The following is a 144,179-nucleotide window of genomic DNA, read 5'->3' on the forward strand; positions in this document are numbered from 1 at the left end:
ATGACAGACAGAATTCCACTGTGGTTTTCTTTCACTTTGGAATGATGGGACATGTTTTCACAGTGATGGGTGAGTGACTTTGAAAACTGTATGAATGTTGATAAACAAGTGGACCAGGTGATTACTGGCCTTCCCAAAGGTTTTAACAGAGTCACTCAACAAAGACTCCTCAGCAAGCATTAGCAGTCGTGGGATTGGAGATGGTATCTTATGGACTGGAAACTGGTTAAAGAAAAAGAAGCAGGTAGTGGTGTCCTACAAGGGTCTGTACAAGGATCAATGTGTTTTTCAGCAACTTCATAAATAACCCAGAGTTAGGGGTGAGCACTGAAATAGCCAAGTTTGCTGATGCCATAAATGTCATTTAGGGCTGTTAGTACAAAAACAAGTTGAGAAGATCTCTGAAGGAATGTCTAAATAAATGTGATTCAATATAGGCAAGTGTACAGTGCTTGGGGCAAAACAAAGCCTAGCTTCATATATGTATGCTGAAAGGATCTGAACAGCAGTGACTGTCAAAAAAGAGAACTTCAGGGTGTGGTAGGTAGTTCAGAGCTGGGACATTTGGATGAGATAAAAGGAAGTAGTACTTCACACAGAACATAATCTGTAACATTCCTTGCCACAAGATGTTGTGATGAAGACCAACTTTAATAGCTTTCAAAGTGGTTTGGGCAAATGAAAGGAGGACAAGACTTTCAATAGTGATTAATCATGTTAGGGTTACCAGATCTTCAGGCCCAGCCCTGAGACTCTGGTTTTCATGGATCATCTCCAGGTAGGAGATTAGGGTGCCAATTCTCCAGATTAGTGGGCTCAGCCAGCTATGTGTAAGAGAAAGGGCTATGTCAGCGGTTCTCAACCTTTGTTGGGCCGCAGCCCCCATTGTAGGCAAAAGTCCTGCCTGTGACCTCCCTCATTGGTTGGGAGGCCAGGTAGGAGCAGGACTTTTGACCACCTCCCACCCCCAGCGGCCTTTGCGGACGGAAGTCCCGCCCCTACCTGGCCTCCCAACCAATCAGGGAGGCCACCGGCAAAGAAGAGGCGGGACTTCCGGCTGCAAAGGCCGCTGGGGCTTGCAGCCCCATCCTTGTCCCCTTCTACCCGCAGGTGCCTGGCACCCGTGGGGAGAAGCAGAGAAGGAGGCAGCAGTCCCGGCCTTTTCCCCTTCTCCTCGCGGGTGCCTTCGCTGGCGCCTGCTAGGAGAAGGGAAGAGGAAGAGGCGGCCCCAGCCCCTTCTCCTCATGGTTGCCGGCACTAGCGCTGGCACCCGCGGGGGGAAAGGGAGGAGGGGGAGGCAGGGGGGAATCCCAACCTAGCGACCCCCAAGAAAGGGTCGATCGACCCCCAAAGGTGTCACGACCCCCAGGTTGGGAACCCCTGGGCTACGTGAAAACATCCAGCACAGCTAATAGACCAGCAGCTTGCTACAGCTTTCATTTATTCTGCAACTTTCAAAGGCTTTCTATGGGGGGGCAGTCTATGTAGTTATGCAGAGCTCATCTACATACTGTGGGCTGTTCCCAGAGTATTTGGCCCTGGAGTTGCCTGGAGTTCTTCTCATTATTACCACATTCCTTAGTGACATCAGACAGCTGTCTACACACATGTGCCACTCTGCCGCCTGGTGGCACTGTCACAAGTCACTCCCCCTGAAGTCAGAAATTAGGTGCCCAACATCAATCACATGGCTGAGCCCCTTGTGCTCAGAGGGAGCAACCCACGTCAGCTGTACCTGGAGGCACAGTGTGGATGCATGTGTAGATAGCTGCCCAGTGTCACTATGGAGTTCACTGGGTGACCTTGGGCAAGTCACACTCTCTTCAGCCTCAGGGGAAGGCAGTTGCAAACCTCCTCTGAACAAATCTTGCCAAGAAAATCCCATTTATAGGTTCGCACCAGGGCTCACCCTCAACTCTCTTCTGACTCCATCTTCTGGTTGCAGGCAAGGTAGAGTAAATAAATATTCCTTACACTTAGAAGATTATTGCACCGGGGTTAAAATGTGGCGCACACGGAGCATGATGGGAATGCGATGGGGCCCAGAACTCCAGTTTATTGCACACCGGAATGCTGCCTTTGCCACCGGGCATTACCATCGCATTCCCACTGAGTTCCAGAGGGCGCCATTTCTGGGAACTGTTTCAAAACGTCCCCAGAAATGGCGTTCCCTGGAACTCAATGGGAACGCGATGGGAACACCCGGCGGCAAAGGCGGCATTCTGGTGTTCAGTAAACTGGCATTCTGGGCCCCATCGCATTCCCATCATGCTCCGTGCGCGCCCCCGTTAGAACGCACCGGGGAACGTTTTAACCCCAGTGCGATAATCTTCTTAGTAAGTGAGAAAGAATAATCCCCTTATTTCACCTTGAGAAATAACAGCCCCTTTAGTTAAGATTCCTCTCTTAATTTTCCAAATAGGAAAAAATATTATGTGTGCATGTGTATGTGTATTTGAATGACAACTGTGAGCAACTATAGTTGGCCCTTCATTTATTACACTTAATGACATCACCTGGAGCAATCCATAAGTTTCAGGATTTGGCTCAGAAACCTTAGGGACTGGCACAATCCTGGGACTAAGTTACTGAAGAGCATGAATGAGATGTTGTTAATGTGCTCATGTCCTACTTTTGGACTTCCCGTAAGTATCTGGTTGGCCATTGTGGAGTAGGGTTGCCAGTTCAGGATTTCACCAGGCCCTGAGATTTCAATGACAAAACCTGAGATCTAAGGATAACCCTTTGAAAACCCTCTATTCATGCCTACAGGAAGAGTGGGTTGGGGGAGTCCTCAGAGACTCTACAGCAGCTAATCCAAAGCAGTCTGCAGCAGGGTCAGCTACTCACAGTAATAAGCATGTATAGACATGCACAAACTCACTCACATGCACTCATCTCAAGCTCAGCTTCTACCCATTGCCCTAAGGACCACAGAAGTTGGCCCTTGGCCTGAGGCCTTACTGACCACAATGGTTCTGAGATGCTTGAACCACAAAAAGATTTGCTACTTGATCCTTTGATGTGTGATATAGTGTGTGAATGAGGGAGTTTCCCTTGTGCTTCAGCACCTTTTTTTCCTGCCCTGGCTTAAGGGAAGAAGGCCTCCTAGGGCAAGGGTGCTATGAACAGAAGCCTTCCCTGGACTCCAGAAAGACTGTGATGCCTTTGCAAAAGAATGGTATCCCCACATTTGGCAGCTGTTCTTTTCTCCTCGTTTCTCCTTTACACAAAATAATCACTTCCGACTTTACTAATGAATTTCCTTCACACAGGCCAAGCTCAAACATTTCCCAACTTCTCCAGTCCCCTCTCTTCTCTCGCTTTTCCTTTTATCAAGGAATTTTGGATCATCTACTCCTTTATTTTTTACTTTTCATTTCATTTTGTGCAAATATACATACACCTGCCTACGCGTTTTGCAATGGAACACATGCCTGGCTATGTAATCTGATATGCGTTGTTATTGCTGTTGTTGTTGTTGTGTTTTTTTAAAAAAAAATCCACTGCCCCATTTCCTAAAATCCAAGCTTCATTGAACTCAGCAGCTCCTAAATATGTCACCCTTACAAGAGGGGGAAGGAGGACCCCTGCCATTCATTGGGCTCTTTCTCCCTCCTCTCTCCCTCTTCATTTGATGCTTTGTTTATAGGCTGCCTCCAGAGCCCAGGCCAAATCCCATTCCCACCCCCTCCTGCAGTAGATCAGTTAGATGCAGGGTAGGGGGCAGTTGAGGGGGAGGAAGAGAGACTCCCTTGCCCCACTTTAAACTTTCAGATGTCCCCTGAGCAGTGCTTTTCTTTCTCTATTCATCCTTGTGGCTACATCTGGGGTTCCAAACAAAGCTGTCCCTTGGACCTCAGAACTTTCCAAGAGCAGAACTTGGGTGGGATCAAGAGGACCCGACAATTGTCTGCTCCCAAAGGATGCCAGGGAGCTGAAGCTGCCCAGAAGCAAATTAGAAAGTTTTGGCTCCCAAAGAATGAACTGGTTTGTTTGTCCTTGCTCTCTGCAGCTGCCTTTCTCCTCCTCTTCTTCTCTTCTCTTCCTCCCTCCCCCTCTCCCCCCATTTTGGGTGGTTTATTGCACACAGCCCCTTAATGAATGGGAGCCGCTGTTTTACAGTACACCCCACTTACAGGACTTTTCTCCAGGCCTACCACAGTTCTGACTCATCAGCAGCAGGGCCACTCCATCATCATTCTTCCTAGAAACCAGAGGATAAAAAGGGGTTTGTTGGAGGGTTGGCTGGGCCTGCCAGGAGTTCTCTGCCTGCGGGACCTGCTAATGCCATAGCTGGGCAGCTTTTGGGTCTTTGGCCTAATAAGGTAACAGAAACAAAGATTGTTCCCTTGCTGGAGAAGGCAAATGTGGCCCAGTGCACTGCTCTTGCTCCTGCTGGGGAGAGAATGAGAAAGAGAGAACAAGAGATGGGGGGGATGGAGACAGTAGGGCACCCGTCCAAGTGGGATTAGGGCAGCCAGGTGCAACTTTACCAGGACTGGCTGCTGGGTGGTGGAAGAGTGTCTCTCCTCCATGGTGGAAGGAGCCCGTTCAAACATAATTCATGAGATGTCACTCATAGTTAGAGGCGGCTGTCGTTAAGAGTTAATTGTTGCATTGTGTGCAGCATCTACTGATAAGAATTCTATAAGCTGCTTACATGTTATCATAACTCACGGGCAAAAAGAGAGAGGGAGGGAAGCAGGGAGAGAGAAAGAGAAAAAGGAGGGAGAGAAGGAGGGGGAATAAAAAAGGAAAGTGATTACTCACTGGCAAAGTGAGTCAGAAGGTGATGGTGGCCTTCTGGCCCCAGGTGTGACTTGAAGGGCACTTGAGGTCAAGTTCCCAGGCCTCATTGTGGAAGTCTGTGGCTTCCGCATACTAATCCAGCAGCATCTGTTTCCCAACCCACATATGGAACATAATAGTGAACCCACATATAGAAGATATAGTGACTTAACCCCACATCAGCATGTCATGTGCAACTGCAGTGTGGCTGTACCTTCACAGTAATGGGTTGAATGTACAGAATTCAGCATCCTCTAATCCTCAGCTTTCATTGATATAGAGGTTATTCAGACTTTTTTTAGCACAACTATGCGAATAATCTCACTCATGCATTCAGGTTTTGCTGCTCACACAATTATTATTTTTTTTATCAGAACTGCATCTCTGCGCATCTCTACATGTTCTGTTGCTCTAGGCTGACCATATTTCCTTGAGACAAAAACAGGACATTGGGATGGCAAATGAAATAAGATTTATTACAGTCAATGATCCGCACAGGGATGGCAAAATGCAATTTTCCCTATTCATGAAAAAGTAAGATGACAACAAGTTTTATTACATGAACATGTTGAACAAACAATTATTCCTCAGCAACAGAACTTATACAAAAATTTAAGTAGACATAGTGGAGGACTGTATTTCACCACAACCATATCATAAATATTTCTCCAATTAACTAATCTTACGTAGCAAATTTAGGTCTTTCAACCCTTTATCATAAAACTTCTCACACTCCATGACCCTTTTTTTTTTACAACCACAATTTCAAAGAGGGATCTTCAAACCATTTTCGCAACATAACAGAGCATTTTTCTTGAAATCAGGACAAAACTGACATTTATATTAAAATGATGGCACGCTCTGGAAATATGGAAAAAAATGATACAGTCCTGTTTAAAATGGTACATATGGTTAGCCTATGTTGCCCACACGTCAGCACTGTGAATAAAGATGGATTTGATGGTGCAGATGTGTTCGAAACATGTTCAAGGCATGTAGAGTTTTATCCCAGCTTATCCTGGGTCTATTCTCATCAGTTATTCACACAGCTGACAATGCGAATCTTTTAGGAAAAGTCTGAGGGGGGATGAGATTGTTTATCCTAAGTAAGTTTTTTCGCAGCCTCCCAAAAAACTTACTTGGGTGCATTTGAAATGCATGTGAACAACAAAGATTCAACCCACATTCTACCGGTATTATTTTCACCATCTGAATAACCCATAGAGGTCAAAATCCAATGGTTAGTACCCAGTTTAGAAAAGAATTACTGAATGAATGGGGTTTACATAATGGTTGACTTGCCATCCAGCAATTGATTCCATGGGAGAACTCTAGTTGGAAGCAGCAATTGGATTTAAAACATTAAAAACAAGGGTTTCAGACTTTTGATAGACTTCAAAATTCATGGTGATGGTTACTAACAGTATAAAAATAATAACAAGAACATCATCATCAGAAACAACACTAATTAAAGCATCTATATTTGTGTATTTTATTTCCTCCTACAGAGTTTGCAAGATTTATTGGTTATTGTGTTTGCTTGTTTAAGATGCTACCTTTCTCCCTGTATGGGATGCAAGGCAGCTTTCCAGAAAAATAGGTGCTATTTCTCTCTCCCATCCATCTATTTTAGAGTTACAACAACCCTGTGAGGTAGTCTATGTGAAAAGATGAACGAGGATTGAAGTTCCACATTTCTGCCACCCAGTACATTTAGCACCTTCCCACTCTGGCACTGGCTCAAAAGACTGGGGGTCCTTTCATACCCCATAATTATAGCACTGTGATTCCATTTTAACCATCGTGGTTGTATCCTGTTGAATCCTGGGTCTTGTAGTTTGATGAGGCACTAAAACTCTCTAGCTGAAAATTCAATATACTCCTCCCTAAACAATAATTCTCAGGATTCCAGAGGATGTTGACATGGCAGTTAAATGGGAACATAGCTATAACTGTGTGGGACCCATGGTCTGGATTTTCTATGAAGAGCAAGTGGGGTTCCATTTTGAAACTGCACTTTACTACTCCCTATGATTAACAGTGATGGGGGCTGGAGGCAGACATATAAATATGCTGCTTAGTCAATTGTTTTTACTTTGCACATAGTTGACATAATTTTGGGATATTCTGAGAGAATTTTCACACACACACCACTGTTTCAGTGTGGAATATCCATGGCCTTGTCTGTCCCATGGGATTGATGTGAAGATTTTCACAGTAAAATATGCTGGGCATTTTGGAAATCAGTGGGGTTTATAATCAAAGCTGTTCATATTATAGTCATCTTTCCATATCCACAGATTCTTAATCCATGGATTCAAGCATACACAACTTGAAATATTTTAAAAGTATATAATTTCCCAAAATAAACCTTGACTTTTCCATTTTATAAAAGGGATACCATTTTATTATGTCATTGTGTTTAATAGGACTTGAGCATTCATAGATTTAGAGCATCCATGGGGATCCTGGAACCAAACCCCAGTGGATACCAAGGGCCCACTGTATAACATTTCAGAGGAACTTTCCTTTTCAGTTTGAAACTTGGTATTGAAGGAGGAGTTTAAGTGTTCCAGCAATATCTTCTTTCATTAAAAAGGAAAGCATGTTATTTGCCCATATGGCTATTTAAATAAGTTTCAGAGGAGGTGGACATTACCTTGTGAAATCTCAAAATTGAGATGATGATGATGATGATGATGATGATGATGATGATGATGATGATTTGTATTCCGCTTTTTACAAAGGAATCAAAGATTCCAACAGTATAAATAAAACATAAAACAATCAAAAATTACAATTTAAAAACCCCAACCCTCCCCCAATCATAAAAACAGTAATCAACCCATAAAAAGAGATTACACATCAAAAATTTAAAACTGTCCAATAGAAATACATTAAAATTTTGAACAGATTAACGCAAGAAATAATAATAATAATAATAATAATAATAAACTGTTTATTTATAGCCCGCTTTTCCTTTGCAGATCAAAGCGGGTTACACAAAAGTACAACAATGTACAATTTTACAAACAGTATCCATAAAAACCCGAAAAATACAATGAAACAAATTAAAAACAGGATAAAAGCTTACAGAATTAAAAACACAACAATGGCTAGCATAAAGTGCAGGTGCAACGATACAATGGGGAGAGAGCAGGTATTACATTGTCTGGGGGAAAGCCTGTTGGAAGAAGAAGGTTTTTAACCTCTTCCTAAATAAGTCAAGGGAGGTAACCGAGCGGAGCTCACCGGGAAGAGAGTTTGAGAGCTGTGGGGCCGAGCTGGAAAATGCCCTTTGTGCAGTCACAGAATATCTCATATCTGGAACCCTCAACAGTTGCTTCCTGGCCAACCTGAGAGTGCGGGGCGGATTATATGGGGAGAGGCGGTCCTCCAAGTACCCTGGGCCCAAGCCATTTAGGGCTTTATAGGTGATAACCAATGAGTCAGGGGCAATGGTAGAGATGAGGTTCAGGGTGAAGAAGACAGTTTTGAGTGCTTCGCTCTGTTTTCCTCCCTCCCACAACTAGTTGAAAAAATCATACTTACAGATTACATATTTTCTTGTTATAGATTTTTGATTTCCTAGATACAAAATGTACACACACTTACATAAACACACAGCCCCTGATTATAGTGACTATAGTCTTGTCATAACAGAAAGCCCAAGATCATGTAGTGGTTAGTTTTTCAGATACTAATACTGGGACCTGAGTTCAGATTCCCTCCTGAGTTAAAAGATAACTGTATAACCTTGGGATACTCAACATTTCTGGCCTAAAATACATCACAAGGTTGTTGCTAGGATAACAGGGATGAGAACAATACATATCCTTGGACTTCTTGAACAAAGAGTATAGTAAACCCATAGGCTCTCATCCTGTTGGTGTTTTACACACACATGAGTAGTCTTACACGTGTGGTTATACTTTTTTAGATATTATATACAGTCTGTATTCAGTTCACAGTTTCACAGTTGAAGAAGCAGAGTTGTACAAGTATAATTGTGGCTTATGCAATTGTGACATATTGGATAGTGCATAGTGCCTTCAGTATATCGCTTGATGTGCTGGGCTTGTGGAAACAACAAGCACATTCACAGATATGTGATTGAATTGACAGTGCTGGCATTCACCAGAAGAGTGGTGTAGCAAAACCAGCCTTTAAAATATATAAATATAAATTTACATTATGCAAATACAATGAAGGATCTCAGTTATAATAAATAATAAGTGTTCAGGAGACACAACAGCCGTTTCCCTCTTTGTAATTTAGTTGGAAGCAAAATGTACTGGTTTCAGAACTTTAGTAATTCTTAGGAGTGGAAGGTACATGCTCTAATGTAAATATATTAAATAAACAAAAGAAAAATAAATGATTAAATTGGGCACCTTACTTCAGGAGCAGAGAACCAGGCTCACCTTATCAGGTTACATGGACTCAAGGGTAGGAATGGAAAAAAAATCATTGGGTTCATATTTCCCTCAAGGAGCAAAATATGTGTACAAAACAATTCAATCAATAGGGAAGATGTATAAACTGCTTGCTTTGGACCAATGCATGCATTGATCAGAATCCTGAATGGCTATTACATCTTCATAAGTGAAATTACAGATGTGACAATTATAATTGAGCAGTTTTGTAACATCCGTATCAAGTACAGCCAGGGCTACTGTTATGGTACTATGTAGTGAGAACCAGTTAAGTGACTGGTAACCAGTAAAGCCAATGCAATTTTAGTCTGTATTAATAGGACTGTAGCATCTAGACTGATGGAAGTAATAGTACTACTTTATTCTGCTTTAATAAGACCTCACCTGGAATTCTCTGTCCAGTTCTGGGCACCACAAATCAAGAGGGATATTGACAAGCTGTAGCATGTCCAGTGAAGGGCAACCAAAATGGTAAATGGTCTGGAAACCATACCCTATGAGAAGTGACCTAGGGTGCTGGGTATATTTAGCCTGGAGAAGAGAAGATTTAGAGGTAATATGACAACCATGCTTAAATATTTGAAGTGATGTCATATTGAGGATGAAGCAAGTTTGTTTTCTGCTGCTCCAGAGACTATGACACAGGGCCCATTCACACTACCTTTTACCCTGGTTTTGAAATCGATCCTTGCACGTGAAGTTCATATTGGGCCCGATTCTGTCACAATCCAGTGTGAGGCATGCACAAGGACATGCCCTTTAGTGCGGGGTATCGAGATTCGGGTTAAAATCCATCTTTTCTGAAAAAGCCCGGGTTCCGTGAAATCTGAACTTGCCCCCGATCATGATCGGGCAAATTCAGGGAGGGATTAAGGTCAGAGGGCGGGTGGAGGACAGAGCATTCCCTTCCCTCATCAGAAAAGGAGGAGGAGGAGGAGGGGGAGGAGGAAAGAGCTGAAGGAAAAAGGGGAATCTGACAGGAGGCAAACAGGAGGCTAAAAGGGGAATGGGGGCTGCAAAGGGCTGTCAGAGGGAGGGCGGGGGGATGAGTGGAGAAAGTGATGGAGGAGGAGGAAGAGGAGGAGGATGAAGGAGCTGTGGGAAGAAGGCTGCCATGGAGGGCATTCTCTAACGGACCAGGAGGAGGAGGAGGAAGGAGTCAGCGCAAGTCAGAGGGAGGGGAGGGTTGGAAGGAAAGAAGAGGAGGAGGATTGCCAAGGGAAATTGAGCTGTGGGGCCAAGTCGGAGGAGGGATGTAGGGAAATCAGGCTGCAGAAGCAGCCTCTTTTATTTTTGACAGTCTATGCGCATGATTTTTTGGGTGACATGTCTGTGTGCTTGCTTGTGCTACTTTCATTTCCTCTTGCTCCTGGATTATTATTATTATTATTATTATTATTATTATTAGTGTTATATGCGGATGCTACAGTCAGAATGCCTGCTCTGCATTGCCCTTTTCTTCCCAATTGATTCCATAGGTCAGTTGGAACTGACACGTCACTCTCTCTCAGCTTCAGTGGAAGGCAATGGCAAAGCTCCTCTGAAGAGAATGTAGCAGGAGGAAAGGGGTCAGTTCAGTTCAGGTCAAAGGCAGGGCATGAACAGAGCTCGCATCAGGCACCTTCCACCCCTGTTTATATTTTTTAAAATTATTTTTGACAAAATATGCGCATGTTTTTTTCTTGAGGCAGATATATAGATGGATAGAACGTGGCTAGCAGCAGCTTGTTCCCTTTCCCTTTCATTTGCTCACTACCAGCAAAGGGGAAATGTTGCAAAGGGCAAGACTTGTGAATGAATGCTACAATTCGAATGTTACATTTGTTGCTCTTGTCAGTTTGGCAAATTGGCAAAATGATACATGCTTTTGCTACTGTCTCTAAGGAATTCAGGGGTAGCCCTGAATTGCTTTTAAGAGCAAAAAACAATTGATGGCAATCGCATCCTTTTCTGGCATTTCCGAGGTGAGGAATTTATTATTATTATTATTATTATTATTATTATTATTATTATTATTACATGTGTAAGAGGCATTCTGGGGTGGCAAGGAGTGGGGGGATACAGGATGCATTGGCTTGCATTTTGGGGTTGAAAATGGGGCCAAGGGCAGATCATAACCTGCACTGACCCAAATGCCCACAACACACACACACACACACACACACAAAAGAGGTTTTTAAATTTGACAAAATGTGCGCATTTTTGTGCATTTTGGTGCCTGGATCTTTAAAAAAAAGGAGGGGGGAAGCACACTTCCGATGCCCCAATGAGTGCTGCAAACGTCACCTATGACGATTGCTTGATTGACAGCAGGTGCCTTCACGTTAAACCCGATTTCTGTAAGAAGGCATTCGGGTTAAAATGCCTCTCATTTTTGTAGTGGACACTTGCTTACGGAGAGATTTGGGAGGGGGCCCCCGAATCTGCCCAGTTCCTTCCAGGGAAAGCCACCAGTGTGAATGGGGCCACAGACTAATGGATTCAAGCTGCAGGAAAAGTGATTCCATCTCAATATTAGAAAGAATGTCTTGACAGTATGTCAGAATGTCCTGTTTGATAGCAGAATACACTGCCTCAGAATGTAGTGGAGTTTCCTTCTTTGGAGGTTTTTAAAGTGAGGCTAGATGGCAATCTGTCAGGAATGCTTTGATGGTGTCTTTTTGCATGGCAAGGGGCTGGACTGGATGACCCTTGTGGTCTCTTCCAGTTCTATAAATCTATGATTATATGACTGATGCACAAGGGAACTCAACGCATATTGGTACACCAGCTAGGGAATGCCAGTTTTCATCAAGCTCTACCAATGCACATCAGCACAATCTTGCCAGTATCCCATTATGAAGGTTTGGTACCTTTGCTACATAGTTAAGTATAAGTAATGTTATGTAATGTAGACTGTGATATAGGATTCCAGCCAACATTTATTTAATACCAGCATACAAAAATGCTCATATTAGTAAAAATGCATATGCAGCTCCAGGGTTACATGCATGTTTAGGAAACAAATACAGACTGAAATGCATACAGGGATTTCCTTACAGGAAGGAGTAAAATGTCTTCCTGGACCCACAGAAGGTCTAAGAAGGCAAAGATTGCTTTTTCTGGCTTCATGACGGCAGTCAGACAGTGTCGGGGTGTCATTCCATCCCCACTGCTTAGTTTCAGGGGTTTATCCTTGTGTTTCTTGGTTGCTGTAGTGCAGCCAGGGAAACAGGACAGGAATGAACTGGATACCACCTTGCAAAATGACTGAAAAAAGTATTGACATTGGCATAACTTCTACTTACACCAGCATAAGTTACCAAGAGGATTCAGGCACACTTGTTTAACCATGCATCATCTCTGCATTTGTAATGAGATGTGTAAAGACGATGATACACAAAGCAGTGGTGTGCAAGAATTGCAAAATACTTTGCAAAAGTTATTGGCTGGTATCCTACACTGCAGTAATGGTTTCCTAACCTAGAGTTACAGATCCCTAACTGCCCTGTATTCAGCCATGTTCTTGCCATTAGTGCTATGGTTGAAAATACCCTACAAAATTTAACTTAACAGAAAGCAGTTGCATTGAGTGATATCGGTCTGTTCTAGTAGTAATTGGGATGCAACAGGATGATGTTCCTGTCAACCTGTTGTGTTCCAATCTCTAGAAAAAGAAACCACCATCACTTAATAAGGCTGCTGCTTGTTAAGGTTGGTTTGGGGAATCAGGTCAGAAATGAGACATAGGCGCGTTACACACCGCCATAAGGGACGTCCTTAGGACGTCCCATTTTGGAAAAGGGGCATCTCTTCCAGACGCTCCTTACCAAATGGCGGTGGCCGTTCCACACGGCCGCCGCCATACTGACGTAGCGGACGCTGTGCGTCTGCACATCGCACCCCAGAAGTCATGCCACAAGTGCGCAACTAGCACCTCGCGACATCTTTTCTGGGGCCCAGGAAGGAGCGCGATTTCCATGCTCCTTCCTCAGAGCGTCCGGGACCCGCGTGGTTTGGTCGCTGCGGCTCCTGGACACTGCAAGCGGCGGCGGCAGGAGACCACCGCAATCCAGCGGTATGTAACCCGCCATAGTTACACATTCATAACTAGTCTGCGATGTAGGATGTTGATGTCTATTGGCACTATGCCTCCTAATGTCCCTCATCCAGCATGGTCAGTGTGGATTCTGGGCATTGCAATCCAAAAAAGCTTTGCCAAGCTTTGACTTTTGCCTTCAAAAGGATCGAACAAGGCATCTGCTGGAACAGGTGAGCTTCCAAACACTGTACTGTCCCTGTACATGCACCTTGGCTCTCCCAAAATGGATGCCTTGACCATGGCTCTCCCTTTGAGAGCAGCACACACCCTAGTCACTCTGACAGGTGATTGCTGACAAGGCATCTGTACTGTGCCTAGTTTTCAAACACAGTAATATGTTTGCTCACGGCCTTGCACCACTGGGATCATATTACTCCCACCATGGTGGTCTCTAAAGAGGGAGGATTGGCTTTAAGCCTACACTGTTCCTTCTTAAAGCTCTTAATGGAGTCGACCCTGGATATTTTAAGGGCCTCACCCATCAGGCCTAGGCTTAAGGGGATCTGGGCCATAGCATTTTCTACTGTTTCAAAAGCCCACCATTCCTCCATCTGCAAGGCGGTATCTCCTTTTCCATGAGCTCAGCCCTTGTTTTTTCAGACAATATATTTTTGTAGCATGACACAAAGTGAGTGAAGGTTGCCACGGGTAAGAGATGGTGGTCTAGGGTGCATTAGAATGAAGTGATACCTGGAGTGACATGTTGACAAGGCACTGGGGAAGATTGAAAGGTAGTGTGGTGTAGTGCTTAGAATGTTGTATAGGCCTGTGTTTAAATTCACACTTTGCCATGAAACTCACTAACTCATTCTATCATCCTAACCTGCCTCACAAGGTTGTTGTGAGGACAAAGAAGCAGAAAGAATACCAGCAAAGCTCCATTTGATGACAAGTTGACGAATTAGCGATAGATAGATAGATAGATAGATAGATAGATAGATAGATAGAATCAAGATGCCGAACTGAATGCTTTTTAGCATCAGTAGCCTGCAAAGTAATTAGGCTGTGGCCAGAGGGAAAGCAGAAATAGAAATAACCAAATCTTTGATAATTAGTTAAGTTAATCACTCATATTAAGTGCCACACTTAATTTCACAGGCAGGTTTGCCAGGTTTCATAACAGGACAGAGCTGCTGTCTCTTATTAATCTGGCCAACCCCGTTCACAGGTGATACAATGAAATCTGTTGGCTTTTGCTTTATTTTCTAAACTGACTTGGAAACATAATTTCTTCCAAAAGAATTTGAAGCAAAAAAACCCCAAACCCATCCTCTTATAATAAATAAATAGAATACTCAATATTCAGGCCATCGAATAAAGAATTAGTTGGTTTGTATTTTGTTTTCACTTGTTTGGGGAGATTTTGAAATATCTTCTACAATGTATGGCTTAATTCAGTGTATGTAACCCTTCTCACTGCAAAGGGCCCTTCAGTGCATGCCTAACTGTATTGCAAAGGATTCTGGGGCAGATTTTAGCCTGCTGCAACCCTACCTCCCTTCACTCCCAAGTTGGCATGTTGTGTGGTCCAGGGATGTTGAGTCAAGTGTTACTTGGAGCCTACTGAAATTTGGGCTAAATTTTTCTAGCACTCCCCTGCAGCTGGTCATTGCAGGAGAGAATCACTAATGGTGAACAATCTGGCTTTTGGCAGCTTGCCTCCCTTTGCAGAGCTTCAGCTGGATGGATTCCTGAGGTTCCTGGGAATACAGCTTATTCTGTACTTAACGGACTGTTTTTGCTATTTATTTTCAAACTTGGCTGGCAACTTTGCTGCTCCGCCCTGCAGGTTAGATTTATTTATTGGTTATGACTGTTTTCTGTTCTGCCCAAACACTTTGTGGAGTGTTCTCTCCTGTTTTCTGCTGGCGGCATTGTCTGTACTTATTTCTCTGAATAAACCTACAATAAGACTCAGATTAGTTACAAATCCTGTTGCGGGGAAAAGGTGGGACTGTGTGATTTTCAGTGTACAATGGCTTGTCACATGGATTGAGCCATTTTCTCCATGCATCCACGGCTTCCACTGTGTACGTTTGCAAGGGTGTGAAAAAACACAATTGCTTGGCTGGCATCGAAAAGCAATATTGTTGGTTACTTTGCCAAGGCTAACATTGCAGGTGGGGGACAAGAATTCTGCATCTCCTCTAGCCCTGTCTGTCTGTCTGTCTCAATCTTGCTCTCCAAACATGGCAGCAAAAAAAGAGAGAGAAATAAAACGGAGCAGCATCCTCCATGTGCCTTGCAACTCCTTCTGGCAATTGTGTGGATTAGGCCCAACAAGAAAGGGCAAGTGGATGGGTAGAGGTGACAGCAATGAAGGGAAAGTGGGTCTATGCAGAAAGGAGAGCCCAGGACAGCATTTTGTCCAAGGACAGTCTCCTTCATAACAAAAAATGACTGAAGAGAGCACTAATCATTCAAAATTTGAGATGACATGCTGTGTGCAAACATTGTCATATGAAAACTGATACCCCATAAAATGATCTACAGCAACATTTCCCAAACATTTCTCAATTTTATTTCACAATGCATCAGGGACTGATACCAGATTTGTGCCATTTTATTATTGCAACATTATCATTATTGTATCATAATTGTTGTATATTTTTGTTCTTTTACTGTATGCAGACAGCCAGTGTGGCACAACAGTTTGAGTGCTAGACTAGGGGGGTCGTTCCCACTGCGAAAAGCCTCAAATCCTGATTCGATGTATGTGCCTTTAGTTCCCACTGGAAATCGATCCCAATCCTCATTGGATTGAGTCCAGTGGAAAAAATGTGGGGCAAACGCCAAAAGCCTGGGGTATTTTGGTAGCCGGTTTTTGGTAGGTCTTTTGGCAAAAATCAATTCTGACATGATTCCAACAATGGGAATTCCAGATCAGAATCAATTTTTTTAAAAGGGGAGGGACAAATGTCAGGGGTGGGTGTGTCATCCATCCCCAGAGATGTCACACACACCGCCAGTGCCGCCTTATTTTTTTTTAAAAAATAATAAAACTAAGCACAGAAGTGATAGATTGGCAAAGCAACTACTTGTAGAAACAAGCAGCTGCTAAGCCATTCTATCGATTTTGTGATTAGTTTTTTTTACAAAAACAAAAAATAGTCTCCCCAAGGGGTACAATAGTAACCAACAGTTGCAGATTGAGGGTTTCATGGATGGTATGATCCAAAAGACAGTCAATGCACAACCTGGCTTTCCTAAAACCACCAGAATTGGGCGGGGGGGGGGGGGGGGGCTGCAGGTGTCCTTACCAAAGAAGATGGGATCGAAAGGGCCAGAGAAACACAGTCTAGCTCCTTCCCTCCCTCCCTCCCCCAATGCCTGGGTCTGATGCTGTCACTTTAACAACCTCTCCACTGGGGTTGGGCTTTGTTTCCAAAGCGACCTTGTTCAGCCTTTTCTGGGCCCCCTGAAATACTGCAAGCACCAGAGAAATGCTTGCTTGTCTTTTTTGGCAGGGCAGCATTTGCTCCCTTTGCAGGATTTCCCAGAAATATCCACCTTTAAAAAAAAGAAACCTCTCTCACAGAATACTTATGTAAACATACAGTACACACATTTTTATGAGACAGATGAGCAACAGCAAATCGACATCCTCCATAATGGGTAGTGGCTTTAGAAAAATCTATGCATTTACAAAATACAGCCATTTACTTTCATAATGGGAAGCAACAGGAACACGCAACAGTTGTTGAACAGCAAAATTGCCAACAGACAACTCTGGCTTCTCCTATGAGAAAACTTTTTCAAAAGAATGGGTGTGTTTTCAAAAGAAAGGGAGGAAAAAGTGAGAGTTTTGGAAAGTGACTCCCTAAACCAGAAGTAAAGAAATGCATTTTCTGTGTCAATAACATCTTGTTGCTCTTCTGGTAATATTATGTATTGCCCTGGCTTTGTTCATCAGAATTCACATGCCTTGCTGTAGTTTAGCATATAAGAACAAAAGAGTCAAACCCTATAGACCCTACCTACCTGCCTATCCAAATTCACCTGTCCAAACGTAGTTGTACCATATGGCCAGGATCAGCTACAGAATCTGAAAGTTACATGTTGCATGCAGCATCGTTAACAATAACTCATTACTTTTTGTATTAATGCATAACAAAGTTATACTTTAAAAGCCAATATATGGAGTTACAAACAAAGTTACTTTTCTAATGGAATGAGTAGCACTTTTTAAGACTTATTTTTCAAATGACATTTTCATGCATAGTTAGTAGCATTTACAGCTATCGCTTTTCAAATGCTATAGTATTTGAAATCCTTTCATCAGATTCAAGGGATTCCCTGCCCCCCTCCCAAAAAAGTAACAGGAAAAATAACAAGTAATATAACAGCATTTTGCTGTTCTTCCAACTCGAGGTGGCCCCATGGATGAGGCGTCTCTAAGAATCCCTACTTTCCACTGCTCTGCTTAGTTCCTGCAAATCCATGCCCGTGACCTCCTAAATGGAGTCCATTCATCTAGCATGTAGTCTTCCTCTCTTTCTACATCCCTCCACCTTTCCTGACATTATTGTCTTTTCCAATGAGTCATTCCTTCTCATGACGTGAGCAAAGTGTGACAGCCTCAATTTTATCATCTTGACTTCCAAAGAGATTCCAGGCTTGATCTGTTCTAGGAACCATTTGTTTGTTTTTCTGGCTGCCCATGGTATCCACAGCACTCTTGTCCAGCACCACATCTCAAATGAACTGATTTTCCACTTATCTGCTTTCCTCACTATTCAGCTCTTGCAAACCGTACATGGTAATTGGTAGTATAGTGAACTACAATCTTTCTTCAAAATGTTAGCTTGTGCTGGGGAAGAGTGGTCCAGTTGGTCCTTGATATTTGCTGGGTTTGGTTACTGCTATAGATACTAAAATAATTGTAAGCTGCTCTGATAGCCTTTAGGGCTGAAGGCAGGGTATAAATACCATAAATAGATAAATAAATAAATAATAAAATCTATTAAATACAATGGCATAATAAAATGGTGTCCATTATATAAAATTGCAGAATCAATTCTGATATATATATATATATATATATATATATATATATATATTTTCAAGCCATGAATAGTTGAATCTGTGGATAAACAATCTATGGATTCAGAGGGTGACTGTATTCTACTCTAAAAGACTCTACTGTACTTGTGTGCCTACCTGCAACAAGCAAGATAAACACTGCTGCCTCCAGAATCCTCTTTGAGTATGCATAAAGAGCAAAACGGAGGGAAAAGGGGGAACCAGATAAACCTGCCTCACCAGCTACCACCAACATGTTGTTTTTATAAAAGCATAAATCTATATGTTGTGTATGTTGTGCAGGAAGGTGCATTACACACTATGTATTGATGCATGTGCATATTTGGTTGTAAATTGCACAAAGTTGCAATTCAACACAAAGGTTACATAGTTGGCAATTGGGGCACAACAGGATGACATTTCCATTTCCCTTTTGTCAGAGGACTAGTCTGTGACAATTAATGAGTTGTTCTGCACATAGAGATTTACACTATGCAGCAAGTATCTGACTACCAATGAGATGCTACATTGCCGTTTTAAAGTATGAATGCATAACTAAGGCCCTGGACAGATGAGCCCTTTGCGGCGTCATGGCAACGTGCTAGGGTTGCCTCGGGGCAGAACATGCACACACCCCGCAACCGTAGCATGTCGCCATGATGCTATAGCTGTGCGGCACCATCCAGATGGCACGCACAGCTATGATGTCACTGCTGCACTCCGTCCAGATGGACCCACGCAGCAGCAACGTGCTCACACCACCACCAGCAGTTTGCGGCAACACTAAAAGGAGCTGCTGTTCAGTGCTCCTTTGTTTTCCACATAGCTGCGCCATGCAATTTGGTTGCTGCAGCGCGGCTACACAGAAAAGGGAGGCGGATCCCGGCCGCCTCTTTCTGGTGGTCTTTACCCCACCTAAGTATCATTTCCTGGCCTAACTCCTCAACCCTACCTTAAGAGGCAGTAGCCACTCTGAGCAATGAAGATCTGTTTTGCTGGCACCTGGGGGACAGCAGGATATTTCCAGTTCCCTCCCACCAGTGATTTGCAGTGCAACGAGGAGTTGTGACAGTGTCCTGCTTCCGATTGTCACAGCCTTGCTCTCTAGCATGAGCGGGGTGAAAATATCACCCTGCTGTGCCCCAAATGCCAGCAAAATAGGTCTCATGGCTCAGTGTGGCTCCCTGGAGTTTAAGATGGGATTTGGGGGCATTTACAATCCTGGTAATAGTGCCATTATCATTTATACATAGTATAATAGAATGCTGAGCAGTTACAGATCCATAATTCTAGGGTACAAATCTGTAAATGCAATACAGGGTGACAGCCATCATCTGTTTTTGTTGTGTGCCTTCAAGTCATTTCTGACTTAAGACCACCCCAAGGTGAACCTTTCATGGGGTTTTCTGGGACTGAGAATATGTTACTCACCCAAGGTCGTCCACTGCATTTCCATGGCTAAGCAGAGAATTGAATCATGATCTCCAGAATCGTAGTCTGATACTCAAATGACTACATCACACTGGCTGTACCTGAAATTTAATCTTGTTTGAAACTGGTTCACCATCAACATATGTCTTTCCTTGATGCCACATCAAATCCTAGGAATTGTAGCAAGGTTGAACCTTCACTGCAAAAGTTCCCACATATTTTCACAGAACTACACTTCCCTTCCTAGGCTTCTTTGGCGGAGAGCCATATCAGTAAAAGAGACTTGAGAAACCAGTTCAGATCTATGTCGTCATGACCCAAGAGTGGCTCTGGATGTTATGAGAACAAACTGGCGTCTCATACTTCTGCTTTTTGAAGTTCCTCTATGTTGTCCAATGGGAAAATTGTACAGGGAAGATGTATAAGCTTCAGAGGTAAGTTCCCCTTTAGACTTAAGAGTGGAAGTAGGAGAGGAGGAATTCATGCCTTAACATCTGACACCGCTCTGACTCACAACTAAATATTCACATCCAGAGTTCTGTGCCCTCTGCCCTGAAAGAATGGTTTGAAAATTGTCTGTCAAGGTAATCCAAGGGTAACTAAGTTGATGCCGCCTGATAATAGAGTTATACTTATCTCAGTATAGTCTACTACTCTACATGGGGGATGGTGCTTTACAATCTCAGGCAGGGGAATTTTTATTCAGACATGCTGTCGAATATACATTAATTCAGCCTTCCATTACTTAATACCTTCTACCCTTATAAGGTCCAGACTATTTGAAAGACTGTGGCCTGTTACAGACTGCCAAAATAAAGCTGCTTCGGGTCCTAAGAGTCCGGAGGTCGCGCCAAAGCCACACTTCATTCCTAAGCACTGGAGTGCAGCTTTGGTGCAGCTTCTGGATTCTTAGGATGCATGCAGCATTTAAATAGCATATCTCCAAAGAGACCCGAAGCAGCTTTATTTTGGCAGTATCTCCTTATATGAACCTGCTAGAACCCTAAGATCCTCAGGGAAGTCTTTCTCTGGTCCCACCACCATCACAGGCTAGTTTGGTGAGGACATGAGAGAGAGCCTTCTCAGGGGCTGCTCCTACCCTCTGGAACTCACTTCCACAGGAGGCTAGTTTGGCCACATCCCTGTTCTCCTTTCACCAGCAGGCAATAATTTTTCATTTCAAGCAGGCTTTTAATACATAACTGTGCCCAGAGAGACTTCTTGGTGGCATCCTTGCTTTGGTATTTTTTTAATGGTTTTGTATTTTTAAGATATTTTTAAGGATTTTACATTTTTGTTTGTTACATTAATGTGGAATTTTGGAATAGTGTGGAACAATGCGCCCTAAAAGCTGTATAGTTGGGGATTCTGGGACATGAAGCCTACTGACCAATACCCCTTCCTTTTGGTCCACGTGGGAACTAATGATACTGCAAGACACAGCATTCAGAACATCAAAAGGGATTACGAGGCGCTTGGTAGGAAGCTGAAAGGAATGGATATACAGGTTGTCATCTCGTCTCTTCTGCCAGTTGAAGGGCATGGTCCAGGAAGGGAGAGGAAAATAGCAGATGTGAACAACTGGCTTCGCAGATGGTGCCGCCGAGAAGGATTTGGATTCTTCGATCATGGGCTGCGGTTCCATGAGGAGGGACTTCTTGCAACAGACGGGTTGCATCTCACGCCAGTTGGAAGAAATGTTTTTGCCAACAGTCTCAAGAACTTGATCAGGAGAGCTTTAAACTGAGTTCCGAGGGGAAGGGAGACAATATTAAGGAAGGCGAAAGGGATGGCGAAAATAGTCAAACTGACATAGAGGAAACAAGAAAAAAAGTGCAAGGACCCAACAGTGGGAGGCAAAAAAACTTGCACAGGCAGCAAGTAAAAGGGAACCATGGTCTGCGATGTCTCTACACTAATGCACAGAGCATGGGAAATAAGCAAGATGAACTCGAACTCCTAGTACAACAAAGCAAATATGATATAATAGGCATCACTGAAACCTGGTGGGATGAGTCTCATGATTGGAATGTGGAAATAGAGGGGTATAACCTTATTAAGAGAAATAGGCCAAACAGGAAAGGAGGAGGAATAGCACTATATGTCAGAGATATTTACACCAGTGAAGAGATCCTGGACATCAATCATGGAAGCCAGGTGGAGAGCATCTGGATAAGAATCAAAGGGGAGGGAAACAACAAGGGTGTTACGGTGGGAGTCTACTACAGACCCCCAAGTCAGACTGAGGAATTGGATGATATCTTTCTAGAACAGATGACCACACAGTCAGAAAAGAGAGATGTAGTAGTGATGGGCGATTTCAACTATCCTGATATTTGCTGGAAGTCAAACTCAGCAAAATCCTCAAGATCTAGCAAATTCCTCACTTGCCTGGAAGACAATTTCATGGTCCAAAAGGTGGAAGAGGCAACAAGGGGGTCAGCTATTTTAGATCTGATCCTAACCAACAAGGATGACTTGGTTAATGGGGCGCAAGTGGTGGGATCATTAGGTGGAAGTGACCATGTTCTCCTGGAGTTTGTAATACAGTGGAAAGGAGAAGCCAGGCAGAGTCAGACACGCATCCTAGACTTTAGGAGAGCGGATTTCAGTAAACTTAGAGAAGTATTGAGGGTGATTCCATGGTCAGAAATACTAAAAGATAAAGGAGTTCAGGACGGATGGGACTTTCTCAAAAGGGAGATACTGAAGGCACAATTTCAAACAGTTCCAGTGAGAAAGAAAAATGAGAGGTGTCTCAAGAAACCAGGATGGATGACTAAGGAACTTTCAACCGAGCTAAGTTTGAAACGGAACATGTATAAGAAATGGAAAAAAGGGGAAATCACGAAAAAGGAATTCAAAGAAATAGCAGGCATGTGTAGGGGTAAAGTCAGAAAAGCTAAAGCGCAGAATGAACTCAGGCTTGCTAGAGAGGTTAAGAACAATAAAAAGGGCTTTTTTGGATATGTCCGCAGCAAGAGGAAGAAGGAAACGGTAGGGCCACTGCGTGGAGAAGATGACAAAATGCTAACAGGAGATAGAGAAAAGGCAGACTTACTCAACACCTTCTTTGCCTCAGTCTTCTCAGAAAAGGCAAAGGGTGCTCAACCTGAGGATAATGGAGCAGAGGACAGAATAGGGGAATTTCAGCACAGAATAAGTAAAGAGATAGTAGAGGAACACCTTGTTAATCTAAATGAATTTAAGTCTCCAGGACCAGATGAACTCCATCCAAGGGTATTAAAAGAACTGGCAAAAGTAATATCGGAGCCATTGGCAATCATATTTGAAAACTCCTGGAGGAGAGATCCCAGCAGACTGGCGAAGGGCAAACGTTGTCCCCATCTTCAAAAAGGGGAAAAAAGAGGATCCCAACAATTATCGTCCAGTTAGTCTGACATCAGTTCTAGGAAAGATTCTGGAGCAGATCATTAAACAGAGAGTCTGTGAACATCTAGAAGGCAATGCCATAATCACAAAAAGTCAACATGGGTTTCAGAGAAACAAGTCATGCCAGACAAATCTAATCTCTTTCTTTGATAAAATTACCAGCTTGGTAGATGAAGGGAATGCTGTGGATATAGTATATCTTGATTTCAGTAAGGCCTTTGACAAGGTTTCCCATGACATTCTTGCAAACAAGCTTGTAAAATGTGGGCTAGACAAAGGAACTGTTAAATGGATCTGTAATTGGTTGACCGGCCGAACCCAAAGGGTGCTCAACAATGGCTCCTTTTCATCCTGGAGAGAAGTGACCAGTGGGGTCCCACAGGGCTCTGTCCTGGGCCCAGTGCTATTCAACATCTTTATTAATGACCTGGATGACAGAATTGGGAGCATACTTATCAAATTTGCAGATGACACCAAATTAGGGGGAATAGCTAATACCCCAGAGGACAGGATCAAGATTCAAAATGACCTGAATAGACTAGCAAGCTGGGCCAAAGCTAACAAAATGAAATTCAACACAGAGAAATGTAAGGTATTGCACTTAGGGCGGAAAAACAAAATGCACAGATATAGGATGGGTGACACCTGGCTGAATGAAACTACGTGTGAAAGGGATCTACAAGTCCAAGTAGACCACAAGTTGAACATGAGTGAACAGTGTGATGCAGCAGCTAAAAAGGCCAATGCTATTTTAGACTGCATCAATAGAAGTATAGTGTCTAGATCAAGAGAAGTAATAGTGCCACTGTATTCTGCTTTGGTCAGGCCCCACCTAGAATATTGTGTCCAGTTCTGGGCGCCACAATTCAGAAAGGACATTGAGAAACTGGAGCGTGTCCAAAGGAGGGCGACAAAAATGGTGAAGGGTCTGGAAACCATGCCCTATGAGGAACGACTTAGGGAGCTGGGGCTGTTTAGCCTGGAGAAAAGAAGGTTAAGAGGTGATATGATAGCCCTGTTTAAATATTTGAAAGGATGTCATATTGAGGAGGGAGCAAGCTTGTTTTCTGCTGCTCCAGAGAACAGGACCCGGAACAATGGATGCAAGCTACAGGAAAAGAGATTCCACCTGAACATTAGGAGGAACTTCCTGACAGTAAGGGCTGTTCGACAGTGGAATGCACTTCCTCGGAAGGTGATAGAGTCTCCTTCCTTAGAGGTCTTTAAACAGAGGCTGGATGGCCATCTGTCAGGGATGCTTTGATTTGGATTTCCTGCATGGCAGGGGGTTGGACTGGATGGCCCTAGTGGTCTCTTCCAACTCTACGATTCTATGATTCTATGATTCTATGATTCTATGAAAATATCTAAAGGGCCAGCATTTGAAACCCCTGAGATAAAATATCTTTCTCCATTCAGATGCCTTCTAGGTCTGTTGGATTACAACTTCCACCACCACTATCCGTCAGCAGCACCATGCTGTAGGTGCTGGGAAGTGTAGGCCAGCTCGTTTGTTTGTTTGTTTGTTTGTTTGTTTGTTATGCTGCTTTTCTCCCAAATTTGACCCAAGGAGGCTTACATAAGATGATTAAAAAATAATAACAGCAACAAAACAACAACAAAACAGTAAAATTTTAAAATACAAATAGTTTTTAAAATTGTATTGTTCTGTTATTGTGCTGCAGGATGGTGGTGGTGCAAGTTGTAATCCAATGCACCTAGAGGGCATCTAGTGGGAGAAAGATACTTTATCCCTGGGGTTTAGATATTTTAGACTTCATCTCCCAGAATCCCCAACTATTGTTCATGCTGCTAAGGGTTCTAAGAGTTGAAGCCAAAAACCAATCAAACAAACACCAATAGAAAGGAAGCATTGCTTTTGCTGATGATGAAGAGTAGAACATGGAGATTTTTGCATTCGGGGCATGTGATCTACTACTGAAGTATGCCTTTCTTTATCTAAATATTGTGAACAGTTAAACTGAGTAAATCAGATGATCAACTGAGTAAATCAGACAATCATTGTGATTAAATCTGCTGTGATACACAATAATGTTCTTGCCCATGCTCTTTCAAGATAAGTTCTGAATAATGATGCTCTTATTGGTCTCTCAAACCTGCTGTCTGGGATGTCATCTTCTGTTGTTCATGGTAAAAAAAAACCTCTGTGCATGAAGATTCTATTAACATTGGTTGAAGAACTTGAACCTATTGCTAGTAATGAAATTGCAAAATGAATCCACTTGCTAGAAAATAGAGAGTTATAACATATATTAGTACTTCTATGTTACCTCACTTAGTTAAAGTGCATGCAAGAAACCAGCCTATGAATAACTAGTTATCTCATGTAGATTAAAATTTTCCCCATACTAAAATCTTGCTCAGTCCCATGGAATCAAATGTGTACTTAACTATTCATTTTGCAATGCAGCCCTGTGAAACCAGTACACCTTCATTCCAGTCTATTTTTGCATACCTTGTCTTAATGTTTAAAAGCACCTGTTTGATTTGGGCACAGTCCAAACAAAGTTATGAATTTGTCTGTCCCAGGAAAAACAGTGGGATTTAAACGTGCTTAACATTGGCTGGACTGTACTTTCTGTATTTTTTTTAAAAAAAAATCTTTAAAAGCACATACTCAGAAGTCACATCTTTCAATAAAGAACCTTCTTTTACAAACACAAGACAAGTTAAGGCAGGAAGGCAGTATATTCATTTTAATGCAGACAAACAAACATTATATAAAGACATACATTTTTAATCATTTTGGCAATATGTCAATACTGTGAAGAAAAAGGACACCTATATTTTGAAAACTGGAATTCATCTATGAGATTTACCTACCTTATATTTGCATTTGGAAGCAAAGAGAGCAGATTATTTTTCATTTGGCTTAGGACACATGAAAACTTCACTTTCAATACTGAACATCAGAATATATTTGTATATGAAAATCATGTATATCCAAAGGCGTAAATCCTCAGCCCTCCTCAGAGGGAAACAGCCCTCTACAAAAGTTTACAAAATTCAAATAAGAAATGCTAACTATCAAAGAACTATCAAGGAACACAGACTCTCCCTTGGCTTTCTCCCACCCCAAACCCTGCAATTGTTTTTTAATATGCTTTTAATGACCTGCTCTCCTCATACCTACCTCCTTGCTTCCCGAATTGTTTGTACTGTCCCCAATAACACTCAGTGGAAAGCTGTCATTCCTGCCTAAATCCTTCCTTAGGTTGGATGCAATGCCGACCTTAGACAGGGTCAAGGGGTCACCATCGATTTTGGAGGCCACCTGGAGATTCCAGGCCGTGAACTGACTCAAAAAATTTATATCAGAGCAAGAATGCCCCCCCTCCCAGGGTTCGGCCTTGGCGAGCACACGGGCAGCAGGATGGGGCCCGCCTGCCCCGCTCGGAAAGAGGCCAGAGTTGTTGACCCTGTTAGCTGACCTCTTCAAACTTCTGGAGAATTTTTCTGGCAGTTACCACGGTGACTGGGCACTCCAAGCTTATCCTTCTTGCTGAAAAAAAAGAGGGGGGAGAGAATTAAGAAGGGAGGGAAAAAATGTTTAAACCCCTACCTTGCAAAGCTGCCTATCAAATGTGCAAAAAATGAACATGGGTTGTTCGCACTTTGTGCCGCCTGCTTTACCCCGACATTCAAAACTTGAATATCAAGATGGCAATTGCTACAAGAAGTTTGGTTTTTCTACTTAATGTCGGGATGACTCCAAAGTAGAAGTGTTCTCTTCCACCACAACAGTTATTTCAAGATCTTTTGGACAGAGAATCAAAACCCGCTTTGCATATCCCCTTCTGTTAAGCATCCACAAAGCTGTACATAAGTGCTGATTGATAAATGCACCCCATTGCCACCGTAAAAGAAGCCCAAGTCATTAAAAATTTATTGTTTTTTTTAACAATTAATTGCCCAGTATAAATGGAACCAACTTTTCAGTGGTTGGTAAAGCGAATAGGGGAGAATGTATGGGAGTGAGAGAAAGAGAGGCCCGTTGGCTTTCAGGAAATGGGTTTGCCAATTCTTTGGTATTTGCAAGGCCCAAAACTAAATGTGTGTATTCATTGTGTGTGTGTTGCATGTGTTCCCTCAGAGAGCCCCAACAACCATTGCAGAGAGAGCAAACTTAAGCACGCAAGGAATATGCAGAATAAGCCTCAGTGTGATTTCTTAGAAATAAATCTCACTAAATTCAGAGGGATTTCTTCCCCAGATAAGTGTGTTTAGAGTTGCACCCATTATTCTCTTTACAGAAATACAATTCATAGAAGTCTTTGGAACCATTAAAATTAAACAGGTGAGAAACAGATTTCAGTTTGAGCTGAACAAATTGTATAAATGTATAGCCTCCTCTGCAGGTTTGTCCCTCCATGTTTTAGTTATAAATTGATGTGGCACTACAAAAAACAACCTTCTGTAACAATAAATGACACATGCAATGATGTTTTGTTGAGAGGGTGAACAACTGGGAAAATGGAGTGTACTCTATTTCATATGTTTGAAATATTATACATAAAAATCAACCAATTTGTTAATTATACTTAATCAAGAAAATAAGTTTCAAGAGGCTAACGACAATAGGAAGAGTAGGGTGGAAGAGACAAGAAGACTATGCAGCAGAGTAATCCCTTTTGATGTATTGCATTATAGAAAGACAGCAAATCTCTGTACAAAATTATGAAAAATGGGCTGAATGTTGTGGTGTTATTTACCAATGATGCACTATGTAGGCCTGCATAAGTGATTTTAAAAAGGAGTCTACTTGTTCCTTGCTCCAGAGCAGTCAATGCTGCATTCACTGGGCTTTAAATCTTCTGGAGAGGTCTATTTTCCATATGCTGTATATTTTAGGCCAATTCAAATGGCCCCATGGAGAAGGTGAGCTGAGTGCATGGTTGCAAGGTTCAGAATGTTCATAACTCAGTTCATAATTCAAAACAAACTTTCTGTGCCAAAAAAATCAGCCTCTGGTGCCAGCCCACAGCAGCCCTTCCATCAGGCTGCAGAAGAGATGGACAGAAGAGAAGCAGGGCTATTCCATCACTTCTTCTGAGAGACCCACTGCCTTTCACTCTCCCTCAACTAGCCCCAGCAACAGCCACTGCACCAGGCCACCGATGCTGTTTTCATTTCATCTGGTCATTACTGGAAGTGTAACTTTAGAAATGGAACTCTAAATAAGGTCTAAATAACCTAAAGATACCAGACCTCACCAGATCTTGGAAGCTGAGCAGGATCAGGTCTAGTTAGTACTTGGATGGGGGACTGCCAATGAATCCCAGGTGCTGGGGACTATATTTCAGAGGAAGGAAATGGCAAAAGCACCTTTCTTTGCCTAAGAAAACCCTATGAAATTCATGAGGCCACCATGAGTCAACAAGTGACTTGAAGGCACACATGGACACACACGCACACACACCTTTCCTTCTCTCTCTCTTCCACCCTTTTTGTGTGTGTCGTGTGCCTTCAAGTAGTTTCCGACTTATGGCAGCCCTAAAGAAAACTTATCATGGCATTTTCTTGGTAAGATTTGTCCGAGAAAGTTTGCCATTGCCTTCCTCTGAGGCTGAGAGAGTATAACTTGCCCAAGGTCACGCAGTGGGTTTCCATGGCTGAGTGGGCAGACAAGGAACTGTCCTACTGCTAGTAATTACTGCAAGTCACTCTGTGAGCTTATTAAAGCTAGAGAGCAGTCTAAAGTGTGTGTTGGAATAGCAGTAATGTTAGTGGTAGTAAATTATTGTAATAATGATGATGGTGCCAGAGTTGAGCAGTTGATTGGTATGTCTATAACAACTGCCATGAAAGTAGCCACGTTAGGGGCCCTTTCACACTATGCAATTATAGCACTATCATTGAGCATTAATCACCATGGCCACATCCTATGCAATCCTTGGATTTGTAGTTTGGCGAGTCTCTAGAGCTCTTTTTAGCTGAGAATTCTAAATAACCCTGCCTAAACTACAAATTCCGGGATTCCATACTAAGGAATCATGGTTGCTAAAACAGAATAATAATAAATTATCATTATATTTATTTGCATTCCACTTTTTTTCTGGTACTGAAGGAAGTTTGTCATTTAAACACACAATACAGCTAAAAACATACAAAACAAGTGAGCATTAAATTAGGATTAAACTTTTGCCAATATAAAAAGGATTTAAAACTACACATAAAAAGATAAAAGGCAGTGTTATAATTGCTATACTTGTGTAGTATGAAAGGGCCCATAATCTGTTGCTGCAAACTGAACAAAGTCTTGCTAAAGACTTCAGACTAAATCTAAATATATCTATTATGACCTAAGCTTTTGTGGGTTAGAGCTCACTTCATGAGATACATGGTATAGATGGGTGTGGTGTTTTTTTTTTAAGGATGTACAAGCAGAGCCTTGTAACTGCCCCATCATATGCTTATCACTGAATAGATCCTCTCAATTTGCCTGCTCAGCATTCCAATTTGATTGTCTGAATTAGCTCTTTGAAAGCACAAATACTTTTGAGTTTTCTCCAAACTGTTCCAAACTCACGTCACAATCTCTGTAGTCAAACACACACATTTTTCAATGAATTTTACCAGTCAGTAGGGCCAATATCAATCCAAAAAGGATCAATTAATTGTGTAAAGTCTTGCATTGCCCTCTACCAGAGCTTGGTGGGGAAAATACATTTGGGGACTACACCTCCCAGACTCTCTAGTCACCATGACTAGTGGCCATTGTTGTCCCAGCAGTTTAGCCATGGACATTTAGGGAAGATCATCACTCGGAGCCTGAATTATTTTCTCATTTCAGGCAGAGATCTCAGGCTTGGCAGAACTGCTGTCCAGTTGTGTGAGGAAAGTCCTCCAAGAGACATCAGGAAACTATCTTCATCCTCTGATGCAGGCTATTAACATGCATCCTCTACCCCTGCAGCATTTAGAAGCAGCACAGAGGCCAGACATGAACTTCCAGTTTCCATAACAGACCTTTGCCGCTCCTCATAGCTCACATGCTGCAGTGAGTGTTGACTGTGTGAGCTCAGCTCACTGGGTACACTGAGTGATCAGATGGGACAGTAGCACTTTTCTTTCGACATTCCCTGTCACATTCTTACTGAGCAGCTCCGTCCATCCAAAAGCGTGCCCTTCCGGAGGAAATTACACTGTGGATTGGTGATTCACATGAGAACTGCAGTGCCAGCTCATTCCCGGTTAAGACTGTCAAATGCTGACTGTCCTGCCCACCCACAGACAGGCAGTCCAGTGGCACTGTGACAGAAAAGGCCTTGAGGCTGGCAGAGCTGCTGAGTCCTATGACCGGATATGAAGACACTCGCTAGCTCAAAAACAAGAAAACACTTCAATGGCTGCATTTCACCGAGGATGCTGGCAGCTCTTGAGTCACAGATTTCATGTGGGGCAGACTCTCTGAATGATGAGAGGCAGAGGTCTAACTGAGGATGAGATGAAGTCAAGAAAGAGACTCATAGGCTACGTCTGTGTCATTAACATTTGTGCAATGGTGCAGATTTTGGGAAAAGCTGATACTCATTCTTTATAATACATTAAGAAGACAGATAGCACCTGCACAAATATTCTGTTGTTGTTGTTGTTGTTGTTGCTGTGTGCCTTCAAGATATTTCTGACTTATGGCAATCCTAAGGGAAACGTATCATGGGGTTTTCTGGAGCTGGAAGTGTGTGACATGGCCAGGTCACCCAGTGGGTTTCAATGCCTGAGTGGGGAACTGAACCCTGGTCTCCAGAGTTGTAGTCCAATGCTCAAACTACTACACTATAGTGTAGTACACAACAATTAAATGTAATAAACACAACAATTAAATGTAATAAACCATTGACTTCCATGGCATCTCATCATCCCTACAGACAAACACTGCTTGGAAAGTTGGGGTTTTAGACTACAGCTGGTAGAGTCTCTCAAACAGTATGGCCATTGGTCATCCTAGATGGTGGATTCTTGGAGACATAGGCCCAAAAGTAATTCTTCCCAACTCTTCAGACACAGTCCTGTCCTTTTTCTACTTTTTTATGCTGCATCACTGAATCTCACCAAATGGCTTACTGATAGAATAAAGTAAAAAAGCAACTTCTCTTCAAGTACATGCCCATTGTTATCATAAATAAACTTTCACAGGCTTCTGTGATTGATGTTCTAGGAGAACACAGGCAGGACAAAGCAACATAAAATGAATTGCCAAGACTAAGCAGTCAACAATTTTTTAAAAATTTTCTTCTGTAGGGACCCAGTGTTTGTTTTTGAAAGACAGAAAATTTAAGAGGTACCTAACACAAATACCCATTGCGTTTACCATGACATTATACAAATGTGTGGGAAATGTTTTTTGTTAATGGATAGCTATTGGTTTCTGAATGCTGGTCAGTTGTGAACTGACAATGTGGATTTTCAAATCTGAGTTCAGATTCAGAGTTCTGGTGGAATGGATTGGCTGCAAATGCAAATCAGACCTAGATCCAAATTGCAGAATCTGTCTCCATACCAAACCAGAGGCCCCATGCACAGGCATAACAAAAATTGTAAAAAATAAAAAATCTATACTGCCTCCATACTGCCTCCTTTCACGGAGAAACATTTTGCAGAAAGAATTCAGTAGGGCAGCAAGGAGAAGACTTCCTTTCAATTTTGCCATTTTCTTCTCTTACAGTTTTATTCCCATGCTGGCAAAAATCCCTCCTCCATATCACATCGTGGCTGCAGCGAGAGAGGCTGGAGCCAATTTAAAATGCCAAGTGATAAGCTCCATGCACCTTGCTCCCTTGTAAGAAACTGAACAAATGTAGTTTTCACTGTTAAGTCATGCTTTCCTTACAACCCTCTTGTTCATTGTATTCACACATGCACTTTAGAAGCCCCTTGCAGCTTTTAGACTAAAACTGATGGCCAAGATTCTAGATCAGGTACTATATAACAACCTTAGTTACCTAGCTTAAATAGCATCTCCTGCCCCTACCCCAATCCTGATGTATTGGGCAGCAACTGCTGCAAGCTACTTCTGCAGTTGTTTGGGATACAGCAGATGATGTTTCCACCCTCTTCACACCAGCGATGCAACAGTCTCTGGTGCAACAGTTCCTGTTGCAATTCCTTCTCACACTAGAGATCACTCATGGAACAATGAGTGGAAACATCAACTTGTTGCATCCTGATCAGCAAGACAGCAGACCTCAGTCTCTTACAGCAGGACTGGGTTTTTTTTGCAACCCTACATATTCCCTACATTATTGAATAAACAGCAGTTGTGAATAGGAACCAGTCATGAATGTATAAGTCTAGGTTATGCATTTGCAACTGCAATTGTGAAGTCCAGCCAATATCTATCAAACTGATCAAAAAACAACCAGTTACACTAGCTAGCTTAGGCAATTCATGATGTCTCACCCACCACATCTTCAACATTAAAACAGTACATACCATGTGTTGCAATACATGTTGTGCTTCAGCAGTAGAAATCGAACATAGGACCATCTCTTAAACATGCTGCACTGATGATTTGTTTAATCCACATGGATTGATTAATGGACATCAATGGGAACCACATCCAGGGCTGTCCTATAAATAGAGGACATCATTCCAGAATTGAATTTCAAACTTTCTGATTCTTCCAATGTTGGAGCATATGTTAGGAAAGATGCAGTGACAGCTGATGACTTTTAAATAAGTGTTTTTAAAATATTTATACCAGACCTATATTTGAGGATCTCAGGATAGCATATAATAATAAAATAATAAAATTAGTTTAAAACAGTTTAAAGCAATAACAATAATTTTATTATATTAAAGCATTTAATACTTAAAACAAGGCAATTTAAAAACAATTAGACAATTTAAAATATTGGCAAATTGTAACACATGCAAATTGGATAAAATCAATTAGACCCCACAAACTTTAATAAAAAACCATGTTAAGACTTGGTATCAGAAAGACACCAGCATTGGTACCAACTGGGCCTTGAAGAGAAGTATGGAATAAACAGGCTGCCACAGTCAAGGAGACCCTTTCCTATGCCCTGCCACAGTATATTTCCCCCACAAATGGACCCTTCCAATAGATCTCAGTTCTCAGACAGACACATAGAGGAAGAGATGCTCTTCCCAGAATCTGGGGCTGCATCTGCACTTCAGAAATGATCCAGTTTGACACCACTTTAATAATAATAATAATAATAATAATAATAATAATTTGTTTTATTTATATACCGCTATTCCAAAGATCATAGCGGTGAATAGCAAGTAAGCTAATTAGCAAGTAAGCTAATTTGCCCCCAACAGTCTGGGTACTCATTTTAGCGACCTCGGAAGGATGCAAGCCTGAGTCGAGCTTGGGCCCTTTTGCTGGTCTTGAACTCGCAACCTTGTGGTTTTGAGTGAATGGCTGCAGTACAGGCATTTAACCACTGTGCCACCAGGGCTCCATTTAACTTTAACTACCTTATGTCACAACTAACTACACTTCTCAGAATTTCATAGCACTGAGCTATGGCAGTTAAAGTGGTGACAAACCAGATTATTTCTGCAGTGTGGATACACACCAGGTCCAAAATCATTTGGGGCTTTAAATGTTATCACCAGTACCTTGGCTTCAATGTCAACAAGGATGTTATTCCATCCAGGGTTTTCACCTGATAGCTCCTTTGAAGGGTCTACCCCAGGGGCAGAGTTGGATCCCTATCCCTGTTGTGTTTTAGGGATAGGGATCTGCATGTTAGAAAGAGCTCATACCCTGACATGGGAGCCATCAGCTGTCCCTAGAAAGAGAGCAACAACCACTAAATAAATAGAATCAGAGCTGAGAAAAGTTTTAAAGTTCTAGCCCCCCAAAATAGCATTTGCATGCTCTCGCGAAGCTCATGCCAAAGGAAGCACAAGTGCCTCAGCAATGTATGTCAAAGGATGTGTGTTAGTGAACAGAATTAGCAAGAGAGTGTGAACAGGATTGGGAATGGCTTCCTGAGTCACAGTAGCAAATGAAGCCTCTCCGCACTGCCCAAGTCAAGTGCATAGTAAGTACCATGGCCAGCCATATTATTTAGACTGCCAAGGAAGAAAATCCCACACGTGTCTCTCTCCCTCTCTGAGAGTAAACATTTAGGCCAAGATCCTACACTGTGCTTGGCATAATGTCAATCTACACTTACATATTTAAGTGGAAGATATTGTTAAGCTACACCACCCTTCTGATGAAAGTAACGGATAGCTCTGAAAATAAGGGACAAACAATGTAACCAATATAAAATCTTCATAAACTATTCTGAACTTTTAGCCCACACAATCATTCTAGTAGCTGTGCCCTGTACCCAGTGAAATCTACAGCAAAATACACAAATAAAACAAATCAAAACAAATAAGAAAAAGTTATTTTAGAACTCTGAAATGTTGATATGTACTCATGTCTGACATGAATTGATGACAGCAGCACTGAGGTCTCAGCACTACTGTAATTGTACGTCTGGCAATGGGGTGCTTCTCCAATCCTGACTGCTTGCCATGAAACACCGCATGGCCACCCAAGCTGCTTCAAGGGCTTATCAGAAATGGTCAGGGGAGAGTATATGGCCCAGTGTAGCATATGTCTCCATGTGGACATTTATGCAGCACTGAGGGGATGCTGAATTGAGGCCACTGAGTACATATCAACATTTCAAAAATCTAAAAACTCTTACTTGTTTTTTATTTATTGGGATATTTCTACCATAGACTTCTCAACCTTAACAAGGGGCATGCCTTCTTATTTGTTATTCACTGAGAGAGAGCATTACATTGAATACTATAAAGGTGAGTTTTTCTGGCTCAGTACACCACTGGAACCAATAAACATCTATATCATATTTATATAAAATACAGTTTTACCTTGGTTGTTCATGGCTCCACCCCCCCGCACCCCCCCCCCCCCCCAATACCTTTGGCTGAAGGAAAAAGCTATGCATTTTGACATTATGAGTTACCCTACTATGCTGGAAACTGGCACAGATCTGTGAGTAAAGGATAGTGGCAAAGAACTCAAAATGTTTGGATCCTTGTCTTATTATGTGCCTTCAAGTCATTTCTGACTAATAGTGGCCTTAAAGAGGGTTTTCTTGGCAAGATTTGTTCAAAAGGAATTTGCCATTGCCTTCCTCTGAGGCTGAATGTGACTTGTCCAAGGTTGCCCAGTGCATTTCCACAGCTGAGTAAGGTCTCCCAATGACCTAGTCCAACATTGAAACCATTCCACCATGCTAGCTCTCTATAGAATTTTTGGTACCTTCTGTGATATTAAGGCATAGGACTTTCTGTTGGAAAAAGATAGCGTTATCAGTATGGTTCTTTTTTTTAACTCAGTATCTTCTATTTTACTGGCACACTGGGACAGGGGGTCCAGCTTTCAATTCCCTGCTGCCACCTGCCTCCCCATGCTTTTTAATCATCCTGGAGAACACTCTGAGATGAAATGAAAGCCCATCTTCCAGGCCTCTTGGTGTTCTCCTGCTCTTTTCGTTTACAATGCCACAAACTACCATACATCAAACGGTGTGCTGTGCAAGATAGGCCCCCTGCCAGCTCTCCAAACCATTATGGTAGCTTGTCTTTAGTGTGCGCAGAACAAACTAGTGTCATCTATGTCAGTGGCAGAACATCAAGAAAAAATGGAAAACATCCATGGATAAGGAGAAACAAAAAGAGGGACTTTGGCTGTGTGAAGGGGGTGGCAGCAGGTGGTCTCCATTCATTTGGACATTGTGAGGTTGAGACAAGCTCTTCTGGGGTGTTCTCATTAAATTCAGTTGAGCACCTCCAGGTTTGTTTTTACTATTGCAAGACAGAAGATGGAAACATGCCCACATTAAGACGTCCTGAGATTCTACATAATGTAAAATTTACCCCCTCCAAAAAAAAAAAAAAGAATGTTATTTTTAACACATGAAAAGATTCAGTTTAAAGACTCTTAATATTATCAAGCACTAAACTTTAGTATACTTAGCTTCTGCATAAATCTGGTACTGGCCAGAAACACATCCCTTGGCAATCCCGGGGATTTACTTCCAAGTGATGTATTTGTGAGTACAATGCTACATGTACATATCACCTGAGTCATTCTCACAGTACGTTTTTGTTGTTGTTGCAAATATGTATGTCTACTTACCCACAAAATGCATCTGATAAAGGAAGTTGTGGTTGCTTATAACAATGGATATTTTAGTAAGGCATTTAAGGAGAAGCACTATGGGTTCCAAGTTCATAAGTGGCTCTCAATAGAAAATAATCCCTGAAAAAAGGTAGTGTACCTAGCAGTCCTCAAATAAATCGTATCAAAAGGAGGAACATCATTTTCATTTTTATTCTGAGCCTGAAACCAGCAAAATTCAAGATAAAATCTTCTGACTTGTTCTATTATTGGCTTCTTTTATTTATGTAATCTTATTGTCAGTTTCTTACTTCAGTTAAAGGCCTTGCATGTTTCAACACAGGACTTTTTGTTCATGGGGTAATACATCATGGGGTTTGTGGTCAGGTTCTGCATAAACACATACCAAGGCTGCAATTTTATGCCCACTTATTTATGAATTTATGATTTTCACAGGCTCAGTAAACACACATTTCACAGGCGAAAACTGGAGTGAGGTCAAGATGTCAAAAGTTGTTAATAGAGAAGGAGATGCTGCAGCAGTTTGCTTTTTGCCTGGGCCTTCTGGAAATGCTACATTCTGCTCTCTCCTCTAATCTCCACACCTCCTCACCTCTGTTGTTGTTGTTGTTGTTTTCTTCTATCCAGCCTTTCTCCCAACATAGAGACTCAAAGTGGCTGATTGATTGCAAATCACTTTTACATTTTGCACTCACTTTGCACCAACTGAATTAAGCCTTGGGGAAGTGGAAGGAGGATAGAAAAACTGAGACATTTTAAAAATAGATGAGATGAAAAAGTGTGATGACACAGGAATAATAGGAACTTGACCAGCCAAATTAGGACAATTAGAGGATATGTCATTAGTTGAAATATATTTTTAATTTTGTATGATACACATTTTAAACCTGTGTCCCTAGACTGAGGAAAATTTGTGATATAAATATTTTTATATACACATGCACACAAACCTATGGGAATGATTCACAAACAGAACTCAATTTTTCAATTAATAAGCACAGCATTTCAGCTTCTGTTATTCTCTGTTGTTTAAAATAGAAGTGACATAGCCAAGTTGAGGTTGATACACTTCTTCTGTTAATGTAACTATTAAACTCTGTTTATCTTACTAATAAATACACATATTTTAGTGATTAAGGGCATCCTACCAGGGATCCACAGCAAACCTATATGATGTGCAGTGTGGTTGCTTTTAACATCCCTGAATGGTAAATCATCATGGACATAACTCTGATCGATTTGACAGCCTTGCTTTTTCAGGGGAGCCGCAAGTGGTTTTAGACCCAATAATTACAAACTAGGAAGAAGCCCCACAAACAAAGCCATAATAATAATAATAATAATAATAATAATAATAATAATAATAATTCCAAAAAATAAAACAAAACAGCCTGCAGTAGAATAAGTCCATGAAAAGAGAAACAAATTACATTTTTAATGGTTTTATACCTTTAACTTAGCATTTTTAAGGATTTTCCATTTTTAACTTTAACTTTAAATTTCAGGATTTTTACATTTTTAACATGATGTGATGTTTGAATGGTTTTTTTAATTATACTGCGTCATCGTTTTTGTTGTTGTTAATAATAAATAAATAATAATAAAACTTCTATTTGTATCACACTTTTCTACTATAATAGCAATCAAAGCGGCTTTTGTCAGCTGCCTTGGGTCAATTTCGGGAAAAGGCGATACCGTATATAAATAAAGTAAATAAATAAATAAATAGAAAACAAAATAAATAAACAAAACAGGTCAAAAGAAGTGAAGTCGCTTTCCTGTTCTTCATCCTCAGCCTCATCTTCCTCCCCCCAAACCTTTTCCCTCCTGCCCCCCAACAGCCTTCAGAGCTGCCTTAATCCAAAAACTCAAGTGTCCATAAGTAAAACTTCCAGGGGGAGAGATGGAGAAGGGGGAGAACAAGTTATTGAAGCTGACAAATACTGGGTGACAAATAATCAATAAAAGCCCCTTCGACATCTTTCATTGTTTTCTGGCCCTAATAGCAAGTAATGAAACCTTGGCTGGAAGGGAAGCAGTAGGAAATGGGGGGTCAGTCCCTACATGGAGGCACTTCTGGGGGGGGGGGGGCAGGAGGTTCCCGGCTCCATCAACCGAATTAATGGCCTCACCTCAGAGGCAGATGGGGGTCTTCTCATCAACTTTAATTAAAATCATTTTTACAAAATAGCCTCCGATGTTAGGGCTCTCGCTTTATTGGGGAGACAAGAAGATGGGCCTGTAGGCTTCCTTTTTGGAAACAACTCACTTTTTAATTGGGGTAAGTCAATCAAACCTTCCGCTCTCTCTTCCTCCAAGGATCTTGTGGACTAACGTCAATGTGCAACATGAACAAGAAATATAAGGCGCCTTTGTTAGCAGAGGGCTAACAAGGTGATGTGGAGATGGAGAGGGAAAATCAACCAGAATATGGTTGTCTTTCCCTTGGTGCATCCTGCTTTTCAGCAAAGACTTCCACTTTAACATGTATGGATGTTTGCATGTGTATATATGTTAAAGTGTAAGTTTGCCTTATATATATATATATATATATATATATATATATGAAATGATTTGAAAGCACCCAACTACAGTTGCCCCTCTGTATCCATAGATTCTTTATCCACAGATTCAAACATCCACAGCTTTAATATATGTGTGTGTGTGTGTGTGTGTGTGTGTATATATTCCAAAAAACAAAGCTTGATTTTGCCATTTTATATATGGGACACCATTTTACTTTCCATTGTATCTAATGGGACTTGAGCATCCACGAATTTCAGTACCCACAGGGGATCCTGGAACCAAATTCCAGCAGATACTAAAGGCCTGTTGTATATCTCTCTCTCTTTCTTTTTCTCTCTTTTTACCTATCTATCTATCTATCTATCTATCTATCTATCTATCTATCTATGTTGAGTCTCTTTTATCTAGAATTCCAAAATCCAAACTATTCCAAAAACCAACACTTTTTTAATGGGAGATTGAGCTAATGACATATTTTCTTTCTATTGATTCAATGTACGCAAACGTTGTTCTATTCACAAAATTATTTTAAAATATTGTATAAAATTGTTTTCAGGCTCTGTGTATAAGGTAGATATGAAACATTAATAAATTTGGCATTTTAGCCACCTCCAAGATATCTCATTATGTACATATACGCAAATACAGGTATTAAAAAAACTCAAAATTCAAAATCCAAAACACGTCTGGTTCTAAGCATTTCAGATAAGGGCTACTGAACTTGGATCTGCCTTGTTGTTGTGTGCCTTTGGGTCATTTCCAACTTATGGAGACCCTAAGGTGAAACTATCACAGGGTTTTCTTAGTGAAATTTGTTTGGGGGGGTGCTGTTGCCTTCGTCTGAGGCTGAGAGTGTGTGACTTGCCCAAGGTCACCCAATGGGTTTCCATGGCTGAGCAGGGATTTGAACCCTGGCCTCCAGAGCCATAGTCTAACATTCAAACCACTACACCCCATGGGTTCTCCCATATATATCATATTATTCTGTACTTACATAAGGTGAACCTATCTGAGTTTACTTGAAAGATTTGTTCAGAGGAAATTTACTATTGCCTTCCAATGAGGCTGAGAGAGTTTGTTTAGGCACCTAGTTACTAGTACCTAATCACCCCAGTCTACTGGAGTCTTAGTCCAAGACTCAAACCACTACACCTCACTGGCTCTTTCTCTCTGTGTGTCTATCTGCCTATGTAATGCACTCACATATCATATACGTAGACCCATGATCTAGCTACTGGAGGGGGCAAAGTGAAGACATTGCCTCCCATTAAGAATTCTCCCCATCCCCCACATTTTCCTTCAGTCCCCAAATACTTTATTTTATTATATACTCCATATTTTTCTAATGAATTTCTCTTTGCTAAAAGGCCTTGTTGGCTTTTAAGACAACTTAGAAAACTCTGAGGAAGACAAATGCTTCAAATTGTACTTTATTAGCAGGAAACCCTTGACTGTATCTACATTTAAAGTATTCCTTTCATTTATCCATTGTGCTGAAATTAAGAGGGGAAACCCTTTCAACATTTGCACTGTGTCCTCAAGCAGCCCATTGCCTAACATGTTTCTAGCCTCTTCCCATCCAAGACACTAACACTCCTTTAGCACTGGGTGCAAGTCTTGCCTGCTGTTGCTCCTAGGAAAAAGTAACTTTAGAAGGATCCGTCCCATCCCCCCTATTTGCAATGAGGACAGACTGCCAAGTAGACCAATTTCTTGAATGGAAACAGCAAACATGATGTTACTCAATGGATTTCTTAAACCATGCTCACAATTGAGAACAATTTGGAATTCCTCCTGGACAGAAGGTTGAAATGTAGAACATGTCCTGGAAAAGGAGGCTGTCTGGTTGCCCTGGGCTACAAAGCTACAGGCCATTAGCTTATTTGCAAACCCAGAATGAGTTGATTTCCCCCCCAAAAAATCAAGTTTGCTTTGAAGAGCCAGGCTGTGTGAGTGGATGAGGCTCAGCTAGGGAATATTTCAGCCCCCCCCCCCCGCCTCCGTGTAGGGTTGCCGCTGCCTTTGAAACTGTGATCCGGTTAGCATGTGGAAAGAGATCTCAGGCTAATTCATAGTTAATGCGCAGTGTTCATCAGGCACCTGGGTGTTGTTATCTGAATATTTAAAAGCACTCGTGTTCGATGATAAATTTATGAAAAGTGAAGTGAACTTGAGGTTAAGAGACTGAACATGGCAGGAACAGATTCTGATTGGTGGAGAAAGAAAAGGACCTCCAGGATTGGCCTGGAATTACAACACTTGGGAAATCTCATTGGCTGGATTGTCTTCTGGCCTGTAATTCCAGAACTCATATCCAGGGATAGCTGTGTTGGCCATGTAGCAAAGTACAATAACATCCAAGACCCACAAAACAGTGGTATCTTTCCTGGCCAACCAAAATGCACAAAATACATGTTGCAAGTTTTCCAAGCTCCACTGGCTTCTTCAACAGGCAAAGACGTTATGAATCATACAGGAAGAAAAAGATTATGACAATGTTAGTCATAAGCCTTCATTTTGTCAAGATGTTGCTTTTTTCAGTTCAGGTGTTGGAGGGAGATTCCTGCAGGCCAGACTTTCCTCCTTCTGGCACTCCAGGAAAAATTTGAAATATCGGTACTCTAGGAAAAAACTTTTAAGTGACATTAGCAAGACAAAAACAGATGCTCCTTCTGAGACCCAAGTTCTTTTAATCCTTTGTGAAGCTACAAGCTCCTTTGTTAGGTAGAAAATACTGAATTTCTAAGGATGCCCTCCATGTTTTGGCATTAAGGAACATTTTTAGATTCTGTTTTGGTAAAACATGCCAAAAGGAGTAAATGTTTTTGTAAGACATACCATTTTTTTAAAGAAAAATGTTTCACCTTTGTTGGAGCTAGAAACCTCAAATGGTAAAACTGGACACTGACAAACATGACTGCTATAGCATCAGCTTTATTGGTGGTAAATGATGCAGCAGATGTTAGGCAGCAGAAGAGCATTCCAGCCCAAGATCCAACATACCCTCACAGCCAATGGTAACATTAAGCCCCCAAACCAATACTACTGAGGCTGCATCTGCACAACAGAAATAACCCAGTTTGACACCACTTTAATTATCACAGCTCAATGCTAAGGAACTCTGGAAACTGTATTCTTGTGAGACATTTAGCTTTCTCAATCAGAGAGCTCTAGTGCCACAACAAACTTGTTGTTGTTGTCTGCCTTCAAATCGTTTCTGACTTATGGCAACCCTAAGGTGAACCAGGGGGTTTTCTTGGCAAGATTTGTTCAGAGAAGGTTTGACATTGCCTTCCCCTGAGGCTAAGAGCATGTGACATGCCCAAAGTCAGCCAGGGGGTTGCAGACCAAACTGGGATTGAACCTTGATCTCCAGAGTTGTAGTTCAACACTCAAACCACTACACCACACTGGCTCTCCAAAACAAACTGCAATTCCCAGAATCCCAATAGCATTGAGCCATGACAGATAAGGTGGTGTCAAACTGGATTGTTTCTGAAGTGCAGAATGCAGATGCAGTCTCAGACTTATCTCTTGGCTGGCAATCAAATCAAATTCCCATCACTCCCATCCCATGAGATCAGTGGAAGATGGATTCCGAAGGGTTTCATATGCAGAGAGAAACAAAGCAAATCCAAGTGTGCATTCATGACCCATCTCCCCCCAAATAGCCATAACAATTGTGCAAGCAAGTTAGCAACTGAAGAAAATTCACTCTCCCAGTCTGTTCTCGGCCTCTCAACATGCAAAGTGAATACAAGTATGCAACAAGTCGCTAATACAAAACTCTTTCATGCCACTGGGCAGCTGTTAATGTTTCACCATGATGCTAACAAGAACTCTAACCCAATTCTCTACACCCTTCTTCCCATCGGCACAGAGAATCCAGTATTTATTGATCTATTAATTATGTTTTGGATTTATATTCCACCTTTCTCCCAAAATGAGATTCACATCAATGGGTCCCCATCTGTCTAGAACTGTAGGTATCTACAAGGCAAAATGACCTAACCCATTTTTATTTATTTTATTTTTATATTTTGCCTTTCTCCTCTAATGTAGCTTACAACAAATTGAAACAAAGCACAGCAATTTACAAAAGCAAACCTCTGTGACCCAAATGTTTACAAACCATTAAATAAAAATGTCTTGCTCCTACATCTCTAAACAATTTTATTTATTTATTTGTTTGTTTATTTATTTATTTATTTATTTATTTATTATTTATAAAGCACTGTAAATTTACACAGCGCTGTACATACAGTATTTTTAATTGGACGGTTCCCTGCCCTCAGGCTTACAATCTAAAAAGACACGACACAAAAGGAGAAGGGAAAGGTGGTGGGGAAGGGGCCTCTCTAGTAGGAAAAAAAATATAAAATACATAGCAATACAGGAAATGATTCAATAAAACAGACAACAAAGGAACAACAAAAAGCAAGTGACAATTATGCAATGCCTGGGAACGCTTCTCTGAACAGGATGGTCTTCAGCTCCGTTTTGAAGCTGGTTAAAGAAGTGATGGCTCTTGTTCACGGGGGAAGAAGGTTCCAGGAGTGAGGGGCAGCGAGTGAAAAGGGGCGAATCCGAGAGGGGACAGAGGAAATCCTGGGCTGGGACAGCAGACCTTGACTACCAGAACGGAGGGCCCTAGTGGGAAGGTGAGGAGGAAGAAGGCCTGATAAGTAAGGAGGGGCCAGTCCATGGAGGGCTTCAAATGTCGACAGCAGGAGCTTGTACTGAATGCAGAAAGGGAGGGAGAGCCAGTGAAGGGATGCCAACACAGGAGAGATGTGGTCAGAGCAGTGGGCAGATGTGATAATGCGTGCAGCTGAATGCTGGACAGAAATTAAAGGACGGAGGTGAGAAAGAGGAAGCCCAGCCAGGAGGACGTTACAGTAATCGAGTCGTGAGACCACTAGGGCATGGACCAGGATCTTGGCAGTAGAGGCAGAGAGATATGGTCGGATTTTGGCAATGTTGTATAAAAAGAAACTACAAGCCTTGGCTGTGGTCTGGATCTGAGGGATACACGACAGAGAAGAGTCAAAGATAAAACCAAGACTGCGGGCTTCCTGGACTGGTGGAATAGAAATGTTGTCCATAGAGACAGAAAAGGAGAGTTGAAGGGTCGGCTTAGGAGGAAAGACAAGAAGCTCTGTCTTGGACATGTTGAGCTTCAAACGCCGATGGCGCATCCACTGCGAGACAGCCATGAGACAAGACGAAACTTGCTGTTCAAGCCTTGGAGAAAGGTCAGGGGTGGAAAGATACAACTGGGTGTCATCGACATACAGATGGTAGGAAAAACCAAAAGAGCTAATGAGTTTTTCTATGGACAGTGTGTAGAGAGAAAACAGAAGGGGACCCAGAACAGAGCCCTGGGGAACTCCAACAGATAAGGGAACAGGAGATGAAGTCTGACCACCTGCAACCACTGCAAAATATCTGCCAGACAAATAAGATCTAAACCAGTCGAGAACAGAGTCTGAGAACCCAAGGTCAGAGAGTATGTCAACTAGGAGACAGTGATCAACGGTGTCAAAGGCTGCAGACAAATCAAGAAGGATGAGAACAGAGTAAAGGCCATTAGCCTTGGCCCATAAAAGGTCATTGGAGATCTTAGTGAGAGCTGTCTCTGTGGAATGCCTTGGGCGGAAACTAGACTGAAAGGGATCAAGAGTGGAGTTGGCTTCGAGAAACTCAAGACAGCGAGAATCAACAACCTGTTCCAAAGCCTTAGAAAGAAAGGGAAGAAGAGAAATTGGACAATAGCTAGACAAAGAGGAGGGGTCAAGAGAAGGTTTTTTCAGAATTGGGGAAATGAGAGCATGTTTGAAGTCCGAAGGGAAGGAGCCTGTAGAGAGAGAGAGATTGAAGATATGGAGAAGCGAGGGCAGAAAAGAGGGAGCTACAGAAATTAAAAGACGAGTAGGAAGTGGATCAAGAGGACAGGTTGCAGGTTTGCAAGAGTTCAGAAGTGTAGATAGTTCGTCCAAAGAAGCAGGAGGAAACACAGAAAAATTTTTAGGCGAGGGCAATAGAAGATTAAGAGCAGAAGAAGAATTGGGAGGGACTATCTCAGAGCGAATAGTGGTAATCTTAGAGATTAAATAATTAGCAAAGTCATTAGGAGAGAATGATGAAGAGACCGGAGAAGAGGGAGGTTTAAGCAAAGAGTTGAAGGTGGAGAACAAACGCTGCGGGTGCCTCTCATTGGCGGAGACCAGTGATTTGTAATAATTCTGTTTTGCCATAGAGAGGGTGCGTGAGAAGGATGAAAGAACAAATTTGAAATGGATAAAATCAGCCCACTCTTTGGACTTTCTCCAACGACGTTCGGCCGCTCTAGAGCAAGACCAGAGAAACTTAACGATGGGAGTAAGCCAGGGCTGAGGCCTTGTCTTAGAGGAAGAAGTGCGTACAGAGACAGAGGCAAAATGGTCGAGAGTCGAGGAAAGAGTGGAGTTAAATAAAGACATTGCTGAGTCAGCAGAATCCCCAAGATTTAGGGAAGAGAGAGATGAATCCGGGGTTTGACCAAGATGGTTAGAATTAACAGACCGGAGATCACGAAAAAGGTGTTGAACAGTGTGATGAGGAGGAGGAGTATAGGTAAGAGCGAAGGAGATTATATGTTGCTTTAATTGGGCTCACAACAAATTTAAACAAAGCAAACATATTGCAGACTTTTTGTGACACAAGTTTTAAAACCATTAAATAAACATTTCTTGCTGCTGGATCTCTAAACCATTTTGATTTTCCTTCCTAAACATTTCTATGAAAAAGTGTTTTAATATTTTTTTAAAGCACATCTTTCAGGTGTGCTTTAACTGTGTATTCCTACATGTCAGGGGTTTGTCTAGATGGCTCTTGCAATCCTTTTCAACTTAAGATTCTGTGATTCTATGAGAACAGTCTGAAAATGAAACAAAACAAAGTAAAAAGAATAAAATCATACTGTTAAAACACATTTCTGCCACTATAAATTAAGAGCCAATTGCCTACTGATGGAAAGAGAGTAGACAGAAGACAAGAGAGCTCTCCTAAGAAGAAATTCCAAAACCTAGGAGCAGCCACCAAGAAAGCTTTCCCGAGCCCTGTGGCTTCAACAAATGCATCTGTGATGTTGGCAAGAAGGAGAGAAAACCCTCTCTCAAAGACCTTAAAAGTCAGGCAGACTCATAAAGGCAGTTTCCATGTTTCAAATAGTTTGGACCCCAGACATGTGAGGCTTCAGAGGTCATAACCAGCTCATTGAATTCTGCCTGGAAAATGACTGGTCACCATTTCTTGAACCAAATATTATCAGATTACTACATAGAATCATAGAGTTGGAAGAGACCCCCAGGGGCCATCCAGTCCAGCCATGCCTAGATGAGAGCCACCATGATATAGTGGTTTGAGCATTGGACTAGGACTTTGGAGTTATTGTTGTTGTTGTTGTGTGCCTTCAGGTCATTTCTTATGGTGACCCTATAGCAAACCTATTATGGGGTTTTCTTGGCAAGTTTTCTTCAGAGGGGTTTTTCCCATGACCATCCTCTGAGGCTGAGAGATGGTGACTCACTCAAGGTCATCCATGTTTCCATGGATGAGTTGGGATTCAAAATTTGGCCTCCAGATTCCTAGTCTGATGCTCAAACCACTACCTCACACTGGCTCTCGGGACACTGGAGACCAGGGTCCAAATCCCTTCTGCACCATGAATCTCCTGGGTGACCTTGGGCAAGTCACACTCTCTCAGCCTCAGAGGCGGCAATGGCAAACCCCCTCTGAAGAAACATGCCAAGAAAACCCTATGATAGGGTCACCATAAGTTGGAAGCGACTTGAAAGCACACAGCAATAAACATGCCCAGATACTTGTTCTTGACATCTTGCATTTACAACACTGAGTTCCTTCTCAAGAAGTTCAACAGATTTTTTCCTGCCTCCCCTCCTTCCTTTTTAGGCATCTAATGTGTCTCTTTCTTTGAAAACCCTTATATGCTTGTTTGGAGGACCCTGAGCATGTGGGGATCCGCCCTTGTCATTCCTGCCATAGTGGAAACTCACCAGAGCCTTACACACAGAAGGCCAATCAGGATTACCAGGCTCAGGGCAAGTGACCTCCATAGATAAACACTGGCCCAAATTTTATGTGTAGGCCTGAACAGAGTAAAGCCATTAAGTCAATGGGATTTGCATAAGTGTTGACTCACCATGTGATGATGGAGTCAATGGGCATGATCTAATCAGAACTAACCCATAGGATTCAGGATGTCCTGTTTTATTGTGTCTGAGTTGTGTTTCTTCATGTGTGGTCATATTGCCAGTCCAGGGGCCCATTCACATTGCATGTGCCTAGCACTATGGCGTAGTGGTTTGAATGCCAGACTCTGGAGATCAGGGTTCAAATCCTGTTCTGCCATGGAAACCCACTGGCCATACTCTCTGGGGCAAGTCACACTCTCTCAGCCTCCGGGAAAGGCAATGGCTTTGAATAAATCTTGCCAAGAAGACCCCATTATAGGTTCAGCTTATGTGGCTACATCTGTACATCCGGTTTAACATCACTTTAATTATCACTGCTCAGCGCTATGGAATTCTGCATCACAACTTCAAGGCACACAACAACAAATGCAAGTGTAACAGATATGGGAATGCCTTATAAAATCCTGGGGTTTGCATTTGAATGAGAGGCCCCAGAGCTCTCTAGCTGAGAAGTCTAAATCCTGCTCTCTCTCAGCTCCAAATCCCAGGATGCCATAGGGACTGAACCATGGCCATTAAAGTGGGATTATAGCGCTGTAATTATATAGTGTGAACAGGTCCCTGGTCTCGATTTACCCTACTTTACCTCCACTGTCTAGACTTTGTATTCCCATTCTGTGAAAGAGGAAAGAAGGCCTGCTTTCTCTCCTTGTTCATCTATTTGCCTGAGGAGTGACTGGAAATGGTCAGGCTCAGCTTCCAAATCAATATTAAGTATCAGCATATTAATTTTGTTTTTAAAGTGATCCCAGAATGTTTGTGCCTAAGAGGAGAAGGGCAAGAAGAAGAAGAAAAAGCAGGATTGCCAAAAAGGAGGATATGGACACCTTCTTTTCTCTTTCTTTCTTTCTTTCTTTCTTTCTCTCTTCACTTCATCTTAGGCAAACTCTCTCAGACGAAAAGGCCACTTCCCTTTAGGGAAAGGGCTGCTTCATTTTGATCCTTTCTAAATTTATCTGATTGTTGCAGGAACAGTAGGGACCAGGAAGGAAAGAAGGAATTAAAAAGGTCCTTGCAGCTCATCCTTTTTTATTATTCCGATCAGGTTAGGGCTGCGTCAGCACTGGAGAAATAATCCGGTTTGACACCACTTGAACTCAGTGCTATGGAATTCTAGGAAGCGTAGTTTGGTGAGACCTTTCGCCTTCTCAGTCAGGGAGAACTACAAATCCCAGAATTCGGTAGCATGGAGCCATGCCAGTTAAAGCGGTGTCAAACAGCATGCTTTCTATCCAGCTGTCTGGTACATTTTCATTGTCGGGACGCTAAGATGTATTGATATACGCCTCGAATCTACGGGACAGGCAAGTTTCTTTTATCTGTTTTAATGGATTGTACGTAGCTCGATAGGCAGATTTCTTGCAAAGGCGAGGGACCATTTCACCAAGACACGACTTTTCCTCCATTGCACCTTTTACCCTCCGATTCCCAACACATTTCCTCTGAAGTAAATCCCACTAAATTCAATCCAAACGGTTCGCTCAAACCAGGACTCGGAACAAAAGCTTCTCTCAAAAGCAAGCCTACAACTTGCAACTTGCAGAGCCAAACTGACTTTCTGGGTCTTTTTTTTTTTTTTTTTTAGAGGTATCAGTATTTTACCTACTTTTTCCACTCCCCAATCTATGTTCTGCCCTTTGCAAACTAGTAACTCTGAATACGGTTTCTTTTGCTGACTTTCTTATCCCTCTCACTCTTGGCATGCTTTGCCTCTGCACCACCTAAAGTTTTCCTGATGCAAAGCATGAAGATTTCTTGAGAAACTCAGTGTCCTCTACCTACATAGGAACCTGTGGTCCCACAGGATTTCAAGGAAACATCTTCTTTGAATTGCAAATGGACATTAAATTTCCTTGACTTTGAAAATCTACTAGTGACCACATGGCCAGAGAGGGGCCAGCCTTCAGATAGCCCTCCCTACCATCTGGACTAAGACCAGAAACAGAAAATGCAGGCCTGGGACTCACATCTTCCACTTCTTTCTCCTGTTTGCTTGATGAAGAAGCCAGTGTGGTTTCGAAAGCTTGCAACGTGTAATGGTGCATTTCGGTTGGCCCCATAAAGGTATCATTGTGAAGTCGAGGGGAAACGTCAGGAATAAACCCTTCTAGAACATGGCCTCATAGCCCGAAAAGGCCACAAAACAAAAAACAAAAAACAAAGGCATCATTGTTTGGATATCATCCTGTCGTTTCTGGGTCCCAAACCAGATGACACCAAGAGCTAATTTGCTTTTTTACAAAGAGAGGATGCATGCAATGCAATGCATGCATTCTCTCTTTGTCAAAGAAGCAAAATGGTCCTTTTCAAGTGCTTTCCAAAGGCAGGCATGCACGCACGCACACACACACACACACACCACACACAACCCTGGCTAGATTATCCCCACTTTCCTACATGATCGATCCCTTTCCAATCTGCCATGTCCTTCTGGGCTTTCTGAAGGGGTCTGGTTTGGGGGGGCAGGAGATTTGGATGAGGGCCGCCCTATAAAGAGGGTCTCTTTCCATCGGCATCAAAAAGTTCTTTTGGGGGGTTGTGTTTTTTAATCCTCCTTTTGTGTGTTTTCCTGATCTGCCCCCCCCCCCCCTTCTCCTGCCTTGTCTGATCGGGAGATCTTCCTATCAGAGTTTTGCTTGTTGGAAGGAAGTCCTGGATCTCTACAGAGGCTTATTTTTTAAAGCCCATTTGGGAGGTTTTTCTCCTCTCTCTGGCCCACGAAACCCCCTCCTGTCCTGCAACAGGTGCCAAATCGGGATAGTTTTGCTCCGATTCCTCTGCAAGTCGGATTGAAGGCAATCCGGGGGGTCAAATGCAGCCACCGGCTTGCTTTCCTACTCCATTTAAATCCCTTAGTTAAAAAAGGGCAGATTAAAAATAGAACAACAAAAAAGAGGTATGGATCCATTCTGCCCGATCGTTAAACCAAGGCGGTTTGTCTCTGCATGAAACCAAGGAGAGAAAATAGCCCATCGGAAAGGAAGCCTCTTGGTTCTCAATAGGGTTTCCTTGAGAGTAAGAGGTCTGGAGGCGTCAAATCTGTTTAGATCCGAATTGATGGTGCGCCCAAGGGTTCTCTTTTCAGTCGGTCTTTGGGGAGAAGGAGCAGAAGAGGCCCTTCTGATGGAGTCAGAACTATTTCATGGAAGATATTATTACTATTATTATTATTATTATTATTATTATTATTATTCAATAGACTGTTAAATAGATAGTGCAACAGATAGATGATATAGGGATATATAGATAGATATAGATCTGTTACATATATATATATATATATATATATGATGCAGATAGTTCAATAGACAGATGATATAGATATGGAGATAGATAGATAGATAGATAGATAGATAGATAGATAGATAGATAATATTATTATTATTGTTGTTGTTGTTATTTCCCTGGGGGATTTCGCAAAGAGGACGATCCCAATCCAGAGAGAAGAAAGTCTGCTCTGTCTTGTCTTTCCTCAGTGGTGGCTCCTTCTTAGTAAATAGTCTTGAAATTGATGGATTGGTAATAAAAAATATTAATTAATTTAAAACATTTAAAATCAATGGAGTGCATAAACTTTGGGACAGAGATGCCGATGAGGCCAAGGAAATTTGGAGTGGTGATGGGGTTTGTGAACTGCCCTCAAGTCGACTTCGATTTATGGGGACCCTATGAATGAGAGACATCCCAAAGTCACCTTCTTAAGGAAATTGGGATCGGTAGCTGTCTCTGTATCACAGTGTGAGGGTTTGATAAACCCCCCCTCTCTCTTGCTGCTCTTCCTTTGGCTGGGTTCCCCCCCCTACTCCTTACTTTCTCTCCTCATCTTCCCCTTTCTGAGTTTTGGCACCATAACAGTGCACCTGTAGAGTCAAGGCCAAGCTGACCCAGACAGGGAGGGAGATAAATTAGTTTTCGGTGCCAAATGATAAGACATAGAGTTTCATCCTCATTAAATGTTAAGAACACACTTTTTTTAATTTGGATTATTGAAAGTTCAGAAGGAGGGTGCAACTTAAGAAACGAAACTTAAGGACTGTCTTCTGTATAAAAGGCTGCTCTCTGCTTTGTCCGGTGGCACAGTTTGGTAGAAATGATTCCCCTGTGTTCATTTGCATGCAAAATAAAGGCCATCTTGGATCATGGACCTAGTTTGTTTGTTTCTCCTGATTGGTACCTTTACAACAGGGAGAGAAAGATAAATATCTATTGAACGATCTATGTCTCCATGGGTTGCAGCTAAGGACAGGAAACGTGATAGACCCAGAGGGAGAGGGAAATATCAATATTATATCTGCATCAGATGCAGATCTTGTTCTATGGATATTTTTCTCTTAGAAATGCTCGCCTGCGCCAGAGGAATGCGGGCTGATCCCGGTTTTCCCCTTCAGACAGAAACAAACCCCCTCCATATATATACATGTGTATGTATGCATGCGTGAATGAATGAATGTTCAAATTCTCAGCTGCCTATTTCAGCTCCTTTCAGGGCAGGAGGCGATCAATATATAGCTTGACTGTCTATATCTGCATCAGATGTGTGTGTGTGTGTGTGTGTGTGTGTGTGTGTGTGTGCGATGCCGGTATAGATCTATATATACAGCATATTAATATATATGATGGAGATATAGATAGTTAGTTAGAGAGAGAGAGAGAGATCTGTTGCAGATATAGATAGATAGATGATAGATAGATAGATAGATAGATAGATAGATAGATATCTGATGCAGTCTAGATAGTTCGATAGATAGATAAACAGGTAGATCTGATGTAGATATAGATAGTTCAATAGATATAGATATATAGATTCATATAGATATAGATCTGTTGCAGAGATAGTTAGATAGCCCAGCCCCACACACCCCTCTGGGGAAGCTCAAAGTGGGGAGGGGGGGTCTCTTGCCTAGAAGCGGGGGTCTTCCACTCGCCCGGAATGCCTTCGGGGTCGCCCTCTGGCCCTCTTTCCCACGGCTGGATTGGCTTGCTTGGATGCAGATATAGATAGTTCAATAGATAGACGATATAGATATAGAGAGCCTTCCTCGCCCCCTCCCTCCCTTCTCCTGGCTTTCAAGGCTCCGGTGCTGGGCTTTATTTCCAAGGAGGGGGGGGGGGGTTTAAAAATGAACAATGTATTATCTATTGACTACATTAATTTGTATCCCGCTTTGGGACCCACAGCGGCTTCCAGTCTAAAACCTTACAGTTCCAAACTTACAACAACCAACAACAAAATCCCATTAAAAACTTACAAAAGGGACAACTGAAATGGAATTAAACGATTAAATTCAACTATCAAACGTCCTCATTATTGAAACAGCCTTTTACCATCATAACAGTGTGGCTTTTATAGGAGGGAGGTTCAGCTATGTTCTTTAACTTTTGCACTTTTAGTTGAATGGGATGGTTTAAAAAATTATTGTTGTTTTTAATTTTAGTTTAATTTAATATTAAATTAAAGTTTTAAGTTTCTTGTACACACACACACACACAACAAGAACCTTACTACAAAAATTTATAAAATTAAATTAAACTAAAATTATTCTATGATATTAACCCACCTTGAGTCTCCTCGTAGGTGAAAAGCGAGATCTAAAATCTCTGAAATAAATTTAAAAATATGTTTATACACACACACACACACACACACACACACACACATATACAGGAAGAATGGAGTGTAAGTCTTATATGTTATATAGTATGTGTGTGAATATATGTAAACGTGTGTTATACTTGCCGGTTTAAATGTATCTATGTATGTGAATATATGTAAATGTGTATTATGCTTGTAGGTTAAATGTGGGAAAAGAAATAAAAACCAGACATTTTAAAATAAAAAAATGAAAATGAATACATTATTATTATTATTATTATTATTATTATTTCCGCTTTTATTTCTGACATCCTTTTTGTTGCTCTATGCAATCGGCACAACTCTGGACCCTCACCAGCATGACAACCCAGGTTCAACATCGGAAAAGGAGAGAAGGCTATACTCCTAAAATTAAATCAAATTAAATTAAAATTAAAATAAAGAAAACCCCCGCCTTGGGTCGCATTCCGCTGCTCTGTCTCCTCCAAAGGCATCCCCCGAGGTCCATTGAAAAGCCAGCGGACCACACGGAAAGCCTTAATTAGGCGGATGAAATCCCAACCCAGCTCTGGATGCCTTGGTCCAGGGGGGCTCTCTTTCTCTAAAACAGCCCCCAACCTCTCCTCCTCCTCCTCCTTCCTCTGGGGTCCCTAGTCCAGGCCGAAGGGAACAGCTGGGAGAACTACAAAGCCCCTTTGGGGGGGGGGCTGGGGGGAGGAGGAAGCCATGCATGTAATTGAGGATCTTTAACATCACTATTTTAATGATCGGTGATTAAAAGTGCTTGCTTCTGTCCCCCCCCCCCCCAATCCTTCACACACACACACACACACACACACCCGAAAGTTAGAGACCTGGCTTGAGAGCTGCTCTGATGGAGTTGGAGGGGTTTGGGTTTAGGCTTTGCTTTGCTTTTTTAAAGGAAAGAAAAATCAAATTTGCAAAACTCAAAAGCGAAGCCAAAGCGGATCTTTTCCCTCAAAAGGTGGCAGAAACGGTGCCTGGCTTTCTTTCCTTGTGTTGATTTGGAAGTTTATGTGTGAGGGCTTTGCTCTGGTGCCACAGCAAACTACCATTCCCAGAATTCCATAGCACTGAGTTAAACTGGGGTCAAACCGGATTTATTTCTGCAGTGTGGACGCAGCCTCAGACAGTAAGCTCCTTGGGGCAGGGACCTGTCTTCTCCTATTTTGTAAAGCCCCTTAACTATAGGAATTAAGAAGTAATGAGAAGACTTATTTCTGGGCAATTGCCCAGCCAGAAATGACAGTTCCTCCAAGTATGTTCAGAGTGCCTTTTCCTCCCAATATTCTCCTTCCTGGGCCATTTTTGTCCCTTTAGAAATAAAATTAAGAGAAGCCCCATCGACCCCTATTCACTATTTCTCCCTCTTCCAAGAAGTCGGCTGCTGTTCCTTCCATATTCTTGCAAGAGGGAGGAGCAATGAATGGAAATCTATGGGGCTTCCCTTATTTCTAGAAGGGAAAAATGGCCTGCGAAGGCGAATACTGAGAAGAAAAGGCACTCTGCATATACTTTCAAGTCAGTGGCTCTTCATCCTTTTTTTCGTTTCCGTATAGAAGGATGTTCTTTAATCCCGGATTTGAGAAAACGGCTCAGCATTCGTTTGGAAATCTGTTTTGTTTGGCCAAAAAGAGGCTTGGCTAGGCAACATCCGGGTCTCATTAACCAACTTCTTAGAAACAGCAGACTTTAGAATTGCACCGCATTCCTCCTCAGGAAGAGAAAGCAACTCACTTCTCCGGGTCGTAAAGACAAACACTGCACCAGCATCGAAGCGGAGAAAGGCTGTCCAGTTTGGCACCTCTTTAACTGCCTGGGCTCAACGCTATAGAATTCTGGGACTTGTAGTTTTATGGAAGAAGAAGAAGAGGAGGAGGAGGAGGAGGAGGAAGAGGAGGAAGAGGAAGAAGAAGAAGCAACTGTGTGTGCTGTTTACCTTTCCAAACCACACTGCAGAAATAATCCAGTTTCGGACCGCTTTAACTGCCCTGGCTCAATTCTAGAGAATCCTAGGGACCTGTAGTTTTGTGAGACATTTAGCCTTCTCTGTCAGAGAGCTCTGGTGCCACAACAAACTACAATCTCCAGGGTTCCCCAGGGCAGTTAAAGCGGGCTCAAACTGGATTATTTCTGCATGTGTGGATGATATGCTTAAAATATAGGAGCCTCTATTATGGATTGGAAATCTCTCGCACTTTCTCTCTCTCTTTTGGGAGAATCTCGAAACGACCTGCCTCTCCATTCACTTTAGCAAAGAATTTTGGAGAATTCCTGCAAAGTTCGCATGTGCTTGGGTTCAAAAAACTCAGGTTCACGTATTTGATTAATATGTTCTCTCTAGGAATCTCTAGGTCCTCCAGTGTGACTCTATTGTCAGCTTTGGCCAATGCGATTCTAGGCTGCATCAATAGAAGTATAGTGTCTAGATCAAGGGAAGTAAAAGTGTAGCTCTGTTCTGCTTTGGTCAGGCCTCACCTGGAATAATCCTGTGTCCAGTTCTGGGTGCCACAATTCAAAAAGGATGTTGAGAAACTGGAGTCCAAAGGAGGGCGACTAAAATGGTGAAGGGTCTGGAAAACATGCCTTGTGAGGAGAGACTCAGGGAGCTGGGGATGTTTAGCCTGGAGAAGAGAAGGTTAAGAGGTGATATGATAGCCCTGTTTAAATATTTGAAGGGATGTTATATTGAGGAGGGAGCAAGCTTGTTTTCTGCTGCTCCAGAGACTAGGACCTGGAACAATTGACGCAAGGTGCAGGAAAAGAGATTCCACCGCAACATTAGGAGGAACTTCCTGACAGTAAGGGCTGTTCGACAGTGGAACACACTCCTTCCTCGGAGTGTAGTGGAGTCTCCTTCCTTAGAGGTTTTTAAACAGAGGCTGGATGGCCATCTGTCGGGGATGCTTTGATTGAGAGTTCCTGCATGGCAGAATGGGGTTGGACTGGAGGCCCTTCTTGGGGTCTCTTCCAACTCTAGGATTTTATGATTCTAAGGGCCACCCAGCCTCTGATTTAGCTTGGAACTAGGGACCCCCTGCTTCCTCGGCTGTCCATCCCAAACCCTTCTTCTTCTGCCATGCAGGAACTCCCGAATCAAAAAGCTCAAGCAGAGGCTGGATGGTCATCTGTCATTGGAGATGCTTTGATAGAGCGTTCCTGCATGGCAGAATGAGGTTGGACTGACTGGCCCTTCTTGGGGTTTCTTCCAACTTTATGATTCTGTGTATGATTCTACACAGAGAAAGGGAAAAGTCTGTAGAAAAATTTCCAAGTCTTGAGAGCTTTCTGTCCCACCTCCCTTTCCATTTCTGGCCCTGATGGCACTCGGATGACAAGGAGGAACAAGGAGGAGAGGAAGGAATTAAATCCCTCTCTCTCTTTATTTTTAAGGGTGGTGGCAGAGGGGAAATGATGGAGATGGAGGAGGAGGAGGAGAGGCCAAGATTTATATCTCTTGGAAAAGAAGCCGAGGCAGATGGCAATCGCGTCACGAACAAACAGACGGGGGGGGGGGGGGCAGAGGAGTTTAAACTTGGGGAAGAGTTTTGGGGGAACAAAGAAGGTGGCTGTTGACCAAGGAGAGGAAAGTTGGGGGGGAGAGGAAAAGAGGGGGGAAAGGAGAAGGGGGGTCTCTGCTTCTGCCTTCAGGTGGATAATAAACGAGAGCCTCTGCCCCCCCCCCCCCTTTCCCCCTGTTGTGATTCAGAAAGATCCCAGAGAAACTTTGTGTTTGTTTGTTTCTGCAAGAGGCCAAGGTGGCATTCATTTATGTACCAGGCTTTGTAGCCTCAAGAGGCCCCCAAAGGGCCTTGGACTCCAATCTCTGCCAGGGTTGGGCTCGCCCTGGAGGGCAACCAAGCCCCCCTTGTGCCAGCTGGGAAGGGGCAGAGAGGTTCAGTGGTTATCTGGGGAGGGGGCGAAGTAAACCGGATCAATCAAAGTCTGAAGGGCAGGGGAGTGGGGAAGGTGGGGGGCATCGATCTGGCCTTCTTGAACCCCCCTCCCCCGCCCTGTGATATTTGAGACTCAGCATTGAGAATGGCAAGGCCAGGAAGCAGAAACGGCCTGGATCGGGCCCTCCGTTGCTTTCAATGGGACTGAGAGGGCAGCCCTGCTCCTGGCCTGGTCCTACAGCATGTTGTTGCTGTTGTTGATGATGTTGTTGTTGTGTTTATTTATATCCAGCCTTCCTCCCAGCACAGTGACTCAAGGCAGCTTACAAACCTAAAACAGTCCAAGTTCAAACACTATAAAACATGCCAAATGCAAGTTTTAAAAAAAACAATTCTATGTTGTAATATTGTTAATTGTTTTATTATCATTTCTGTTGTAATCCATCTTGATTCCTGGGGGGGGGAGGCAGAATATAAATAAATTATTATTATTATTATTATTATTATTATTATTAATTCAAACCTTTTAAAAAATTAAAGTTTAAAACAAAAACAGAACAGCATCCATTTCATTCAAAAGCCTGGCACATTAAAAAAAACGTCTTTACCTGCCGCCAGAAGGACAGCAAGGATGGAGCCCTCCTGGCCTCTCTTGGGAGGGAGTTCCAGAGCTTGGGAGCAGCCACTGAGAAGGCTCTTTCTTTGTCTTGTTCCTCTTGTTCTTGTTTTTCCGACCAGAGAAATTCAGGAAAGCAGATGGCTGCAACTCTGTCCACCCTAAGAAACAGGCAGAAAAGCGGGTATGGGGTTCTGATCTTAGCACGGTGACCAGACGTCCTCCTTTTCCAGGACATGCCCTACATTTCATCCTCCCCCCCCCCAGGCATTCCAAAATGCCCTCCATTTGGAGCATGACTAAGAAGCATGGGTTTACATTTAGAGGAGTGTTTTGAGTTTGTTGTTTTGCAATCTCCTCCCTTTGTCTCCAATGCCCTACATTAGTTGTGAGTTCAATCCTAGAGGAGGGCTCCAGGGTTGACTCAGCCTTGCATCCTTTCTCGGAGGTTTGTTGGGGGCAATTGGCTTACACTTTGTAAACCGCTAAGGGAGTGCTTAAGTGCACTGATAAGCGGTATAGGAATGTACTTGCTATTGCTATCACTAAGCATGCAAAAGGATCTTGTGGCACCTTCGAGACTGAGAGAAAGGTGAGCATAAGCCTGCCATAAGGCTGCTGTGCGGATGGAGCCCAAGTTAGATCCCAGGTATGAGAACTCTTTTACTCTTTCCTCCTCCTCGCTATCTATGAAATAACTCGAGTGGACTATCTATCTTATAACTATCTTAAGGCAAGGGTAGTTATAGAATTTGTAAATGAGCGAAGTTGCTTGGTTTTCTGTTTTGTTTTGTTTTTAAAATGTACTCTGTTAGAAGTAAGGAAGATCAGGGTTCAAATCCCTGCTCTAACCCCACTGGGTGCCTTAGGCAGGTCACACTCTCTCAGCCTCAGAGGATGGTGGGGCAAACCCCCTGGGAAACAACAGGATCCGAGCAATGGATGCAAGCTAAAGGAAAAGAGATTCCTCCTCAAAATTAGGAGGAACTTCCTGACAGTAAGGGCTGGTCGACAGTGGAAGATATTCCTTCCTCGGAGTGTAGTGGAGTCTCCTTCCTTAGAGGTCTTTATACAGAGGCTGGATGGCTATCTGTGGGGATGCTTTGATTGAGAGTTCCTGCATGGCAGAATGGGGTTGGACTGGATGGCCCTTGCGGTCTCTTCCAACTCTACGATTCTATGAAAGGAAAAGCTGGTGTTAGCTTTTGCCTTAGGGTTTCCACAAGTTGGAAAGGCACAAAACTACAACTTGCTGAAGGCTGAAGGCAAGTTGTAGAGAAGAGAAGGGGATGAATTCTTATTCCCCCCCCCCCCCCATTTAAGAAACAATACCAAACAACAAAAAATCCCAAACTCTTATCACTAACAAGATATATAAATATCATCAAAGGGAAGAAGAAGCCTTCTTTGGAGCAGCCAAGAGGGAGCTTAAGCGGCTTTATTTTCTCCTCCTGGTGATTTGTAGCACCGCGAGGGGCTCCGCATGCAAACACCCCGCAGGTGCAAGTTGTAACCCCGTCATCCGGACTTTTAATGTAGATGGCTCTGCTACTTGTTTGATCGCCTCTTTGAACCCGCTTTTACAATTGCCTGTGACGAAACGCTAGGCTGGTTCCCCCTCTTCTCTCCTCCTTTCCATCCCTCCTATCCCCCCCCTCCTTTCTTTTTCTTTGAATAAGGCCTTCAGGGTAAAGTCCTCCGGGCTTTATTTCGAGTCTAGGAAGGAGAGGGAAAAGAGTAAGAAGTTGCTCGGTTAACCCCCTCCAGGCAAAAGAGAGAATGGCTATTATTATTATTATTATTATTATTATTATTATTATTATTATTATCTTGAAGGGGACAGTTTAATGAGCTTCTGATTTCTTTCTTTCTTTCTTTCTTTCTTTCTGTGACTCTCAAAACTGCTACAAGATCTCTCTACCTACCGATTCGGCTATATCTTTGAATTCTAGCTTTGTTGTTGTTGTGTGCCTTCAAGTCCTTTCCGACTTGTTTGTTTATTTATTTATTTCAGTTCTATGCCGCCTTTCCCCCAGAAAGAGACCCAAAGAGACGCACAGGATTAAAAAACGTTTCTCACTACTTTACAGTCAACATTTAAAAAAAAAACCACAGTGAAAACCGTCTCATTAAAACAATATAAAATTAACATTAAAACATGCAAAAAAATTTAAACATACTCCATTCAACACCGTCCTGTCACGAGTATTGCATTCAAAAAGCCTGCCCTAAGGCGAACCTACCACGGGGTTTTCTTGGCAGGATTTGTTCAGAGGTTCATAGTGGCTATGAAAGAGCTAGAAAAGATCCTATAATGCAAAGGTATACAACTGAGCACAAAAGTTAGAACCATACAAGCCATTGTATTCCCTGTTACCATGTATGAATGTGAGAGCTGGACAGTTAAGAAAGACTATAGGAGGAAAATCCATTCTTTTGAGATCTGATGCTGGAGAAGAGTACTGAGGATCCCATGGAGAGCCATGGGTCCCGGAGCAAATCAAATCAGAAATCTCCCTGGAAGCCAAGATGACCAAACTGAGGCTGATGTACTACATCATGAGAAGGCATTAATCACTGGGAAAAAACAAAAATGCTGGGAAAGGTGGAGGGAAGTAGAAAGAGAGGAAGGCCACATGTCAGATGGATGGACTCTATTAAGGAGTAGAATTCAAAGATATAGCCATGTTAGTCTGCAGAACCAGTCTGTGGAGAGATCTTGGAGACCCTTGGAGACTCACTGAAAGAAAGAAGTTGGCAGCATGAGCTTTCCTAGACTTAAGACTTTAAGTCTTAAGACATTAATATGCATCTGAGGAAGTAGACTGAAGTCTGAGAAAGCTCATGCTGCCAACTTCTTTCTTTCAGTTAGGCTCCAAGGGGCTCCGAGATCTCTCTGTTAAGGAGGTCATAGGTATGAGTTCGCAGGACCTAAACGGAGCAGAGGAGGACAGGGAGTTCTTGGAGATGTCTCATTCACTGGGTCGAGCTCTACTCTCCTTTCCTCTAGGAAGAGCCAGGAGGGTCTCTGCATCCAGCGCACTTTCTCCAGTTGGGAGAGAGCCAGGGGGCGAGGAAGAGGCAAGAAATGTGGAGGGGTTGGCTGGGTTAAGAGACCCTGGGAAAGGCGCTGGGCTCGACCCTTCCCAGATCAACATCTATCTTTCCCTTCTGGGAGCGATCAATAGATCGGATCCTGGCTGCTTTCGCTGTCTCCGGGGAGACCGAGGGGAGGCACAAGCTTCGGAAGGACCCTCCCTAAAGGAAGACTTTCTCACAGCTGCGGGAGGCCTAGATATGGAAATGAGCTCCTTGGGGGGAGGAGGAGGGGGGAACGAAGGGAGGTTTCTCCCCTCCCACTGCCTTCAAAGCCCCCCCAACTTTGGATCACCCCCACTGCCTCCAATACTCCCCTTTTGGATCACCCCCACTGCCTTCAAAGCCCCCCAACTTTGGATAACCCCCACTCCCATTGAGCCCTACAACTTAGGATCATCCCCCCACTTTTTTCAACCCCCCCAACTTTGGATCACCCCCATTGTTTTCAAACTCCCCACTTTTGCATCATCCCCCCACTGCCTTCAACACCCCACACTTTTGCATCACCCCCCATTGCCTTCAAAGCCCACCCAATTTTGCATCACCCCCCATTGCCTTCAAAGCCCACCCAATTTTGCATCACCCCCCATTGCCTTCAGAGCTCACCCAATTTTGGATCATCCCCCATTGCCTTCAAAGCCCCCCACCTTTGGATCATCTCCCTCCATTGCCTTCAGAGCCCTACAACTTAGCATCATTCCCCCACTTTTTTCAAACCCCCCAACTTTGGATCAACCCCCACACTGTCTTCAAAGCCCCGCACCTTTGAATTATTCCCCCCACTGCCCCCAAACTCCTCACACCTTTGGATCATTCCCCCACTGCTTCCAACCCCTCCCCCCGGTTTAGATCATCTCACCCCTCCCTCCACTAACTTTGGATCACCTCAAGCCCTGGCCCAACTCAAACAAGCTCAGCCTTAAAGCTCCCCTTCCTTGATTCCAAGTTCTCCACTTCGAGGAGGAGGAGGTGTTAAGAGTCCATCCACACTGGAGAAATGTCCCAGTTTGACACTGTTTTAACTTCCAAAGTTCAATGCTATGGAATTCTGGGAAGTGTAGTTGGTTGTGGCGCTAGAACTTTGCAATACATCTGGAAAGACTTGTTGGGCTCCATCCGCTTCGCAGAAGAAATCGGCAAAAGGCTTAGGCTGCATCCGCACGCAGAATTAATCCATTTGAACCCCACTTTAAGGGCCCTGGCTCAACGCTACGGAATTCTGAGAATGGCGGTGGCACCAAAGGCCTCTGAGAGAGAAGGCTACAGTCCCCAGCATTCCCTAGCATTGAGCCAGGGCAGTTAAAGCGGTTTCAAACTGGATTGTTCCTGCAGTGTGTTGTGGACCTGTGCTGAATATCTGGGTCTTTAAACAGAACTTCAGGCGCAAAATAGGCGCCTGGGAAGAAAATGGCTTCTAGAGGCAGCATTTGAACCCTTTGCTCCTGCTGCTCATACAGTCGGCCCTCCTTATCCACAGATTTTTTTATCCATGGATTCAAGCATCCACAGCTTGAAAATATATTTGAAAAATGGAAATTGCAAAGAGCAAACCTTGATTTTGCCATTTTATATAAGGGACACCATTTTGCTGTGCCATTGTATACAATGGGACTTGAGCATCCATGGATTCTCTGGGGTAGCTGTCTCCCTTTTGGATTTGGGCGGGGAAAACAAACCCAAAGTTGTGTGGGGTGGTTGCTGTTATGCCTTCAAGTCATTTCTGACTTCTGGTGACCCTAAGGAGATCCCTATCATAGAGTTTTCTTGGCAAGTTTCTTCAGAGGGGGGTTGCCATTGCCATCCTCTGAGGCTGAGAGAGTGTGACTTGCTGGGCCTTTTTATTGGCAAGAATCCCTGTCCAGCCTGGGGACTCCGACTGGCATCCTTAAGCCTGCTTCCTTGGCTTTTGCAGCCTTTGGCTTATCTGAAATCTGCATCAGTCTGGATCGCCTCCTCTTGTAGCAGGACCCTTTCCAGAGCCACTGTCCATAAACGAAGGGGGCCTAGATTCTTACTGAAGTGTCAGAACTCCCAGGAGGGCACATTGCAGAAATAATCCAGTTTGACACCATTTTAACTGCCATGGCTCCATCCTATGGGATCCTAGGGTTTGTAAGTATATACTTGACTATAAGTTGACCTAATATATAAGTCGAGGGCAGGTTTTGGGACCAAAATTATGGGTTTTGATATGACCCCTGGATAGGTCGAGGGTAAAACTTAGGAGCATATAACAAAGGATCTAAAGGATGAAGGGAAACAGTGCCAAAGAACTTATTAAATTCCAGCAGGCATAACTGTTTGTGCTCATACTAAAGACTGGATGGGTGAGAAAATAGAGGCGGTTCAAGTGATTCCAGGGCAGATGACACTCTTGCCTTTCCCCAGGGGATGGTTCCTTTTTTAAATGAAAGTACAGTACCTACATTGACCCATGGATAAGTCAACTCAGGTTTTTTCCATCAGTTTTTTGGCCTAAATTCCTAGACGTATACATGAGTACATAGAGTAGTTTGTTGTGGTCACCACAGAGCTCTCATAAGGAGAAGGCTAAATGTCCCAGCAAACCACAATTCCCAGAATTCTGTTGCATTGAGAAATGGCAGTTAAAGTGCTGGTGCCAAACTGAATTATTTCTGCAGTGCAGGTGCAGCCATAGTCCTTAAAAAAAAAGCAGTCCTGGTACATGTGGGAAAGGAAGGGGATGGAGATGCCAAGAATGAAAGTGGTGGGGTAATGCAAGTTTCCTAAGGCATCAGCTTTTGCCAAGACAACAAAAATATTAAACATCAAAAAATGTCAAAGCCAAGCCTGTTAGGGTCCAGCTTTAAATGAACAGAGGAGCAGAAATGTGCTTTTGTGGAACTATGCTTCCCTAAGAACTGAGAATTACCTTGTAGTTCAAAACAAAAAAATACTAATGGCTTTAATACACGCACGCACATGCACACGCACGCGCACACACACACACACACACACACAAGGCTATATCCTAATCTAGCTAGTGAATAGTTCAGGTAAAGAGAAATATTTATCTCACCATTTTTCCAAAGAAAATGGAGAGAGGAGGAAGATGGAAACACAAGAGCTCAGTTGAAAATATTTTGAGAATATGTCAGTGAGTCCCAAAGGGGTGTGTGTGTATGTGTGTGTGTGACCTAAATCACATAGTTAGTTTGAATGGGGGGTGCATGCAGGAAATCCCTATCTATCTAAGGAGAGGAAAAGAGAATGCACAAATTTTCCAACAGGAGCCCAGTGGGTTACCAAACAGGTGCCATGGATAACCCCTGTGAGGTTTTGCGTTTCTTTGTTTTTAATTGAGGATCTATTAGCATCTGACGCCTTGTTGTGGATTATGGTGTGTGTGTGTGTGTGTGTGTGTTAGAAAGAGACACACACACAGGAACACAGACAGTCTTCTACACGGCAGAAATAATCCACTTTGACACCACCACTTTAAACACCATAGCTCCGTGCTATGGAATCCTGGGAACTGTAGTTTTGTGAGTCATTCAGCCTTCTCTACCAGGCAGCTCTGGTCCCCCAACAAGCTCCACTTCACAGCAATCCCATAGCATTGAGCCATGCCAGTTCAAGCGGAGAGGAGCTGCTCTTCCCAGTTGAGAAACCGAGAACAGGTAGTGTGAAGCGAGAGAAAGAGTCTGGATAATGTCTTATAGCACTATTGTTCCACTTTAACAGTCTCCTGTGGAATCTTGGGATTTGTAGTTTAGGGAGGGCCATTATTATTAAGTTTCTTTTCAGTCAGATGGTATTCCTTTTCTCTTTCCACAGTTACAAAAGCCCCCTGGACCTACCTTAGAGTCACTGCAGCCGTCGTCGTCGTCGTCGTCATCATCATCATCATCATCATCATCTAGCATGGGTCCATCTGACAGAATTGGGGGAGTTGAACATCACACTAAAGTAGCCCTATTGTTCCACTTCAATTGCTATGGCTGCCTCCTGTGGAATCCTGAGATTTATAGTTTGGGGAGGGGGCATTTAGAACTCAACTATAAATTCCACAGGAGGCAGCCATAGCAATGAAAGCGGAATAACAGCACTACAAAAGGTGTGTGGCCCAGTTGTTTTGAGTGTTGGACCCGAAGTCCCAGAGGTCGGGGTTCGAATCAGCCCTCAGTCGTGAAAATTTAGTGGGTGACCTTCTACAGGTGACATTCTCTCAGCTTCAGAGGATGGCAAGGGCAAACCGCCTCTGAAGAAATGCTAGAATAAACTCGCCATAAAATGCCTGGAAGTTTCTTTGTTTGCTGCAAAACTCAACCCAGGGGGCTGATGCGAGGCTTCTGCAGAGTTGAGGAGTGAAATTCCCATTATGTTGACACAGGCTGCGTCCACACTGCAGAATAATCCAGGTTGACGCCGTTTTAACAGCCCTGGTTCAATGCTATGGAATTCTGGTTACTGTGGTTGTGGGAGCCATTTAGCCTTCTCTGCCAGAGTGCTCTGGTGCCACAACAAACTACAAAGCCCAGCATTCCCTAGCATGGAGCCAGGGCAGTTAAAGCGGTGTCAACCTGGGTTATGTCTGCGGTATGGATAAAGAGACAGAAGACTCATCCAAGGAGGGAGAAGAGAGCGGGTGAGATGAGGAGAGAGGGAAGGAGAGGGGATGAGGGGCAGCGTGGTGTAGTGCTTTGGGCCTCGGCTACGACTCTGGGAGACCAGGGTTCGAATCCCTGCTTGAACGTAAAAACCCACTGGGTGACCTTGTGCAAGTAACACTCTCTCAGCCTCAGAGGATGGCAATGACAAACCTCCTGTGAAGAAACTTGCCAAAAAAATCCTATGATAGGTTCCCCTTAGTGTCGCCGGAAACGACTTGAAGGCACACAGTACAGCATTTAACGCAGTGTCAGCCTGGATTATTTCTGCAGTCTGGACGCAGAGGCAGAAGAACCATCCTTGGTGAGAGCAGAAGGCGTGAGATGGGGGGGAGGAAAGGAGAGCGGGAAAAACCCTCTTCTAAAAGAAAGGTGGTATAGTGGGACTGTGACGAGACCAGGGTCCGAATCCCTACTCCGCCATGGAAACCCATGGGCCCAGCATCAGAGGAGGGCAATGGCAAATCCCCTCTGAAGAAACCTGCCAAGAAAACAATGGGATAGGTTCCCCTTAGGGTCCCCCTAAATCAGACCTGAACAACTTGGCAGTAGGTAGGGGCCAAAATTAAAATAGGTTGAACTTCTTTGGGCCACAAACTGGTTTTTAATACTGTATTAATGATTTATTAACTATGATTAATAATAATAATAATAATAATAATAATAATAATACATTCCATCCTCCCCCTCCTCTGCCTGACCCACCCCTCAGGAGAAAGCCCAACAGCAGAGAAGCTTGAGGGATGAGCATTTGCCCCTCTTCTTCCTCTGCCAAAAGTCCAGCAGTGGAAGAGCCTTGCAGGGTGAGCGTTTGACCCTCTTCTTTCTCTGCTGCCTGGCCTTCTCAGGAGAAAGTCAAGCAGCAGAGGAGCCTTGCAGGGTGTTTGCCCATCCTCCTCCACATGGCCCTCTCCTCAGTAGGAGGCTGAGCCCTAGAGGAGCCTTGAAGTTGTTCCACATCCTTGCGAGCCACATGTGGTCCTCACAGACCTGCCATAAGTCAAAAAATGAATTTTGAAGGCGCACAGCAACATGCAAGCCTAAGTAAGGCAAGGGAAAAGGAAGCAAGTGTTGCAAGGGGACTTCAATTCCCTGCCCTTCTTCTCCTTCTGGTGCACAGCCTGCCTTAGAGGGAGACTGTAGGTGGGAGAGGAGGGGGTTTGCACTCCCTTCTGTTGCTAGGAGGTGAGAAGAAGGAGGAAAAAACTCCACAAAGTCGGGCAGCAGAGGGAGGGCCATGTGTGGGTGTCTGTGTGGATGGGTTGGGTTTTGTGGCAAGGGAAAGTGCTGACATCTGGTGCAGCCTCCACCTCTAAGCTGGTCACTTCCAGGAGCCAAGTTTCTGAATCTCTACAATTAGGTGGACATTGTTCTTCCCCAACCAGAGGCAAAGGGGCTCTCGGTTGGGGCCCAGCCAACTAAGCGATGGAGGTTATTAAATCATAAAGCCAGGGTGATTTCCATGGTGGGTGGGGGAAATAAAAAAGGGGGGTTCAATAATGTTGGAGTATTAGCATCAATGCTTGTTTTGGAGATCTATGTTTTCTTTCCTTGAGAAGAGGAGTGGGTGTCTTCCAGAAGGAACATTGGTGTACTGTGTATCTCTTGGTCAGTGTTGCTTGTGAAGAGGCCACTTCCCATACCAATCCCTTTTCAAGGGGTCAGTAAAGTTTATTGTCCTTTGTTTTCTGTCCCCTTCCCTCGCTCTGCTCTCACCAAGCATGGAAGCAGAAACCAGGTTATGCTATTAAAGATGTTTTTCCCTTCTGTATATACTCATGTATAAGTCTAGAAATGTAGGTCAAAAAATTGACCCAAAAAAACTGAGTTGACTTAGCCATGGGTCAATGCAGGTACTGTACTTTAACTCTTATTTAAAAAAGCAACCATGCCCTGGTGAAAGGCAAGAGTGTCATCTGCTCTGGAAGCACTGAACTCCTTCTATTTTCTCATCCATCCAGCCTTTAGTGTGAGCACAAACAGATATGCCTGCTGGAATTTTGTAAGTTCTTTGGCATTGTTTTCCTTCGGTTCATCCTTTGTTAGATGCCCCTGAGTTTTACCCTCGACTTATCCATGGGTCATATCAAAATCCATAATTTGGCTCCCAAAACCTGCCCTTGACTTATCCATGAGGACAACTTATAGTCGAGTATATATGGTACTTGCACAATGAGAGTCAGCTCTAGGGATTCTTCAACCAAGTATAGTTTTCTCTAGTGAATAGTTATTTTGTAGAACCTAGATGTAGCAATAAAAGCGAGTTTCTTTTTACCTACCAGTGTATCCTGCTTATTTGCCAGACGCTCAGATCTAGTTGTTGTTTTTTACCAGATACCTGTGGATTGCATGCTTGTTGCTTTGTTGCTGCTGCTGCTGCTGCTAAACTGATTTAACCACAAATAACCAAAACCATAATTCTAACAAATTATCCCCTGTTCTGCTGCCATAAAGATCACATTAACTTGAATTAGTAATCCCACAAGATGCTCGCAATAATATATATATATATATATATATATATATATATATATATATACACACACACACACACACACACACACACACACACACACAGAGTATGGAAATGAATGAGGAGAAAGATGTCCTTGCTGCAATCCAGTTTGTTTAAAACAATCATCATGCCAGGGTGGGAGTTTTTTTTTTTGGGGGGGGGGGATGTATAGCTTGGGGAGACCTTTAGCCTTTGCTGCTAGAGAGCTCTAATGCCACAGCAAGCTACAAATCCCAGCATTCCCTAGCATGGAGCCAGCGCAGTTAAAGAGGCGTCAACTGGGATTCTTTTGTATAGCTTTTGTATATAGGTTTTTATGTGGTTTTATACCGCATTAGATGATTCTGTTTTGAATTTTTATTATGAGGTGTTTTTTTAATGTTTTTATCTGTGAGTCGCCTTGGGTCCCTTCTGGGAGAAAGGCAGCATACGAATAGAATGAATGAATGAATGAATGAATGAATACATTAGTTGGCCCCTTTTCCTTCGTTCCAAATTTAGCTTGCATTTAAGTGGCAGTGATGATGGAAACACACACACAAATTCACTTGGAAACAATAAAGAAACCGAGGCTTCCTGCTAAAAAAAGATACAAAACAAAGCAGGCATGGAAGGAAAAGAAGAAGGGGGGGGGGGGTAGAACAATATTGTGTGCGAGTGCAGAAATCTCTCCAGCGACGAGTGTTTTCAATCAATTCTCAGCACACCCAAATCTGATGCCCGAGTTTCCGTTTGGAAATGTTTTGAGAATTAATTAATCTGGAGGAGGAGGAAGAGGAAGAGGAAGAAGGGGAGGAGGGGGGAAGGGAGGGGAGGAAAAGGAAGAAGAGGAGGAGGAGTAAGAAGAAGAAAAAGAAGAGGAGGAGGAGGAAGAAGGAGAAGAACAAGAAGAAGGGGAGGAAAAAGGAGGAAGAAGAGGAGATGGAGAAGTAGAAGAAGAAGAGGAGGGGGGGAGGGGGGAGGGGGAGAAGAGGCCAGACTGGGGAGTTGAGCCCCGCTTAGGTGTGGTTGTGGGTCTGCCGAAATGCCTCTAGATACCCCTGGGAGGCTCTATGGAGGGGTTGTGAGCCCCACCAACAGCAGAGGTCTGGGGGAGCGACCCTAAACCCGCTCCCTGTCATTATCCGACTTCATATTCACCGCCGTAATGAAATAATACTTTTCTTTTCTTTTGGCTCCGAAGGCGTTATTAGGTTTATAAGTGGCTTGCCACTTAACCGTGTGCAGCCAAGCAAGACATCTCCATCGTCTGGGGCGGCCTCGGGGGTCCGGGCAGGAAGCAGGAGGATTAATTTGGGGGGAAGGGGGTTACAGCAATGGGGGGGGGGGCACAAAATCCATCCAGAGGGAGGGGAGGGGAGAGGGGAATCCGAAGCAGGCAAAGACTCCGCACTGGAAATCCCCCCCCCCAAAAAAAAACCAAACTCGGGCTGCATCCACACTGGAGAGATAACTCGGTTTGGCCCTGCTTTAACTCTTTGTCTCCACTCTGGGCTCCATAACAAACTCCAACTCCCAGAATTCCATAGCAAAGGGCCAGACAAAGAATGAAAGAAGTGCCAAACTGCGTTAGTTCTCCCGTGTGGATGAAGCATAGTTTGCTTTTGAGTGATGATGCTGAGCATCTCTGCCCGCGAGTCAGGAGGCGAGAGGACCAGGCGGAGGATGCTTCTTTGCGCAGCCACCGCTTCTGCTCCTGGTTCCTTTCTTTCTGCCTTGCCTCCCCTCCAGCCCTTTTTTTTCCGCTTACATGCCTTTTCATAAGCAAACGCGGAGCCCTTGCCTCGGTGCAATGCATCGCCAAACCCGTCCAAAAGGAGGCTTAATCCGCGGTGCGCAAGGAGCCCAGCATCCCTGCCAGCGCTTGGAAGGCTGTGACATCTCAAATGCCTTCTCTCGACCTTTGCAAGAGAAAGCCGCCTCGGTCCTCATCGGAGTCAGCGGGAGATGAATAAAAGTTTATATTATTATTATTATTATTATTATTATTATTATTAGAGGGGAGGGGGACCGAGCCAAAACTTCCCAAGCGTTTCCTCCCCTCCGGAAATGATGCTTCCATTCTCAGAGGCAACGCCAAGCAAGCGGATAAAGAAGGCTAGGATCCAGGAAGGGAGCTGGCTTTGCAGTAGATCCCGGATCCAGGGAGGATCTGGCGGATCTGGACACTCAGATCCAGCCAAGGGTTTGAGCCGCCCGGATTTAAGCCTGTCTGCTTCCTCCTTCCAAATCCGAAACTCTCTAAAACCTTGGGTTTTGCCTGTGATTTCTTATGGCTGTTGTGTGCCTTCAAGTCGTTTCCAACTTCTGTGGAGCAAGATTTGGCACGATTTCTTCGAAAGAGGCTTTCTATTGCCTTCCCCTGAGGAAGACAGTATGTGACGTTTTGAACCCCATCACTATTATTATTATTATTATTATTATTATTATTATTAATTATTTTCCTATATCCCGCCTTTCTCCCAATATAGGTCCGAAACACACTGCATCAATAACCCACTTAGATACCGCTTTAACTGCCTCGGTTCAGTGCCAGGGAATCCTGGGAATTGTGGTTTCTTGTGTCCCCAGATCTCTCTGACAGCGAAGGCTAAATGTTTCACAAAACTAGAGTCCCCAAATTCCCTAGCGTTGAGCCAGGGCAGTTCAAGCGGTCTCAGACTGGATTACTTCTGCAGTGGGTTTTGGACCCTAAACACCATAGTTGGGGTGTATTTATTCCCAAATCCTCAGTGGACCAAAAGCTGAAACCAAACAATTTACTCCTGTGGATATCTACTTGGACCGCTCTCTGACAACATCCAAAATCCACCCAGTGATCCCTTTATTGGACTAACCAAAATGCACAATATACGTGTTGCAAGCTTTCGGAGCTCCACTGGCTTCTTCAACTGGAGAAAGAGAAATGTGCAATTTTTAAAACCTTGCCTGATGAAGAAGCCAGTGGATCTTCGAAAGCTTGCAACACGTATATTGTGCCTTGATTGTTGTTGTTGTTATGTGCCTTCAAGTCATTTCCGACCTAAGGGTTCCCTAAGGCAAACCTATCATGTTTTTTTTTTTTCTTGGCAGAATTTGTTCAGAGGAGGTTGGCCATTGCCTTCCCCTGAGGCTGAGAGAGTGTGACTTCTTGGCCCCCCTCACTGTCATGGTTAAATCCGTGGATTAGAAAAAGTCCGTGGTTATGGCGAGCTGGCTCTAAAAGCTGTCATCTTAAAACAAACTTCCAAACCAAACCCAAAACCAACCTCACTGTCAAATGTAGGAGATCTATACGAATATCCCTATAAAAATTCAACAAAGAAGACTGTTTCCCGCATTATTTTGTCCCTCTCCCCCCCCCCCCCCACAGCCTTTGGGTATATTTTATTGTATTTTATTTCTTTTATATGCCGCCTTTCTCCCAGAAAGAAGCCAAGGCAGCTCACAGATAAAAAAAACTTTTTTAAAAAAATGACAGTAAATTCTACAAAGGGTCAAACCATACTGAAGCTAGTCTTTGCAAGTTGCCTGCCAACTTTCGTGTCCCCAAAGTCGGAGGATATAGCCCAGTCTGGGTTCTCAAAATGTTAAAGGTAGAGATTTGTTGTTGGTCTCTTGAGAGTGCCCCCCCCAGGAGTCGGAGGAAAGCACCAGATGGGTTTTTTTTTTTGGGGGGGGAGTCCCAAAGTTTCCTTAATTTTTTTTCTTTTTCTTTAAATCAAGAATTAAAAGAAGCCACCCTCGACTTAGCCTTGCTGTATAGACAGACCTTTGGTGAACTCAAGGCTGCAGAGAAGAGAGACATGGGGAGCTGGGGGGGGGGGTGTTTAGGCGATGCCCTGCCGGCTGGCAGTGTGTGGTCTATTGTGAGGAAGGGGCTTTTTTCCACCCAGAACTTATCTCCCCTTTCCCCCCCCCCCTTGCCATCCAAGCACCTGCATTGGCTCAGGGAACTGGAGCCATTCAGCCCATCACCCTGGAAGACATCTCTGACAGCACTCAATTCATTACATTTTCTTCCTGCGTTTCAAACCAACACTCACACAAACACACACACACAATCTTGCCACTCAGTGACAGGCCTTCTCTCCCCCCCCTTCCTCTCCAAATCCTACAATAAAGTTACACGGGGGGCTCCTCGTTTGTTTGTTTGTTTTTTGGGGGGGGGTTGGAAAGGGGGTGATTTTCCTTCAAAAGTGAACTCCTGTTGACAATTTTCCCCCTTTTTAAATGGAAGGAAAACTGCTCCCTTTGAATTAGGGAGGTTCTCAAAAGAAGCACCCTTTCTAAAACACACACACACACACATCTATATCTATAAATATAAATATATATTTACACACACACGAATATATATATATATATATATATATACACACACACACACACTTTTTTTTTTTAATTTTAAGTGCGGAGAAATTTAGCAATCCTGCAAGCCCCCTTCCTATCCAAAATGGCAAAATCAAGGCTTGAGATTGGGAATTTATATCTTTTTAAAATAGTTTCCAACCGTGGTTGCTGTGGATGAAAAAAAAATATCCATGGATCAGGAAGGCTGATTTGAGTTGGTGAGCTTCGAGGTGCATCTACACCGGAGAAATGGTGCAGTTTGACCCCACTTGAACATGATCCCCATGGGGACCCATCCTTCAGAATCTTGGGATTTGTAGTTTTGGGAGGCCCCGGCACTCTGAGACTAAAGCCCTTGTAAAACTTCAGAGCCCAGTCTTGCATAGGATGGAGCTACAGCACTTAAAAGTATTGTGGAAGTGCATTATTTTTACAGCCTGAGGCTGGATGAGGAGCTGCTGGTTGTTGGTTTTTTTCGTTTTATTTTTGGATAGGGAGACGAAACAAAGGAAGGGGCTGAATTTGGAAAGGAGCCCCAGGCCTCGGAGAGAGGGAGAAAAAAGTAGACTTGCAAGTGAGTTAGTTCCTCCTTCATGCAACCCACATAGGACTCATTGGCCTGTTACAGACAGCCAAAATAAAGCTGCTTCAAGTCACTTTGGAGGTATGGTATTTCAATGATGCATGAGTCCTAACAGTCTGGAAGCTTCACCAAAGCTGCACTCCAGTCCTTAGGACTGGAGTGTGGCTTTGGTGCAGCCTTTGGACTCTTAGGACGCATGTATCATTGAAATATCATACCTCCAAAGTGACTCGAAGCAGCTTTATTTTGGCTGTCTGTAACAGGCCATTATTTCCCAGCTCAGCCTTGTGCACCTGGGCGAGGATGGCGAAATGCATAATGTGCTCAGAGGAAGGTTGGGAATAAACTAGAATCACAGAATCATAGCTGGTCTCCTGTGGGTCAGGGATGGAGAAGGGGCTCAACATCACTCCAGCCCACCCCAGATTCAATCTTCTCAAGTGTTTCCCTTTAACTAAGGCGAGGTTTGCAGGTTGGACTCTGGAGGCCAGGGTTGGAGTCCTCGCTCGGCCATGAAAACTACAGGATGACATTGGGCAAGGCACACTCTCTCAGCCTCAGGGGAAGGCAATGTCAATCCCCCTCTGAAGAAATCTTGTCAAGAAACCCCATGATAGGTTTGCCTTAGGGCCACAATAAGCCAAAAACGACTTGAAGGTGCAAACACACACACACACACACACAAGGCGAAGTGATTTCTGGCTTAAATACCCAAAAGGCACCAGATCCCGTCTGATCTTGGAAGCTAAGCAGTACCAACTCTGGTTAGAACTTGGAGAGGAGACAATCAAGGAATACCAGATGCTGCAGGCGTATATTTCAGAAGAAGGAACTGGCAAAAACAACTTTTCTAAGAAAGTCTATGGGGTCGCCATAAGTCTACAAGCGACATGAAAGGCACAAGGCAAAGTGGGCGATTCTCCTTCCTCTGCTGAGTGACTCAGGCTGCATCCGCACTTCAGAAATAATCCAGTCTGACACCGCTTTAACTGCCGTACCTCAATGCTATTGGATTCTGGGAACTGTCGTTTGTTGCGGCACTAAGGCTCTCAGACAAAGAAGGCTGAACAGCTCACAAAACTACAGTCCCCAAAATCCCATAGCTTTGAGCCATGACAGTTCAAAGTGGTGTCAAACTGGATTATTTCTGCAGTGTGGATGGAGCCTTTGAATCGGGCCCTCCCAATTGCTGCAATACAACCGACTGAGATGTACTTCTAGGGCAGTGACTGCGAGGGGCACCCAGCAAAACGTTTCAAGGGGAAATTGTGTCACCAAAAACAACAACAACGACCGACATCACACCCAAACGAGCAAAAACAAAGTCATTCGAGGGCTTGGATCGGTCTGTTGTTGTTGTTGTTGTGTGCCTTCAAGTCGATTTATAGGGGGGTTACTTGGCAAGATTTGTTCAGAGGAGGTCTACCCTTGGCCTTCCCCTAAGGCTGAGAGAGTGTGCCTTGCTCAAGGTCGCCCAGTGGATCTATCTAACCCTAAACTGCAAATCAAAGCTACGGAAATTCCCGTGGCTGCCTTTCAAGTTTAGGAATACCGGTATCCTAAACTTTGAAACAAGGACTATTATTGTTGTTGTTGTTGTTGCTGTTGTTGCATTAGGGACTTGGTGGAGTTTTGTGAATTTTAGAGCCAAACTCGAAGCGAAACTCGCTGAACATCCTTCAGAGAAACAGTTTCCAAAACTGGCAGCGGCTTCTGCCTTGCAGATGGAAAAACTCTTGCAAGGGTTGTGTTTATTTGCCTTCACACCAGAAGAACTACAATCCCAGGGAACGCCACCCTTTACCTTTTCAAAACATCTCAAAGCAACGCAGTTTCTCCAGAGTAGACCTTGCAAGGCTGCTCCAGACAAATGCTTTTTGCGCTTGGAGAACTTGCATTATTCTCTCTTTTCAATCTCACCAAAAGGAGGGGGGAGGGAGGCGAAATTCGGATTTTCTATTCATTGTGTAGAAAATCCTTTTTGAGGGAGAGTGGAGATGAGCTTTTTGGAGGGACTTAAAGGTAGCATCTCCTTGAGCAAGATGGAAATGGAAGCGGGAGAAAGAAGCCTGCGTATCTCCATCAGGCCCAAATAAACCCTCGGTCCAGGTCCAAAACACACTCCAGAAATAATCCAGTTTGAGACCGCTTCAACCGCCCTGGCTAAGTGCTGGGGAATCCTGGGAGTTGTAGTTTATTGTGGCACCAGAGCTTTCTGACAGAGATGGCTCACAAAACTATAGTTCCTAAACTGGATTCTTTCTGCAGTGTGTGTTCCGGACATATTTTTATAATGTGCAAATAAATTGCACATATTTGAAAGGTCTATAACACACCTCTATTCTGTGCAATATAGCCGTGCTAGATCAGTAAGGAGAGAGATCTCGTTGCACCTTTGAGCACCTTTTTTTACTAGATGCTGGTCTCAAAGGTGCTACTAGATCTCTCTCCATATCTTCTGCACAGTGAAGATATTTCCATCTCTCTACCTAGCCGGCGTCTGCAGTTTGCAGGGCTGTGTTTTAAACCCGGGATTATAAATCTAATTTTGATTTTTTTTAATTTTTAATGTTTTTTTTTGTTGTTGCATAAATACATGAATAACTGAATGGGGCGGCTGACGTCAGAGGGTCTTAGCAGGCGAGGAGGGGGGGCGAGAGTGTGGCTGGGAGTGATAAGGCCCCTCCGGAGGAATGCGCCGCTTGTTTCAGGCGCTAATTATTTTTTCCGCTGTCCCCAAGTTTTGGCAATTTGTAAGAGCTTAAGCTTTGTCGGGCTTTTTTGGGGGGGAAGGGGAGGGAAAGGAGTGAAAAGGGGGTCGGGGAACTCCCTTCTTCCCAGGTTTTCTCAAGAGGGGCAACAAAAGGGGGGACATTGCATGGAGGGATTGGGGTCACACACACCCCACACACCCCACAAATAACAGGACCTAGGCCTTGGTAACATCCTTACAGTCTTCAAGGTCTGCAGGCAAAAAGAAAGGAATATGTCTTGAGATGGGGAAGACTGGCTTTTTTGGCAAGGTTTGGGCCTTGGGGGCCTCAACGCGTTAGAGTCATAATCTATCTATCTATCTATCTATCTATCTATCGAAAGTATGTGTGTATGTGTGTGTGTGTGTGTGTCTATAGTGTTAGACTAACTAGTGCTAGACATATGTATAGTGTTATAGTCGTAGTCTAACACTAACACTATATATACTCGTATACACAGAGAGATATATAGTGCTGGTGTCAGACTAGCACTAACACTATACACATACACGCACACACATAGTGTTAAACTGACTAGTGTTAGACATATATCATGTATAGTGTTAGAGTCGTAGTGTATCGCTCAAACCATCACTCCACGCTCTCTTTGGAAAACAGGAGCAAAATCTGAGAGAAACCCTAGGGGCAAGATTACCACTTCCTTCCATATATATATATATATATATATATATATGCCAATATATACCATTACATCATCTCATCATCATCATCATCATTATAATAGTATGTATGTGTATGTATGTGTGTGTATATATATGTATGTATATATATATATATATATATATATATAGTGAGTCCAAACCAATCCTAGGGGCAGGATTACTACTTTCTTCCTCTCATATCTGTCGATATGTATATATATATATATATATATATATATGTATGTGTGTATGTGTATCTATATATGTGTGTGTGTGTGTGTGTGTGTGTATGCGAGGAAGAAAGTGGTTATCCCGCTCCTAGGATCGGGTTTGGACTCACTATATATATACTATGATGATGATGATGATGATAATGATGATGATGATGATAATGATGATGATGATGGTATAATGATATGGTTAATATAAGATACAGATATATAGATACATAGATATGAGAGGATGAATGTGATAATCTTGCTCGTTGAGGCCCCCATGGGCCAAATCTGGCCAAGAAAACCAGTCCTCCCCCTGGTCCTCCCCATCTCAAGACATCTATGGGGACGGATTCAATATGGGGTAAAGGCATCTCTTCCCCACCGCCAGCTCTGCTGACTGCGTCCGCACTGCAGAAATAAACCCACTTCGACACCACTTTAACTGCCCCCGGCTCCGAGTTTTGTAGTTCAGTGGGTCCGCTTGTGAGCTCTGGATTTACCCCCACAAACTACAACTCCCGGGAGGCCGAGAGGAGTAGTTAAAGCGGAGCCAACCCGGATTAGGGCGGCTGCAGCCAAGGTTCCCCCATTCCTGTTCCCTTTCTACAGGGCGGGATTTGCAGCTTTGGTATCGTTTTATATATGGTTTTAAATGTGTTGTTAGCCGCCTTGAGTTGGGTGGAAATTAATAATAATAATAATAATAATAATAATAATAATAATACAGCACAGGACGTTTCCTAAGGAATCGCCTCATCCCTCCAGCCCCAAGTGAAATGCTATTCTGGGTGCGATCCGACCCACATTCCCTTGCAACTAAATCCTGCTCCACTCACTGGGCTCTACTGCCAAAGAATCACGCCTGGCCCTCGGGTCAGGGTCCAGCCAATTGTTCTTAGGGGAACAAAATGAGAGAGGGACGGAGGGGTGGGCCTTCGCAGGATGATCAATCCCCCCCCCATACACACACACACACACACACACACAAACAACATTAAGCTACAGGTTGGCTAGCTGTTGGATTGTGATCTCCCCGCTCCAGAAAGCATCTTTGTCCAGAGGGGTCTGGCAGGACTGGGCCAAGGATCGGTATTGGAGTCGTATCTCATCTGTAACCATTGGCAATGGCATCCCAGAGAACCGACATTTAAACACACACACACACACATACAAACTCTCTCTCTCTCTCTATATATATATATAGTGTTAGAGTCCTAGTCTGACACTAATGTTATAAATATATAGATCTCTCTCTCTCTCTCTCTCTCTCTCTCTCTCTGGCTTTGCTTCGCGAACGAAGATTCAGGAAGGACTCATCCCGCGCTTTGTACAAGCGCGTTGGTGACTAAAAAGGCCAATCCGGGACAAACAGGTCCGGTTGCAGAAAGCACAGCGTGTTAGACTAACTAGTGTTAGACGTATGCATAGTGTTAGAGTCGTAGTCTAATACTAACACTACACACACACACACACACACAGTTTTAGTCTGACTAGTGTTAGACATATGTCATGTACAGTGTTAGAGTCATAGTGTAACACTCAAATCATTACACCATTCTCTCTTTGGGTTACAGGAACAAAATCTGAGAGAACCCCTAGGGACAAGATTACCACTTTCTTTCATATATATAGTGAATCCGAACCCGATCCTAGGGGCAGAATTACCACTTACTTCCTCTCATTATATATATATATATATATATATATATATATGACTATGGTGGTGGTGGTGGTGGTGATGATATGAGAGGAAGAAAGTGGTAATCCTGTCCCTGGGCGTTTTCTCAAATTTTGCTTCTTGCATCCCAAAGAGAGCGCAGAGTAGTGGTTTGAGTGTCAGACTCCGAACTCCGGAGACCCTTCCGCCCTGGAGACCAGCTCGGCCATGAAACCCACTGGGTGCCCTTGGGCAAGTCACACTCTCTCCGCCTCAGGGGACGGCAATGGCAAACCTCCTCTGAACAAACCTTGCCAAGTAAACCCCAGGATAGTTTCCCTTTCGGGTCGCCAGAAGTCGGAAAAGGCACAGCACACATACAGCCATCCCCCAAAACTGGTTCAAGGAGAACAAAGTTTGTTCTGAAGGCGCGAGAACTAGGGCCTTCTTAGCAGAGACCCCCTCGGAGAATGCCATTGGGGGGGATCTGGAACCCACTGGGTTCCTGAGTAGGACTAGAACCCGATCTGGCCCCTGATGGAGGCAACCAACTCCTCAAATTCCTTCATTGCCCCCTTACTCCTTTTGCGGTGCACACTGGCAATGTCAACCCACAAAACGGATAGAGGAATCCGTTCCTCAATCTTTCACCAAAACAACAGTGTAAACCTGCGGGATCCAAAGGAGGCTTCTGCAGGTTTCTCACTGCAAACGGCTGTGATACACTGAACCCACAAGCCATTAAACGCATTCGCGTTGGCCATATAGCAAAATACAGCATCATCCAAAATCCAGAGAACATTGATACTTTTAGGTTTTTGGTGGGTTTTTCAGGCTCTGTGGCCATGTTCTAGAAGAGGTTGTTCCTGACGTCAGCACATAGCCAAATAGTCCGACCCCCCCCCCCCCACACACACACACACACAAACTATGGATGCCGGCCATGAAAGCCTTCGACTCCACACAGTCAACCCAAACCAATAGCCTCCCATGCCATCTGGACAGAGGGCAAGTAGAACATCTTGACCAAATGCCAACATGGCCAACATCGTCATTATATATATATAGATATAGATATATAGTTTCTTTTTCGTTTCCTGTATCCTTTTTGACATGCTGGCCTGACGAAGAAGCCAGTGGAGCTTGCAACATACATATATAACGTTCATTTTGGTTGGCCCACGAAAGGTATCCCTGTTTGGTGGATTTCGGATGATGCTGTTCTGCACAAGCCATTAGACCCCGTGGTCTTTGGTCCTCTAGACTTTTGGAGACTTCAGCTCCCAGAATTCCTGAACAATGAGCATACTGACTGGGATTTCTGGGAATTGAAGTCCAAAACATCTGGAGGCCCAAAGGTTGAGAACCACTGCATTAGGCAGAGTTCTTTCCAGGCCGCAGCAAGGCCTCGCCTTGACTTCCATGGAACCCAAAAAGGCCAGGAATTTCTAGCCTCAAACCCATTCAAGGTAAGCTCTTATGGTTTAAGCGGATTGGCCCTCTCCTTCTGAACCCAGCCTACGAACTGTTGGAATTTGGCAAAATTGGTTTGGCCCCTAAGTTGCTTTACTCAGAAGGAAATCCCCCCCCCCCATCACTGAGATTTACTCACAAGCTTGCTTTTAATGGAGCCTTCCGCTCTTGGGTTGACAACATTCAAGGTTTGCAGCCTCGACTATTTCCATTTCTGGTTCTGGTGCCCATTTGTGTGTGTGTGTGCAAATGGTGCGAATGCAGACTGAGACAGTTGCACATCTAAAGCATCTAGAAGAACATAAATAGAGTTGTGAGGAGAGACAAGAATCGCCCCAGAGAATGGGACCTGGTTTGGATTTACAGACTGCCTGGATGCACATCCCCTTTGAAACCAGTTGCAATTTCCCCACTGGTTTTCCTGAATTTACAATAAGTTTACCAAGAGAGATGATAAAGACACCACAGAAGCCCCCAGAAAGCAAGTAGATGCTGACAGGCCTTTGCAATGCAATGACACTTTGCAGGTTTGGAAATACTGGTTTCTAACATTTTCTTTTCAATTCTCAGTTACCTGAACTGGAAAACTTGCTCCTTCCTTAGAAAGGACCCGTCTAAAACACTTTTTAAACAAGCTAAACCGAAACCCAAAAAACCCCGCTTCCTACAGTCAAATTTTCCCCTTCCTGAGCAAAAAAAGAAAGTGGAGTATTTCTGTGGAGGGTTCTGGAAAAGAATGGCTGAGTTTGAGCTTGTTACGGTTGACTCTCCCAAGCTGAATTAACCCACTGTCTTTTTAAAATAGAGAAAATAAGTTTACAGTTATAGGGAAAGGTATGGGGATGATGGGAAAGGCTCTTCCTGGTTTCTTTGAGAAGGGAGGAAAACCCCTAATAATATGTTTAACAGCCCGATTGTAAACGTCTGATAGCAAAATGTGTCAAAGGTACGTTCAGCTCTGCTTTAGGAATCAGTTTAGGTGCTGTAGGCTCTACTTCAGAGAAAGGGACGGGCAAAACCGCCTCTGACTATCCCTTGCCTGAGGAAAATCCTATAAAATTCAAGGGGCGATTTGAAGGCCCCTGGGCACAGAAATATCCCCATAGTCCAATAATGCTCTTCGTAAATTACCTTAACTCATTATACCCATTTCTCAGAGGCTCTCTAACTAAACCTGATTGATCGATTCACTGATTGATTTTTAAACCAGCAAGTTATGTATACAGAAAAAGTATGACCCAGGAACAAAAGGGGCCCAGTTCCATTCGGATCAGCGAACCTTTTCTTCATAACATAATATTTGGGCAGTGACCTTAAAACATTTGTTTTGGGGGAAAGAAACAAGTTCCCCAAAAGATATTTTAAATTTTTAGATCTCTCTGGAGGCAACTCTCTCATCCAATTTGGGGTTCAGAGGGAAGCCGCAAATCTTAAAACATCGAATGGGGAATGTGTTTCTTTTCCAAAACAGATGCTGAAGACGTCCGAGAAACACAAAGTAATGACTGAAGGAGAAAGTCAGAAAGAGCTCCAATAATAAACCTTTTTAATAAACCTCTTTGATCCAAACCCATGGTGTTTACAAGCTTTATGAGAAGAAGAAAAAGGGGGGGGGGACCACCTTGGCTGCCTTGTCACTTGTCCAAGTCCAGCTAGAAGTGAAATGGACAAGAGAGAAATCGACTGAAAATGGCACCTTCAGCTGCCAAGGTGACAACTTGAATTACTTTCCAAGCGGCAAAGGCTACTTTCCCCCCTCAATCCCAATTTCCCCCTGCGAGAAACAACACCATTTCCCCAGTGTTTGCTTAAGAATCAGGAAGGAAGGCGAACTGCAACAACAGCCACAACAGACACAGGACGGTACCTGGCCTATTAACTATTAACTGCTCTGCTAAATCAACGGACCGCTTCGGAAACAGAGAGTCACATCAGCAACGACAAAACCAGATTGCCTCCCCCATTGGAAACTCTCTCCCAAACACAGCTAAGGAACGAACACAAGCAAAACTTCCAAATCCGAGAAGAAGAGTTTTGTTACCAATAGTCACCGATCGAAAAGGTAAATCCAGTGCCTTTCCTTCCCCCCCCCCTCTCGCAGCTCGATTCCTGATCGGTGCAATGGTTCTTTCTCCTCTCTCTGAGGAGTCGATCAGTTTGGTTTTAATAGGAGAAAACTGTCAGCTCCAAGACTCAAGCGCCCACCACAAAAGTCCTGAAAGCTGAATGAATTAGGCTTATAATTACTACTTCTACACACACACACACACACACACACACACACACACACACACACACACACACACACAGGCTCATCTTCCCTTGCAGCTCATTCCTTATTCATTCAAACAGACACTATTGTCACCCAGGCTCAGCCTCATTACTATTAGGAGTAACCACTGCTACCAAGCGTCGCTATTACTGGATATATATAATTCCCCCCCCTAGCAAAACTTCACAGCTGTTCCAAAATCGCAGAGGAAAAGCTGAAAGGGGGAAAGAAAATTGAAGACAAACGCTGCTTCGCGGATGATCTATTCCAAAAAATGCAAAGCTTGGGAATCCCTGCAATCTCTCTCCCTCGCACCTTTCCTAAAAAATAAAGGCTTTGAATACGTTTGGGTTTGTTGACTCAGATCGTGGGAGATTTGGAGTGCAACTTTGATCATAAACCAGTTTCCTTCGCAGGAAGTCCCAGCCTGCCTTCCCCAGAAGTTATTTGCATTAGAAATGCAACAACACTTACTTATTTACTACTTACTTACTAGGCACATTTACTTGGGAGTAACTCTCACGGAATCCAATGGGATCCCCTTCTAAACTGCACCGGATTGGCCTTTAAATATGTGCGGGGGGGGGGTCATAAAACGAAAGTCAAAAGTGGAATAATTCACTTAAATGGAAAAGAAATTCAATGGGAGTAAGATAGAGGTGCTGAGGGAGGTTGTAAATCTCACTCCCGACTCAATTGGAACAGGTTAAAATGCACTCTGTTTCTATCATAATATATATTATTTGTTATTGTTGTGTGCCTTCAAGTCGTTTCCGATTTATGGCTACCCTGAGGCGAACCTATCCTGGGGCTTGCTTGGCAAGTTTCTTCAAGAGGAGGTTTTCCCTAGGCATCCTCTGAGGCTGAGAAAGTGTGACTTGCCCAAGGCTCCCCCATAACAGGTTTCCATGGCTGAGCCGGGGTTCGAATCCTGGTCTCTCAGCATCCTAATCCAACGCTCAAACCACTGCACCACACTGGCTCTCATAATTATTCAACATAATAATCTGATACTGTATATAATATAGGTAAGTACAATAACATTCAACATCCACAAACATGTGATACTTCGATGGGGCCTACCAAAATGCATGAGACACATGTTGCAAACTTTCGAAGCTGCACTGGCTTCTTCATCAGGCAAAGGTGTGTATTATATATGTGTGTGTGTGTGTGTGTGTGTGTGTGTGTATGTGTGTGTGTGTATATATAATGGGAAGACGCGTTGCAAACCTATGCTTCCAACTGCAGGTCAGTTCAATGGTCTGTGCATTGCAAACAGTAATTTTATGGGATCCAATGGATCCATTCCCAAGAGAAGTATGCAGGTCCCACCGATGACATGAAACTGAACGGTGGACCTTTCTGTGTAATGCATTGAAAATGCTCTCAGTACAACTGTCCCATTACTGTCTTACATGCCTGGAATAACTTTCTATATAACTAGCATACATACATGTATTTCAATACCTATCATCTATCCCTCCATCCCTCCCATTATGGTGAGGTCCTGCAAAGACAAAAGCAAACCTGGAGTTTCTGGAGACAGCCTTGACATCCTACCACTCTCTTTGCAAGAAAACTGCAACGGGTACCTTTTATATTTTTTTAAAAGGTGGGGGAAATAAGTCTGTTTGTTGCCCAGATTCGTGTAACCATTCCCTTCCCAGTCTTGGAGGCTTTCCTTGCCTCTGGGTTTTGATCTTTTTTTGTCCAGAGAGGGAAAGGAAGAGAGAGATTCTCCAGAGATTGCTGCACCGCAAGAATTTGTCGCTTGGAGGAATAAGTACAGCTATTACAACCAAATCTACTCGCAGTCTAAATAATTAATTGAACCATTGCTCTTTGACCCTTGCAAAGTCCAATAGGGACCAGTTTGTAGTAATAATACCCCCCCCCCCCAACAAGCCCTTGTCAAATATTCATTTAGTGGTTAATTCGAGCCATTTCCCCTTGGGACGAGCCTGTAATGCCAGCCTCTCTGGCTTGCCAAGAAACCCTGTTAATCTACCTCTCCAGGTCAGCAAAAAATATCTTAACACCCCGTCTTTAAAACGCTGGGGGCTAAAAAAAGGAGGAAAAAAAGAGAGAGAAGGGAGAGAGAAAAAGGGAGAGAAGGGGTAGAGGGGAAAAAAGAAGACTCACAGGGGATCGCCTAATCTTTATCTCTTTGCTCAGGCGAGGCTTAAGGAAATGTGACACTCGCCATCCGACATCCAACTAAAGTGTCATTTTTAATATATAATAAATACATGAATAAATAAGGAAGGGAGAAGTGGTGCCCGTGGAAATTTCGGTGAATTAAAAAATAATCACTAAAAAATCAGAATCAAGAATTGCAGGTCCAAAAGCAAAGAGAAAGTACAGGGGAATTATATTTTGAGGAGAATTGTATTTTACTCTCCGCCTGTTTCTATCCTTCAGAAAAAAAGTGATGGAAGGGAACTGGAAAATGCTGCCTCCTACGTGATGGAAGAGTGTGTATATTTTTTCCCCCAAAGCCCTTCCGGATTTGCATACATAACGTTTTGGTGTGGGCATTTATTTTAATTTTTTTTTTGCTCAGCAAATTTTACTGCGCTTCTAATGTCATTTCCACATTCACTAAAAGGGGAAGAGATGCAACACATTTCTCTTAAATGATGATGATAAAGAAGAAAAAGATAGAATGAAGAGGAGGAGGAAGAATTTGCAGGTTCTACTCTTATTAAAATTTGGAACAGAAGCGAGAAAAAGTTGGTCAGATATATCAAAATCCCTTTTGTTTGACTGCACTGACCCCCGCGGCCAGGCTTCCTCCTTAGCTTAGTTTTTCCTAAGACCAATTCCCACTTCTGCTTAACAGCCAAAGAAAAAAAGCATATTTCTTGAATAAAAAGTTAAAATTTAGGGTGGTGGAGGGGAAATCTTTTTGGAAACTTTGGAAACCTGAGGGATTGGGGGGGTGGGGGTTCTTATTATATTAATCCAAATGTAGGCAACATGCAAGCAATTCCTCCAAGTTTCTTGTGCATTAAGGGAGGCCTGAGATGGAAGGGAAAGGAGGCTCTGAATTTCACACAATAATCCCACCTTTCCGTCCAAACAAGGCTGGGATGGGAATCTTAATCGCGGGTTTAAAGGGTGGTAAGGGGCCAGGGATAAACTGAACTTCATGCAAATGGTCCTAGGACAGGTTCCTAAAGGTCTCTCAAAGGCCCTAGTCTTTCTCTGAGGAAGCTGGATTTTAAGCCTTGGAAAGAAATGCTTTCTTTTAAAGAAATGCCTTTATTTAAAAGGCTTAAAATCCAGCTTCTTCGGAGAAAGACCAAGGCCTTTGAGAGCAACAGCTCCAAGGGTCAAGGGCCGGCCTGGGATTCCTACCATCCAACATTTTCTATGAAAGAAATGGGAAAGAAATGAGGTCTAGACCCCTTCCCTGCAGCTTTGGGGGTAAATGGATTGGGAGGAAATTTCAGCAGGAGGCAAGGCGATTTGGGATCTGTAAAAAAAAAACTCTTTCCAGTCCAGATCCCTCTATCCATAAATGACCTCAGCGTTCAGCAACATTCAACAATAAAGGGCTACTTTAAAACAAACATATATAAAAATAAGTAAATCAATAAAGCAGACACTGGCTAGCTAGTCACCCCAAATCAACAACATTCAAACATTGGGTCCTTGAACACTGAACAAAAGTGTAGCTTGGGCCCCTAATAGTCTACTCTAGACGCTTTTAACACACCACCAACAACCACAATTTTAATTTGTCTAATTTTTGGATTTGTTTCTCCTCAGCATCATCCTGGGGCCTGCTTTATCCTCGCACTTCAGACCTAGCATTACAGTATTTGGAAAATAAAGGCAAACACTTGAAATTAGGTCTCCCAGAGTTCCACCGCACTAATTCTAATAATACGAATGCATCATCATCATCATCATCATCATCATCATCATCATCATCTCGCCACACTCTCCCCTCCCCGCCCTCAAACATTTGCTGAGGAGAAGAACAGCCCCAATTTCAGTACCTCTTTTCCCTGGAAGGGAACCCGATTGGTTTCCGTCGGGATTTACTTCCTCGGAAGGGATCCCGGATCGCGGCCTAAATCCCATCGATCCCCTGGGAATGACCTACCAAGCAGGTGGACAGCAATCTGAAAGGTTTTGGGGCGGGAGGGAAAGAGTCAGACATTCAAAAAGTAGGTTTCAAAAAGAGCAGCAAGTGACACAGACTTCTCCCTCTGCAAGAGAGATGCTCTCCTTTGCAACTTGTTTTTTGGGAGCAACAGAGGCTTGAGTTTCACATCTTCTCCCCCCCCCCGCCCAAAAAAGACTCCAAAACTGTCTCCCTTCCTTTGGATGAGGAATGATGACCCAGAAGCCTATGGCATACAAACAGTCGGCTCTCCATTCTTTATTAACGGATCCAACCATCTGGCTTGAAAATATATATTTTTTAAAATATAAAGTTCCAACAGCAGACCTTGAATTTGTCATTTTAGAGAAGGTCCAAAGCACCCTGCAGAAATAATCCACTTTGAGACCACTTGAACTGCCCTGGGAGATTCTGGAAACTGTAGTTCTGTGAGACATTTAGCCTTCTCTCTCAGAGAGTTTTGGGAGGTGTTTAGCCTTCTCTGTCTGGTGCCACACTAAAACGACAATTCGCAGGATTCCCTAGCAAGGAGCCAGGGCAGTTAAAGCAACCTCAAAGTGGACCATTCCTGCAGTGTTTTCTGCACCTAAGAGACACCATTTTGTATTCAAATGAGACCTGAGCAATTTGGGAATAGAGTCCTGGAACCAAACACCAGCAAATATCAAAGGCCCGCTGCAATTTATGATTTAACACCCCCCCCCCCTCAGAAACAGAAGGATAGGATATTCCCCTCTTTCCATACACAAATATATTAGAGGAAGGGAAAAATGAATGGATGGATGAAAGTTAAGCAAGTCACAACTTCACAGTCCCCGACTCAACAAATGCCCCCCCCTTATACTTATTTTTTGCATTGTCGCCCTATATCTTCCCTGGAGAGGGTGACGTTGCAATAATTCTCCCCCAAAACAGCTTTCATCCCCCCCAACAGCTTCGACAGAACCCCGTTTTCTCCTCAATACCTCGCTTCCGCTTCGGAAGGAAGATCAAGAAGAGAGAAGTCAAGACCTCGCTTGCGTCTTCTTCTTCTGGGCTGCTCCGCTTTCTTGCTCCGGTTCACAGACCAGTTTTCCAGGAAACAACTCTGGGGGGGGGGACCTCAGGGCAACAAGTGGTCTTTTTCCTTCTTAAAAAGTCGGAGAAACCTTCCTTGGGTCCTGATTCCCTCCGACTCCTATTGCTACCACCTCTGACTGCCTCGACTCCAAAACAACCCCAAAGAAATAGGGTCCCCTTCCACTTCTCTCAGCAAAAGATGTCTAACTTGGCCTCCTTTGCCAGGCCGCATTTGCACTGTTGTGTTAGTTAAGAACTTATTGTTAACACCAAGGATCTTTTAACCGATCTGGCAACAAATCTTAATTAAAAGAAAGAAAGAAAGAAAGTCAGAAAGAAAAAATTTAAAATCATAAAACCCGGTTCTAACTAGGCCTGGAGCAGTGTGGGTTTAGAAGTTTTAAAAACCAGATTGCATTCTGCTTTCTCCAAAGAAATCCAGGACTCAGAGCAGCATTGCGGTGTCCATATTTCAAAAATTTATTTATCTCAAACTGTGCATAATGGAGTAAAAACTTAAGTCAAATAGGTAGGTACCTGTTTATAAGGATGGTATTAGTTCAAATATATATATATATGGGTGTGTGTATATATACATATACATGTATATGGAGATATACATGTGACTATATGCATATATACATAAACTGCTGGAGGACTGATTTCAGATAATACACAGCCGAGTCTTTATAAAGTACAACTACGGGAAATGAGGAGGGACAAAAATAAAAATAGAAAACAAAAAACAAAATAAAAGAACTTAAAATATTGTCACAATAAATTTACAGAAATATTACAAACCATAAGAAAATATTTCAAACACAGTTATTTCAGACTGCTGTTTTGCTGTCGTTTGGGGGGGGAGGGGGAACAGGATAAAGTTTGGAAGTAAAAGGGGCTGTTTTAAATAAAGAAAGGTGTGAACCTGCGAGACAGTTTTGCTTTTAACAATGGGTAAAAAAAAGGAAAATTATTTTAGTACACCCTAAACTTTTGCCCTCTCATTATATATATATAAAAATCCAGTTCAATGGTATGCAAGTAGTTATTCTATTTATTGATTCATTTTGCCTTTTGTACAATTGCAAAAACAATTAAAACCTCCAGATCTTTGTTTTAAAATAAAAATTCAACTCCCTTTTTGTGTGTGTTGCTACTATAAATCCCTCTGATTCTCCAGCGACTGAAGTAGACTCTGATGTATTTTATTTAAAAAATAATTGGCAAATTCTCAAGGTTTTCCCCCCTCTCTCTGTCTGTCCTTTTTTTCTTTTTTAATATAAACGATGGACTTTTCGATTGCCATGTTTATTTTGATAAATACTGTACAAAAGTTGCTTGCAAATATTAAAACATTTCCCCTTCCCCGGCTCGCCTTTTCCCTTCCTCCCTCCCTCCCCACTTTTTTTTTGCCTACGCACCTTTCTGGAGTCTACCTCTAAAGATTATTGATAAAGACCTTGTTGTTTTCCCCTCTTAATAATAATAATAATAATTAAAAATCCCTATTTTTATTTTTTTATTATTTTTTTTGCAAAGTATCATTTCCACTGGAACTTCGCGGTCGTTTGCGGGGAGGGAAGAAAACAGAGGAAAGGCATTTGGGTCCAGCCAAGTTTGGTGGGTCCAAAGCAAAAGGGAAGAAAAGAAGAGAGAGCTATACACACACGTTCCTTTGCGAGTCCTGATTTTTTGCATGTGATTCCCCCCCCCCCCCTTTTCTCTTTCCCCTTCAGTTTTTTATCCTCTATACAAAAATAGTGTCGCCGTGTCCCTCCTCCCTCCCCTTCCAGGAACAAAAAATAACAACATAAAATAAAGAGGAGGGGAGGAGAGGAGAAAATAAAATAAAAAGAAGAAACAAAACAAAACATAAAAAGAGTTGGTTTGGGGGGAAGACAGAAAAGTTCGGGATCGCTAAGAAAAGTTTGTCGGTCTCTTTGCAGGCCTTTTCTGGGCTGTCTCTTCCTTGCCTCGCTGGCTTTTTCTTTTTGCCTTTGCAGGCCTCGGGGGGGGGGGGTGTGAAGGATAAAACGGTCAAGCCCAGGGATCTTTTCACCGATCTGGCAAGAGCCCCACCCCAAAGACAAACTCAGACCGGTCCATCCCAGGAATCTTTTCGCCGATCTGGCAAGAGCCCCCCAACCCCCCAAAAAACAAACCCAGGCCGGCCAAGCCCAGGCCTCTCTGCAGCCGGGTCTCTTCTCTCACATGTGGGACAGCGGGAGGGTGCCATTGATGGCCGTGCCAGGCACCGGGCCGGCGTTCTGGTAGTGCTGGGCCATGTGGAGTCTGCTGGGGGCGGTGGGCTCGGGCCCGACTTCGGCCCCCGGGAGGTACATGCTGATCATGTCCCGGAGGTCTCCGGCTTGGCAGGGGGGCGCGGGCGTGGGAGGAGGAGGTGACCACCGGGGGGCTGGAGGAGCTGGCCTCCGTCTTGACCACCGAGCCCATGGAGGCCAAGGGCATGCCCGCCGCCCCCTTGCTGGGAGTAGGACATGGTGCCGTAGGTGGGCGAGCCGTTCATGTAGGGCTGGGAGCCCCCCATGGAATTGTACTGCTGCAGGGCACTCACGTCGTAGCGGTGCATGGGCTGCATCTGGGCGGCAGCGGCGGCGGCGGCCACGTTGTGGGCGTTGAGTCCCGGGTGCTGGGAGTAGCCCAGCTGCTCCTGCATCATGCCGTAGCCGCCGTTGGCCCAGCCGTTCATGTGGGCATAGCTGTCCATCCGCTGGTTGACCCCGGCCGCCCCCAGCGGGCCCCCGACGCCCCCGACCCCTCCGCCGCCGCCCAGAGCGTTGGAGCCCGGCGCCAGCAGGGCCCCCGGCAGAGTGTACTTATCCTTCTTGAGAAGGGTCTTGGTTTTCCGACGGGGCCGGTACTTGTAATCCGGGTGCTCCTTCATGTGCAAGGCGCGGAGCCGCTTGGCCTCGTCGATGAAGGGCCGCTTCTCTGCCTCCGAGAGCAGCTTCCACTCCGCGCCCAGCCGCTTGGAGATCTCCGAGTTGTGCATCTTGGGGTTCTCCTGGGCCATCTTCCGACGTTGGCCCCGCGACCAGACCATGAAGGCGTTCATGGGGCGCTTGACCCGGTCGGGGCTATTTTTTTGGCTGGTGGGGCCCGGCGTTCCCGGGGCGCCCGAGCCGCCCCCTCCTCCTCCTCCTCCTCCTCCCGGAGGGGCCTGAGGGGCCGGGGGCTTCAGCTCGGTCTCCATCATGCTGTACATTCAGGCGGGTCTAGCCTCGACGGCGGCGGTGGCGGGGGCAGAGCTTGGAGAGGCGATCCAGGGGATCCAGGGGGCTCTGGGGGACCCACCAGGATCGAGGGGGGATCCCAGAGCCCAACACACCGAGGGCCCGAGAAAGAGAGAGAGAGAGACAGAGAGAGCAGCCCCCACTTCTCTCCTCTCAGCCGTCCAAACTCAGAGCAAAAGAAAGTCTAAAGGAAGAGGAGGCACAGAGCCCGAAGAGCAGAGATGGAGCTCCGATGGTCTCACTTTGGCCTTGGTTTCTTGGGGAGGGGGGCAAGAGGGGAGAGGGCTCCCCCCCGAGGCAAAATGGCCCCCGGTCCGACCTTTTTTTCCTTTTTCCTTTTCCCTCCGACCGGCTATTTCAAGGGCAGCATCACCAAGGCGCCTTCTTGAAGCCAAAGTCGGGCTGGAGAGAAACTTCTTCCTGGTCCCTTTCTTCTTCTTCTTTTCCTTCTCCCCCTCCTTTCCAGAGTCCTTCTTCACTTTCTTTCTTCCCTCCTCCTCCTCTTCCTCCTCCTTGGAGTTCTCTCTCTCTCCCTCTCTTTTATTTTTTGTTAAAGTTTCCCCCTCCTTTTTGTTTTCTTCTTTTCGTCCAACTCTCTCTCTCCCTCTCTCTCTCTCTTTCTTTCTTTCCCTCTCCCTCTCTCTCTGCCTTGACAACTCCGGAGACTTTTTTGAACAAGTTAATAGACAAGCCTCCATGCGATGGATGGGGGGCTTGTCAAAGGCATAAATGCCGTCAGCTCGGCCAATCACAGCCCCGGCGGCTCCTCCACTAAGCACCGGCCTCGGCGGGGTGTTTTGCATGAAAAGGGGAGGGACTTTCTGTCTACACACAGACACACAAGCACACACACACACAGCCCATAAGCAAGGCTTTGGGGCAAAGCGGGAGGGGAGCCCTTGAGAGCCTCTAGACAGCAACAGGTCAGCAGCCCAAGAATGGATTAACAATAAATGTAAGTGCAGCTCAGCTTTTGCAATGGGTGGCTGTGGGCTAGCGATTAGGCAAGGGAGGTTGCCACGTTCCTTTGTTTTCCTCCTTCTTTTTTTTTCCCACCTACTAAGCAGGCGAAAAAAAAGAAGGAAGAAAAAAAGGAACGTGGCAACCTCCCTTGCCTAATCGCTAGCCCACAGCCACCCATTGCAAAAAGCTGGACTCTTGTTTTTTGGGATCCTTTTGCTTTCTCCCCGAGGCTGAGAGAGTGTGACTGGTGACTGGTGGAATTCGAACCCTGGCCCCTCAGAGTGCTAAAACAATCCTTTCCAACCGGATTTGGGCTGAGGAACCCGGGTTTATGATTTGCTGCTAGTGGGAGGTAGACAGGTTTGCTCCTGTATCCACCCAGGCCTCTCAACTCAGGATCCACAAGCCACTTGATCCTGCATAGAGATAGCTAGACGCTTTTCCTTAGGCCTCCATCCTTGGCGAACCTCTTTCGGGCCCAAAATCCACCGCAGAAATAGTCCGGTCTGAAACCGCTTTAACTGCCCAGAATCAATGCTAGGGAAGCCTGAGAACGGTATTTTCGTGAGACGTTGAGCCTTCTCTGACGGAGAGCTCTGGTGCCACAATAAACTACAATTCCTAGAATTCCCTAAGCACTGAGCCAAGGCAGTTGAAACGGTCTCAAACTGCAATGTGTTTTGGACCTTGGCCCCCTTTTCTGGGTTTTCCTCCTCCTCCTTAAACATGATCGGGACTGTTAGAGGAAACAGTCCCAACTTGAGGGTGAGGAAATCTGGTATTGTAGGACCCCTGTTCCACTGCAAACAGTTCCAACTTGAGGATGAAGGGAGAAGAGATCTGGTATTGTAGGACCCCTGTTCCACTGCAAATAGCCAGTGTAGTGATTTGAGCGTTGAGTTGCCAATCCGAGAGACCAGGGTCCGAATCCCAGCCCAGCCATGGAGGCCCGCTGGGTGACTTTGGGCAAGTCACGCTCTCTCAGCCTCAGAAGAAACTTGCTCAGAAAATCCCTACAGGGTCACCGTAAATCAGAAATGACGTGAAGGCACACAACAACAAGGAGCAGCTCTTCTCTTTCTGGAGGCCAGCGTCCTCTGGAGGCTGGTTGGCCCCCTTCCCTCCTCTCACCCAACGTTGGAAAACAACACCAAGCCTTCTTTCCCTCCCTCTCTTCCCTCTCTCCCAATATCAGATCTCCTCCTCAACCAGTCCAGGGATAACCCTTCCTCTTTTGTGTGTGTGGGAGGGGGACTTCACCCCAGACATTGCTATGTGAAATAAATTAAGCCCTGTTTCCTTTCTCTTTCCCCTCCTCCCCCAGATTCCCCACACAAATGGTTCAATAAAGGCACAGACACCGAAAGGTAGAATTCAAACATACAGCCATGTTAGTCTGTAGAATCAGTATGTGGAGGACCACCTTTGAGACTCACTGAAAGAAATAAGTTGGCAGCATGAGATTTCCTAGACTTCAGTCTACTTCCTCCAAATGCATCTGAGGAAGTAGAGTGAAGTCAACAAAAGCTCACGCTGCCAACTTCTTCCTTTCAGTGAGTCTCAAAGGTGCTGTAAGATCTCTCCACGTATTGATCCTACAGACTAATATGGCTGTATCTTTGAATTTTAGAGAGGAAGACCACATGCTCTATGGAGTCCATTCATCTTGCATGTGGCCTTCCTCTCTTTCTACTTCCCTCCACCTTTCCTAGCATTATTGTTTTTTCCCCAGTGATTCATGCCTTCTCATGATGTGTCCAAAGTACAACAGTCTCATTTGGTCATCTTGGCTTCCAGGGAGATTTCTGGCTTGATCTGTTCTAGGATCCATTGGTTTGTCCTTTTGGCTCTCGATGGGATCCTCAGCATTCTTCTCCAGCACCACATCTCAAATGAGTGGATTTTCTTCTGCATTCAGGGAGGCTGAAAAGGTGCTACAAGATCTCTCTCTCTACACATACAGACAGGTACCATTTTAGGACTGCAGCCCTACAGGGTCCCCTTCCTTCCACCCCCGGCAACCAACTCCTTCCCTCCTCCAACTAAAATAGACTGTATCTCTACAAACATACCCCAACCTTTCTTTTATTCTTTCCAATTTAAAAGAGTGGCATTATTTCCCATCATAGACAGCCTCAGGAAACAGGTGCTCAGGTCCAATGACAAGTGGGAGAGGAAGGAGCAGGGGAAAACACACAAACACAAACACACAGAGAGAGCTTGGTCGTTTTGGATACACTTGGTGGAGGCCCACAACAAACTCCAACTCACAGAATTCCATAGCCTTGAGTCAGGGCAGTTAAAGCGGTGCCAAACCGGATTATTTCTCCAGTGTGGATGCAGCCTCAGAAAGAAAAGAGGCATGATCCCACTTTGCCCCAAGTAAAGCAACAAGAGGAGTGTTTCTTCCCCCCCCCCCCCCGCCTTTCCCTCTCCTTGGCTCCCTTAGTCCTGTTCTAAGTTTGTTTCAACTTCAAACGCGGATGCTTTGCAAGGAAAGAAGAAAAAGAAGAAGAAGAAAATATAATAAAAGGTGGAAAGGCTTTGGGAGCCGATCAGAATTATATTTCTTTTTGCTTTTGGAGAGGTTGAAGAGGCCTTCAGACTTGCAGAAAGGGGAGAGAGGGAAAAATGTATCGACAGCGTTTTAAAACTCCCAATCGAAGCTGATTCCCCCCTCCTTTTTTCCCCAAAAGGAGAAGGGGAGGGGAGGAAAGCGGTTGAAAAGTGATTTTTTATTTTATTTTTTGAAACACACACAAAAGAAAAAAAAGGAGAAACGACAGAAAGGGCTCCCGGGACTTTTTAGCGCCGGGGGATTTAGGGATAGGGTTGGTGCGCCCCCTACTGGCCAAACCGCCTTCCCCCTTCCCCCCCAAAAAAACAGCTCAGAAAAAAACCCCAAACAGAAGCACCTTTCCAAGCCCCCAAAAGCATATCCGATGCCCAAGTGATGCTACTAATAATTAATAGTTATGCTATTAGTAATAAACACTATCTGGATTCTTTGGTGGATCGGCGCTGTTTTATGGGTTCTCTTGTTATCTCCAGCTCTCTTACCTAGGTCTCTGAACTGGGAAGACAAAATTGCAATTTCTCCCACTGTTAGATGGAAGGGATTTTACGCACTGCCTCTGTAAATACCAACAAACGGGGCTCCTTCTATTCTCTTACGCATTTAAGAAGAAACAGTGGGATTACGCAGCCGCAAACCTAGACAGAACAATTCCTAACGGTCCAGACACTATATTTAACTTTGCTGTTGTTTATAGGTTTGTCTAAGTACTTGATAAAGCCCTCTCCCAGAATTAAAATCTTACGGGTGATTAAGTTGGAATGAAAAGGGTGAGAGGGAGCGAGTTGGGTCTCTCCAGATCTGGGATGGAGGGTGAAGTAGAATATTTTTGTTATTCCTCCGAAAGGTACATTTGGAGCAAGAGAATAAAAGGGAGGAGATGGTTGGGGGGCAAAAGAGAGAGGAAGGGGTCTCCTCTCTTCACACACCCACCTTCCATCATAACTAAATGCATTTGTATTGGCCCTGATCTCTCTAATAACGCCGTTAAGAGGTTAAAGTGGCTGGTTCGGCTCCTGGTTAATTGCATTTATCATCATCTCAATAAGGGACGGAGCCCTCCTCCCAGTTGCTTTTATCGCGGGTCTTTACCGCTTTATTTCCAGGAGCTATGCTCGCTTTATCAGCGCGAGATGAACCAACCGCCGGCATAGAGACATAATAATAATAATAATAATAATAATAATAATAATAATAATAATAATAATAACAATAATAATCTCTAGGGGAAAAAATAAGATAAAAGCGATAGGGCTTTGGAGAGCCACAGATGACACACAAACACACACACACACCGCCTTGCACCCGACCTTTCTCTTTTTTTTCTGGGAAGATTTAGTTTGCGCCTGATCCCGGCTTTCCCGAGATTGATTTTCACAAAGGGAGGGATATAGAAGGAATCCGCCCCCCCAACCCGGATTATTGCCTCCTTCAGAGTAGCAGCGCCTCATGCATGGTCTTTTCCCCTGGCTTTCTCTCCTCCAGTGCTCAGGCATTGTATAAACAGGGGCCTGTAGACCGACGTTTTAATCTGAATGGGTTTCAAATGCCTTGGTATAATTTATGGAAATGAAAAATAAACAGCCCCCCCCCCCCCAACTCCTCGACTTTCCCAGAGAGCGAGTCCTAAAGGGGAGGGGACGTGCTTTTAATAAAATGCCTTCAAGGGGGTGTCCTAATGCTCCACCGTTTCCATATTTTTATTTTGCTAAGATATTTTTGCTGATCTAAAGGATCCTTTATTATAATCCCAAACCTCTCTTGCCCAATTTTTTTTTAGGGGTTGTATGAGTTTGGTAGTTTGGAAGTCTTAAAAGGGGGGGGGGGGGAGGTGTGCTAATTCTCTACCGTTACCATGTTTATTTTTCTGAGATTTATTGGCTGATCCCAGCGGTCATGCAGAAATCTAGGAGGATGGGAAATAATCCCAAACCTCTCTTGCCTAAAATGAAGGGCCTCTGTTTGGAAGTCTGGAAGTTTTGAAGGGTGTGTGTGTCTTAATTCTCTACCGTATCCATGTTTTTCAAGGTTTATTTGCTGATCTAAGTGATCATGTAGAAAGTCAGGAGGATGCCGAATAATCTCTTGCCCAAAATGAGGGTGTGTGTTTGTGTGACAGTTTGGTAGTTTTGAGGAGGGGTATCCTAATATCCTACCATTTTCACGCTTGTGTTTCTAATATTTATTTGCCTTGCTACAGGACTACTTTATGCAGAAATCCAGGTGGATGGGAAACGATCCCAAACATCTCTTGACCCAAATAAAGGGTCTTTGTATGAGTTTGGGAGTTTGGGAGTCTTTGCTGTGTGTGTGTGTGTGTCCTAAGACTCTACCCTTTTCATGTGTATGCGTCCAATGTTTATTTGCTTTTGTCTATTTGTCTATCTTCTGAGATCAATTATGTATTATGTTCACACTTCACAGTTATAACAGTTTTATGCAAAAACAACTACTACAAAAACAACAAAAACAACAACAGGAGGATGGCAAATAATCCCAAACATCTCTTGCTCCAAATAAGGGGCCTGTTTGTAAATCTGAAAGCCGTGTGTGTGTGTGTGTGTGTGTCCTAATGCTCAACCATCTTTATTATATTTCACTAAGATTTATTTGCTGACCTAAACGGTGGTGCAGAAAACCAGCAGGATGGCCAATAATCCCAAACCTTTCTTGCCCAAAATGAAGGGCCTTGCGTCTGAGTTTGGGCAACTTGGGTGGAAGTGGCAAAAGAATCCATATATTTTTTCCCCAAGAAAGCAACCCCCCGGAAAAACTCAACTCAGTCTTCCAGCCTTAAATTTCCCCAGTTATCTTGTCTGGGGGAGATGGGAAAGATGGGAGCTCCTCTTCCACCCCCCACCCCCCTTTAGGGTTTTTTGTGGTCCTTAGCTGCAAATAGAGGTTTAACTTGCAGCAATTAGGCGGGAACTAGCCAAGCATCTTACTATTATGATGCTCGTTAAAAACCCTTCTTTTCTACATCTGCATTTGAGTGCGTTCTCCTGCACTCTTAATCTTCTTATGGAAATGAAGGCGAGCGGCGGGGAACCAGCGGAGACTTAGAGAATGTCCTTGTTAGGAAGGAATTTCTCAGCATTGTTAATTAGCAGAGTTTGACGACCACCAAGTCTTGGGGCTCTTTTCTTGGGGGGGGGATCAGGGTGGGGGGGAGAAAAACTCTGTTTAACTACTCACAACCCCTTGGGCCAGGAAAAGTCCAACTCTCTCTCTCTCTCTCTCTCTCTTTTCATGTTCTCATTGGGCGGGGGGGGGGGGGAAGAGAGAAAGGAAAGGAAAGGGGGAAAAAGTGGGGGTTGAATTCTGAAAGGAGTCCCCTGTTTGACAGTTAGAGGATTTTTTTTATCTCCCTTTGAAATAATTACTGCCTTGATAACTCAATTTTCGGCAAAATGTCAACCTACTAACCCTTAAAAAAATCCCCATTTTTGAAATAAATAAATATTTTTTAAATTTTAAATTTTTAAATTTTTTTTACAAAAAATAAAATAAAATCTAAGAGTATATCAATATCCCCAAATTTGAAGGGGGTGTTTGCGTCTGTAAAAGAGCCAGTGAACCAACGCCGTACACTTTTGATACAAGAAAATGCTTTAAACTAGAATTGTTTAGGGCAGGCGAAGGGTCTAGTCTTCGTTTCAGATCACCCCAGAATTTAAAAATGCTGAATAAGGTGGAGAGGGAATAAAATGTCCCCTAATGCATCTATTGGAAGGCATGCCCCTCTTAGACAGATGTTTTATTTTCTCTCATTAAAATGTATGTATGTCCGTTATAACTAATCTCCAATTTTTTTAATTTAAAAAATGCCTCCCGTAAATAACAGGATATCCTGCTGTCTGTTTTTTTTTTTTTAAAAAAAAGAATCTTACAAACTAGAGAAACAAGTAAAAGTATCCCCAGAAGCCACTCCGGAGGAACTGTGATAAGAGCAATATGGCACATCTGATTTAAATCGACACGATCTTTTAATTCACCTCTTTGGGATTATGATGCCATTTTGTTCAGGTCATCTGCATCCTGGCTAATAATGATATCTGTTTATCTTCTGAGACCGATTGTATATCGCATTTGCATCCCATAGCTATAAAATAATGGGATTTTACCTATGTTAGGAGAGGACCAAACCCGTATTTATTTATTATGGGATTTACAGAGTCTTGAACATTTATTTATGGGGCTTGCAGGGTCTTCAATGAGGATTTGGGGGGGGGGGGGAGGGTCCATTCTGGGACTAAACATTTTCTTTTCCAGAACCAAAATGAATATACTGACAATTCCCCGCTGGGAGGCGGTTTAATGTAAAAGTCGACGCTTTCTCCCATGTATTGATAGCGGGTTGTTGGCCCTGGGATTATTGTTGGCGGATTAGACAAATCTCTCTCTCTCACACACACACACACACACAGAGGGAGGAATGACTGCCAACGTGTGTAAATCTGTGCTTGTGGCTGTCTCGTTTGGGAAAAGAGGAAAGGAAAGGTGAGGAAAACAAAAGTGGACGCGGGAGCAAACCTAATCCATGGAATTGATCCCGAATTTCCTAACGCACGCTTTGCTTTACATTTTCAAACCAGCCAGCCTAGCTATCTTGAGTCCTTCCTTTCACCTAAACGCTTTCCCCAAAGGGTTCAATCTATTTGCCTAATTCTGTGTCCAGATAACCTCTAGACTGCTTCTGCAAGGATGGAGGGGTAGTAGTGTTATTTCTGAAGAGGAGGGGTGAAATGGAGGTTAACAAGTGATTTCCCCACCAAACCCAAATGCCCCCAATAAATCGACGGCTTTTTACCCCCCAAACAAACAAACACAAACATCCAAAGGAATGCCGCTCAGGCTTTGCGGGGAATTCATTAGTTTTACCAAAAGTAATGCCATGATTATATAGGAAGGGAGGAAGGAAGGAAGGAAGGAAGGAAAGAAAGATGGAAAGATGGAGAGGAAAGAAGGACAGAAAGGAAGGAAGGAAGGAAGGAAGGAAGGAAGGAAGGAAGGAAAAGAAGGAAAAGAAAGTAGAACAAGAAGGAAGGAAAGAAGGCAGGAAGGAAATAAAGAAAGATGGAAATGAAAAAAGGAAAGAAGGATGGAAAGGAAAGATGGAAGGAAAAGAAAGAAAAGAAAGAAGAACAAGAAGGAAGAAAAGAAGGAAGGAAGGAAATAAAGAAAAATGGAAAGGAAGAAAGGAAACAAGGACGGAAAGGAAGGATGGAAAGAAAAGAAGAACAAGAAGAAAGAAAAAGAAGGAAGGAAGGAAGGAAGGAAGGAAGGAAGGAAGGAAGGACGGAGAGACAGACAGACAGATAGAAGTGTATATGTGTTGTGTGCCTTCCTCTTCGACTTGTGGCGACCCTATCATGGGGTTTTCTTGGCAAGATTTATTCAGGGGAGGTTTGCCATTGCCTTCCCCTGAGGCTGAGAAAGTGTGACTTGCCAAAATTCACCCAGTGGATAGATAGATACATTTTCCCCTCCAGTGTTGTGAGGGTCTCCACTAAACTGTCACCCCTCAGCCTTCCATCTAAGTCTAAATACGGGCACGAACTTTTCTACTCTGCAGTATTCATTCCCAATAATTCAGACCAGGAGTTCTACTTTTAGGGGAACCCATAGGTCCGATAAAAAACCAAAACCGCATCAACGAAGCCCCCCCCCCCCCGAACTCGTTGACTTCAATGCGATCCCGCTCACCCTCTAAAAGCAGGATTAAAGGAGAGACGAGTGGAGAGATTTGCAGACAAACCACCTGTTAGACCTCCCACCCTCCTGTTCAGGGGACCCCCCCTTGTCCGGGTTTCGTCCTCCATTCTTGGGCCTGGAAAATAAATCGCTCTGGGTTGCAACTGGGAAGACCTTTCCAGTAAAACGGCTTCCCAACCTCAGCCTCAAACCGCCATCCTAAATCCTGGGAAGTCAGGCTGTTGCCTCATTACACCATTTTGTTTATTTTATACCTATTTATTCATACCATTTTGATGCCGCCTTTCTCTCACAAAGGGACCCAAGGCGGCCCACAAGATAGAAACACGTTAAGAACCATTTTTTAAAAAATCAATTAAAATAATGCAATCCAAATGGTATCAAATCAAGACTGAAAACACCCAAAAGTGACATTTGAATTTTACTGCCCTGTGCTGTAAATGTTTCGTATGGTTTTGACTGGGTTTAACGGTGCGTTTTTAACTGACGTTTTTAATATTAATAATATTTAATTTTAATAAAAAAAAACTTTTGCAATTCATGTTTTTTCTTTACTTCTGCCTCGTTAAATTCTTGCAAACTGTCTGGAAATCGCATTGTCCGAGAAAGGCGGGCTATATAAACCCTTGCAATGACTAAATACATAGATAAGCAAACGAATACAAAAATTTGCCAGCCGATACCTGTAGATCGCTCTGGGAAATCTCAATGCAGAGGGCTCCACTTTGGAATCAGGGGGTTTAGGATTGGGCTGCTCTCAGGGTATTAGGATATGGATATAACTCCTCTGCCTTAGATGACTTTGCAGCAAACGCCCCAATGTTCCCTCTCCACTCCTAGAAATCCAGCTAACCTTTCCATCCCTTTGCTCAACCTGGCTGCTTCTTCCTAAGCCTCCAAATCCCCCTCACCTTTTTATGCCTTTGCATCCAGATCCTAAATAGCAATTTAGTGAGGATTTCCTTTCAGGTGGGCGATTAGCATCAGGTACCTTCCAGCTTGGCCTAGTGGTTTGAGTGTTGGACTACTACTCTGGAGACCAGGGTTCAAATCCCAGCTGGGCCATGAAACCCACTGGGTGACCTTGGGCAAGTCACACTCTCTCAGCCTCAATGGCAAACCTCCTCTGAACAAAACTTGCAAAACAATACTTCAGCGGTCCCACCAAGTTGAACTTTTCCTTTACTGTACGGCTGCAAATATAAATGCTCCTGGATGCAAATAGCTTCTTTTCAGACAACAGCCAGTCTCAGTTGCTTACACAAGGATAGGGTGGCCTTAGGGTGGCCTTAAATCAGAAAACATACTCAACAACAACAACAGCAAAGCTTCTTTTAAACCCTCCTAGTTCCCCTCCTAATTCCACCTTCCATCCCAACCCAACCCAACCCTATTCCCCATTTACTTCCTTTCTCCTCCAATAATTCGATCACACTCCAGATTTGGAAAACCCAAGGCCAAGGCAGCATCCTTGTGCTCCTAAATGGGCCTACTCTCCCTCTCTGGGTTTATGAGGAAGTAAGTCCCATTGAGGTCAATGGAGGTGACCCCAATGCAGGGGAGGGTCTGTATGGAGGGGTGGCCTATCCTTTGCTCCATAAACCTATGGCTTATGCTTTGAGATCCACAAGTGTTGTCAGTTCCAATCTAGTTTTTTTCATGGATGTAATTTTATATTGCTTTTATTTTATTTTAATAAAATATTTTTAAAACTTTCATTAGTAATAGCAATAGCATGTGCATTTCTATACTGCTTATCAGTGCACTCAGCACTCTCTAAGCGGTTTGCAATGTGTTAGTCAATTACCCCCAACAATTGTAGGTTCTCATTTTACCAGCCTACGAAAGGACAGAAGCCTGAGTCAACCTTGCAGCCCCTGGGATCAAACTCACAACCTTGTGGCTGCAGTAGTGGCATTGTAAAGCCTTTTAAAATTGTTATGACCCTCACAAAATGTTAATAACCCCCAATGGGAAGGGTAGATGAACAGGGCTGTCCCTTTGTTATGGGCACAGAAATCGAAGTGGAAATTATCTCACTCCAGAGTCACTTCGGTCTCCTTCCCCTCCACCCCCCCCTTTCAACTATACTGGTTTAGAACCACTTTGGTGATGATGGCACTCCAGCCTAAAAACCCACTGGGCAAGTCACATCCTCTCAGCCTCAAAGGATGGCAATGGCAACCCCCCCCCCCCAAGAAACTTGCCCAGGAAACCCTAGGATAGGGTCGCCTTAGACTCATCACTCCAAAGGTCTTTAAGTGCCAGGAGAAGGTGGTTGACCCCAGAGCCTTCCTGGATGCAAAGACAGGATTCCTCAACTCTGTGAAATACGGTGCAAAGTCCAGCGTTTCGCACCAAGTGCTCCTCCGAAAAAAACAACCCATTTTTATTTCCCTGGCTGTTGCCCCAGAAAATGCCATGTAGTTCTCCAGGGGAAATATTTGGACCTACACTTGGAACACTTGTTGGAGCACAAATTGGGGAGAAGTCGGAGCCATCTGCTTGCAGAAGAAATAAAGGCATTCTGCATTCAAGCTAACTGCCACTAACTAGGTGTTGGATGGACTACTCCGTGTTGACTACCCTGCTCCAATTCGTCCTTTGGGAATCACTGCCAAGGCGAACAGGTTAATGGGGCAGAGGAACTGCCTCGAAGGAGACCCATCCAGGGTGATCAGATGTCATCTAACTGCAAAGGAGGTTAGGTGACTACATGTCCGTGAAATGGAGGACATTCCAGCAAAAATGGAGGACACAATAAAAAAAACCTCCCTGAATATAAATTCATGTTTTGTTGTGGTGCTCAAAATGGAGGGCGTTTTGGAATGCCTCCTGGACAAGAATGCTGAAATGGAGGACACATCCTGGAAAAGCAATAGCAATTACATTTTATACCCCTTATCAGTGCACTTAAGCACCCCCTAAGTGCTTTACAAAGTGTAAGCCAATTACCCCCAACAATCTGGGTACTCATTTTAGCAGCCCCGGAAGGATGCAAGGCTAAGTCGAGCTTGAGCCCCTGTCTGGTCTTGAACTCACAACCTTATGGTTTGTGAGTGAGTGGCTGCAGGACAGGCATTTAACCACTGCATCAGGGGTCTGGTGGATGTCTGATCACTCTGGGCCCATAGAAAGGGGTGGATGGACGCCAGTCCCCAGGAGAAAGTTAACTCCGCATTATCTACTCCCATCTCTCCGGGGAAAGCATCCCTCTGTCTGTCTGCTCTCAGTATAATGTCCCTCTCCCTACCACATTCCTATGGGGAAAGAAATCCCTGAGTATTCCGTTTTCCTCTTCTTAAAGTACTAAGGCCCTTGGATAGATTGGAATCAATGGGCAACAACCAACTACACTTCCCAGAATCCCACAGCCTTAAACCATGGCAGTTAAAGTGGTGCCAAAACGGATTATGTCTGCCCTGCGGATGCAGCCTCTTTCCCCTCCCTTGGTCCTCCCTCCCATGTAACTTCTTCAAGTTGCTTCGCAACTCCAGCCTTCTTAGATGCCAGTGGTCCAGGCTTGGGAGGGGGGGATGATGGACGAGGACACCGTTATTGGGAAGCCCATTATCCCCCATCTCCACCGCAAGGTGGGTTGTGAAAAATTGCATGGTGAAACATCAGGAAGAGTAAAGGCAAGATGCTCCATGGGATGGTTAGGATTCCTTTAGAAAGGTCTCCTACTTTTGGTCCACAATTCCCCTCCACTTTTGATTGGGAGGTACTTCCTAAACCCTATACTTTGGAGATCACCGACTGGTGAGACCATCGTGATACTCAGTGGCAACCTCACCCCTTCTTTAGCTGGCCCAGAAAGGACTTACATCGAGCAAACCTATCTAGTCAGCTTCTGTCCTTCAGAAATCCCGAGGATTTCATCTTGAGAAGGAGGAAGGACCTCTAACGTCAAATGGTCCATTTACCCAAATCTAGGTACTGTACTTGGATCCTGGGTACAGTGCTGGACATCCGACCTCCAGAGAAGAAGGTAGAGCTAAGAAAGACTGCAGTAAACCTGTTGATCTTGAAGGAACCCCAAGACTGCCTTGTTTTTTTCCCAATGAGGAAAAGTTACAAAGTCTAGGGCTTTGACGTTGAGGACACTGGTTCTATCGATGTGGGCTGGAAGAGATGCAGAACATCTCTTTCATGCACAATTGCTGGAGCCAACTTAGCACCTGGAGGCTTTCCTTGGTTCTCCAGGGAAGACCTTCAGTTCATCACCACAGGAACAAAGCCTTCTCAGAACATGTGCTCTGTAGTGACAGACTTTGGGGGCTCGTCTACACTGCAGAAATGATACAGTTTGGCACTATTTCAGGTGCCGGGGTGCCACCACCCCACAGAACCCTAGGATTTGTAGTTTCATGAGGCGCTGCCCCGCTTTGGCAGAGAAAGTTAAAGACCTGGTGAAACTACAAATCCCAGCACTTAGTGGTGTCAAACTGTCTTATTCCTACAGTGGAGATACACCCTTGGAGAGCCTCCATTCACCCCAGGATGAAGCAGAATAATAATACGTTTTGGAGGCTGGCGATCAGGGAAGGGAAAGGAGAATATATTGAATAACGGAATATACTGAGGTGTATAATATTATGCTTGGTGTGGAGAGGGTGGTCTGGAAGAGGCTTTCTCTCCACTCTGGGAATACTTGAACCTGAAATCATCCACTCAGCCTGAATGGTGGGAGTCTCAGGACAGACAAAAGGAAGTTCTTCTTTCTACTGAGCAACTATGCCCAGGCTGTCGCAAGGGGTCGTGATGGCAACCAACTCAGGCAAACAAATTCGTGGAGGTGAAGGTGACCCAGAGCTATTAGTTATGATGCCTAGGTACCTATTACCTCCATGATCAGAGGAAATCCTCCCATCAGTAGCAGTGGCTGGGAAATGATCGGTTTTGAGAGGCTGGCTAGGTGAGGACCCACAGTAGTTGACCATTGCGAGAAAGACTCGTGGTAAGGCTGAAACCTTTTTGGGTCTGACATGGGACTTCTCTTGAAACCTTCCATTCACGAAGCTGCTTTGCTTCAAGGGATTCCCCTGCGCGAAATGGTCCCACTTTCCACGCGGTTCCTTATCTGTGAACCGTCCCTGGAGACCATCTGAGTCTGGGCACCCAAAACCTCCAATGAGAGGGAAAAGCTCTTTTTAAGGTCGCCTTCTAGTACTAGATTCTTTCTTATTGTCCGATTAATATTACTTTTTTTCCCCTTTCCCCGTGTCGGCAGACAGCCTTCTTTCAAGAGGAATTCAGAGGATGGGTGCAAGAGGATAAATGGAGAGAAAGGCAGAGGCCCACACACCTCACAAAGGCCACTTTTGTCGCCGCACTTAATCTACAAATCGGTGCCCCAGTGTGAATTTCCACCGAGCAAAACACTCTTGAGTTACAATCTCGTTACTTCGGGTTAGTAGCGGCTTTGGCACATAGGTTTAGTTTGCCTTCTCTTCAATTGCAAAAGAGGGGTCCCTGTTGTTGAGATGCAAAATGGACTTTAAATTTCCTGGGTTTTGAAAATCTCCCTATTGCCGCATGATAAGCCTGACTGCAAAAGATGTCCTCAGCTTGCAACAAATATATTGCGCATTTCGGCTGGCCAATAAAGCTATCACTGATGGATTTTTGTTTGTGTTTGTTAAATGGACAACACCCCCCCGCCATGTTCTCTTAAACCGGTTCATAATGCACCAAGGTCTTCCTTAAAGTGTATAGGATTAGTTGCCCTAAAACACGTTGTAAAAATTCCCCCCCTTGGAATTTCCGAATTCTTGATTTTGCTGCATCCCAGACTTTTTAAGAGAGCAATTTGTGGGGAGTGGGTGAGAAGATCGCTTCCAAAAGGAAGAGGATCTAATCCTGATAGCTACATAAACAGGAGGGATGCCTTCATATATCCCATTGTAGCGGACAGGGGATACTTAGGAAAGGTGTGCATATGTCTAAAACACAATCCCTCGTCCAAAAGTTAAGGTCTTGATCGAGTGCACCCTTTTCGACTCCGTCTATGGAGTCTCTCTCTGTGTTGGGTGCCTTCAAGTCATTTCTATGGCGAACCTATTATAGGGTTTTCTTGGCAAGATTTGCTCGGAGAAGGTTTGCCATTGCCTTTCCCCTGAGGCTGAGAGAGTGTGGCTTGCCTTAGTTGTTGTTGGGGGCCTTCAAGTCTGATGGGAAGATCCTAAGGCGACCCTATCCTGGGCTTTTCTTGGCAAGATTTGTTCGAGGTGGTTTGTCTTTGCCTTCCCCTGAGGCTGAGAGAGTGTGACTTGGCCAAGAGTACCCAGTGGGTTTCATAGCCGAGCTGGGAATGAAACCCTGGTCTCCAGAGTCATAGTCCAAGCCTCAAGCCTAACAAAATATCATTGGATATTAACCCCCCCCCCCAAAAAAAATCGGAGGATGATGGTGGGGGGGCGCTCAGTATTAAGGATCCTCGGACCAAGGAACTTAACTATTGCAGTTCCTTTCCGAGGGTCCAAATCTCCAGCTCCCGGCTGCAAATCCTTTGCAGAGAAGCCTTTGTCGTTGTCGTTGTTGTTGTGAGCCTTCAAGTCATTTCCGACTCATGGCGACCCTAAGGCAACCCTGTCCCAGGGTGTATTTTTTTTTTTTTTTTTTTTTGCAAGATTTGTTCAGGAGGGGTCTGCCAGGGTCATCCTCTGACCTTTGGAGCTCTCCAAAGGGACCTTTTTATTCCAATTTATTCCAATGTTTATTGGAAACATTTATTTGACCCCTCCCCCCCCCCACACACATTTGTATATATTGAATGTTAGTTTTGTACTGTTGTAACTGGGTTCTTTGGATTGTTTTTACATTTTTGTTGTCAATTTTTTTAAATGCTTTTTTTAAAAAAAATATTGTGAGCCGCCTTGGGTCCCTTTTGTTCCAAAACACACTGCAGAAATAATCCAGTTTGAGACCGCTTTAGCTGCCCCTTACTCCATGCTAGGGAATTCTGGGAACTCTAGCTTTGTGAGACATTTAGCCTTCTCTGTCAGAGAGATCTGGTGCCCACAATAAACTACAGTTTCCAGGATTCCCAAGCACTGAGCCAGGGCAGTTAAAGTGGTCTCGAACTGGATTATTTCTGTGGTGTGTTTCGGACATAAAAATTGATTGATTGATTAATTAATTAATTAAAATAAGTTGGATCTCTAGGTGCTTTCGCAGGGCGATCCCGAGCATGGCAACCCAAAGATCGCTGTCCAGCTAAGGCAGGGGCCAGGCCTCCATTGAACTGAATGGGTCTGAGCTCCCATCCTTCCTTTTCCAGGGGACACTACAGAAAGGGAAGGGGGCTTGGCAAGCTCAGTTTAAGGGAAAAGAAAGGAAAAACCCTCTGCCCCCCCAGATCTACCCCATTTCAGCCCCACTCACTCATCCCCTCCTCGATGCAAAGAGATCTTGCAGCACCGTTGAGACTCACTGAAAGAAAGAAGTTGGCAGCCTGAGCTTCCCTAGACTTCAGTCTACTCCTTCAGATGTATTGGGACCAGATGCACCTGAGGCGGTAGACTGAAGTTTAGAGAAGCTCATGCTGCCAACTTCTTTCTTTCAGTGTGTCTCAAAGGTGCTGCAAGGCCTCTTTAGGTACTGACTTTGCAGACTAGCATGGCTACGTCTTTGAAATCAGCTGCTCAAGTTTGAGATGCAGAGGGGAGGGTTTGCTTCATAAGAAGATGGCAACTGTGAAACCTGATTTTGTAGCCAGCCTAAGAGAAGGTAAAGAGGGGATCCTTAGGCTACCATTGGTTGGTAGCTGCTTTGAGTCCCTACAGCAAGAGAAAGGTGGCATAATAATAATAATAATAATAATAATAATAATAATAATAATAATAATACTATCCTAAGCTCCTTGTGCTCAGAGTGAAACCCACTGAATGCAATGGTGTGGACACATCACATTGTAAGTCTCCTTGTTTGGGATGTAATTATCACTAAAACGACTCAGACTTGTTTCCCACTAATTTTGAGGGAAGGGGTCCCATATGATTCAAAACTCCTTGACTTGGAAGTAAATCTCAGTTATTTCAGGGACATTTGCTCAGCAAAATCCCTTGCCTCCAGGTTCCTCAGTACCTCCCGGGGTACAACGGCGTTGCTAATCACTACGAGGAGTAACCTTTTAATTTTATTGCAGTTTTACATTTTTTAAAAGCCAAGTTCCTATTTGCTATATAGCAATTCAGACCCATGCTGGAAAAAAGCCACACACCATGGCTTTTAAAAATAATTTAAAAAATGAACTGCTGAGGAGCTTGGTTGCTTTCTGTTTTACATCAGCTATAATAATACCTTGAACTTGAACTAGACAACTTCTCATGAAGGAAATAGCAGGCCAGCTCTGGAAACAAGCAGTATCTTTCCAGATATTGCCTAGTAAGATTTTTTTTAAATGTATTCATATGTTGTCAGTTAACATGGTTATGAAATTGAGCCATTAAAAATGACAGCCACGTTCCCTCCCCTTCTCTACAGATTCCTCTGTACAACTTTAGCTATTCTGACCTACATGATATTGTTGTTGTTGTTCTAATTTGAGATTTTAAATGCTAATTTTAAAAAATATAACACTTGTTGGCAGGGATGCCACCCACGCCTTCAAAACGTGGACAAAAGTTGTGTGTGTGTGTGTGTGTGTGTGTGACAACCCCCAGTCAACCCCCAGTCAGGATGCTTCTGTTTTCCCAACATCACCCCCAATAGCATTGACTTTTAATGATGTCCCCATTTCCAAATTCAACAGAAGTCAGTCTTGATTTGCATAATGTCTCCCCTGGAGGTAAGTTCTTCAAAGAAAATAAGAGGACGGTTGTTTTCTCTCTCCTTCTCTCCCCCTTCTCTCTCTTTCTTTTAAAAACCTGATGTTTAATATATAGCCACTTAATTTCTTTTCTTTCAGAAGGGGAAGGGGAAAAAAAGAGAGAGAGAGACCCTCTTATGAATTAAAGGAATGCTTTAAAAAAAAGACCTTCAAGAAAGAAACTTTTTTTTTGCTCCATTTAAAGTCCAGCTTGGCTTTAGGGCCCCCCTAAATTCTCATTGATAACTGAGAAAGGAAACTTTTGCAAGCGCAGTGTGTGATCCACAAGGCCCTCTCCTAGGCTTTGATTTTAATTGCTAGCCTATTTTTATCTTCTTAAGTTTGCTAAACGGTGTGTGTGTGTGAAGAAGAAGACCCTGAACTCAGCACCCAAGAAGAAGAAGGGGGTTTGCTGGAGGCCGGATTGGCGCTGTGGCCATCAGGGGGCGCTGTTACACCCCACTCAAGCCCCCTGCTCTCATCTAAACCCAGCATCAGGACCCCAGAAAGGGGCAGGTAGGAGCTTGCAAGAAGCCTGGCAGGGTCGAGGACAGAGCTTTAGTTCTCCTCTGGATTAAAAAGAGAGAGAGAGAGATTAAAGGCTAACTTCCCTCTCCCCTTTCTCCTTCCAATCCCCCCTTCCTCCTCTTCTTCTTCTTCCTCCTCCTCCTTTTGGTATCCATTCTTCACCAACGAGGAAAATGGAGAGCTTTCATATCCTTTGATGTCTCCCCCTCGAAAGAGCACCTTTCCCAATCGGGGAGAAACGACGTCGTTTGCAAGGCCCACAAATCGAGGGTGGAGTGGGGAGGGAAGGGGCTGAAGGAAGAAGGGTCTTCCTCGGGGAAAGGGGGAAAAGAAAGGGGGGATCTTTGCCTCCCTTTTCTCTCTCTCCCCACAATCCCAAGCATCTTCTGACTCTCACTGTATCTGATGAAACATATGTATATATGTATATATGTCTGTGTAATCGGATATATATATATTTGATTAAACACACACACACACACACGTATATATGTTTATTCAGATGCAGACGCATTATATATGTGTGTGTGTGCATGTTTATACTCACACACACATATATATACACATAGATATATCTCACTTTCTTTTCTCTCTCTCTCTCTCTCGCAAAAACATATATATAACTCACTGATACATACATATATATATATATATATAGAGAGAGAGAGATCTATATATATATATATGTATGTGTATACAAACATATATAACTCACTATATATATATATATATATAGAGAGAGATCTATATATTTATATATATGTATGTATGTGTGTATACAAACATATATATATATATGTACACAGAGAGAGAGGGGGGAATAGATCTATATGTTTATCTCTCTCTCTCTCCCTCTGTGTGTGTGTGTGTGTGTGTGTGTGTGTATATATATCATATATAACTCACTGATATGTGTGTGTGTGTGTATGTAGAGAGAGAGGGGGGAGGTATCTATGGCCTGTTACAGACTGCCAAAATAAAGCTGCTTTGGGTCTCTTTGGAGGTATGCTGTTTAAAGGATGCATGCACCCTAAGAATCTGGAAGCTGCACCAAAGCTGCACTCCGGTGCTTAGGAATAGAGTGTGGCTTTGGCGCGACCTCCGGACTCTTAGGACCCAGGCATCATTTAAATAGCATACCTCCAAAGAGACCCGAAGCAGCTTTATTTGGGCAGTCTGTAACAGGCCTATATGTTTATATATGTGTGTGTATGGATATATATGTACAAACATATATAACTCACTGATATATATATATATATATATATATATATATATATATAGAGAGAGAGAGAGAGAGAGAGAGAGAGATGGAGAGAGATGGAGAAATGTATATGTTTATATGTGTGTGTATCAGCATATAACTCATTGATATATATACATAAATGGAGATATCTATATGTTTATGTGTGTGTGTTTGAATATATTTATATATATAAACATATAGATAACACACACACATATATATGTATATATGTTTATATGTGTACATGTGTATGTATATATAAAAGATATATATAACTCTAGATAGATAGATAGATAGATAGATAGATAGGGAATTAATCTCTCTTTCTCTAAATTAACTCCACGTAAAACTCCTTTCGTGTCCGGTGATTTGTGGGCGACCCTTTCTCTTATGTATTGCATTTCTTGTTTTTCCAATTGAAGCTCCTTTGTTTCACTGTATTGCATTGTGTTATTTGTATTGCATTTTCAATGTATTGGTGCTCCCCAGACAAAGTCCCAGGGGCCCAAGAGGGAGGAAGGTGACCGATGGCAAAAAGTCCAACTGGGCCGTTCCTGGTGGAAAGGCGAAGTCAAACTGGGGAGGGCTTTTTTACCCCCCTTCCCACCCCCCATGTAAATAAAAAGATAAACTTTAAAAAGGAACAACCTGGAGCCCCTCTGAACTCCCCTGGATCCCAAAGGACCCCCTTTCTTGCCAGTCAATTAGCAGTCTTTAGCCTCCCCTTTAACTCCGTGGGCCTTTTGATCAAGGAGCCTGGAGGGGGCTGCAGAAGAGGCACCTCCACCGGTCCAACACACACCCACCTCCACCTGCAGCACCCAAATGCCCCCCTTTTATCATTTCTAAAAGAGGAAAAAGAAATTTGGGGGGGGGGGGGGTGGAAGAAAAACCCTAAAACATCCACAGCTTCCTAAAGGGAACCGCCAAACGCCTTAAAATCATCATCATCATCATCACCACCACCACCACCACCATCACCATCATCGGTGTGTGTACGTGTATGTGTTGAATTTTGGATTAGAATTAGGTAAGCTTTTACTATTTTTTTTGCAAACTTCCAATAATAATGTCCTAATAACAATAACAATAATAATAATAATAATAATGTGTGTGTGTATGTGTGTTACATTTTGGATTAGAATCAACCAGTTTTTAACTGCTTTTGTGAACCACCAACCTGCTAATAATGATAATGATAATGATAATGTAGTAGTAGTAGCAGTGGTAGTAATGTGTGTGTGTGTGAGTGTGTGTATGTGTGTTGAATTTTGGATTAGAATTAGCCAACTTCCTACTATTTTTTGTAAACCACCGAACTCCTAATAATAATAATAATAATAATAATAATAATAATAATGGTGTGTGTGTATGTGTGTTGAATTTTGGAACAGAATTAGCCAAGTTTTTACTGTTTTTTTTAAAAAACACCATCAGTTCTGTGAATTCAGTACATATGGGGTTTTTTTGGGGGTGGGGGGAGAGAATAAGTCCATCTTTCCAATTAAACAGAGCTGGGAGAGGCTACCAACTGCCCCCCCCTCAACGTTATATATATCATTTGGGTGTCTGAGCTTGAGAGCTAAGCAGGGCCAGCTCTGGTTAGGACTTGGATGGGAGACTGCCAAGGCAAGGTGCTGTGGGCTGCATTTTTTCAGAGGAAGGGACTGGCAAAGCCACCTCTCCGAGGCCTCCTTACCTAAAGGACCCTGATGGGATGATTGGGGTCTCCATAAAATCCGAGGCACATAAGGCACACGTTTGAGGCAAGGCGAGGCCAGTCTCCGTCTGGCCATTAGGGGGCGGCAGAGAGCAAGAGCCAGCCTCCCCGCCTGGCCCGCCGCCAACACCTGGCTGCTTTCCCCAGGTAAGCCCTCTCCCCTGCTTTTCTTCCTCCTAGCTCCCCAAAATCCCTCCTCTTCCCCCCTTTCCCCCACCTCTCACCAACACATCTCCTTCTATTCACCTGCATTTGCCCGGGAATTCAGAGGCGGTACAGGGGCAGACACTGCAGGTGATGGGGATGCTTTCCCCTATGCATCCCCCCCCCGCTTTCTTAAAAATTTCCTTTTCTCCAAGACTTTCCTTTCTCAGCTCCAACTCGTCCTTTTCTTTTCTTCCCCTAAAGGTGGCCAACGACACCAAAAGATGCTGCTGCTTTGAACCTCCCGATCTCACAGAGGTGCAAAGCTTGTTCATCCTCATCCTCATCCTCAGCACCACCACCATCATTATCCACATCATCATCATCATCATCACCACCACCACCACCACCATCATCATCATTTATTATCTATTATTATTATCATCATCGTCTATTATTATTATTATTATTATTATTGATCAAGATTTCTGTTTCGCCCCTTCCACCCCCCTCCAGTCCAAAGGGAGGAATAGAAAGGAGAAAGGACCTGATCTTAAGAGGACCATTATTATTGTTGTTATTATTATTATTGGAGATTCCCGTCTTCCCCTCCAGTCTGAGTCAGTCCCAAACACATTTTTTTCCTGCAATGGGGCGGGCGTTGCATCTTTTCAATATGTGTGTATGTGTGTGTGTGTACACACGCAGTATACAGTGTGTGTGTGTGTATAACATAATATATACATACTGTAGACTGAAAGGTTATATAATGCAATATATAATGCAATATCTATATTGCATTAAAGCTGGGAGGGTGTTTGGGGAAAAAAGAATCTGTCTCAATGTTGTACTATTGTTGCATTATTATTTAGCAAGGCACAACTCTCTTTTGCTCTCAGAGGAAGAGGAAGGGAGCAAAGGACACACACACACACACACACACGCACACACGCACAACACCATGATATTTTTACTTCTTCTCTCCCCTCCCAAATGTCCCCAAAGGCTCCCTTTGGAGCCGAGGAGGGGGGAGGGAAGGCGAGGAGCGTCCACATGAGCAATACGATCACGCTCTTTCATCGGGGCAAGGGACAAGGGGAGGCGCGCAAGGCTGTCCCTTCCCTTCCATTGCAATCTTTCTTTTTGGAAAGGCACCCTCAAGGAAGGAAGGAAGGAAGGAAGGAAGAAAGGAAGGAAGGAGAAGGGAGGGAGGGAGGGAGGAGGGAGGGAGGGAGGGAGGGAAGGAAGGAGCAAGGAAGCAAGGAAGGAAGCAAGGAGGGAGGGAGGGAGGGAGGGAAGGAAGGAAGGAAGGAAGGAAGGAAGGAAGGAGAAGGGAGGGAGGAAGGAGGGAAGGAAGGAAGGAGCAAGCAAGCAAGGAAGCAAGGAAGGAAGCATGGAGGGAAGGAAGGAAGGTAGGAAAGAAGGGAGGAAGCATGGAGGGAAGGAAGGAAGGAAGGAAGGAAGGAAGGAAGGGAAGGAAGGGAGGGGGAGGGGGGAGAGGAGGAGGGATGGGGGTGTATGGATGGGACTCAGGCTGGAGTGCATGTCAAAAGTTGAGTGAAGTTTACTCACAGGCTCCTGCCAGGTGGGTCTGGCTTGGCTCGGGCGTCGTTGGCTTGGCAGGCGGCAGGCGCAGTCCCCTTTGGCCTGGGGGGCTCGGAGCCCCTTTCCCCGGGCAGAGGCAGCCGGAGAGGCTGGGTGGCTCCTCTCCCTCCCTCCTTCCCTCCTTTCCTCCCTCCTTCCACAACTCCCCCTCCTTCTTTCCATTTTCCTTTTTTCCATCCTCTTCTCCTTCTTCATTTCCATCCAGAACTGAATCCGATTCGGTCCCTCTTGCCCTGCTTCTCCTCCTGGTTGCCTTCATGTCCTACTTCTAGCTTGGCACTGCAGCCCCTGGAACAAGTCTTGAGGGGGGGGGGGGGAGAGAAAGAGAGAGAAAGAAAGAAAGAAGGAGAAAGAGAGAGAGTGGGGAAAATCGTTTATGGTATGGCTTAAAACATCCAAATGGCTGATTTTGTGCATGCCTCTCTCTCTCTCTCTCTCTCTCTCTCTCTCTCTCTCTCTCTGTTAGAAGAATGCACCCACAACAACAAAAAAGTCAATTCTCCTTCTCTTTTGCTCTCTCCCTCTCCCTCGCTCTCTTTTCTTCCCCCCTCCAAATCCATCCACTAATACTAATACTAACAACAACAATACTAATAAAAGAGCGCTTTATATTTTTGCAGCGGGCATTCAAAAAGATAATTTGATGCCATTGTTTCTGCTACAGATGGTTCTTTTTTTGTTTAAACACAATAAGAGGGCGCTTTGTGCCGGCTGCGCACAATACAAAAATCGAAAAGCGTTTCCCTGAATAACCATTTTGTTCTCATTTGTATAGGGCCAACAAAAGGAAGGCGCCACGAAGGAAGGAAAGAAGGAAGGAAGGAAGGAAGGAAGGAAGGGGGATGCTGTGGGTGGAAGAAGCCACAGGACGAGAAGGAGGAGGAGAAGAAAGAGAAGAAAAAGAAGAAAAAGAGGGGGCTTCATCAAGATTTCGGTCAGCCTAGAAAGGGGAAAGGACCCTGCTTTTAAGAGGACCATTATTATTATTATTATTATTATTATTATTATTATTATTATTATTATTAGACGTTTCTGTCTTCCCTTCCAGTCTGAGTCAGTCCAAAGATCTCTCTTTGTATGTGCAATGTGTGTGTGTGTGCGTATATGCACACTCACTCTCTCTCTCTCACACACACACAGAGTGTATTACGTACAGTGGTACACTTTGTCAACATTGCGATATAGTCTCCCCCCACACCTCCTCCTGGCTTGAGTGCAATACACACACACACACACACACACACACACACACGTATGTATGAATATATATGACGTTGCATTCTCTGTCTGTCTGTCTATCTATCTACACACACACACACACAGAGAATGCAACTCAAGCCCGTATATATATACTGCATTCAAGCCAGGAGGGTGTATGAAAAAAGACTGTGTGGCTATGTTGACGAAATGCAACACAACACACAATGCACGCTGCGCAACACGCCTCTCTGGGCGTCCAAAACACACTGCAGAAATAATCCAGTTTCAGACCGCTTTAATTGCCCTGGCTCAATGCTAGGGAATTCTGGGAAGTGTAATTTTGTGAGACGTTGAGCCTTCTCTGTCAGAGAACTCTGGAGCTACAATTCCCTGGATTGCCTAGCATTGAGCCAGGGCAGTTAAAGCGGTCTCAGACCGGATTATCTCTGCAGTGTGCTTTGGACCAGTGTTTGAGGGGGCTGGACTGGGTGGCCTTTAGTGGTCCCTTCCAACCCTAAGATCCTACGACTCACTTTATGGGGGGGATTCACTGGAGACAAGAGCATGTAAACCGCATTAAAGCGCTGGAAGAAGTGACTTCGGATTCCCTCACCCACCGGCTCTGTGTGTATTTGGCCTGCCTTAAATCCGAAGCAAACGGCAACGGGGATTTCAACGTCCCAGGTTTGACATTATTATTAGTGTTATTGGGGTTTTTGTGAACAGAGTCAGGAGTGCTTCCCCTTTTACCTGAGACTCAATTATGGGGGAAAAGCAGGATATAACAACAACAACAACAACAACAACAATATACCTGCTCTTCCTAATAGATAAATCACCAGCAGCCAAATTATTATTAATAATACTAATACTAATACTAATAATTAATAGTACTAATAATATACCTCCACTTCCTAACAGACAATTATCAGCAGCGAAATAATAATAATAATAATTATTATTATTATTATTATTAATGTTAGTACTAATAATTTACCACCACTTCCTAACAGATAAATTACCATCATCCAAATTAGTATTATTATTAATAATAATACTATTATTAGTACTAATAATATACCTCCATTTCCTAACAGATAAATTACCAGCAGCTATTACTACTACTACTACTAATACTTGCACATCTTAACAGACAGATTACCAGCAACCAAATTAATAATAATAATAATAATAATAATACTTGCACTTCCAAACAGATACATTACCAGCAGCCAAATTATTATTATTAATAATTTTACCAATACTACTACTAATACCTGCACCTTCTAACAGATAAATTACTAGCACCCACATTATTATTAATAATAATAATTATACCAATACTACTACTAAATAGTACCTGCACCTCCTAACAGATAAATTATCAGCAGCCAAATTATTATTATTGCAAATAATAATATACCTGCACTTCTTAACAGATAAATTACCAGCAGCTAAATTATTATTAATACTACTACTACTACTACTAATTGCCCTTCATAAGAGATAAATTTCCAGAAGCCCAATTTCCGAAGCTGGAGAGGGCAAAGAATATCTGCTTCTTGTTCCCAGAGAGTATTATTTTCATTCTTTGGTTTGAAAGTACCATTTTGAAATGGTTTTAATTTTTGCTGTTGTTCCTTCTTTTTTTTTTAATTTCAACTTTGGATCTGTTTTTAGGTAACGCGTTTTTAGGGTACTTCTGTTTCCTAAACCGCCTTGGGATCCGGGGCGCATCTACAGGTAGAAATAATGCGGTTTGACACCACTTGAACTTCCATGGCTGCATTTTGCAGACTTCTGGGATTTCTAGTTTTGGGAGGCATCTAGATCCAACACACACTGAGGAAATAATCCAGTTTGACACCACTTCAGCTGCCAGGGCTCAATGCAATGCAATTCGGGGAATGGTCATTTTGTGAGAGGTATTTATCCTTCTCTGTCAGGGAACTCCGGTGCCACAGCAAATTAAGAATCCCAGAATTCCATAGCAAGGAACCTTGGGTGCATTGAATCCAGTTTGACCTGCCAGGGCTCCATGCTATGGAATTCTGGGAACTGCGCAGTTTGTTGTGGCTCCAAGCTACAATTCCCAGAATTTCATAGCATGGAGCCCTGGCAGGTGAAACCGGATTATTTTTACAGTGTGGATGCTGACCTTATAAGTTAATAAGTCGATAAAAACTTAATAAGTGGGAAAACTGTAGTATTGTGAGACATTTAGCCTTCTCTGTCAGAGAGCTCTGGTGCCACAATAAAGTGCAGTTTCCAGGATTCCCTAGCACTAAGCCAGGGCAGTTCAAGCGGTCTCAACCCGGATTATTTCTGCAGCATCTTTTGGACCTCAGATGTCACTTCTGTTTGAAGCCGAGTGAGAAAACTGTTGCTTAAACCCTAAAAACTTCGCCTTGCCAAATATCATTTAAATCTGAAGCAGCATCGTGGCTCGCCGTCCTGAAGGCTGCATCCGCACTGCGGAAATAACCCCGCTTAACACCACTTTAACTGCCATGGCTATGGGATCCCGAGGATTGCAAAGCTCTGGTGCCACCACAAATTGCAGATCTCAGAATCCCATAGCCTTAAGCCATGGCAGTGAAAGGGGTGCCAACCCGGGTTATTTCCGTAGTGCGGATGCAGCCAGATTCGGGTCCCTTTTCAAAAGTGCTACAAGATCCCTTTAGATCCCTTTTCCCCAGACTTAACCCGGCTATATCTTTTGACTTTCTTTCTTTTCCTCCAGGGGGGAAGAGGCATCCTATTCTGCATCGCTTCCAAAAAACCCGATCCCGATGCAGCCTCGGATGGAGCCGAACTGGAACCCAGAGCCAAACCACTTTGAACATCCACCAAACCCGGTTTACAAAGGGTGAAACCCGATCTTGGATGCAATCCAGCAGGTTTGTTCCCTTCCAGCCCCTTGAGTCACAAAAGGAGACAGTGGTCCCTGTTTGCCAGCCTGCCCTTCGCAAAACACTGCTGTCTTTTAATTTTGATCCAGAGGCAGCCCACTCTGCCAAGCGACTGAAGGAGAGCCACTGCGGAAGAGCAGGGCGGCTTTAGAGTACTACCGACTGACTAAAAGCAGTACTTGAATGCAGTCGGCCCTCCATATCCACTGATTCTTTATCCACGGCTGGAAAATATTCACATCTATCTATCGCATAGAATCATAGAATCCTATATATATTTTGTGTGTGTGTGTGTGTATAAATAATATTTAAACGTATATAAATATAATATATATATATGAATATTTTATATCTATATCTATATTATTGAAATATATGTGTGTGTATTTATATTTGAATATTATATATATATATATATATATATATATAATATTAAAAATATATGTCTGTGTGTATGTATGTGTGTTGGCACATTATATATATTTATAATATATATAAAATATTGAAATATACGCGCGCGTGTGTGTGTTGGAATATTATATATATAAATATATATCTCCTAAAAATTAAACCTTGATTCGCCCCCCCCCCCCCAATTTTATATAAAACACACCATTTCACTATCCATTGCATTATTTTGGTATCCAAGGGGGGTCCTGGAGCTAAACCCCAGCGGATACCAAGGGCCTACTTTATTTGAACAAATAATAATAATAATAATAATAATTCCATGTCAGCATTCTCTGAAGATGCCAAAGCCACAGCTGCTGGCGAAATGTCGGGAATAAACTCTTCCAGAACGTGGCCACAGAGCCCGAAACACCCACAACAAACTACAATAATAATAATAATAATAATAATAATAATAATTTGCGCAGATGTGCCAATGCCTCCATTCGCGGTTGTGGCTGCACTTCTTCTGTCGTCCTCTTAAGCCCACTCCTGGCTCCGTTTCCAATTGTCCCTTTTCTGTAACGCAATGCCCAAATGCATGCAGAGAGATCTTGGAGCACCTTTGGAAATCCTTGCTCAGATCCATTCCTTTCCCTGCCAAGGAGGGGTTCCGGTGCCGCGCATCCTTTTTATTTAAACTCGGTGCTTAAAGAGACAGATACCTGGGCAAGAGGATGGGCAAGAATGGGATTCGTGGCCTATTATTATTATTATTATTATTATTATTATTATTATTATTATTAACCTTTATTTATAAAGCGCTGTAAATTTTGAAAGCGCACCCCTGCAGAGCTGGACCTGGGAGTAAGCAGCACTAGAGAAGACCCACAGAAAGTAACAAGCGGCTCCCAGAGAAAATAACCGGCTCTGCCTCCGCACAGCAGAAATCATCCGGTTTGGAAGAAAGAAGGTGGCAACATGACTAAAGTCTACTCCCACAGATGCATTTATGTAACGTAATGCCCAAATGTTATGTAATGTCCAAATGTATGTAGAGAGAACTTGGAGCACCTTTGACACTGCAATAAAGAAGTTGGGAGCATGAGCCGTCCTAGACTTAAGTCTACTTCCTCAGATGCATTTATGTAATGTAATGTAATGTATGGAGAGAGCTCTTGTGGCATCTTTGAGACCCACTGAAAGAAAGAAGGTGGCAGGAATGAGCTTTCCTTGACTTCAGTATACTTCCTCAGATGCATTTGGGCAAAAAAAGGACCTCCAAGTCAACTTATCGTCCACACAGGCTATTCTCTCCTACACACACAAAACCCAAAACAAAACTCCAGTTGTGGCATTTCTATCATTCAAATCTCAAAGCTGCCCTGGCTAGAAGAAGAAGAAAAAGGAGCCCTGAGGGTCTGCCTTCTGGCATTTGCATGAAGGACAATTGGGGCGTTTTCAGCCCAGGCTCAGATTGGTCTGCGCTTAAAAGGCAACGGAGCCAAGAAGGAACCTTTCCTGGAGTTGATTGCCCAGCTGTATTCCGCCCCACGTTAATGCCATTCAGGTGCCTTGGCACCTGAGAGGCTTCAATTACCTTCCAGCACACATTTACGCCACCCTCAGATCCGTTGCAGAAGGGGCATTTGTCATGCTAATCAGCATTCTGGGCATTGTAGGCTTTTACACAGAGGACTATTCCAGCAAATGCCTAAACAGCAGCAGTGAGGGAATTTTAAGAACCTGGCCTTGAGGATCTTGAAAGCTCCGCCTCAACCCCAAATTCCACTTAAAATGTATGCTTTGCAAAGTACACAATTAACATTGATCTTCTATTTGCTTCTCCCCAATTCCATCCTTGGCCAATACTTCTACGTTCCTGATCACTTAGAGCAGTGGTTTCCAAACTTCTAGGTATTTTGGACTTCCAGAATTCCTGACTGTTGGCCAAGTTGTCTGGGGATTCTGGGAGTTGAAGTCCAAAAACCTTGAGGAATAAATGTCCACTAGCATTCTCTGAAGATGCCAGCCACAGATGCTGGCGAAATGTCAGGAATAAGCTCTTCTAGAACATGGCCACATAGCCCGAAAAACCCACAAAAAGCTATGGATGCTGGCCATGAAATCCTTCTACTTCACACTTGAGGACTAAAGTTTGGGAATCACTGAGTTAGAGCAAACAAATCCTCAAAGAACTACAGCGGTCCATCCACATTTGCTGGGGTTATGGGTTTCCTATTTGCTGGAGTTTCCTACCCCTTGAAGGTAGGAAAACTCCAAATCAAAAAAATGATTCTTTTTACCTGAGAGAACAACTCTCTAGGTATCTCCAGGTCCTCCAGTGCAACTCTATGCTCAATATCTGCCAGAAGTTGATCATAGAACCATGCTGGAGGACCTACAAATGCCTAGATAAGTGTTTTCCTCTAGGAACTTCTAGGTTCTCCAGCACAACTCTATGGTCAACTCCTGGCAAAGCTGCGCTAGAGGATCCAGAGATTCTTAGAGAGAATTATTAATCAAATCCACAGATAATTAAATCTGTGAAAGCCCAAGCCACAAATGTGGAGGGCCAACTGTATTTGCCAGTCCTGACAGAAAGAGAAATACACATTCTACTATCACTCATAGGTCCAGAAGTACAGCAATCAATGGAATTTGATGCTGCTGCACTGGTGCCAAAGACACTTACCATCTTGTTGCAGACATACAAATGCCTACAGAAGTGTTTTCTCTAGGAATTTTTAGGTTCTCCAGCACAACTCTATGGTCAACTTCCAGCAGAATTGCATTGGAGGCCTTAGAGATTCCTAGAGAGATTATATTAATCAAAACTGCAAATACTGACATCTGCAAAAGTCAAAGCCATAAATGTTGAGGGCCAACTGTCCAGACCTCAGAAGATGTCAACAGTTTATTCTACTATCAAACAGCCAGCCAGAAAGTTCTTTCTAATCATTAGATGTAATCTCTCTTCCTATCGCTCTCTCTTTTACAATTTGAATTCACTAGTCAGCAGTAGAAAACAAGCTTGCTCTATCTTCTACAAAACATCTCTTCAGATACTTAAAGATAGCTATCATGTCACCTTCTCCGAGCTAAACTTACACAGCTTCCTAAATTGTTCCTCACAAGGTTTGGTTTCTAGACCTTTAATCATCTTAGTGACTTTTCTCTGGACGCATTCCGGCTTGTTTATTCTTCTTGAGTAAAGAAGTCTGCAGTAATCCCTATAGAAAGATAGTCTTAGGCTTTCCTCAGATGTTACAGTTTGGGGATACCACTAATAGCAGCCTCCCATTCAAGGTAGTTGTTAGAGCTTGGGAAAGTTCCCTTTTTGGATTCAGTCTCCCAGAATCCCCCAGACTTGGAGTCCAAAAAGACTCAAAGACAAAAGAAGCATTTCAAGCTCTGCTTGTTGTAAGGACTGCTGAGATATATAGATGGAATCCTTTGAGATATTCAAAAATATGACATGCATGCTAACAACAATGCCATTTGTATTCTGAGGCTAGCTGAATCAAGAACTATTGTAATCTTTGTGTGTGAACTCATCTTTCCATGCGGCAGAAATAGTGCTGGGGGGGGGGGGGTCTCAGAAGTGGGTTTGGACAACAGAGCTTCATGCGACTCAGCAACCGCTGCTCAGCTGAATAGGGCTCTGTTTTCAACATCCTTTAATATGGATTTCTGTCCCTGGTTGCACTTCACCTCTTACAACCAAAGTATATATGAAGTGGCACATTTTTCTAAATGATCTACAGGAAGGTGAGTACAGAACAAATGAGTAGCAAATTATTCTGACTCAGTAGATCTGGATTCAAATGTGTCTGATTCTTAGGATGCCTTAGGATCCTGCCTTGAAACGTATGTATCATTTCCTAATTCCACCCACAAACCCTTCCCAGAAGGATCTTGACAAACATATATGAAAATGGCATTTATGATTGCTCTAACAGACCTGAGGGAACTGTAACTTGGCTTCCACAGTTATTTATTTTACAGTCTACTTTTCTACTAAGTCAATGCATGAAGTGGTCAATAATGGTTATGGTAGTGAGAGGATGTTGGGCCATGGAAAGGTGGCACCCTCTGCCTCTGAGGAAGAACATCATGACAAAGGGAACCCACCAGCCAGAGCAGAAGCAGATGCAAGGACCTTGTTGTCACCCTCACTGTCAGAAAAAGCACTTGGTTCCTACTACCACTTGTTGTAGGGCTGGAAAGCTGCCCACACTGGTCTCTGCCAGGGATTAGGAGTCACTGGCTTTGTGTATTGTGCGGGTACATTATTACAATCTGCTATAAGCCTCCTTGAGCATCATTTGATCAAAAGGTGGGGTGTGCATTTTTCCCACCAATAATAACAAACAACACACTTTGGTACTTCAGCTCCCACACTCCTCCCTGAACCCCATTCTTTTAAAATGCTTTTTTTTACATCTCACCACCAATTCAGTACAAAAAGGGCTGGTATTAAAACCTTTCCCAATTATAACCCCGCTCCTTCAATTAGATTTGGTTTTAGCTTGCTTGCTGCCATGGCCACTACAGACCAATGTTGGTTCTAAAGAAGCTTTCAAAATTAAGACGATTGGCAATTGTAGGGCTTTATATAATGTCAAAAGTATAGTGTAGTTACTTTCTTTCATCTTTGTAGGAGACCAAGAGGTTTAAAAGTTTTGGAAATTAAAGCATGGCTTATTATGAGAGAAGTATTTCTGCTTATCCTCCCCCCCCCCCACTTAATGGGTCAGTCAGTCAGCTCTGTCGCTTCCTTAAATTGTCATTTCTAGCCTCCATTCTCTCTCCTTGTCTCTTTTTCTGTCTCTTTCTCTCTCTTAAAGCTATATGGATACTTAGACAGATGTGTGTCATGGATTATTGTTCAGATTTGAAACCAGGGGCAAGCAGCAAAATGGCACGTCCTTGTGAGAGACCCACTAAATCTGATTGCTGCTTTTTCCCAGACATCATAGAGTTAAAAGTACTAACTAAAAACCACTGAATTAACTTTTCCTCTATAATGTGCTGGGGAAACTGTTCAGCCAATTAAATGTGATCGAAAGCACCTTCCTACAACCAAAGGGTCTAAGGAACAGATTTGTCTTTGTCCCAGCTGCAATTCATGGTCCAAAAAGGGGATGTTTTCAGGCCCTGATTGCCAGGCCAATCCTGATATCTAAGAACTCTCTCATTTATATTACAGGGAGAAAATAACTCTCATTATTCGCTACAGAATTCCTTGTCACCAGTTGCTATAGTGCCAAAAATACATTGAAAGCAATGTAGTTGCTTACCACCATCCAGGATTTCCCCTAGTAGACAAGAATATGGGATTTAGAGTCCTGCTATATCTTTTAACTCCTTCAGTACCATCTCCCCTAAGAAAATGAGTCCAATCCACAACTGAGTCAGTTTACACCATGGTCTTATATGGGTATTCCTCAGTTCACAAAGCAGATGTGTTCCTGGGTATTATTATTTTTAACATAAAATCTGGTACCAGAGGCAGAAATATAGGCAAAGAATAAGGAAAGAAGAGCAGTTGAACATGTTTCAGCAAACCTCCTATCCCAAACTAACAATATGCATGGGTGAAATGAAACACCCAGGTCAAGTAAGCTTTGCATACAGTAAGTAAACAAAAGTATTTTGAATCTTCTAGAGACCCCTTGAAAGCTTCTTCAAAAGTACAGGGAGCAATTATCTTTCTCTAACCTGTCTCCACTCTTCTTTTTATTTCCATTTTAGTTGCAAACATAAAGCTCTTTGCTTCTTTAACATGCTGGGGTTGGGGAGCTAGTGAGACAGGCTTATCTCCTTTGTTGTTATCTCTTTTGTTGTTCTGGCATGCTCAGTAAAGGATTTTGTGTGGAGACAGCTACTATTTACCTTGCATATTGTAGGCAAGTACACATGGCTACAGTAGAATTAGGTAAAGTAGCATTCCATTCTTTCCCACCTTAAGTTTTATTGCACTGTTTACTGCAGACACAGTGTAGCAACCTAACACCCAAAGTCTGTGTCACTGCCAATACTGCTAAAAAGCTCTCAGCTAGACAAAAACAAGTAGGAAACGTGGTGGTGATGGGAGCTCAAAAAGACTTTGCAAAAATGAACATCTTTGTCAGTGGCTTTGTTAACTGAAGTATGTCGGTATATTGGTCATAACCTAACAGGGACAGAAAATTCTTCTAAAATGAATGTAACCTGCACAAGGTGCGACTCCTGTTGGCTGAACTAATATTAAAACCAGCTGAAATGCAATTACTTTGGTTTAAAGGGGTAGTAAATTAAGAGGGTTTCAGTTTTCAGTTCTCTCTTGTAACAATGTATATTTGAACTAGGTTTTTTTTTTGTGTGAAAACCAATTCAATGGTACACAGATAAATTAAATAATAACTTTGCATACAAAAATGCATACAAAAAATCATTGATGTGAACAATAGCAAATTAGATAGCCAAACTACTTATATACATGAGGGGGACATTAGCACGTTCAGGACAAGCCTAAGGTCACTCTTCCCTTTTAGGGATCTGCTTTGAAGGTGTATATATATATGTGTGTGTGTATATACACATACATGCATGCCTTCAAGGCAGATCCCTAAAGGGAAGAGTGATAACTCAAAAGAACCAATGAAGGCTGCATATACTAAGTGGCTATGGAATAGTGATTGATTTTGGAGGAAGCCTGCTGTAGTATGAATGGAATGGAGTAACCTAGGGAAGGAAATGGCTCCAGTATCAATCCATTTTGGGTTTCATTCTAAATCTAAACTCTAAAGGAGCAGCATGATGCTAAACCATTCTGAGGACAGGGTTCAGCACTTTGGACAGCTCCATTTCATTTCTGACTAAGGGTACATTTTTTGTACTGTAGAAATAACTGGAGTTTGATATAACTTTAAGTGCTGTAACCACATCCTATAGAATCCTTGGATTTGTAGTTTTACAAGATCATCAGCCTTCTCTGCCAAAGAGTGCTGGTGCCTCACAGGATTCTGTAGGATGGAGTCATGGTAGTTAAAGCTCCTAGGACATACATTTTACCCTTCAAACCATTTAACATGTAAACCAATATTTTTTTTCTTCAAAATTTTAATTTTGAAAATGGACTGGAGACCACATCTAGGCTTTTGTGACTACTTCATGGGGAGCATTTTTGGTAGACCATGTGACTTTTGGAGGGCCCTAGGGGCATGACATTGGCTCCTGGACTAACCATAGTTGTTCATCCCTGTCTTAAATAGATTTGCTCTGTTAGTATAACTGATGCACCCACAGAATTTTCTGTAAGGATTATTGACTTCACTATTATTATAGAATGCAGTGTGTATACTGTGGGGAATGGATGCACAGAACATTTCCTAATATGGAAGAGAATGGACCATTATCCCATCAAGAGACACACGAAAACTCTGTGGAGCTCTGATTTGTGGCCTTGAAATGAAAAGGACCTGTTTTCAGGTAACAAACATGTTCAGGATCCATGTACAGACTATTCATTTGAAGTAGGCAGCAGCTTGCAATTGGAGGCTGAAATTTGCCTACCTTTCACTCCATTGATTATTACAGAATATGTGGCCTGTGGCCTTATGTTAACAATGAAAGAATGAGCATTCCACCCTAAGAGCACTTTATCAAGTGCTGCAAAGCACATTTAAAAAATGGTACTGTAGTGGTCCAGCTAGGTAAGTTTAGAACCTGTAAATATCTTCTTTTTTGGAAGGGGAAACTTTAGATAGGAATGTATGTTACTTTCTCTTTCTCTTTTCATACTCCATTGCCATTCTTTGCTTTATAACTGTTTGTACATGTCTGATATGTTAGAGAACACAAACAAATATGCTTGGCATATCTGACCAAAAATTACACACACACACACACACACACACACACACACACACACAGAGCGGCACATACACAGAACGTGAACTTTCACATTTTCAATTCATTGAAATAAGAACAAGGACGATGATGACAATGACGACAACCATGTCCTTGTTGTCCTTCAGTTAGCAGGCTAAAACCTTTTTATCCAGACAGGCTTTTAAAGCAGAAAGTTTTTAAAGAATGGGCTAGGGGGTATACTGCTTTAATTGTACTGTTTTTAATAATAATAATAATAATAATAATAAAATAAAATAATAATAATAATAATAATAAAACTTTATTTGTATACCGCCTTTCTGCAATGATCAAGGCAGTTCACAACACCATCAGATACAATTTATACAATACAAATATATAATACATCAAATGCAAAGTACATGAAAACCATAAATACATATAATTAAGAAACAGCCTTAAAATTAAGAGCTTTTATCTTTTTATTTGCATGATATTCATTTAATATGTGATGTATTTTAATATTTTAACTGTTTAGATATATGGCAATTGTAGACTAAATTCTAAATACTGTGATATATTGAAGTTATAGAATGAACAAGGGTGTATATATGATAATTAATGATATTTTATAGATAGGAGGAGGGGCAGGTTTTATAGAGGATAGAATTATCAAGCAGTTGATGTAAAATTTTACAAGACACTCCTTGATAGGACATTAAAGAAGTATGTAGAGTTATATTTAGTTAGAATATATCGTATCACTGTAACTGGACGGGTGGTAACAGATAGGTAGAGATGTAGTTTGATTAAGTTTCCTTGATTTAATAGTTAACTGTGAATAAGAGTATGTGTAGACTAGGAAAGAGGTATATGGTGTAATCGCTGCTTAGCAGAGGAAGTCATGTGTGTGTCAGGTGTTAAGTGTTAGTTAGATATAATTGTTTGTGGTTGGTATTGTGTAATGTGTTTTAATTGTGTTTAATGTATGTTTTTTTTGTATATTTTTTTCTTTTTTTTCTTGTGTTCTTTTAACTCAATAAAAATTTATTATTAAAAAAATAAAAAAAACATTTTAACTGTTTAATTCTATTTTAATGCTCACTTTTGGTATATTTTTAACTGTATCATTATTTTAAATTGTAAGCCACTTTGATTTCCAAGCTTCTGTGTACAGAAAAAAAAAATGAAAAAAATTGCTTTGAAGCCTGGGAAAAAAATCACTACATGGTTAGTACATGCGAGCACAGAAGGGAAATATGAGAAGAAGGACATCTGCAAATGCCTACAGAATGAGACACTGAAAAAAAGAAATCGAAGGACTTATTGGCGGCTCAAGAACAGGCACTTCAAACAAATAACATCAGGACAAATACTGAAACCAAATACGGATAGTAAATGTCGCCCTGGTGGCGCAGTGGGTAAATGCCTGTACTGCAGCCATAAACTCAAAACCACAAGGTTGCGAGTTCAAGACCAGCAAAAGGGCCCAAGCTCGACTCAGGCTTGCATCCTTCCGAGGTCGCTAAAATGAGTACCCAGACTGTTGGGGGCAAATTAGCTTACTTGCTAATTAGCTTACTTGATGTTCACCGCTATGATCTTTGGAATAGCGGTATATAAATAAAACAAATTATTAATTAATTAATTATTATTATTAAAGAAAAAGATGAAACTGTTGACCATCTTATCAGTTCATGTAGAAAGATCACACAGAGTGATGATTAAAAATGCCATGATAAAGTGTCTGTGCTTATACATTGGAGTCTATACAAACATATATTTTATGATCAGCAAAAATCTCATGAAAATATAAGCCTGAAAAAGTTCTCAAAAACAGTGATGTAAAAATCCTATGAGGCTTTAAGATTCAAACTGACGAACTATTAGAACATAATATGCCAGAGGATGGCCGAGAAAAAGAAAGCTGAGATTCTATATGTGGCAATCCAGCAGGACAACAGAACTGAAGACAGAGGGGGGAAATTATGAAATATTAAGACTTACAAGTTGAGATTCAGTGCCTCTGGAGAAAGAAAACAACTGTGATTCCAGAAGTGATTAGTGCTTTGGAAACAATTCCAAATGGACTGGCAAATCTGAATAAAATCACCATAGATGATAGTTTCTGGTCATTCTTCAAAGGCAGCCTAATGTAGAATATATTACTGTAATCCAAATGGGATGTAACTAAAGCATAAGTCACTGTAGCCAGATCCAGTGTTTCTAGGAATGGATGCAGCTGGTGCACAAGCCTTTACTGCACAAATGCACTTTTGACCACTGCTGAAACATAAGCTTCAAGGCTCAGGTTTGAATTGAGAAATACATGCACACTTTGAACCCCTTTCTTCAAGGAGTGCATAACTCCATCCAGCACAAGAAAAATCCCTTTCCCCAGAACTGTCTTTCAAATAGAGGAGCACCTCTATTTCACTGCAATTTGCTCACCCCCATTTAGTCCATTACTGATGAAAGGCACTGGTTTAGTAGAGTGGTGGACAAAGTGTGTCCCATGGGCCAGAAGCATTTCCCTAGAGCCATTTTCATGCCCCCAGAACCACTAGAAGTAAAATATTTCTGGACCCCTTGCACTATTTGTGTCCACAAATGCCCTCAAGGGTATGGGGACAATTTTACCATATCTTCCCACCCTCAGCCATTTTAGACCCAGAAGCAGCCCCCCCAAAAAAACCCAAAAACAAAACAAAACAAAAAACCCAGGAACTGAACCAAAAATGACTTCCAGTCACTTTTGGTTGCTAAAAAGATCTCTCCTGAACCTAAAATGGCTCAAGGGCCCCCAAAACATTTGGACTACTGTAACACACTCTATATGGGGCTGCCTTTGGAAACTGTTCAGAAACTTCAGCAGGTTGAGAACATCATAGGTAGGATGCTCGTTGGGGCTTGTTATGAGCATATAATTCCCATTGACTACTTGTTTGTTTCTTGGCACAATTCAAAGTGCTGGTCATGACCTATAAAGCCATACACGGCTTGGGTCCAAACTATTGGAGAAACTATATGAATCATGTGAACCTACCAAAGCCCTAATATTTTCCAGAGAAGGCTTTCTCTCAGTCCTACCCCCATCACAGACTCACCTGGTGAGGACATGAGAGAGAGCCCTCTCCATGGCTGCTCCTGCCCTCTGGAAGCAAGACTGCCCCCCTCCCTTCCGTCGGCAAGCAAAAACAGTTTTATTCAGGCAGGCTTTTAATGTGTGATCATGGGGTGGTTTTTTATATGGAGTGTTGTTATAAGGGGTGGGAATCATGCTTTTATTGTGATTTTAATGTTTGTAATTTTATATTGTTTTTTAGTGAAGTTTTAATTGTTTAATTTTAATAAGGTTTCAATGTGTTTTTGTTTGTGAGCCACCTTGGGTCCCTTTCTGGGAAAAAGGTGACATAGACATTAAATAAATAATAAATAATTTCCCCCCCAAATGCTCAAAGGGCAATAATAGACTGGCAGCACCCACACCGATGGTAAAAGCTAATAGCACTGTAGGTAAATATTAAGAGCATAAACCCTCCTTCTCTTGAACAGAAGGACTGACCCTTGCTCTTGGGCTCTTTCAAAGGGGCAATGCCCCTTCAGTGTCATTCTCTTTCATGCCAGTGAATCCACCCCCCAAAAGAATCCTGCTTTTATTTGCCATCTCCCTCAAATGCTATAGCTGGGGAGGGTGGCATTTCCTGAGAGAAAGTGTTGAGACAGTTGATGGGTGTGAATCTGAAAAGGAAGGAGGATGTTGCACACAGGTCCCACAGGTAAGGCCAGATGGAAGCAGCAGCAACAGCTGCAACAGCAGCTAGATGTAGCCTTTGCCTTTTCTTTCCTCTCCTGGGCGGATGGTCACAGGGGATTTCCTCTGCCTATAGAAAGTAATGGGATATCCCAAGCCTATTGGAGTCCTGCTTTTATCTGGCAGCTTCCCCAGTGCTCCAACTGGGGAGGGTGGCACTTGCTGGCAGAAAATGGTGAGTCACAGTTGATGGGTCAAAGGTGATGGATCAAGCCCCACCATGACTGCAGGGAAAAAATGGACTGGCTTCTGCTGCCCTGTTGCTAAGCACAATTTCCTTTGAGATAAGCAATATTTTGCTCTGGAGAAGACTGGTGCATTTTCAAAGTAATAACAACGAAATGAGCATCTATAATCACACTTGGCCTGGCATTTGCAAGAATAAGAATGCTTTTCTAGGAAAGGAAGAAAGGATTCTGTGGCAAATAGCATCAGACTCCAGTCCTGTTTGCATGGGCCAAATTCAACAGCTTCTTCCCATTCCCACAGCAGGGTGACTGGACGATGCATGGTCCAAAGTCCAGTTTTGGTGCAAGCAGATGGATGGCATTCAGTAGCAGAGCCTGTGTTTATCTTTTTCATTCTGGATATTGAAAAGTTCTTCTTTGTTCTGGATCTTCTCAGAAGATCTGGACCCCTCCATTCTGGTGCTGGGTGGCTGGTCATATGTTTGTCTTCCTGAGCCCCCCAGAACATCCACCAATGCCATTGCTCACTCATTCTGAGGTCAGAATTAGGTGCCAAGCCACAAGACCATCATTGAGCACCTTGTTCTGACCTTAGGGCAAAGCAACTTACAGTGGTGGCAGACATGCTGGGCAGTTTAACAGAACATATGTGGAAGAAGCCACCTGGGGTCAGAATGGAGGACTTTGCAACCGGAAAGGTTCAGGAAAGCTCCAAAGCCAGAATACTCTGTGCTGCCCCATACTGGTGAAAACAGAGCCTGTAGTTAGCCCCAGCAGGCCCATGATGGTCCAAGTGCTGAAGTGTTGTTGCCTTCATAACCTATTATTTGTTGAGTGGCCCCCTTGTTTGGTGAGGACATAAGAAAGAACCTTCTTGGTGGCTGCTCCCAAGTTGTGCAATTCTCACCCATCGTAAGTTTGGTTGGTCTCTTCACTCCTTTTTATTCAGGCAGGCCTTTGGCTTATAATTTATGTGGCAACAAGAGTTTCTAATGGGGGCTGCTGCCACACTACAGAATTAATGTAGTTTGATAACGGTAATGGCTCCATTCAATGGAATCTTGCAAGTCATAGTTTGTTGTGGCACCAGAGCTCTCTGACAGAGAAGGCTAAATATTTCAGAAAACTACAAATCCCAGAATTCCATAGCATTGAGCCATGACATTTAAAGCAGTGCCAAACTGCATCAATTCAGCAGAGCAGAGGTAGCCAGGGTTGTGCTTTTATCTTTTAACAATGCCTGCAGAAACTTGCAAGAAAACTCCATGATAGCTTCACCTTAGAGTCACCATAAGTCACAAACTACTTGAAGGGACATGACAACAATGACAACAACAGCAGCAGCTTGTGTTTTATATTGTTTGACACTTCTGTTTTTAATGGAGATATTACTTAACTGTTTTTTTAAACTTTTGTACACATTTTAAAAAGTGTACCCTGCATTTTAAATGCAAGGAAACTGCTTTGTACAAGGAGAAAGACAGGCAATAAATAAATAAATAAATAAATAAATAAATAAATAAATAAATAAATAAATAAATAATCTACCACCCTCCAGGCTATGGGGTTCAGGACATCACACCCATGCTTCAACTGTCACTGCAACACTGCCAGGATCCAATGCAAAAATTGCTACTGGGACCGTGCTGAGACCCACAACATCACGATGGTGCCCTTGAAAGCTGTTGCAGTCTAATGGATCTTCTGCTGGGCCAGCTCTGCTGAAGGAAATCTCCCACAAATGATCCTTAATAGTATTTACCAAGATGAACACTTATTTGAGAGAAGATCTCTCTCTCTCTCTCTCTCTCTCTCTCTCTCTGTGTGTGTGTGTATAAGAGAGGGAGAGAGAGAGAGAAAGAAAGAGAAAGAGTAGGTCTTCCCCACTCCAATTAGCAAGGAAAGAGCAGCCCTCAATTGGAAATTCCTTAGGGCTGAAAAGAAAAAAAAAAGTCCCTTGAGTGGCTGGGCTCCACCTGGCCCTTGCCTTTCTTTTTGTATTCAACATGATTAAGCCATAACTGGAATGCGGAGAGGGTTATTACCAGATGGGTGCTCATCTTCATGGTTTCACACAGTTTCCTACCCTCCCCCTAACTTCGTTACTGTCCTCCATATTGGTTATTTCTTCCAAAGTATGCATTCGCTACTCACACACAGACCCACTATATTTTAACCTAATGGGGCATCTGCTGAATTCAGATGAAAATTTGTTATCCTTAAACATTTCTATGCCACCTTTCTGTCCTAGAAAGAGCCCGGAAGGCCATTCACCTAATCTGTTTAATCTATAATGAGGAGGAAATAAACCCCACCTTAACCCACCATTAAAAACATTTTTTTGAAAAAGAGTAAAAGAGCCAAGACAGAAGCAGTGGAAATATATTATCCAGCCAGCTCTCTCAAAATCCTTATAGAAGTAAAACAAAAAAGGTCCAGGGAGAGCTTGTCTGGTGATCTTTGTTTGGCGGAGAGAGCACAGCTAACAATAAGGTCCTACTCACAGCCATCAGCCTGATTTTTAGACAGCTAACTTGAAGAGAACCATACTGTGGTCTCAGAAAAATGCCACTTGCCACATATGATGCTCCAGTTTTAAGAGAATTATTCAGTCTTGCATAAAGTTCCATCACAGTCTTCCTATGGTTCTTGAAGTGAATAAGACGGACACCCAAGTACCGGCAACTCCACTTCTCTTATTTCTGATCCATGAGTAGTGCTGGCTTCCATGAATGAATTAACTGGTAGATGGTATATTATGAGCTAGTGTAGCAGTTTGAGTTTTGGACTGTGACTCTGGAAACCAGTGTTCAATTCCCCACTTGGCCATGAAACCCACTGGTTGACCTTGGGCAAGTCACGTGCTCTCAGCCTCAAGAGAAGGCAATGACAAACCTCTTCTGAAAAAATATTGCCAAGAAAACCTTGGTATAGGGTCTCCATAAGTCAGAAATGACTTGAAGTCACATAAGAACAACATCAACAAGTAGGTGAGTACAATACATTTAAGTTGATCTATCCTGACAAGGAAAAATTAAGATGGTCTGGGTGGGGACACAGGAGATCAACTAGATGGGGAAATTCATGTCCTTCACTTCCAAAGATGGAATTGTGCTTTAAAAAGTTTTTTTAAAAGGCATGCTAGATAGGGCATAGGGCAGGGAGGCAGGATTAAGGGGAACTCTGCGGCATCAGCAGCAGCAGCAGCCCCAGTCACACAACTGAGAAAACCTGTCATAATGGCTGCTCATTAACTTGTATGCTTGCATCCATATGAATAAGTGTGATTGTGGTGAGAATGGGGCTTGTATGATAATGTCCAGAGTGTCTTTTTTCAGCTTGGTCCACCAGTTGTAATCACTACCGGAAGATTCAGATATGATCACTGCCATCCATGCCTTGGAGAAGAGTGGACAACTAAAAGACATTGAGTGAATGGGTTCCTGGATGAGGATGATAGATTTGTTTGTGTCTGCACATGAGCATGCATGCGCGTGCGCGCACACACACACACACCCTCTCCCTAATCCTACTGAAGACTCACTGGGGCAGAGGATTTGGTGAGGCTTCAACCTCCCTCCAACAAAGTGATGTTAAATAGGATAGCTGGGATGGGTGCAAAGTCCATGTTCCCACTGATGCTGCCGACGACTGCTGTATGGAGGAGGTGGCTTTAACTTTGCTTTGACTTTGCTTGCAGTTCTCCTTGAAAAGAGTACCCTGCTCAGGCTCTTGACAGCTGTCAATAGCTGTCATATGGGTTGGTGGGAGCCCAGTGCTACAGGGTGGTGCTTTTTGGTGGCAACACTGATGATAGGGAGACAGACATAAATGGCCACACATCTTCCAACTGTCCTGATTTTGCAAGTATGGTCCGGGCTTATGCTCTGCTGTTCCACTTTCTCATCTACTTTTAAAATGTCCCAGTTTCTCCCTCCTCCTCCCATTTTCTTCTTCCATTGCCAGCTTACTTCAGTTGCCTCAAACTGAGTTTAAAGTGCAAATCTGTTTGCATTCAATTAATTCAGCAGCAGAGAGGGGAGAGAAATGGAGAAGAGTCTCATGGCAGGGTCATTTGTCTATCTGTTTTACTTTTTTCAGGCATTCCTGAACTGTGTACATAAATTTCATGGCTCGTCTGCTTAAAATAGTAGTTTTGCATGTTCTTCTAGTGGACACACACCTTTTGATCACACTCAGATATTGCTCGGTCCTACATGTTCCAGTTTTCATCCGTGAATTTTTGCACACAGCCTGTGAGTCATGTATTGCCCATCCCTGGTTTGGAGATTTCTTTGTTAGCCTGTAGGAGTGAAATCGTGTGCACTTGCCTTTCAGTATGATACAGAAACTTCAGCCACATCATTGCTGATGTGCAAATAATTATGATTGTGTTATACATGGCATTTCTATTAAAGCTGCAGTCTTTGATACACTTACTTGGGCCTGACCTAAGCCCAATACAATTTACTTCTAAGTAAAGATAAATAGAATTGCACTGCACAACCTCTACAAAAATAGCCACTTTGTTTCTGGGCCAATTAAAGTTGCTGGTTTTGACCTTTAAAGCCCAAACTATCTTCTTCCTGATTATCTCAGAGAATCCTCTCTTCCATCACACCGCCTGGAGCACTGAGGTCTGCTAATGGAGAAAAGCTATGGATCCTACCCTTTTCAGATGAAAGGGTTTAATTTCATTTTTAGAAAAAGGATCAGGGCTTTTTCAAGTCCTGGCCCTGGAGCACCCCTTCCCAGGGAGACCATTTGCCATCTTCTGCTGCTAGCTTTTGGAGACAAGTGAAGGCATTTTTATTTGGTCAAGTGGTTGAGGACCAGGTGTGTGGTTTCCTCTCCAGTGTGCCCCCACCACTATTCCTTTTCTTTCTATCTTATGTTATTTATGTTATGTTAGTCATTTATGTTAGGTTAGTAAACATAATAAATAGGGTCTTCTTAGTGGTGGCCTCAACACTGCAAAACTTACTTCATGTTCGCATTCATCTAGCCTCTTCTGGGCACACATTGTATCTTTGTACTAAGAAGACCCTATTTATTATATTTACTAACTTAACAGATATTAATGGTGAAAACATGAGAGGAACATCAATGCAGACCTCATTATACACGAAGAATTATGTGGTGAAGATGGTTCTTCAAGTAAATTGCTACCAAGCTGTTAATGGCTTTAAAGATTAAGACCAGAATTCTGAACTGCAATCAGATGTTTACTGGCATTAAAGCCGCCTTGAGTCCCTGTACCGAGAGGAATGTGGGATATAAATAAATATAATAATAATAATAATAATAATAATAATAAAACTGAATTCTGTCTTCTAATTTCTTGGCTCCTATGAACATTGATGGTTGTATTTTGTAATGGCTGGCATGTTTAAATCAAACATTGGCTTTTTCATCAACTAGCTATGACAGAATAGAATTTGGTTAAAATATTCCCTTTGGCTACAGCTTTCAGAGATTCCTGCCATGATGAGTAAACCAGAATGTTTATTGGAACATTAATAATAAATACTGAATAAAGAAGTAATCTGGGGTTACGGATCAAGACATCAAGACAATGCACTCACTCCAGGCATAGATTTAAAATTTTATACCACTTTATTTATCCCCACTAAAACTTAACATAGAATTTGAAGGAGAATGTTTTACATATACATTTTCCACCTTTGTTCCAAAGAACCCTATGGCCCAGTACATATATCCACTGATAGGAACTGCTTGTATTTAAATGTCTAAGCAGTTTTAAGTCCCACTGAAACTTGTCTAGACCCTGTCCTAGAGAAATATAATTGTACTGGATTTATTACAGTAAAGGCTGACATTTCTGCAACTGTTGATATTAGATATTTCTCAGAAGCTGCAAAATAAAAGGCATGAATGAAACACCTCTTGGACAGTGGCTCCTTGCTGTTTATCTGACTTCTTCTCTCCCCTGTCAACAACCTGCTCTTCATTTTCATATCTATTCTCATTTTAAGATTGCCCTCTTTTGTTTCTGTAGAAGCAGACTACAGGAATTACTTATGCAGAGTACACAGGGGCTGCATCTGTACTGCAGAATTAATGTAGTTTGACACTGTTTTAACTGCCATGGCTCCATGCTATGGAATTCTGGGATTTGTAGTTTTGTGAGATATTTAGCCTTCTCTGCCAGAGATCTCTGGTGCAACAACAAATTTGAAATTCCAAGATTCCATAGGGTGAAGCCATGATTGTTAAAGCAGTGTCAAACTGCACTAATTCTGCCAGTTAGCTGACTTTTTAAAATAGAAAATTCATATAGCAACTATACTCCTGTTCCTGTTTCATAAACCAGTGTACTATAAAATAATTATTCAAAAACCAGAACATCCATACAAGAGGCTCTAGTGCTCATGACAATTTTGGGATATGAATGAGAACCAGGACCCGGAGGGGCTTGACAAAACTCTGCTTCCTCTGACCTTGCTAAACTCATGCCAAGCAAACTCTTCCAAAGGTTTATCCCACTAGAGTGTCACCATTGAGTAGCATGAGCAATACTTTATCTGCTAAGGACCAAACTGAAGAGGTCTCTGGCTAAGCCTAAATTTTACAGCTTGCATAGCAGTTATATTGAAGGAGGAAACTGCTATGCAAAAGCAAATTACCAGGGTCCATGAACCCCAATTACCTCATTATGTCCTACAAAACTCTGCTGTTGCTCTCCTGATATCTCTCAAATTGTCCTTTTTTGTTAAGAAATCTGTTGGGCTCGTGCATCACATGCTCGGCTCAAATTATATGCACCAGCAAAGCCCACCATAAGTCATAAGGGCTCATTTGAAAACATGTGTGTATGCAGTTGTGTATGTTTATGTGGGTACACACAGAGAGTGCACAACACATATACAGATAGGTATAGTTATTAAAATGCAATACTACATTAATAAGTACAGTAGAGAGTTTAATTTGTATCTCTATTAAATTAAACATATGGTGAATCGGTTATAATAGATTTTCTATCATTCAGCTGCCAATGTGGCAACAGAAACCAGTTACTCTTGTCAGTGGTTTGTTTATTGGCTTATTTGAATTAAAATAAAGCTTTGCTTCTGCTGACTGCACATCATTATCTATGAGACCATAATCCTGCAAGCAAATCCTATATCTTCCAGAACTGGCTCTTTTGTTTGGGATTACTGAGAGCTTAGCCTATAACAAAGAGGAATAAGGCATCCCTCTCATCCTCGTAATTAAGTGTGGGGAGTAATTTAGAAACAAACCCAGCAAAGATGTACTATTTGGAGCCATGTTTCTTAACAGAACTAAGGCATAGGAGAGGCCAAATGATGATTATGTCAAACATAATGTTTAAGCCATTAAAACTTCTGTACAACAGGAATCTAGCTTCTTCTTCTTCATCATCTTTTAGTTCTTCATCTTTTAAAAACAGAATACCTCTCAATATGGCAGTATTATTATGCTGTGATTTTTTAAAATTTAAAAGATACATTTTAAAAAGAGTGTAGCACAGGACCGACACTTTATTTTATGCCTTCTTTGTCTGTTAAAGAATACTCTCATTGTCCACAATGAAAATCAACTAGAAAATGTAAGGGTTAATATTTTAATAGATTGAATCATACTATGGCTATGCTCCCAGCAAGCACAAATTTGAAAGTGCTTGCCAAAGGTTCACGTGTATCAAGAAAGTCCTTTAGCATTTTCAGACCTTAATGTTTTCTATCCATATTCCAAACCCTTGACTGAAAGATAAGAGTACATTTTATAAAAAACATTCAGCCTTGGTCAGGTGTTAGTGTTGTTTATATATTCATATATATATAGTGTGTGTGTGTATATATATATATTCATTCATTCATTCATTCATTCAGGAGGCATTATTGCAAATAGGAAATCCTGTTGAGGGCATACCTGAAATTAAACCAGCTGCACATGTTACAAAAAAGTCATGACACTTCAAATTGTCCAAGATTTTGCTCCAATAAAACATATATATATATATATATATATATATATTTCTTGAGATCTGTTAATGGTGTTCCTTCTGGGAGTGGGACTTTTCATTCTTAGTGGCTGCTTTGAAATTTGGGAATGCCATCCTGAAGGGTTGTGCTCAGCACTGTCCTTATAATTCAGGGCTGTTAAAAGCTTCATTTTCTGCCAACATTTGACAAAAAAATTGCTGGTTTATTTATCTTACTACCTTTGCTATTTGGATGAATTTGGTTTGTATCTATGCTTTATTGCATTAGTAAGGTTGATTCTTGACCTCTCATACTTTTTATTGTTAATCATCTTGAGGACTGATGGGTGTATGTGTATATATAATGAAAACAAGGAAGGAAAGAGAGAAATAGATAGATGTAGGCAGAATGATTGTTCAGAACATCTGTTAGCCTTCTGTCTGTGTATCAGCCCGATGTCATGGCGTGCACAGCTGTGGGCATTTTCAGTTTCTTTTTTGCTCACATCTGTCACAGTAGTACAGTAATATAGGTAATTAGCAACACCTCATATAAACCATTTGCTATTCTAATGTTCTGAATAAGTAAAATGAGCATTAAGGCCCTTAAGATGGGTGAGGGGAGAGAAAAGAAGAAACTAGAAAGCACACTCTCTGTAGAATGTTTTGGTCTGTAGTCTGTTTTGTCTTTTAAAAACCATGACTGGTAGTTCTGATCACTTTGCAAAAGTAAAGGTTCCATAAAAATATGTGGCCACAGATTTGCTGAAAGCAAATGTAAAGATTTTCTCTGACAACTCGTTCATCATAAGCAAAGACAAAGACAGGAAGGAAAGAGATTTTGCCCTCTGCAAAATCAGCAGCCAAATTATATATTTCCCCACAGCAAGAAAACCAAGAGATCTTCAATACCAGGCAATCCCACTGTCATTTGGTCATCTTTTTGCTCAACCTCTGCAGCTGTGAAAGAAAAGGCTCACCTTGCAACAGTGGTTATGATCTCTACCCCCAGTGGGCAGCTAAAAAACCTAAGTGGAGTAATTACCAGTAGGACATTTCTGATCCAAAGCCAACACTGTAGAATGCTCTGAACAGGTGGAGATAGAAGGAAGAAACATTCAAACAGACTTAAAGACATCTTTTCAGATCATTTAGCTGCCTCAAAGGAGAGTGCACACAAACATATCCTTGTGATAATATATAGAATAGGAGTCAAAAACTGATTAGTGATGTAGAAAGCTTTAAATTTTTCAGTGTCTAAGCAGAGACGTGATATCTCCAGGGAATCTGAAGACTTCCATTTTATTTAAAAGATAGGCATTCCTGTTCTGAAAGCATAATAAATGTAGTATGCAAAGGGATCTTGCAGTGCTTTTGAGACTAAGTGAAAGATAGACGTAGTTAGCAAGAGCTTTCGTAGACTTGTGCCTACTTCCTCACATGCATTTGTCTTTGAATAATACATGTAGGTTACTACTACTAAATCCCAGTGGCCATGGTGTTCGGGAAATTCTGGAAGTCAAAGTCCAACTCTTCAAACTCCCACATGATCTGGTTCTGTGGCCATTGCAAGACTTTCCAAAATCTTGCAGAACACTAAAGGAACAGGACAGAAATGGTCCTTTGAGTCCCAGCTCTCCATCATAGGACTTTGAATACTCACCAGGGCATGTACTGTGATAAAAATATAAGTACCGAACTGAACCCTGTAGTTCATTAAGGCCAACTCTCTGAGGTCTACAAGATCGCAGATGCTTTAGCACCCTCTTCTGCTTGATCCCTGCCAATTGGTCACTTGATCTAACCTGACAGGACACTGTGGCTTGCTTCCCCCTGTTTTCATTCTTTCTGCTTCCAACAAAGCCATGAACAACCCCAAAGATTCACCTGGCTACAGTGTAGAAGGAAACACAGCTAGAATGGAAGATGGAGGAAATGAACAGAAAGAGGCAGGAAAATGTGAATGCATTAAAGAGACACACAGGACTAACAGCTGATAGTTGCATCCTGAACTGGTTCTTAAAATGTAACATTACTGTGACAAGGAGCTTAAACAGTTGTGGAATTTCAGCAGGTGAGCACTTTGCTATACCCTCCAGCATTTCACAGCTAAAAAACAGGCCATGTGTGGGCAAGCAACATCACAGGGTAGTCAAGATGGCAAAGGCTTTTCAGACAATCTAGGAGAGGTTGTAGCAGTTTGTTTTTGCCTGAGCCTACTGGGAAAGTCAAGATTCTACCTCCTCCTCCTCTCTCCTTTGATGACTTAATTGAGTTCAAGCTATTTTTTGACTTTGAAATCAGTTTGCAGCAACTGAGTAAATGGGGAAAATGGAAGGAGGTAAGAGAAACAGATACAGTGGTACCCCGGGATACGAATTCACCGCGTTACGAAATTTCCGGGGTACGAAAAAGTTAGATTTAAAAAAACTGTTCCGGGTTACGAATGATTTTTCGGGTTACGAAAATCTTTTCGGCGCGTTTCGGCGCGAAATTCAAACCGCGGCTAGCGGCTAGCGGCTTTCCAGCGGCTTATTCGGGTTGTGAAATGTATCGGGTTACGAATGGCGCCGCGGAACGAATTAAATTCGTAACCCGAGGTAGCACTGTATTTTAAAAGGAACTGAAAAAGTGGGATGAGAGTGTAATCAGGGCTGTCCCTGTCAAATCAGGACAGTTGGAGAGTATGTTTCACACCCATCCTCTTGGCTACTAGAGTGTACAAATGTTTTAACCATCAAACCAAACATACTCTTCTTCCTCCCATCTTTGGAAGCCTATCATTCCTGGATATAGACCCTGCAAGACACCATCTACTTAAACCAATTTCTGTTCAGCACTAATCCATGTGATGAATTCCCTATGTGGACAAGTCCCTCTGACTAGTTGCTTCCCACAGAGAGCAAAACTGCAAAGGGTTACATAGAAACAGGCCATACCAGGAGCCTGCTGATGTTTATGAGACTATGCCAGCCTAAGTGGCTTCAAGGCTACACTCGGTGTGAGTGTTAAAAGATGAAGGGTTTGCGCACTCAGTTGGTATGTAGTACAGCCATGTTGCTTTGTAAAGGATGTGGAAATGCTGGTAGCATTTTTAAAAAGTGCTATAACCTCCCTGCAACAACAATGCTATTCAATTCCAGAGATGTCCAATTAAAAAAAAACCACCCATAAATTTGAGCTACTCCTTCTCTCCCTCCTTCAACAATAAGCACGGCAGAACAGTCTATTAACACTCTTGCATACTCTTTTTGAAAGAGCCATTGGAATGTTCTGTTAATAGAGTGATCCGATTGGCTGAACATTGTTGGACTTTTTAAATATAATTGATACTTTTTTAACAACCACACAAAGGTAAGGACTTTAGCCTTGAATACCACCTACTGGCAATAGGCCTGGAGGGAGAAAACTAGTGCTAAAAGTATTTATTAAAATACAGTACACACTTTAAATAGTACGCTTTTCAGATCTAGTAATTATGTTGCAGAGTGTGTAAAAAGGTTTCCTTCTTCTTTTTTGTAATCAATGGCACACAGGGGTACCAAGCACACACATACACACACAAGCAGAAATGCCCATGGCACTGATTCATTTCAGCTGGAACACATCCAAGCTGGTCCCATTTTTGGAGATGGAATCAAAATACTTCAAGGCCGCCCTTGCTTCATCACCCAATCAAACCCAAATGTCAAACAAGAGATTGCATGCACTATTCTCTTTTTTTTTTTTTTGGTTAGGAGAAAAAAACAACAACTTCATGCTCTAATAGAATGAGGGGCTATTGGAATTCTTTGGCACTCCTATAATACTTACTTGAGAAAGGACAAGAGAAATATGCTTGGCAAGAATGAAATTTTGCAACAGTCAAAACAGGCAGAAGCTACTGCAGCTGTGTACTGTAGAATCCCAAGTGCTCTCAGCTTTTCACGCAATCCCTGGGTTGGCAGCTATTCACAAGCAAGCTAATGGATTAACCCCTTGCATGCCTTACATCTGCATGAAGGATAAGTCACAGCAGGTCAGGGAAGAAACAGTGCCTTTGGAGTAAGAGTAAAATCCACCAGGAAATTCCCTCCTCGTACAAGGCCCAGTGAAATACATAGGTGCTGCACAAGTGTTTCTCCTGAGATAGGTAGCGCAATGGAACATTTGCATGAGTACTCTGTCTTCAAGGAAGTGTGCAATGCTCATTTCCTCATTCTGTCACGTTAGAACCAAAAAGTAGAAAAATAGGTCAGGAATGTAAAAAGAGGTACTTTCCTGCATTGAGCTTGATACAGTTCTCCAGTACCCACTTAGCAAGTATCCTGGCAGGTTACTTGAACTGCCGAGGAGCTTGTGTAGACCAACACAAAACATTCACACAAAACCATTCCAAGATTTGCTCTGAGAGTTGCACGTTGGCAATTCTGCTCCCTTGAAATGGAGAAAGGGAATTTACCAAGGTATAACCCAATTATTAGCACTAACTAGAGTAGACTAACTGAATGAACAAAATTTACACAAAACGTTGACTAACTATGTTCTACTAGATTAATGAGTCTACTCTAGTTTAGTCCATAGTATTTAGACTTAGGGGCTGTACAGACAGTCTGGTAAGGGGTGATTCTATGCCACCCCTGGCAGCACTGGGTTCAGGATGCGGCAACTGCATGCCACACCCCCAACCCAGTGTAAAAAGGAGCCGTGAAATGCAGTTCCTATTTGTATCACACAAGGGGTGCCAGAAGCACCCCTGCACGGTGTTATGATGCACGTCATGTGCAGCACCATTTGGACGTCATCTGGACGGGTGTGTGCTAAGATGGCGGCCTGCAGGTGGCAGTAGGGCTCTGAGCGTGTGAACGCTCAGCCCTACCGCAGCCCTAGTTTGGGTGCAGGGTGGGATAAACTGCCGGTCTGTACACCCTCTCAATCTTTTTCCCCCAGCTGCCATCATGTATTACAGATTTAGCCAGCATGGCTCTAGTTGAGCCTGGCTATATGGAGGATCAGAGTTAGCAGTGCAGGAGAGGAGAAGCAGTTTGAATCTGGTGAGGCTAGCTCACCAGATCACAATAAGTCAAGATTTACATTACATTGCTAGGCTTGCCCTTACAGAACTGAAGCTTTGTATGAATCCTTAGACTGTTATATGGAGATATGGAGATTCCCATCACCATATAAGAATTCTTCTGGAGAAGAGTCAATCCTTCCTCAGAGACAGAGAGATGAGTTCTGGCTTGGAATGCTAGCAAAAGCTAGGCTACAAGAGATTAGCAGTTGAACAATTCTAAGACTTTGACCTCTTATTGTTTGAAGAAATTACAAGCAACCATATGTACTGCAGTTAATTCTGAAGCCAAGTTCTGGAAAGAACTGTGGGACAAGTCCCCAGAAAGTGTGTATCCTTGGCAACCACACTGCTCTGCCCACAGTCTAAGTAATGGTCTTTTCTCCTCAATACTTGCGTTTTGACGACATGTGAGACTGAACTGTGAGCAAACTATTCAATGTAGCTATTTACACATCTACAGCTTGGACATAAGGAATAATGGGCATGAATATATCGCAGATCTCAAAATGACTTCCACCCCTGCTTTGTGAAACTTTTCAGGTGTAAGCTTTGTATGGAATTGATGGAGGGAGTATCAATATCCATTTTGAATCTTTGTGGGTATATTGATAGCTATTGTGTTATCAATTACATCACAATATGTACACCCTATAGGAGGTATTACAATTGGTGTTGATGAAGCTGATTATTCTATAGCTATACATATACCTCCAAAGTGTCAGAAGTGATGCTGCAATTGGTTGGGTCTGGACCATATCATTGACATAATATATATTTAAGCCATCAGGAGCAGGCATGACTTATTAGAAAAGACAATAATGATAGGAAAGGTAGAAGGCAGTAGAAAGAGAGGAAGACCACACACCAGATGGCTAGACTCATTCAGGTAGGGTAATGGGCCTGAGTCTGCAGGACCTAAGCTAAGCAGTGGAAAATGGGGGGATGGGGGGCGTCTTTGAGATGTCTTCACTGTGTGGTCACCATGAGGTGGGTTTGACTCAAAGGCAGTTAACAACAACAAAGTCATGGGAGGTGTGAAAGCCACATCTAACCAGCAAATAACCTCACAGGTCATCTAGTGCATATCATCTGCCTGTCTAAATTTTACTGCTAATTCTTCAAAATGGGAGAGTGGGATGTCTGAAGGTAAACCTCAACACAATCTAACAGGACTATAGTTGCAGGGGTTTCAGTTTAATGCTAAAATAAATCTGCTTACAAATGCCACCAGACTTTATTGAATGTCAGTTCTTGTGGCTGAAGTCCAATCAGATAAGCTGAAGAGTTAGAACTCTGTCTTGCTAAGGCTGGGGAGCTGACACTGGATAGTTGAGAGAACCAGCAATCAGGAGGTCTGTCCAAGAGCTTTGCTCGACAGCATATTTCTGCCAATTGTGTGCTGCATCTTCACAATCTCAGAGAAATGATTCTTGAATACCCCAGCTGTTGGTAAGCACTCAAGAGACCAGCTGCATCAGAAAATATTATTCTTTATAAAGGACGGAGAAAGAGAAATATCTCTGTTTTGCCAACTTTCCCCATTTCAACAAAAAGCAATTTGTGACATATATTTTGTGCTTTGGACAGATATACTAAGCTGCTCTTGTACAGAACTG

At 43.1% G+C, this 144,179-nt stretch overlaps 1 long non-coding RNA gene and 1 pseudogene across 2 annotated transcripts; both read right to left on the reverse strand.

Moving 5' to 3' along the window:
- Positions 1–25,928: 25,928 nt before the first annotated feature.
- LOC149317975 (uncharacterized) lies at positions 25,929–113,475 on the reverse strand. Of its 2 annotated transcripts, XR_016279956.1 has the most exons (5): positions 113,148–113,475; positions 85,432–85,557; positions 57,219–57,387; positions 32,608–32,745; positions 25,929–26,677 (listed from the first exon to the last, which is right to left on the reverse strand). It is a non-coding gene; the product is annotated as an uncharacterized LOC149317975 (long non-coding RNA). The 2 variants fall into 2 exon arrangements; XR_016279957.1 differs by lacking the exon at positions 85,432–85,557.
- On the reverse strand, positions 87,863–90,557 carry LOC149317976 (transcription factor SOX-2-like; annotated as a pseudogene).
- Positions 113,476–144,179: the final 30,704 nt, after the last annotated feature.

Source organism: Sceloporus occidentalis, unplaced genomic scaffold, assembly GCF_023333645.1.
Source record: "Sceloporus occidentalis isolate IW3139 unplaced genomic scaffold, rSceOcc1.0.p SCAF_2, whole genome shotgun sequence".
Taxonomy (NCBI): Eukaryota; Metazoa; Chordata; class Lepidosauria; order Squamata; family Phrynosomatidae; genus Sceloporus; species Sceloporus occidentalis.